The following is a 125990-nucleotide window of genomic DNA, read 5'->3' on the forward strand; positions in this document are numbered from 1 at the left end:
AGATGGTTGATATTACCACCTATGGTATTAAATCCGGGATAACTCAGCAAATTATTTATCATTGTCTCGCTTCTCAAGCAAAAACACTGTGGGTAATCGGTATCTTACTGTTAAATCTTTATGATTTATGTGCTTTTAGCATGACAGGCCAATTTTGCGGGTCATGTGCTGTTCCTGTGCGCAGCTAGAGGGTATTTAGCTGAACGTGTGTGCTGGTTGTTTATTCCCGGTGAAAAATGCAAGAAGTGGTTAGACTCACATCTGTCAGGAGCGACAGGGGAACGGCTGAGCCTGCCGGGCCTGGATGAGCTTTCACGTCCCAGCGCTGTTTCCTGTGATGGTATCTCAGCTTGTGTTAGAGACCCTAAGTGCAAATTGGCAGCTGGAATTCAGGGTAGGACGTGACTTTGTGGCTGATACTAATCCTGACAGTTTGAGCTGAGTTTCAGCCATCCGTCTCCAACAGCCTTGCAGCGGCGGATAATTATAACATCTGATTTTTACGTGGGCAGGAAATGCTTATAAATGACCGGCGAACTGCCTAAACCAAGGTGAAGTGAGAGCAGAGTCTAATTTCTTTGACCTGATAGTTCAACCGTGACAGGATTTGGTTACTGGAGTAAGGGCTGTTCAGGGGCAGAGGTGCCCCCCCAAAAAAAGGAAAGTGTCTGCTTTATAGCTTTGTAAGAAAGAAAGTGCAAAGGGCAACGTGTGGGTGTTGGGAAACGGTGCTGTCAGGATTTATGCCTGCGCGGTGCATGCATCCTGCGTATCGCGGCGCTTTGCACCCATCGGGTGTTAACACAGCTGTAATCAATGGCTCAGAACGGAGCTGTTGTAGCATCTTCTGCTTTGCTGGACTATGGGGGACCAGGAAAACTGGAGAATTTCCCAATTACTAAAGCTCACACAGAAATAATGCATTTACTTGCTATCTTGTAGAATCGGGGAATCACGTTGCTTGGAAAAGACCCTCAAGATGATGGAGTCCAACCATAACCCAGCCCTGTCCCTGCCCCACGTCCTGAGAACCTCATGTCCGTCTGTCCAGCCCTCCAGGGGTGGTGACTCCAGCACTGCCCTGGGCAGCCTGTTCAATGCCCCACAGCCCTTTGGGGAAGAAATTGTTCCTAAATCCAACCTCACCCTCCCCTGGCGCAACTTGAGGCCGTTTCCTCTGCTCCTGGCGCTTGTTCCTGGGGAGCAGAGCCCGACCCCCCTGGCTCCAAGCTCCTTTCAGGCAGCTCAGAGATCAGGTTTCCCCTCAGCTCCTGTTCTCCAGCTGAACCCCCCAGGTCCCTCAGATTTTTATTAAATAATTAAAATACATATTTTATATTTGCTGGTTAAACAAATACTTGGCTTTGTATAGATTTGGGGTTTACGTCTGCCCTTCAGGCTCAGGAGTTCGCTGTTTGCGCACCCCCCGGACACACACAAACGCACACAGCGCCTTTTTACCGGCCGGCATCGCGCATTCGGCCCCGTGCGCACCGGAGCCCACACGAAGCAAGCGGGAAGCGCCCTCCGCCGCGACGCGCCACTGCGGCGGGGGTGCCCGCGGGCTCCGGAGGAGGACGCTGTGGTCCCCAGCGGGCCGCACCCCGGGAGGGGACAGCGACAGGGCGGGGGGAGCGGCGGAACGGCCCCGGTACCGGCACCGGCGCCCACCCCGGCGCCGCTTCAGAGCGCCCGCCCGGCAGCGCGCACGCGCCCCGCGCACGTGACGCCCCCTCAGCTGCGCAGGCGCGCAGCCGGCCACCGCCCCCTCCCCTGCGCGAGCCGCCGTCCGCCTCGCGCATGCGCCCCTCCGCCCCCTCACCGCCCCCTGCCGCCCCGCGCAAGCGCTTTGCGCTCCCCCGCCCGGCCCGCCCGGCGCATGCGCGTCGCCCCCTCCGGCGCGGGGAGGGGGATGCGGACGGGGGAAGATGGCGGCCTCGAACAACCCGCGGAAATTCAGCGAGAAGATCGCGCTGCACAACCAGAAGCAGGCGGAGGAGACGGCGGCTTTCGAGGAGGTCATGAAGGACCTGAGCCTGACCCGCGCCCACCGGGTGAGCCGGCGCCTTCCCTCCCGCCTTCCATCCCGCCCGCGCGCGCGCGCCCCCGCCGCAGCCCGGCCGCGCGCGGCCCCGGTGGAGGCGCTGGGGGGGTGAGGGGGAGGAGGGGCGGCGTCCCCCGCGGCGCCCCCGGCCCCGGGATCAGCGGCGGCGGGCGGGGCGGCGGGCAGCGCCCCCTGGCGGGGGCGGGAGGCGCCCCCGGCGCGGGGCGGGTGGCCGCGCGCCGCCCCCTCGCCCCCCTTCGCCCCCCCCCGCCCCCGTTCCCGGTTTCCCCGGCGCCGGGGCCGCCGCGAGCGGAGCATCCTCCCGGGCGGCGGGAACAGGTGCGCTCCGCGGAGCCCCGGGGCAGGGCCTGCTCTGGGGGAGCCCCCGGTCCTCCCGCTGGAGGCGGGCGTGTGCGCCGGGGCTCGGCTGGATGGGGCGCCTCTGGGATGGGTCTGAGGGGGCGTCCCGGTTCCTCACCCGGGAGAGGCTCTGGTTGGGTTCTGGTTGGGGGACCCGTTTCCTCACCCCGGGACAGGCCCGGGCTGAGGGAGGGGTCCCCGGTTCCTCACACAGGATGGGGCCCGGCCTGAGGAGAGACATCCCGGTTCGTTCACCCGGGTCTGTGAGGGGATCCCGGTTCGTTCACCCGGGTTTGTGAGGGGATCCTGGTTTGTTCACCCGGGTTTGTGAGGGGATCCTGGTTTGTTCACCCGGGTCTGTGAGGGGATCCTGGTTTGTTCACCCGGGTCTGTGAGGGGATCCCGGTTCCTTCACCCGGTTCTGTGAGGGGATCCCGGTTCCTTCACCCGGTTCTGTGAGGGGATCCTGGTTTGTTCACCCGGTTCTGTGAGGGGATCCTGGTTTGTTCACCCGGTTCTGTGAGGGGATCCCGGTTCCTTCACCTGGGTCTATGTGGGGATCTTGGTTTGTTCAACCAGGTCTGTGTGGGGATCCCAGTTCGTTCACCCGGGTCTGTGAGGGGATCCCGGTTCCTTCATTTGGATCTGAGGGGGGATCCTGGTTCCTCACCCAGGACAGACCCAGATTGGGGTCCCATCCTCCCCCCACACTGGCCCCAGGAGCCCTTTTCTCTCAGGGCCCCGCGGAGCATCCCCAGAGCACCCATGGGTGTATGGGGACCCGGCGGGCGCTGCAGGACTCGGTGTCACTCCAGTTGTTCCTGTCACGCTCCAGTTGCTGTAGGTGCAAATCACTGCACTTCAAACCCTCCCAAGCTTCTGATGCCTCTGCAAAGCCCATTGGCAGAAATTAACAGCGTAACGAAGGCGCTTTTCGAACATCAGATGCCTTTTCTGGTTCACATATAGCGGTGTCAGAGCTTTTCTGCTTGGTGCTTGTCTCACCTGCTTGTGTCAACATTTTTCGTTTTCTTTTAATGGTTTAAAGAAAATTTACGGTCTTCTTTGTGGCCAGACCTTGGTGGGAACGGGAACACGAGAACCTCCAGTTGAGTTTGCAGTAAAATGTTGCCTTTTATTCCTCTGTGTCAAGACAGGGTAAATGTTTGCTCTGAATTGGTGCTGCTACTGGTCAGGTGTAAAAGCAAGTCGTGCTGCTTCTGGTGGCTCCTGCTCGGGAAGGTGCGAAGCCAAAGCTTCGCTCGTGATAAACTATTTGTTGCTGCTTTGTAGGGGACACGGTTCGAGTTACTGGTAGTTGGGAGCAGAGTGAGGACGATTTCAAGATGTTTGCAGTCACAGGAGTCGTTTCTTGCACCTCTGTCATGCCTGTGTAGCTCAGTCCCGCTTAAGCGCCAATTATTCTTAAAAAGAGTTCCTCAAGTCTGCAATTACAGGTTGGCCTCCAATTAACTCTTACAGTTAGCATTCACCTTGCGCAAGATTAAGTCGGAATCCTAGCTCAATGTCTCACAAATCCGGGTGTTCCTAACCCAGGTTTTGCAGAAGGAAACTCATCTTATTTTCAAGAACCGGGTATGAAGAGAAGGACCCAAGATGAATGAGGTATCTGAGGATTCTGGGTACTGAAGTGATGGAAACACTGACCAAATAGCTGAGTAAAATGTCTCCTTTGTAGAGTTTTTCTTCTAAATTCCATGATTTCATCTGTCTCTAAAAGGCAGTAGAAAAGCAAAAAGGGGTTAAGCACTTTGCTGTTTGCTCTCATTTTCATTTGGCAACCAACACTTTGCTGTCAGTTTGAAAATGCGTTACTCAGTTTGTGGAAGCAGCCCAAAATTTCTGTTGCCTTTTCATTATTAGCAATTGTCTTTTTTGCAATGTTTACCGTCTTGTCTGTTGTATTGTTTGTTCCTGGTCCTACAGAGGCACAGAACTACTGTTCCACCATTTCTTGGGCGTACAAACGCTGTTTCTGAGCTTGCTTTCTGCTTTGGGAGCCTTCCACCTATTGCTGTTCAGACCATCTGAGATTTTTGAGTTACGACGCATCTTTCTTGCCTAGGAAATAAACCAAAATATGATATTAACTCCTCCTTGATCACCCTCACCATTCAGCTGGAAAAAAAAAAAAGCTTTAGAGAAATAAATGGCTTGGGTTTCAGAAGTGTTCCCCCGTTCTCAGGAGCAACAAAGTCCTGTCTTTGAGCTGGCACATTCAAGAATGCATTTTAGCTTTTGTGGGAGACGCAGACCTTGCGAAGAGTCGTGGAGGTGGGTGGCCGACAGAGGCACTGGAGCTGCTTAATTGTCTGTTGAGTGGGACCTTCGTGTTTATAATCCAGAGATTTCTGCGAGTCCCATAGTAACAAAGTGGGTGAGAAGAGGAGGAGGGTTTTTTTCTGTGTAGCATTGACTCTTCTATTTTGCTTGTGGTTCTTCTTTTATAAATTTTAGAACTGCGCTGGTTTTTGCGTTTTAAGGACAGGTTGTTTGCCAGGGCCTGCTCTCAATTTCTGTGGTGCTTGCTGCCTTACATGTATTTACTCATCCAAGGCTGTCGCTGCCCTTTAATATTGTAATTAACAAAACATTAACATGCAGGATATCGCAGATAGTGCTGAGCTCTTCCATGTGCGGCTCTTCAAATGCAGGAGAATGTAAGATTTTAAAGAAAAATTGGGTGCAGCTTGTTACCTGCATTTTGGAGGGGGTTCTTTTTCAGTTGGAGATGTTCTCAGGTTGCCAGGATTGGGGTTTTTTTTAATATATATATATATTGTTAAAGTTACTTAGTTTTGAGGGATTTCAACCAGAGCTGTGTCTGAGCTCCCTCTTGGTCTTTTCCTGCACACAAAGCCCTCCCACATTTGAAAAAAATCAAGTAAAACCCCCTTAGTTTGTATTTGTATGTGTGTAAAACACATTCACAGACACACACCTCCCTGTAACAAGATTCATACTTACATATGAGACAATCCCTCGCTTACTCGTTCCTACTGGCTGCGGAAGAGATCAAAACTCCTCTTTGTACGTTCACAGATCATCGTTTGATGTCGATAGTATGCAAAACAGTATTTAAAAGCTTAGTTACATCAGGAATGCTAATCTGCGGTTTTAAAAATGAGAAACGCTAATGATGATGACAGTGTCACGATGTTTCCCAATGTCTTCAGCGTGTTTTTATTGAATAATTCGATAAAAAAGAAAATCCTGACTAGGCAATAGTATTTTTGAATGTCTGAAAGATATTAAAGAAATGCATCAAAATCAGGACTGAGCCTTCCAAGCACGGAGATTAATCCTTTCAGCTGGAAGTGGTTTTTGTTCAAGTTAATAGTATCGTGAGTTTCTCTCAAAACACAAATGTTAATTTTCCAAACTCTAGATGGTGGTTTTTTTCTTTGTTGCTTCCCCACATACAGAGTTTGGACCCTACATTTGCGCATTTCCAGGCCAAGAAATAGGTTGTTTAGGCTCCATCCGTGATCTTGCTCCAGCTTCTCTGCTGAAGGGGATAGAAACGCCACCCAGCTCCCCACATCGCGTCTCCATCCACGAGCACCGTCGCTCTTTTGACAGTCCCAGGCTGGGCGAGGAGCTTCGTGGAACGTGCTGCAATAATGGTGCAGCGTCGTTGATTCTTTGAAAGAATTCCTGCGGCCGGGAGGGCGCGGGCGCGGAGGTGAGGCTGCCGCAGGGGCACAAAGAACCCCTGTTCTTGTGCAACTCTCGCCTTTGCTGCGCGCGGCTGAGCTGTCCAAGGTAAACACGCCGCCGGCTGCTGATATGCCGTGCTGGAGAACTCGCATTCCTCCGGCAGCAGCATAATGCTGCTTCTGCGAAACCCACTCAGGGGCTTGTTGTAACGTTATTTATTTATTTTTCGAGGAGACAATGACTTTTTTTATGATGATTCCATCCTTACCCTGTGTTACAGCTGCTTGCTTCAGCTCTCAGACAAAGGCTTTTTCTGTGCGGTGGCCAAGTCCGTCTGGTTTAATGATGTAGCAAAGCTATGGAGGATCTGCGGGCGCGTGAAACTGTGGTTGTACAGCCGCTTTATTTCAATGTACTAATTGAAATCGCGAGACGAATGCGTGGAAGTCAGCGCGCTGCGGTTCAAAGTTTTCTTTAGCTTCAGCAGCGGAGAACGTTCGCAGTGATGTGCGTTTGTAGCAGCTACTCATTTAGTAACAGATACGTTCTGCAGGTTAGGTACAGTCAGCTCTTCCTACTCTTTGAAGGGTGACTTGGGGTTTTCCCTTGAAGCAGATTTCCGAGCTGCAAAGCTCCTGCAGAGCTTCGCTTCGCCTGGCATGCAGATCCTGCAGAGTTTTAGGTCTGGATACACATTTTCTTGGTCTTGGTGGTCTAGATGACTTTGAGTCGTAGTCGTGAATGTGGGAGCTGCAAACCCACCGAAGTTACAGACGTGGCAAAACCATCGATCTGCAGGAGCTGGCACTGTGTTCATCTCATGGGTGGAAGGACAGAGGTAAACGAACGTTCTCTGCGTAAATAAAGCATTAGACCACAAAAAGGTCCAACAGGGATTGTTCCTTAAAGTAATTTTCAAGGATATATTATATTGAAAAATGATTTTTAGCAGCCGTGTGGCCCAGGCACAAACTTTCTTCAGCACCTGTTAGATAAAAGAGAAAAGAGCTGTTCTCTACATAGCGCAAAAAACAAAGGAGGGAAAGCCCCAACGCCAGGTACACTGCAGGGCACTTCTCAGCAAATGTAATACTCTGTCTTAAAAAGATAAAGGAAATAAGCTGTTCTTTTTTAAACTAACATTTCTGCTTGCGGTGGCTGGAGTTTTACTCTGGGGTTTTTGGAGATGTGCTGGAGTGGCTGTTGCGTTGCAGCTGACAGGGTTGGAATGAGTGAAAAGAAGCAAACTGTCCAAATCTGGACGTTTTTTTGGGAACACCAGCTCGCGACGGTGTTTGTTTGGTGACAGTGACCAGTGACGAGCTCGCTGCTGCTTCCCTTTTATTCTTTTGGTCTCTACTGCTTCCATTTCGATAAACAAATGTGGTCCCAAGGGCTTTGGTGTAATCTTGAGGTGGTAGCCAAATGTGAGTCTTCATTAACTCATGAGCTAAGACCAGCATATCTGATCGTGCGTAGGAGTTAATATTGAAAATGCTGCTTTGATCTGGTTTAAATGGTTTTCTGTAGCGTGTTTAGTGCTGTGTAAGTGATATCCAGGAGTGAGATTTCTGTCAAGATCTCCAGTTGTGCTTGTCGAGCCAAACCAGCATTGCAAAAGCACGTATTTGTCAACCGAGGATGTTTGTGTATGATCTCATTGGTACTTTATAAATTATAAAGTTGTAACCAAGTGTTGATAATAGTCCTGCTTTGCAAATTATTTCTTGGGAAGTGAAAATTCTTCCCCTTGTACCAGAACAATCCTTTGCAATAACACAACAACAACACACGCCCACAAAAGTGGGTTTTAAATAATGAGGCAGAGGAGGGTGAAATGACGCATTCTGGCTTTAGGCTTCAGTAATAATTCTACAGCACTTCATGATCCTTGTCTAAGAGTCTGGATTTTACAGGCAGATTCTCTCCGTGTGTATTTGACTCTCTTGCCTGCTTGGTCTGTCACTTTTCTTGATGAGTGGGAAAACGTTCTCTGCAATGTCCGTGCTGGGCTACTGGCTCATGGATTTTACTACGGTTACTTATCACTACATAGTAGTACGATGTGTTAATGGCAGACTGCAGTTCTGTTAGATGAATTTCAATTAATTTTGATACCCAGCTATTACTATTTATGTTAGTAATATTTTCCTTGGACGGCTGCGGTCTCAAAGGGGAGGGAATTTGGGTTCATTTTCTAAAATCTATGTATATTCAGGCAGATGGTGATAGTTCTCGACTTGGAAAGCGTATCAGGTATTTGTGACCTGCCTTTCTGTACATCAGCGCCTCTTTACCTTGTTGTAGAAGGAGCATCTTGGAGTGATGTGGGGTTTGCAGAAGGTTTTTCTAGCTCTGGGGTCCTTAAGTGGTGTTTTGACATCAATAAACTGGATTAAGGGAAAAAAAAAATCCACCTCAGTGGCAAAAGGGAAGAGAGTGATTGTTTAATATACTGACTTTTCACCTTTTTTCTCCTTGCAAAGTCTTACACAGATGGTGTTCATGGCATCCACCAGTTATTCAAGTGGTGTTACTGGGCTTCTCCTTGTTCTGTCTGCACACGCAGTGGACAAGTCTTGTCTCTGCAGGTTTTTAATCGCAATTTGTCCGATAGCGAGGGACGCGCAAAAAGAATACCTTAAATATTGCGCAAGTTTCCACCAGCCTACTCAGATTCAAACGTCTTATTGACCTCCTCGTTGTAATTAGATTTTTCTGTTGTGTGGTGAAATGATGATATTGTACGGGCCTTTTGCATTCGAAGAATTGTGGCTCTAATGGGAGGCATTTTTAATACCTGGAGAATTGTCTGGTGCTTTAAGAGCTATAAACAGTTTCTTGAGCTTCAGCGGAGGGACAAACACGCTGCAGGGACCGTGCTGGATTTGGGGGCAGGTGATGGGTTGTCTTGGTGTCACGGGCTGAAGGTAAATCACCCATTTCTGCTGGACCGGTCGGTTATTGTCAGGTGCTCTCGTGCTCGCTGGTAAACTCCAAAGAGTGCAAACACTCCCGGCTCGTCTCCTCATTTACGAAACTTGTAGCGTTACGTAACTGAATTTTCATTCTTTAGCTAAAAATAAAAAATAGAACATAAAAGCTATTTTTATCTTGCTTAATGAGGGCATCTCTGCTTTTATTTGATCTTTTCTGAGACATTTCGATGGGAGGAATGAAGATGGTTTAGGAACTTTTTTCTGAGCCTGGACACTCTTTCTCTGTTGTTCTCTCAAGTGTTGTCCATCAACCAGCAAACGGATACGTTGGCCCGCTCAGAATATTTCCTATAGAAGTACATTGTTAGCTAATAACAATCATTAAATTGATTTTGAGAACGTCGCACTGGATTTAAACATATTACGGAGGCAAAGAGTTCTTTTTGCTATCAAATAATCAACGAGCTTCCAATCAGAGTCCTCCCTCTCCGCTGTATTATATTGAATTATCAGCAACATACATGCCTTTCTCTTTTTGAAACCCTTTCAGAAAAGAAGGGTGGCGTTTGCAGAGCTACCACGGGATCTGGTTTGTTTTGAAAAGCAGTTTGGTTCATATTGTAGCTCAGCTTGGCGCTCTGCCCGGCGATAGAGCAGAGCTCTGAAGAATAGTCACTATTTTAAGTCTCTAGTTGTGCTGTATCCTGTTTTTACTTGCTACTCAGTTGTGACTGTTAAGTTTTAAACAGTAAACCTTTGTTCACCAGAAATAGCAAAGTGTTTTCAAACACAGAGTGACAGCCTGTGCATTAAATTTTACTATTTATTATTATTTATTTATTCCCGTTCTGCAAGGTACGTTCTTCTCAACTCTTTGCCCTCAAACCCCAAAACATCAAATAGTTCATAGTAGTTTATTTTTAGGAGGAAGTGAAATGCAGCTAATGTGCTGCTGTTCAAATTTCTGCTGGTGTAAAACAGAAGTAACTAATAATATGTAAAATGCAGCATGAAATGCTGCTGCCTCTTCCCTCCCCTGTCTGGCTTTCTCTGCAAAAGTTGAACATTCTGGTTCGGGTTCACAAGAAAAAGGATTTTCGATCTGGGGTGCGAGGCGGGTTTGGGGTGGTTTATAAATAGCAGGTGTCCGTTAGGAGCTGAGATTTTTCACTTTCACATGAATTCTAGAAGGCACTTGGGGGTAGAGGCCCGAGGACGCGTGTAATTTTTATAACCCCGTTTCCTCGCAATTTTATAGCTGAGGAATCTGGGGAGTTGGTTGCAGCTCCTGAAGGAGAATCTAATGGTGCCTTGGAATTTGTAGATGACTCATAACAGGACAAAACAATCCAGTTAAGTGATTTGAGGTCTTAAATAATCTCTTCAACAGGAAGGTGAAGAAAACATCATGAACTCATGAGGAATAATTGGCTCTCTTGGAGTGCTAAAAGTGCAGCGCTGGCGGGTTGGCAGCGATTCAGGCCATTCCTGGTTCAGCCTTGCTGATCAATATGGATCTCAGCTCTTGTGAATGAAGTTTATTTACCGGACTGTAGTGTTTTTAGCAAAGCCGTGTTGTTACCAGGTGGGAGAAGCTGATTTGGGCTATGTCTCATCTTCCCAGGTTTGAGGTTTTGCCTGTTCTCTGCTCTTTCCTGCATGAATCGACCAGGTGACCGAGATGGTTTTTGGATGAGGAAAAACCTACAATAACAGCTGCACGTGCTGAAACGGAGAGAAACCCGTCTTTGCGCTCCTTTGCTCTGTGGACGCCCTAGCTGCAAAAATCAAATGGTTTTAGGTAGTCCCAAAAATAACCCATTAGAAATACCTTCCTCAGATGACTTACATTGTCGTAGACACTAGAATAAAGAATTTAATCCATCGTCTCCTTTCTCCTCTTCAAAGCACAGAATCATTTAGGACTGCCTTCATTTTGTAGAGGCTTTAATGCATCTGGGAGGGTCCCAGGTGGGTGTTCGAGTCAATGCAAACCCTTGGAACCTCCCTGTTTTACTGGTAAACAACTGGAAGTGCAGCACAGATGTCACACTATCAGGTAACCTTTAAGCTTAATCAGCTTTAGGAAGTCTTAAGTTAGCTATCATGCCGTTCCCTTTCCTCTGACAAGCAGATTTCGTTAGTTTATTGATGGAAAGTGCTTCTTCCGATGCCCGATTTGTTTGTTGTTCATGGTATCTGGCTGAGCTCCTCTGTCCTTTCAAGCTCTGGCTCCGTGGGGCAGAGGCCGAGGGTTCTGATCCCCTTCCCCTCCTGCAGCCCCTCAGCCTCGCTTCGTTTGACCTGGGATGCTCATGGGCTGTAGCATAATCCCTTTGCTTCTGCTCCTTGAACTTGGTGTTAATTTCTGAAGTCTTAGAGCATATTTGGGCGTGTTAGCGCATCGGTAGAGACATCAAACAGTGTATTTGATAACGTACTGTAGGTCTCCACAGGTAAAATCAAGCGTGGTGCTGGGCTTGTGTTTGCAGCTCTGCTGTGAGTAAAGAGTTGGTTGTGAAATGTCTCCGTGTGGCAGAGACAAAGCTGTTGTTCTTTTGTGGCTGCAAAATTCCAATAGATTACAACAGATTCCTTCTGCGTTTTTTTTTTTGCTTTTCTTGAATTTTGGTTCTTAATGACTGTGTTTGGCTGGCCCGCCGAGTTTTTCTGTTTGTGTCCTGACATGTCGATGTGCTAATGGAACAAATACTTGAAAATGACTTAAATGACAGTTATGGTGATGGAAGAGTAAACAATGATGTAGCAGTTCTAAAAGCAGGGGTTCAAATCCAGTTCATACCATATGTCTGGATCTTTTCGTTGTAATTTTCACTTAGTTTGTAGTAGACATTTGGCTTCCTGGCTTGGCTTGGTAGTACTTTGCTCTGCAATATCTATTGCGCTGGGATGCTAATAACATTAGAAGGCCAACTATGATTGGCAGAGGTAACAAGGGAAGCTTTTTCTCGGCTTGTCCGCGCTTGTCTGTCTCCAGCCAGCGCTACAATCTTCACTTTTCTGAAAATAAAAACATACTAAAATTGAAAAAAAAAAGAAAAAGAGGTCCAAACATTGCAAAACAATTTGTTACAAAGCTGCTGATGGAATGTTGGAAATCCCGAGTGGCCCAGGCGGAGCAGCTGCTATCAGTGTGGATTATACCTTTCCTCTAAACTTCAGCCCTCATTTCCTTGAGCAGCCTTCCTGCAGGAACAGCTGCGCGCGGAGCCTCGGCCGCCCTTGGATCCGCGCTCCAAACCGCAGGAAATCGGTTACTTTAGCAATCTGGCTTGATGGCGTTTCTTCCTGATTGTGACAGCCCAAATGAGAGCGAAATGCAAGGGATTCTCTTTTTTTCGCTGTGATAAATGAGGCTGTGTAGTCTGTCTCCATTAGCCAGAAGAGCTGTGAAGCAGCGAGCTGTGCTTTTTCTATCCCGGCGTCACTCTGGGTGCCGTGTTCATTGGCGGTGTTGCCACGAACCGTTGGTTATTCAGAAAGAAAAGAACAGTGTCACTCACTTTGCAGCAGGCACATTTAAATGTGTTCTGAGATGCTCCACTCCCTTCAGCATCTTTGCTGCCCTGCGCTGGACTCTCTCCAGCAGTTCCCTGTCCTGCTGGAACTGAGGGGCCACAGCTGGACACAATATTCCAGGTGTGGTCTCCCCAGGGCAGAGCAGAGGGGCAGGAGAACCTCTCTGACCTACTGACCACCCCCTTCTAACCCACCCCAGGTCCCATTGGCTTCCTGGCCACAAGGGCCCAGTGCTGGCTCATGGTCACCCTGCTGTCCCCAGGACCCCCAGCTCCCTTTCCCCTCCGCTGCTCTCTAATAGGTCACTCCCCAACTTACATTGGAACCTGGGGCTATTCCTGCCCAGATTCAAGACTCTACACTTGCCCTTGTTCTATTTCATTAAATTAATCCCTGCCCAAGTCTCCAGCCTGTCGTTCCATCAGTTTCCCAGGGATGGAGGTGGGGCTGACCGGTCTAGAGTTCCCCGGGTCCTCCTCCTTGCCCTCGTGCGGGTACATGCTCAGATGAGAGGGGAAGGATTGATGTTATTAGATTTCTTCATCCGATTTTTAATTACTTGGCAAATGAAAGTGAAGGGCTAAAGTTGCAAATAGGCGTCCATCTCTTTAGCCACCTATTCAGCTATTAGAGAACGTGCGTGGGTGGATTTTAATCGGTAACATCTAAATAACTGAAGTCTTTTTAATTGTTTGCAATAAATTGTCAAAGCTGATAACACTATAAAAACAGTCAGTATTAACTTATCAGTGGTACCCAAACTATGAAAGCATTATATAGATTAAAAAGTCAACCATTCCAAACCTCTTTCCAATCTTTTATCTTCTTCCGTGCGAGCAGGATGATAGTCTTTAATTAATTTATTGTATATTCCCCACTGCCCTAGTGAGACTGAGCCCTCTCCCTCTTGCAGCACTAAAATAGATAATGGTGCCTTACTGGGGGGCACTGGAATATCTTGATGTACACACATTGTTCAGTGTATTGCTCTGGGTCTCCGGACGCACCAGGCAGACTTTGGGTTGTATAAGAGGACTGAACCCCCAGGGCCGTGCCCTGTGCCTTATGCTGTCGAGGAGCCTGAGCACTTCAAAAACAATCTTTACAATATTCTTCTGGTGTGATTATTCTCATTTTATAGGAGGGTAACTGAGGCGCAAGCAGTAAAATAGAAGAAATTGGTGCTTTGAATGTCCGATTCGATACACTTGGTACTCCAGGGATGGGGGGACCCCAACAGCGGGTTTTCGGTTTTTAAAGTGCTTTATACACTCCCAGAGAAGGTCCAGGTGCCTCAGAAGCAAAAGCTCTTTAGACGCCACTTGGTAATTTTGACAGACTCCTGGTATTTTGTGTTGAGTAGCCTGAAATTCAGCATTTCCCTCTGCAAAAGGCCTGAATTGCTCACATAGTGTCCTGAGGAACCTGGAAACAGAAACACCAGGTTGCTGGTGCTGTGCCCTTGTTTGACTCATTCTTTAATATTTTCCAGCCTCTGGAGAGGAGGTTTGCTCAGCCATCAGCTCTGAGACACAACGTGAGGTTGGACCGTTCGGCTGAGTTAGGCTGGGTACTGCAGAACTCATCCTCTCGTCGGCTCCCGCCAGCCTCTCCTGCTTCCCCTCCGCTGCCAAACTCATCTGGTGGTGGGGTGAGCGAGCTGAGGGAAACCAAGCTGCCCCACAACGTGTTTCTGCTGCTTCAGCTGCTTTCACCAGATTTCTCTCAGGTCGTAAGAGTTCTGGGGCAAGGTTATTCCAGCCTTCCTGGGAAAGCAAGAGCAGCCGGAGCGCTGGGACCGCGCTCTCCACACTGGGATATAAAACTCCCTCTTCCGTCGCTCGTGAAACTTTTTCGCTGCTAATAACTTTCTGTGCCTTCTCATTAGTGATAGTAATTTTAGGTTCTCAGCTTTAATGAGATTGCGTCTGTGTCTGCTGGTGTAGAGAGGGACTGGCAGCTGAATACCTGCTATAATTAATGAAATTGTGGCTAACGTTTACGTTTTCTTTTCCTTGGCTTACCAGGATTCTGTTTGATTCATGAACCCTTTCTCATCTAATTAAATAAATTCTAGACAGCTTTCAGGAGGCTGATTTAGTAAGTGAGCAGTTATTTTTTCCTTCATATAAATTCATTTTAGAAAGTGGGTAGCAAATGCAGAGTTTAAAATTTAATAAAATACAGGCCTCCAGCTTGACTCTGCCCCATCATTAAATCGGTGTTAACTTATCTTTCTTTTTAAGACTCTGTTTACTTTTCTTATCAACACAAGGATTCTGAATGGGAAGAAAACCTTTCCCCTGGGATTCCACGGTGTCTTGAGGGTTTGTTTGACGTGGTGTTTAATTTCCCGCTGCAGAAAGACGCCGGGTTTGTAGTTTGGGAGATGTTCTGCCTCCTGCTCGCTCCCAGCGCAGGCAGAGCCGAGCACACCTGACCTGCAGAGTTTCTCTCCCTGCCCTGCGTAACATGACAAGTCCAGTTCTGCGGATCAAAGGGCACTCGGTCTCTACTGTCTGTCTTTGGGTCTGCAGCAGCGAGGCCAAAAATAGTCATATAAGTGTCTTTTTATCGAGGCAGAGCTTTCTACCAACACTTTATTCCTAGGGAGAGATCAGAAAATAGCATATTACTGAGGATGCCAAGTGTAGGTTCTTTTTCTGCGGCAGGTCCTGGTTCTATAGGAGAAAAGCTTCCTGGGAAACTTCAGACCCATCCAACTGGGAAACTTTGAAGGGATTTGAAGGCCAGGATTTACCTATAATGCAGCCTCTAAAACTCCCAGTTAATCCTTTAAACAGAATTTGATTTCCAATTAAGCTTTAATAATACATTTCTAATTTTAATCTGCACTCGTTTTGCTGCTTATTAGCCTGAAACACGCTAAAGAGCGAGCTTTCTGAACAGCTAAAATGTGTAAAAAAGCTTGTTATGGAAACTGCAGGCTGGCGAAAGAGCAGTTATCGTGAAATCTGACTTCCTGTATTCATCAGATAGCTTAGCTTTTATTTTTTCATCAGAAGGACACTCCACCCTTTTATTACAGTTATGGGTATCAAATTTTTATATATTAAGAAGAGCATTTAAAAAGAAACAGTTCTAGTGGGTTTTGGTGGCCTGAATTTCAGTGTCGGGTTTGCTGCTTGATGGCAGATGAGTTCTGGCCGCTTTCAGAGCGCGTTCCATTGTGCGCAGGTCCCCTTCATCAGGTTCGAGACTCATGTGTTCCCTTGTGCGCAGGTCCCCTTTGTTAGGCTGAAGACTCCCGCGTTCCATTGTGCGCAGGTCCCCTTCGTCAGGCCCGAGACTCCCGCGTTCCATTGTGAGCAGGTCCCCTTCGTCAGGCTCGACGCTCCCGCGTTATCTCACCGCACTAAGTGCAAATTGCAGGGGGTTTTTTTGCCGATCCTCTTTGAAAGCCTTGAGCTGGTTTTGCTTGAGATCGCCCATCGGAATGACGGTCAGATCTGACTTCGCAGCCTTTAAAAATGCTTTTTTAACAGCTAAAAAGCCAGAGGTTGGAGGCGCTCAGCAGACTGGCCTGTTCTGCTTACGCTTGATCTCCCCAGATTGCAAGTGGCAGTTGTTGATGGTCTCCTGTAAACCGCGGAGTCTGGGGGCCGCTCGCTCTTAAACGGCTGGAGAGAGGAACAAGTACGGCTCTACGCGCTGGTGCGCTGATATATGATGGCAATAACGAGCAATCAGTTTTCTTATTTCTGGCACGCATCTCCAAAAGCGTTTATCGAAGGTAGCGTTCCTGAAATTAATGACACCGCAAAGCCATTTAACAAGCTCGTTTTTGCGTTGCCTCGTTTCTACATTTAAGCGCAGTGGAAAGACAAATGGTCGTGACCTCCGTGTTACGTTGGGCTTTGGGGTACGTACATACAGGGGAAGGCCAAAGCGTTAAAAAAACATAAAGCAACACCCCCCCACCTCCCTGGGTGCCTTATAGTAGGTTCTTTAGAAGAAACCAACACCTGTTGAAACAGTTACTCCAATGTTTGGCACAAATCCCAAGCAAGCCTTTTTTTAACAACGAAAACATATGTAGGGGCCAGGCGAAAAGCACAGCGAGTTCTGATATTGTGCTTTTAGTGCTCGGAGGTAGCGGGGCTGTGACTCATTAAATGATTCTCTAATTTCATGTATTGCTTCGAGAGCGCTGGGTTGTAATTGCGTGTCAGCAGATGGCGAAAGAGAAGCGGGAGGGACTTTTTCCTGCTTTTTAGGTGGGATATTTTGGAGCCGTTTGATACGGCACACTGTGAATGTTTTATAAGTCTTTGGGCTGAGGGGATTTTTCTGCCCTTTGATTAAGGAAGAAAAAACCCATCAGCCACTTTGTGACTGGTATCCTGCCTGAACAGTGGAGGCTTTTGAGAGCGCCCGTTCCACAGAGCATCTCGTAAGTTTGGGATTAATTCAATCCCTCCGGTAAAGCGTGAAGATTTTGACTGTATATTTGGAAATCAGTGGCTTGTAGGGGAGATTCTGTGAATAAGGAGTATTTGAGTTGCTTCCCTAGGGATAGTTTTAAAGTTGGAAGAATGCAGGCAGTGTTTTCCTTGGGCTGATCTCATTTTCTACTCTGTTTGGGGACTGTTTTAATATACATACACCCCTAAGTGTCGGCATGTTACGGTCAGCCCAGTCTCTTTTCCCTTGGTCCTTGGTGCAGCGCGGTGTTGTCACCATCAACGCGGCTCAGCATCCCCGCTCCTGCTGTCACCGCTTGATCAGAGGACCCGCCATCGATCGCCCTTTCGCCCCGGAACGCGTAGACACCCAGTTTTGGGGATGCTGCGTCTTCTGGTACTTTTGCAAACTCTTCCAAATGCCGGCGTCGCAAGGCGAAGGCTTTGGGATCCGTTTGAATGAAACTGAAGCGGGTTTGTTGATGTACACACGGTGGTACCTTAGCAACCAACCTGCAGCCAGTCCAAGAGCTGGACGCTTAGTCTTTAAACAATTCTTGGCTACCGATCTAGGAATGTTCTTGCATTTCAGAGTGCAAAGCAGCCAGTTGACATGTAGTGAGGAACGACACCCATTCTGAAGTCGGTACGCCGTGACGGGAGAGGGAGCTTGGAGAGGCTCATTGCTTTGCTACGTTCATTGTAGTTTCTTGAGTCCTCGGAAGACGCATCCGGGGGAGCAGGCCTGTTGTCTTCAGACCATTGCAAATTGTGCTTGCTGAGTGTAAACCAGGGCGCTGGTGGCAGTGCTGTGGTGTGTTGAATGGGAACATTGCAGAACTGAACGAGAAATCTTTTTAAGATTTGTAGTACTAAACTAAAAAATTGAGAAAGGTCACTAACAAGGTATTAATCAAAAATCGTAGCTCTTGTTAACGAGCTGTTGAGATGCTATAGTCTTCTGAAAGTTGCAATGAAAATAAGTGGGCTTTGAGTAGAAAAGCTTTTCTCACTGCAAGAACCAAGAACACTTATCTGTGGTATCCGTCCTCGGTGGTGATGGACGTGGTGTCCGGTTGGGTTAGTTAAAACAGCTGGAAAATAAATGAGTTACCCTTACAGTTTCTTCCTCCTTTTCTTGCAGTTACAGCTGCAGAAAACCCAATATTTGCAACTGGGCCAGAGCCGCGGGCAGTACTACGGCGGGTCGCTGCCCAATGTCAACCAGATTGGGAACAGTGCCATGGATCTGCCCTTCCAGGTGAGTTCCACTGGGTATTTCTTGCTTTTTGGTCATTAATGCTGTGCCTGGATGATATTTTTTTCTGTAAGAGAGTCCTTGAAAGTGAGTATTCGAAAAGTTATGAATGACTAGAGGAAGATACAGCAAGAAGTCCTTAAACTCCAGGTTTTTATATATGTTTTACACACACACAAAATTCCCAAGTTGATGCTGTTACACATAACAAATGGCGACAAGCAACACAATTCAAACCATGTGTTTGTATCAGCGACGAGCGCTTTCCAGGTTTTCCAGTTTGAAGCTGACATACGATGAAATTGCCATAGGATATTTATTGGATGTGCTGATGAGCTGCAGCCTGTCCGGGCGTCTCTGCTGAGAGCGGCAGCGTCTGAGAATGTTGGTTCTTTGCATTTACAGCACAACGGAGCTCTGGCAGAAACCTTTGGAGCAGTTCCTGTCTCTTTGGTAAACAAGTATTTAGGTTTGTGCAAATACGTATTTAGAACTGGCGTGCTGTTTGCCCAGGTAGATACGTATTTCAGCACACGTTACACTTTTTCTGATATGCACAGTATTTATTTGATTCACTGGCCCAGCTCCGAAGGAGTTCTGGTCTGTCACATAAATACAGGTTTTGCTCTGCATCCCAGTTTGGAACATGCATCATAATTCCTGTCCAGACTCCCCGGACTTGCTATGGTCTGTCGTGTGATTACGTATGATTTACGGGGGATTAATTTGATGCAGGCGGCGGTTTATTTGGCACTGTCTTGGCCTGTGGTTTAAGCCATCTCTGAGCATGTGCACTTGGCCTGCATGTTCAGCTCCAGCTGCAAAGGCAGAATTATTCCCAAATGCTGCTTGTCTCCAGGAGGCACCAAGACCTGACCTGGCAGTCGGTACCGCTCCTCGCTTTCCCCTCGTCCACCTTGCTCGTTTTGATTCCTAAATCAATGCCGTGATAAATCTTAAAGGGACACTGTTGCTTTAGAGCACTGAGCTTTTTCCTTCCTATCTGTATTTTGCTCCCTTTTTTAATGTTTAGTGGAGTTTTGGTTCTGGTGTCAAATCCTGGAACGTTTTTTCGGACGCTCAGGTGTGTTGTGGGTGTTTTGTGTTGCTTTGTTTTTTCAAATCACAGTCAGACTCTCGTTAAAGATCTGCAGGGATGGGGATGTTGGTCCTGGTGTGTGGTCCTGCGCAGGTTTCCTGGGATGGCTGCTGAGAGCCAGACCCCTGCGAGGTGATACCCGCTTTTTCAGCTGTTTGGATTATACTCTGATTTCCGTCAGCGAGTTAGGGATTCACTCGGGATCGTTGTTCCTGGAAAGCCGGTGAACAACACTGACCACAAACTCCTCGCTCTGTGCATTGCAGCCCCGTGAAGGGGCATGATCTGGGTTTCCTTGTGCCACTGTTGCGCTCAAGTTACATTTTTGTTGTGTTTTTACATGGAAGTTGTGCTAAAAAAGGGGAAAACTTAAGACATAACTATTTTTGCGTTCAACTTTTTGTCTGTAAACTAATATGCACTGGCTTCCTTCTAAATTCCAGGTGAGGTCTGCGTTCTGTGGCCATCAGACTGGCTTCTTTTTTAGCACCATTGCGGCTGAGACCACAATTGCTGCTCCTTTGGCCTCCCAAGCACGCACGTGTTTGCACATTTTGCGGCCTCTTGGGGTAGAATTGCTGTAACAACAGTACAAAGAAAGAGTTTGAGGCCTTTTGTTAAATATTCCCAGTACTGTGTGGTGCCTGGTTGGCTGGAACTCGATTTTTGTTTAGTGTTTGCAGCAGAGATTAAACCAACTGTTTTAATTTCGATTACTTGAAATTGAGACACTATGACTTGAGGTTGCCAAGTCTTCACACGAGAAATTCACACCTGCTAAGGAACTGAAGCAAAACACTGATCTTAATGGTAAAAAGTCACGGTGCTCTTGTTGGTCCCTTGGTGCCTTGAGCAGTAATCTGCTGCATATACAGTGTTGGCCCTGGAATGAGAAACTAAACACCCCTTTGCATCCATTTCTATTACCACAGGTTGTGTGCGGAGAGGAAGAGGAGACTAATATTTGAAAAGAGTTTAGAATGGTAGAAAAAGTTATTACAAAGAAAGCATTTAAAAATAAATGTAAAATCTTGTAGAAATAATCATTTAAGCGGCCAAAGCTGGACACTTGAAAAAAGAAAAGATGAATGTGGGAGCCAGATGGCTTCCTGGCTTGGCAGCCAGGCCAGTGCTTTCGCCACGTGCAGCAGCACCTGAATGGAGGAGGAAATTTTGGATTTCCAAGCAGATGGTGTTGAGGGACTCGGCAAAGCTGTTCGCATTGGCAGGGACTGCAAGACTCTAGCTTTTTTCTTTCCTTTTCCTCCCCCCAGAGACCCATATATTGCTGTTAAAGTATGAGCAGGGGTTGACCGCTCGGTGCTTCCTTCCCCCCACCCATCGGTACACGCTGAGATGGGCTTTTGAAAATGTTGGACGAGTTTTCCAGTTTAGCCTGGGAATTTATCCCCCCGTCTTTTCTCTGCCATCCATCCTCATTCTCTGCAATCACTCGCTGACAAGTAAACGCTTTCAAGATACCGGCACTGATAAGATTCAAGGTGGAATCAGCCCACCTGGGTTCAGCGAGCAACCCGAAGCACTTCAAAAATATTGGCTGCCGTAACTTTTTCTGGACAGAGGAGGAAGGAAACTGCTTTTCTTTTAGTTCGATCAGTGTCCCCTTAAAATAACGCTGCTGAGAGGAGGGCTGAGCGGCAGGCTGGAGGGAGCGTGGCGGTGAATGTCGGGCTCACTGTGCATCCTCCTCCCGCATCTCCTGCCCTGGGAGCTGGAGCTCTGGTTACTCAGCATGTTCCTCTGGATGCATGCTGCATGCTGCACCGGGGAATGGCAGCAGCCCGCGGCCGGAGGCTCCGGCCACGCTCACAACGGGAACTTGAGAGATGCAGAGATTGGAGAGCAGCGCTGGTGTGCGAGAGGGCAGGTCGAGCATGGTCTGCCTCCGCTTGTCTCTAATCTCCGTCTGAGGAGGCAGCCTTGGGAATTGCTTTCCATGGCTACAGCGAAAATGTTGTCGGAGGAAGAATTTACATGGTTATGCTTGTCCATATCCAATACGTACAATCTGAATAGGTTCTGGGCAGACTGCTTGTGCTTGTGTCTTTGTGCTTATGACTTCACGTGTCTCTCTCAGACTCCTTTTCAGTCGTCGGGGCTGGACACAAGCAGAACGACTCGACACCACGGGCTGGTGGACAGAGTGTATCGCGACAGAAACCGTCTCGGCTCCCCGCATCGGCGCCCTCTCTCTGTGGATAAACATGGGAGACAAATATCCTTTGGTTCATGGCTGGCAGCGAACACCGACCTTTTGAACAATATCACAGCTTTCTGTTTCTCCAGCTCCCTTCTCCCTCCCCTGCTCGTCATCTGCGGAGCTCCTTCCCATCTCCGCACAGTTCTGAACTGTCATCTGGTCTATCAATACCTACTATTTTGTAGAGTAAGCGTTTACCTTTCTCTGGTTCTTCAGCTCTAAGTGGGGATAATGATCCACACAGAGATGAGGCGGTTTGAGATCCTTTGGTGGACAAGGCAAGGCAGTCTTGGTGGAACTGAGTTTCCCTTCAGAACTGAGTAAATCCAACCCAGAATAATTCTTTGCTCTTTGTTGTGCATTTTATTACAAGTTGATTCATCAGTTTAGCGTTTGCCAAGCGCTATTTCTTGCCATTTTGTGAAAATGAATTAACTTGTTATTTCTGACTGGCTTAAAATGTGCCGCAGTCAGACTGGATGGGCGAGAGGGGACGTGTGAGTGGGAGAGCGGGGAGACGACGGTTTCTCGGGTGGGAGTTGATGCTCAGAAAGGGAGAAGGAGGATGGTTGTCCTGGTGCTCAGACATCACAACAATCCAGGTGATATTTTGCTCTGAGTGTCCTTTTAAAGTCAGTATGTTCCCCACAGGGGTTCTGCTGCCTTTCTCATGTGAGCTTCATGGTTCTGACAGGGTCATTTGGATTATTCCTTAGAAAAACATTTCAAATAGGACTCCTGCTTAACTGAGCAAGTGGTGTTCTTGCCTTAACTGCCGGCATCACGTGGACAGCTGTCCGTACGGCACCGTGTACCTGTCGCCCCCGTCAGACACGAGCTGGAGAAGGTGAGCAGCGTGTGGGGATTTGCACTGTGTTCTCTGATCCTACAACACCTGCATTATGGTTCTTCTTTTGTTTTCCCTCCCTGTGAAACAGGGATGCTTTCTTTTCAAAAACTGGCATAACCCAAGTATGTATAAGCAGCTTTCAACTCAAAAATTGCATTATTTATCTTAACAAAGTGTACAAAATTATTTTCTAACTACAGCAACCAACTTAGCCTGTATTCCTCTCAGTCCCATTATTGAAACAATTACTTCTTCAAACTTATTCTGCAAACTGATTGTTTCACAAGGAAACTGTGCCAGGTATATGCCATAGCCAGATTTTGGTGTTTTAACACAGGGTATTTAGGTTTTCCTGAGTTGGTTACATCTGTCTGAGATTAAGCACTCGTTGCTCTAGAGAAACTGGCAGTAAAAATGTTGTGTTTGCCTTCCTTCCAGGACAAATTCCGATTCTGCCTTGCACCAGAGTACTATGACTCCAGCTCAACAAGAATCCTTTTCAGGAGGGTCACAGGACATGCAGCAGAAAAGAGGTAAACAGAAAAAAAACCCCAAAACCAGGAAAAATACTTGTAACATTCGAAGCATCACGCTTCAAGTTATATCACATGTATGGGCGTTGATCTATTTCTGTGAACACATGTGCGCAGAACACTTTCTAGATTGAGTGGAACTGGAACAAAGCGCCACATTTCCTCTTCTGGGTGCTGAAATCCAGACAACGTTATCCAAAGCTGATAGAACATTTTCCATACAGACAGTACTCTCTAGTAATGTATCTGCTGAGAAGCTGCAGCTCCACACCAACAATTCTGGTGCCCTCTGCTGGCCCTTGTTCTGCTGTCAGTTCCCTAACCCAGTCCTCGTCAACCAGGCAAACTCCTCCACTGTCCTGCCCTTCTCTGGGGCCTCAGCGGTGCGGGCTCCTCAGGACAGTCCCCGGCAGAGCAGACAGAGACCAAGAAGGCATTTGGTGACTCTGCCTTCTCTGTATCTTCTGTCAGCAGGGCACCCACCTCGTTCAGTGGGCCTGCATTGCCTCTGCTGTTAGTTTTATCTGCCACGGATTGGAAAAAGCTCTTCCTGTTGTCCTTGACCCCTCTCGCCAGGTTTAATTCTAAGGAGGCCTTCGCTTTCCTAGTTGCTCCCTACACCCTCCGACAACAGCCTGATATTCTCCCCAAGTGGCCAACCCCTCCTTGCATGATCTATAAACTCTCCTCTCCCACTTGAGCACACCCAGCAGCTCCTGTTTAACCACGCAGCTCTCCTGGCTCCCTTCCTTGACTTCCTACGTGTCAGGATGCTCTGATCTTGTGCCTGGTAGAAACCAACCAACTATCTTGGGCCCCTTTACCTTCAAGCAGCCTTGCCCATGGCAAAACTAGGGCCCAATAGACACTCTTCCATTTAGAACTAAGCAGACTAAATTAGAAGCCAAATTATTTTAAGTATTAACTCTTTTTGAATTTTGCTCTCGTAACAGAGGAGTGCCACTGTTCCATATTCTTTGTTAATAGGTTATTTAAGCTTTCAAATGGTTAAACTTCCAGTCTGAACATTTCTTACCGAGAAGCTGAATATTGTGATCTGATTCCTTCTGTTCTCATGTTTTAGTTTTGTTATTGGCGGTCCCTGGGATGGAGGAGAGCGCCTCTGAGGCAGACAAGGCCCTCTCCAAGCAAGGCTGGGACACTAAAAAGGTAGGAATCTCACACTGTAAAGTGGAGAGATTTTAGTTTCTAAACATATTTAGGTAAACTAGTGCTCTAAATACTGTCAACCAAAACAAACTACTTGCAGAGATTAGAGATTAAATGCTATATTTAGCAACAAATCACTAAACATTAGATCAGAAGGGCGCTTTATATGTATGTGTGCACGCACGTTGGATTTAAACTCTTTACATTTGAGCGCTTTTGGGCCAATCATGCAAAAAAGGTGACAGGTATCTTCTAAGGGCTTCACAGAGCTCTTGTGTAGAAGAATAGAAATAGATTAGATGGGACTAATTGAAATCAGTCCTAAACATGAATCTCTAGCCGTGTCTTTGCCTTGAAAAACCCCTTCCTTCTCTTTCAGACTGGCTCATCAAGACCTAAATCATGTGAAGTTCCAGGAATCAAGTAAGTTTTGAGCAATTTTGTTTTAAAGAGCATTGAGATCCTTAAGAAAGAATATTGTATATTGACTGTCCTCTTGCGAGTTTTCCGATTGCTTTATCAGAAATACTATATATAATTCTATAGATGGCACTTTCCTTTTTCAAAAAGGCTGAAATTTAAACTGAGATGTATCCTTTTTCTTTTTTCTGCCCCTCATTTAGCATCTTCCCATCAGCCGACCAGGAGAACACTACGACGCTGATTCCTGCCACGCACAACACGGGCGGCTCGCTGCCCGACCTGACCAACATCCACTTCCCGTCCCCGCTGCCCACCCCGCTGGACCCCGAGGAGTCCACCTTCCCGGCCCTGAGCAGCTCCAACAGCACCGGGAACCTCGCTGCCAACCTCACCCACCTGGGCCTTGGCACCGCCACTCAGGGTAGGGCAGAACCCGCGCTCCTTGTGCACGTTGCCCGTAATACGGCACTTATCTCCGGTTAATTTGGCTGAGAGGTAACTGCGCCTCACTGTTGATTGACGTTTCGTTGTAAACAAGTTTTATTTACTTATATGACTTACAGATTGTCTTTCATTTTCCTCATCTTGGTGCCTAAATCTGCTTTTTTTTCATTGTTTATTGGTTTTAAAAATAAACCAAACCCAAACAAAAACCCCACACAAACAAATATTCTTTGCCATGCTGGCAATATTCATGCTGATCACCCGATTGTTTCGGGATTTAATTTAACCTCATAGGTGAGCAGCCTACGCTGGTGATTGTTACTTTCTCAATCACTTCTCTGGGGCAGATTGAGGATGGTTGTGAAGGAGTTTGCGTTTTTTTCTTGTCAATGACAATTGCAGTCAGTTGATTCCTAGAATAGCAATAAGGTCCTGTATCTAAAAATACAAGTATATTTCCTGTGTTAGGCAGAATTCCCTTACCCACTTAAAAATCCTTTCCTATACTGGGAAAAGGAAATAATTGTAATCAGGTTAACGTCGTGTTGTGACTGAGCAGTTGTATTTAAGAGTGAAGCAAGAAGGCACTTTAACCATTTGAGTACAGAGCAGGTCAGCAGCTTTTAACCAATTGTCTGGGCTCAAAAGAGACTGTGCAGAGTTTTGGAGAAAGGACTTGGGCTGTCGCTTGAGTGGAATTGAGCGAGTTTGTGCAAAGAGAGCAATTTTGTGTAGAGAAAGAAAGAAACTACTTGCGTGGACTTAGGCCGGATTGGGTCGCTACATTTTTTACTGTACCCGTAATTAGCAAAGTAAGCGGTGTAAAACCAAACTAGTAAGTATATAACTGCTTTGGAAACATTTCCTGATCTATCAAAGACGTAACAAACTAAAAACATACACTCATTGCTGATTTTCCTGCTTCTCTTTGGACACCATCCCGTAGTTTAGCCATTGGCACAGTCAGCGTTTGGTGCTTTTTGAACTGATTTTCCCCAACCCTTCCCCGCCTCTTTTTAGCTTCTGGCTCTTTAGCACAAAACGGAAACGCTTTGGAACCTTTTGCAGGAACTCTGTGCGTTGCCCGAGAAAAGGTGGAGAAACAAACACCTGGCAGGTGACACAAGAACCGCCGGCGGTTTAGCGGCGTGCGTTTGTGCGTTTGAGTTTGTCCCTTTGCTGCCACGTTCGGCGACACGCTGCTGGTTTGGAAACATGGCGGAGCGGCCTGCGGAATCTGCGCCGCTTCGGCCGGGCTGCCTGCTGGCTCCTTGGCAGCCCGGCCTTCCTGGCTCGCTGGCAGTTTGCCTGGAGCCCCATGCGTTTGCCAAGTGCCGAGGAGCTCGCAGGCTCCTGTGAGTTCTTCCTTTCTGGTGGCTCGAGAAGAGCAGCTCGCTGGCTGCGTTGTCCCAAAATCACTTCCCAGGGTGTCTCGGCTCCTCTAGGGTGAGGCAGAAAATAAGGAGAGGTTTCAAAACTTGGACTTTTTTGTCTTGAATTTGAAGAAGATGACAATACTTGAGTTGTTTATGCCTGCCAGGTCGTGGCTCTTTGGAGTGTGAAGGGTATTTCCTGCCTTCCTGCACACTGCTATGCCGTTAAAATTGGAGCACTTCCTGCGCGACCAGTTTTTCTTCTGCATTTTCCATTAAACACCTAGTTTGCTTTTATAAGATCGCAAGTGCCCTTCTGATTAGTCTTGTTATATGATCTGTTATCTTCTTCCTGAAGTTTGAGCCCTTGCAAACAGAGCAGAACGTGCTTCTCCTGGGTCCAATGTGTGCGAGAGCGATACCAATGGTTTCAGTGAACCCTTGAAACTTCTCTGCCTGTCTCAATGTCAAGTCAGTATCTGTGCACGAACCCACACAACCATGACTGATTTTTATCCGCGATAAACCACAGGGATCCTCCTCTCATCCCGGCGCTCTTCAGCATGACAAAATTAATTGCAGATTACTTTTAGCTCGATTGGCCGAGGCACATTGAGCGCTTTGCATTGAGTGGTTGTCCGCTTAACGCCGTTCGTTTCTCATCGCTTGGTTCGTTCCCTCCACACACATGTCGCTAAAGGATTTCTCTTGTCCGTCGGCAGGGATGACACCGGCAGCGCCGGCGCAGCAGCACCGCCCGCCGGCCGTCAGCCCGCTGTCCCTGGGCGCCGACTCCAGACGGACGCAGTCGCAGCAGATGTCTCCTACGCTCTCCCCTCTGTCACCGATCACTCAGGTAGGAACTTACTCAGAGAATCACATTTTTGAAGTCACAGAGGAATTGTTTCACTCCACCTGAGAACAAGCTGGCTGGAACTTCATCCCTCTTGCTCTCTAGTTTTCTTTAAACATGTTCATTAATTCAGTGCCTCAAGAAGAGTTTGTAGAGGGGACAGATTTTACTTTTGCTTTTCTAGAACCGTAATAAAAAACATCTATTGGGATGCTTTTCTGTGACAGTGTTGTCTCAAAGTTAATAGTGAAATCTGAAGATGTCTCTAATGCTTGAGAGAAGCTCAGTTAGTTTTATAAATGGATTTGCTAAGTGTGACTCCCTGACTGCCTGGGCTGTCGATCCTGACCTGCACGTTCAACTGGGCTTTTCGAGTATTTGTTTAGTGTACATTGGAGGGGATATTATGTCTTTTAAGACGTGTTCTTGATTGCTTCTGAACGTCTAGGTAACATTTTTAAAATGCATTGGGAGTGTGCAGAGTTCACTTGATGTGCTTGAAAATGAAGGGAACGTCCCTGCCAGCGTGGATGATTCTGGTTCTTCTCTTTAAGGCCGTGGCTATGGACGCGTTGTCTCTGGAGCAGCAGCTTCCCCCGTACCCGTTTTTTACCCAGACAACCTCCCAGCAGCAGCAGCAGCCCCAGGTGGCGAGTACCCTGCCGCAGAACACTCCTTTAATGCAGAGCTCCGCTTTGCAGCGAGGAACGCAGCTCCCCCCGCTCTCCGTCACGGTACCGTCCACCATCCCGCAGTCCCCGCCGGGCAGCCAGAGCCAGCCCTCCATGGGAATCGACATCAACTCGGTAAGCGAGAAGAGTTTTCCTTTGGGAAACCTGGAGCGCACAGTGTGGGAGATCAGCCCTTGTCATAAAGAGAATTTTAGGCAGAGCCTGAAGCAGACTTAAAATGGTTTGAGTTGAACCCACATTTAAACGTTTTACAGAGGAAAACTTTGTCTTAATGTGCGCTTAGAATGGCTGTATTTTCCCAAAGTGGTGTCCTTTATGACTCCTGTGGTTTATTAGACCAGCTTAACTATATGGGCATTGATTTCATACCTCGCTGCTGCCGTTGGATTGATACATTTTCAAGCACTCCCAACACGTTGCGTGCTATACAATGTGTTATAGACTGGAGGGGTTAACAGAACTTTGACAAAGAAACCGGCTAACAAGGGTTGTCCAAAAACTGGAGAGAACCAGGTATTTCCTATACTTTCTATATTTAGAACCCTCTCGTTTAAGGGATTTTAGGACATACATTATTATCCTCAACAACTGGATTTGTGGCTGCCTCCAGGTGCCCCACAGAAATGGAATGTGTGCACACGTACAGCAATGAATTCTGGACAGATTCCTCGCTTGTTTTAAGGGGCTATGTTACCAAACGGTGTCTCTGCATACGAAAATCCCGAATGCGGAGCAAGGTCAGGACTTCTGGCCAGCGAGGGAAGAGTTTCCCAGCTCGTGTGGGAGCTCGGCTGGGGCAGGAACGTCTTTGAGAATGAGAAGAAGCCGTTGTCTGTTGATCCAGCACTTGGTTGCGGATGAAATTTTTAACAGTTGTCGCTGATAAATCAGCGCTGCTGGAAAGAAGCTGCTTCCCTCTTCAGGACTGGAAGGGGAAGGGGAGATGGAGAGGATACCAACCCGCTCTAAATGGGTCTGAGTGGTTGAATTCTAGTCTGTAGCTACCAGGACAGATGATTCTGATTTTCATTCTTTGCTTTCTGTGTTGCTTTCCCCATCCTAAACTTCTTTATAACCTTAACTTTTAGGGTGCTGTGCTTATCTTTTAAAGCAACTGAAAGACTCATAAATAAATGTAAAGCTAGGCTACCAAAAAGCCATTTAGGCTGCATTACAGTCTCACTGACGACGTTTATGCAGTTTTTGTGAAGCGATATTGAAATTCATTTTGCTGTAATTTGGGTGGCTGCTTAAAGGGCGTAAGTAACAATGCAGAGCAAAAAGATTCAAGACCTATTTTCTTGAGATTTGAAGAATTTGGAGTCAGCAAGCATTGGTGGGACAGCGTTCTCCCACACTGCACAGCTGTCTGATTAAATTACTCCTTTGCTTAGAGCTACTGGATTGCAGGTTTTCCTCAGTCCTCTGTTAGTCTCTAAAGGAATAACAAGAAGAGTTGCACTTAACGTTTACGTTAATTAGTGCAACATTCTGTTTAAATGCCATTGAGATGAATTTGTTCAAATCCGGGGTTCTTTATGACTAAAAAAAGGTAAATCTTTGAAGCTGTGTTCTCAAGACGGCTGAGAACACTGGAAATATAACCGATATAAACCTGGAGAAGGTAGCGTGAGTTCTCACACACTGTCAGTTCCATGTCCCGGGGTCAGACACAGCTTTGAGCAGGATTCCAGTCCGCTCGATTTTCCGCCTCGGTCGCAATAATGCACCCGGGCCATTCCAGTGAGCAAATATTTAAGTGGTTTTGCTTGTACGACAGCACAGCTGCTCGGTCAGCCCAGACCACGTCTTAGCCAAGAATTGCTGAAGAGGGTGATTTCTCGCAGCTTCCTCGAGAAGTCGATGATTTGCCGACCTTCCATCGGTGCCATGGTCTTTAACTCTGTGTTGTTCTGTAGGCGTCACTCCAGCAGTACCGCAGTAATGCTGGCTCCCCAGCCAACCAGTCTCCCACCTCTCCTGTCTCCAATCAAGGCTTCTCTCCCGGCAGCTCCCCTCAAGTAAGGGCCTCTGTGCTTCCCAGGCCTCGCTTCTCGTGTTCGTTTGTAGTCGAGTCTCCATCACCGACCCATAGTTGTCTCACCGTAACTGTGTGTGCCTCATGCGTTACCGATGTCTCATCCCGTTTGCAGTTTCCATGCGGTGCCAGAGTTTTTCAATAGCTGGTGAATTGCCTTTTTATTGAGCGAAGCTGCTGTTTGAACGCTGTTAAAACGCAGCGAATTTTGGGGTGTGCCATGGACAGAACCTGCGGGTGGACCCCTTTAATTAGCAATATCACCCAGGAGCTGACAGCTGAGGGAGAGAGACAGAAACTCAAGTGTCTGCTGCAGCAGGATAACTCCTGTGGCACTAAATACCCCTTGTGTGCACTTTGAAAGAAAACACTGGAGAAAATGCTCTTACCATTAGAGTTGTATCCTGTGGCTTGCAAGTGCTGGGTTAGTAAACACGCTTTCTTGCATGCTGGCTGGTTTTCCTTCCTGCCTGTCTATATCCTTGTACGTCCACACGTCCCACGTGCAAGTGTGTGCAATCCTACGAAGGGGAATTTTTATCTGCCAGCAGCAAGCCCGTTAGAACCCGGGTTGCCCCTAATGTGAGGGAGCGAGCTCATTTTCAGTACAGAAATAACCTGCTGCTCCGATATCTCCATATGGATGCGCTTTTCCGAAATCCCACCTGGAGAAGCGCGAGGAGATTCTCAGAGAGCATCACAACAAAGTCCGAAAATACGTTTTCTGTTTCATCGTTGAAGGCTGTAAGGAGGATCCTATCTAAATAAGTGGTTCCAAAGCAGAAGCTTCCGCTCTCCTTCCATTAGCCAGAGCCAGGGCGCTGGTGAGCTCAGCACTAGGGCCGAGTGACAGGACTGTCTGGATTTTCTTAACCCTTGCTTAATTGCTTCTTAACTTCTCCCTTTGTTCCGCTCCTGCCGGTTCTGCCGTGTCCTGTGTAAACTCTTGCTTAGGTTTTGCTGTTTTCAAGTGGGACGCCGTAACTCCGTGTGCAAGGAAGAGGGTCTATTAAGACGCCTTGCTTTAGTGTTCGCCTCTTAAAAATACCCACATAAATCCTTATTTTTGCTAAATTAAAAATGAGAGGGCTTTCCTGGATCCAGCAGTGAACTGAAACGTGGTGGTGAGCAAGCTGTGGGGGTTGCAAATATTACAAGTGGAGAGAAGAAACAGAGGAAGAAAACACAGTTCAGGAGGAAAAAATTGGGGTTGGTTGTGATTATGGGGGCAGCCCCTGTAAAGATGTGAAACAGGACTGGAGCCACCACTGAGCCCTGGGGACATCACTAGTGACTGATCATCAAAGGAGATCAGGTTGGCCAGACAAGACCTGCCCCTCCTAAACCCATGCTGGCTGGGGCTGAGCCCTTGTCCATCCTGAAGGTGCTGTGTGATTGCATTCAGGATGATCTGCTCCACAGCCCTGCCAGGCACCAAGGCCAGGCTGACCGGCCTGGAGCTGCCAGGGTCAGCTTTGCAGCCCTTTTTGTGGATTGGGGTAACATTTGCCAATTTCCAGTCATACGGGACCTCCGCAGTGAGCTAGGACTGTTGGGAGATGATGGAGAGCGGCTGCTCGATGTGACCGGGTAGGCGTCCTCCACTCACTCCTGTTGCTCTGATGAATTTTAGGTGCAATCACTCCGCAGCGCATCCGTGCGACGAGTGACTCGCTCTAACCCAGGAATGTGCCACTGGATTTTTACCCCGCACACGGTTCATTCAGCACAAGTGATTTCCTTCACCTTCGCGCATCTCCAGCTCTCTCTGTTCCTGTGTTTGAGATGCGGTTTTCCGAGGTGTTCTGCTCGGACACAGATTGAAAAGCTCTGCTGTAGTTTCGCTTGGTGTTTGCATGGCTTTTCACCCACAGCGCCTCGTTTATTCCTCCTGCGCTTTTCTCCTCTAGCACCTGCCATACTGTTCCAATTAGATAGAAATCCGCTTTGGTTTTTTAGTGGAATGGCTATGTACTGCATAATATGGTATGTATTTTTAGATTAATAATTCAAGCCAGGGGTTTTGTGGTTTGGGTGTGTTTTTTTCTTGCAGTCACCACATCATTAACCCAAGAAGATGTACTGTTGACAAAACAGACCTCGTCTCTTGTTTCTGGAGGAGACGGTGTTAGCAAGATGTTTCTCACAGAGTTGTCAATAAATTACTCTAGGACTCGGAAGTGTTGAAGTAATGACATTCCCAATTGATTTCCTTTGGGAGTTTCAGTGCTTACAGATGTAATAACCGGGATGCTTCAGAGCTGAAGAATAAATATGGCTTGTATGTTTTGTTAGGAGTTACTAATGTAGAACCGCACAAATAGATTTTGGTCTCCTGTTGATTATTTTTAAGGTTGCCCAGACATTTTAGGGTGGGGTTGATACTTAGAGGAATACACAGATTTTAGGGTTTGCGCTACTGCTGAAAAGCTCCTGGAAAAATGAAATGTCAGAAGTTAAAGGAACAAAACCACCTTGATTCTCTTTGGAGCTTTCGAGTAGTCATTGTGTTTCTAGTGCCGGTGCAAACTGGATTTGATTCATGTCAAGCATTAGAAATCAGAAAACCATCGCCCAGGTGTGGAGCTGTGCCAACCACTTCAGATGGGACAGGTTTTCTGTGGTAGAGTTAAGCTGGGCTGGTCCTGATCTGCGTGCTTGGCTTTGCTCCACCTTTTCCCTTCCTTTTAAAGCACAAAATTAGCACCCGGAGCAGGTCAAGTAACATGGATTTTGAGTAGGTGATCCAAATGTGACAGGGCAGCACGGCAGCCATCAGCGGTCTAAGGAGAAAGGTGGGGTTTGTGTAAGTAGCGCTTTGCTTTTCCTCTTGTTGGGGGTAACGTGGCTCTTGGGATGTTTGGGAACTCCCTTGTAGCCCCAACGCATCCAAGGGACAGAGCAGGTGCCTGAGCTTCGGGGACCAGGTGATTAATTAGAAGACCAGTTCCAGTCACAACCATTTTCCACGTGTACCTGCTTCTGAGGAGGCATCGAGCAGGGGCTTAAGCTGCACAGATCACAGAATCATTCTCTGATGCCATTATTGTTCTGTGCTCATTGCTGTGACAGGTCATAAACGCCCAGGAAAGTGAATCAGAACCTTCTTTTTGTCCATAAAACGCTGTTCTTGGCTCAGGCTCTATTTAATCAGCCTTGAGGATCAGGCTTCATTTACTTAAACCGTTTCTCACGGGGAAGTTGCTGGTACGATCGTCTCTTAGTGCGATTTGGAGCCGGTTTTCCCCCACCTTCCGCCCCTGTCGGTACGAGGATTGCGGCTGAATGGGAAGGTTTCTGTTCACTTTAAAAAGAACATATTGCTTTAAGAAGAATATATTGTTGCTTCTTCCCTGAGCGCCCCCTCTCATGGAGGTTGTGGGCAACCCAGGATTTTTAGGCAAGATTTCCATTCTTTTTCTTGCGAGCAACCTGCAAAGAGGCTGCACCGAGACGTCCCCTGAGAGCGGAGGGAGAGCGTTCAGAATGGGCTGTTTGCTGGAATCGTGATGCTCACTCTTGTGGACATCCCGTGTTTTCCAAGCGTCTCCATCTCTGGTTGCGTTCAGTGCTTGTACCTCTGGTGTCTACTCTGACTCTTCCACTATTTCCCAGGCTTAATTCCATATACCGTTAGGTTTTTAAAGGAGAAAATGTGTAGCCTTCCTCTTTGAATGCGTAGACAAAACAGCTGGAAAACCCTACACGAGGTATTGCAGTTTTTTCAGGATGGATACCAGCTCTCCATGCCAGTTGTTTTTTGCAGACACTTTGGCACTAGACGTTTATTTTTTGGTTCAGCTGAAGCATCAGAATTTGGGACAGTTTTAAACAAGACACAGTCTCGCTGTATGGGGTTTATCACAAAAAAGAAGCGAAGGTGCAGGTTGACTTTATTCCCCGTGTTCCGTAGCGCACTCGTCTGTTTCCATAAATCCGAAGTTTTACGTGTTGTGTGTCCTCCATCAGGACGTTTGTTGGGTTGACTTGACCGTATTTTTGTGCTCACAAGGCCGCGTGGCGCGGAAGGGTTTGTGTCTCGGAGGGAAATACCCAACGTTTAATGAACTCGCTGCTGGTTAGTGGTTGGTAACAATAAAGGGCACTGCTAATTGACGCGGAGAAGAATCGGTCGGCAGGCTGGAGCCACTCGCACGCCGTGGTACGTCTGTTGTGAGATCCTTGCACCATAAAGACTCTGTTTTGTTTTCAGCATTCTTCCATTCTGGGGAGTGTATTTGGTGACTCCTATTATGATCAGCAGATGACAGCTAGGCAGGCTAATGCCCTATCCCACCAGGTGAGCAAATTCATCTCGGATTTTCAGCTCTATTTCGGCCACTTTCAGCTTAAAATAAATATAGATCGATTTCTGATTATTTTATATAAGCTCACGTTTTGTCCATGTAGTTTTACTTCTGTTATTTTGTAGTTTTACTTCTGTTATTTTGAGTTTGTGATACTCAGGGATTTCATTTTCTTATGGTTTCTTTGGGTTGTTTCCCCCACTCTTCCATCCCCTCCCTGTAGCCATGGTAGCAGGTGTTTTTAAAGGTGTTCTGCCAAGTAGATTGGATTAAAAATAACGCAAGGAAATTTTAAAAGCCGCGCATATCTGGCCGTAGTTGCATTTGTGAAGGATTCACTTGTAGGTGGTAACAGTATTTACCCCTGAATTTGGCAAACAACTCATGCCTGGTGCCCAAATGGAGCGAGCAGACCCAGGCCTTCATGCATTGATCCATTCACCTGCGAAACACGCTCTGGTAGCAGAACATGGGCTGCTCTTGGAGGGGCAGATCCCTGGGTTAGCAGCATGAATTACAGGGGTTTTGATTTTGTTTTAAACCTACTTTTTCTTTTCTTCTTTATGATATCAACAGCAATAATTTTATTTTCGCATCCACCCTCTCCTCATTCTCTGAAATTTGGCAGTAAACTCTTCCGGAGAGTTCCATGAAAATAGACCATATTTTGATGGACAAAACCTAAAGATGAATTTGTTTGCCTGTCTCTTTCCACGCGACTTCCCGGCCTTGAGCTTTGTAAGTTGTTTGGCCGTGTTTCCTGATGATCGGAGGTAACGTAATTCCCTTGTGCCTTGGTCTCCAGCTCGAACAGTTCAACATGATCGAGAACGCCATTAGTTCCAACAGCCTGTACAGCCCGTGTTCCACCCTCAACTACTCGCAGGCCGCGATGATGGGGCTGACCGGCAGCCACGGCAGCTTGCAGGACTCGCAGCAGCTCAACTACTCCAGCCATGGAAACATCCCCAACATCATTCTTACAGGTAACACGACGCCTCAAACCCGCGAGTATTAATATCGTGTTAATATAATAATAGTATATTACACTAACATTATGATACAACCATCATGGTGTCGGCGTTTCTCTTCGTTTTGCGATGTCTCGCTCCGAGACGAGAAAGGAAAAGGGGATTGTTGCCTTTGAAAGTGTTGTTTAAATGTGTAAATGTTGGTGTCGCCCATCTGGTTTCATCCCAGCGAAGCGTTAGAGCTGCAGCGCTAATTGTCTTACAAACCTCCCCCATGTCTGAACTCGCCGGATCCTCCGCCGTGGTGCGATCCCGACTCCTCCCCGTGCCGCTCCGGCCGCGCTTGCCAACAAAGGCTTGTTTTTAGTGTCGCATATGGTGGCGAATCTGGTCACGGTTGGACGTTTGGAAACGATTTCTGCACAGGCCGCTGAGAAAACAGGAGTTGGGTCCATATTTTAGCTGAGGGCTCTTGCTGATTGCAGTCAGTAAATCCTATTGCTCCTAAACCTGAGAGGGAGAAAAGAGACCAAAGTGACACCACTTTGTGGCTCCCAAATATATCTGCGTACGAACTTTACTTTGTTTTAGGCCATTGTGATGGTTTTGGGGCGTTCTGACAGATCTGTAATTCATCCTGCTGGAAACCAGGGGAGATGCTTCTCATCTGAACTTCATCCTTAGTCCAAGAAGTTATTGCTGAATCTTTGCAAGCTGTTTGATGACGTGTTTGCCTGGCGAACGTGTATTTGCCAAGTCCTACCGACACCTTTCTCTTCCTCTTCCCTGCAGTGACGGGAGAATCTCCCCCCAGCTTATCAAAAGAACTGACCAGCTCTTTGGCAGGGGTGGGCGACGTCAGCTTCGACGCGGATTCCCAGTTCCCCCTGGATGAACTCAAAATTGACCCTTTAACCCTGGATGGACTCCACATGCTGAACGACCCCGACATGGTCCTCACCGACCCCGCCACAGAGGACACGTTCAGGATGGACCGGCTGTGAGGGACGCGGGGAGCCCGACTCGAGAGCCGCGCCGGGCCGGCGGTGCCGGAGCGGGAGCTGCCGACAGCAGCGGCTCCATCCCGCACGACGTGTCCCATGAGTAACGCTTGTCGTTCTGAGCTTGCCGTGCTGCAGACCCCCCACTCCCCGGATTTCACCCCTTTTTCCACTCGTTGCCATGAATGAGTAAGGAGTTTCCATCGGCCTTTTCCTCTCCAGAGCCCCCTCCCACCAAAGCTCCAGCGTTAAGTTGTTAATTTATCCTTTGCACTAGAAAAAGGGGTTTTTTTCGGGTAGGAGAGGAAGGTTCAGAGCCGAGGATAGAGAGATTGGAACGCACCAAGTCGTTGGCTGCTGTTTGAGCTGGGGAGGGGGAAACACCGACCGCGTCCCCCGTCCCCTCCGCGCGGCGGTTCCACTCTGCTTTGTGACGGCTGCTTTTCCAGTGCAACGCTCCTTCCTTTCCCGCTGTGCCGCCCTCGGCTGCGCTTCCCGTGTCCTCCGCTCCCGTCCCGCACCCGCTCGCCTCTTCTCGTGCCCCGAGCAAACCCGCCCGCTTGGGGAGCAGCCCAAGAAAGGCAACCTTAAACACTAGTTACAAAGCTTTTCTTTTTCCTTTTTAATATATATGTCATATATATATTTATAAATATATGTATACATATATATATATAGAGCATTTCTGAGCACACAAAAAAGTACTATAATTCATTACTTGATTAGCACGGAGGAAGGATCAGAGCGTTCTAAAGCAGCTAAAAGGACACAGGAGACTGAAGGTGCAGAGCGAGTCGCTGATGTGACTGTGTGGGGTTCCTGGGCAGCGGGGGGCATTCCACAGCGCCGCCTGCTGCAAGGCTGAGCAGCCTTCTCTAGTTTTGATTCTTATTCATTACCTGGCTCAAATATGACGACTTCTTTTTTTTATTTTTTATTCTTATTCATTACTTATTCTGTTACCATTATTTATATTTTTTATTTAAGTATTTGGGTATTAGGACAGTAGCTAAACTACATACAGCCAGTTGAAGCACTCTACGTAATACTTGTACAGTACTTTTTTTTTTGTGTGTTTTTATTCCAGAAATTTATTATATATATTATATATAGAGAGGTATTTTTAACTAACTGGAATTTTAGCGGGTGTTGAGTAGAAGTGAGGAAGCCCGAGGCGAGTCGAGGTGTTTTCCTTTTATATGGTCAAAACAGGGTGGCAGGAACTTCAGACTCCTTGGTTCGCCCTGGGGACACCCAGTGGTGACCAGTTAGGTGCCCTGGAGCAGGTGGAGATGCTGGGAAGGTTACAACAGCCTATCTGTTTAGTGCTCGTTCACACTCTGTGCTGTAGGAGAAGGGGCTGGTGAGTCACATTGATCTATAACAGATTAAAAAGAGTAACAAACAAACCAGCCGTTGCCTCTGAATCGGGGCCAATCCCCAACCTCTGCATTAGGGGCTCTCACCACATTGACAAAATGCATTTAAAGATGTATGGAGAGCCTGACAAGCTGATGGGAATCGCCAGGGGCCCCGTGACAGAACCTGTAAATACACGACTCTTCTCTTCAGCACAAGTTACGAATTAACGTTCTTTTAAGTCTTATTAACAAATTAACAATGACATTGTGCCCAACGCCCCGAGATGAGCAAATCCTGCCAGTGGAAAGCGTTTCCACGCACTGCGGCTGCACATCCGCATCCGTTTTTGTTAAATACGGCCCTGAGAAAAGAGCCGGTTTAGTTTTCATTTCAAGATCAGTTGTGGCGTCTCAATTTTTAATTTGTGTTTAATTCTTTTGCCCTGGTGGTTCCACATCTGCTCTTCCCACTTGCATTTTGCTCTTTGTCCAAACCCTTTGTTCTTTCTCAGCTCTCGTGACTTTCATGACCCCCCTCGTCACTTCCCCCTGTTGCATCCCTTCGAGGGGCATTTTTGGGGCTGTTTTTGGCCGGCGCTAATGAAGGAGCCCTTAATGAGTTATATTAGGTTTCTGTGTGCTTCCAGAAATGGGCGCGAGGCCGCCCCGAGATCCGCCGGCCGCTGCTGAGCAGAATGGTCGCGGGATCTCTCTAATGTGGCTGCGTGTTTGCTCACGTTTGTGCCATTAGTTGACCATTTGCACTAAAAAGTTGCTTTATTTTTAACTTTAGTTCTCGCTTCCCTCTGTCTTCTTTGTCCTCCCCACGCCGTTGAAAGTTCCTCCCGCATCTTCGTTGCAAACGTTTCTTGTCGGGATTTAAGCCCAGCAGTACACGTTAACTCCCGCTGTCTGCTTGTTTCAGATTGCTAACGCTTTTTCCATTTAAGGAGGAGGAAATTTGTAAAAAAAAATGATAGTTCCGACCAGGACGATACCCCCAAAAAAGGAGTTTGGGCACAGGTGACTTGGAATCTTTTGCTTTGAAGCAGCCGCAGGTAGAGCGTGAGTTGCAAACGCTTCTTGCCGTCCGTGTTGTTCCTCGGGGGGTTGTGTCCGTCGCTCTCGCTCTGCTGACTCCTCTGCATGTAAATTCCCGTTGTGATCTATTTTTTTAAATCCGGAGTCACTTCGGAGCGAAGCGTCGGCGGAGGAGCCGAGATTCCTCCCGGAGCCCTCGCTAGATCGCTACCTTCTCATTTTTTTTAAACGACGTGTGTATATAAGAGATCTTGTTTATCAGACTTGTAAGTAGACATTTAAAATGGCCTTAATTTAAAAACAAAACAAACCAACATGTCTGGATGCAACTGTCAAAATTAGGGACCATCTAGTGGAGAGAAAATCCAGGTTTTTGTTCCTTTTGTGCGGGGCAGACGGAGAAAAGGTGCTTTGGGAGTGGGAAGGAGGACGGTGACGTCATAGTGGGATGCTGATGGTGTCATCGCGGGAAGCCGGTGACGTCACAGTGGGATGCTGATGATGTCATCGCGGGAAGCCGGTGACGCCGTGTGGGACAAGATGTCGCTTCATCTCGTACGCCCGCCCGCTCGCGGGCGGGAAATAAAAGCTGCTTTTAGTCCCCACCCTTTGAGACCCGGAGGAGCTGCCTCCGAACCTCCCGGTTTGTAACGTCTGGAGCCACAAAGCTGATTTATAAAGCAAAACCAAACCTATTCGCTTGTCAAATAGAAACGTGGAGCGTTTTCAGAGCAAGTGATTGGATTTTAGTGGGAAAGGAGTGCCATTTTCATGGCAAATTGTGGATAAGGGCGAGCGGCTGCTTCCTCCTGGCCAGGGATGGTTGAGAGCAGCGCAAACAAAAGCGATTCTTTAGAACTTGTTTGCTTAAATGATGCTCAAACTGTCTGGCGTCTCAAAGGGTTTCTGTCCAAACACACCTGCTGAGTGCCCCCTGCCCCCTCCCTACAATGTGTTTTTATATATAAATATATCTATATATATTAAAAAGCTCCCGAGCTAGACTGTTGCGTTTGCCAATACAACGGGGAAAATAATAGGAATAAACCTTCGGTGTATGAAATACTGTGATTTTTCAGAAGCGACCCACGACTCGTGCCGGCGGCGGGGCGGCCCCGCGCTGTCCGGGGCTGCGCCGCGTGGCCGCGGACACACGCCGCGGGTGACATCCACGCGTTTCTTCTTCATTTGAAGAGGGGCAAAGGTTTCCAGAAAGAGGCTGCAAATTACCGCAAGAAATCATGAGTTCTTTGTACGCTTTCTAACCTTCTTTTCAACTTAATTGTATTTTTCTTTCCTTAACGAACGTGCCTGACGACCAACTCCTGCGACAAGAACACTCGTGGATGAGGAAGAAGAGCTGTTTGTACAAAAGCCGCGTCTGCTGTTACGGAATCCTTTGACTCCCCTCAAAACAATAAGGTCTTGTTTATCAACGCTTGGATTTCTGTAGAAAAAACTAATTAAGGCTTGAGATCCGTCCCTTAACGAGCACCGTCCTGGAACCCCCTGTGTGTGTGTGGGGAGCGGAGAAGCCCCCAGACCCTTTAGGTCACCGCGTGCGCCCCAAAGATGGTTCATTCCTCGCCGGGCGGCCCCTGTCACTGTGAGGGCGGCGTGGAGCGCGGGCGGCCTCCGTTACCTGTGTCCGTTCTTTTTAGAAAAAGGAAAAAAGGCAAAAAAAACCCCAAGAGAAACCCATTTGTAGTGTTCCTGTTCTTTGTATTTTCAGTTGCGTATTATTTATACGGCGCAGTGTGGGCATGGATTGCATGTCGGTTTTCTACGCGGGCACCATGACGACATTCTAACTGTGTATTATAAATCATTTTTACCTTTTTAAACAGAACCATTGTGCGGGATTTCTATACTGCGAAACGAAACACTACATGACGTACTTCTATTCATTGTGTTATTTATTTTACTATCTCGGGGCGGGGTGCGGGGGGGAGCGGGTTTAACCCTGGTGTATATTGCCTTATGTGGGCTTGACCAATTTTCTCAAAATAAAGGCCTGAAGGGGTAAAATAACGTTTGCTGTTTTCTTCAGTAAGCTGGCTGCAGGACAAGCGCTGTAGTGGAGGGATCGGGACGGAGAGAGCGCGGCTGCGCCGCGTGGTACCGGCAGCTCGGCGGGAACGCGATTCGGGTCTTAACGAGGCGATTTGAGGTCAGTGATTGCGCCGCGAGAACGAGGGGCCGCGGCCGGTCCCCTCACCCCCCGCGTCCCCATTCCTGGGAAGGAAACTCAGAACAGGCTTTATTTTGGACCAACAGTGAAAAATCTCTTCTCCCCCCACCCAAACCCCGACGGCTCCAGATCGCAGCGTTGCCGCCAACGAGCAGTGCAGCCGGTTGGCTTTGGTTTGTGTTTTTCTGAGGAAGATCCTGCTGCTCTTTATGTCCTGCAGCTTTTCCACTTCTGAAATACGGCAATTTTTGAAGGTCGCGGGTAACACGACCAAAGGGAAAAGAGTAGGGACCTGCACCCCATTTTCGGGTTCATTCAGGGGAATGGGACCCGCTCTGGTTGTCCCGGTAGCTCGAGCTCCCTCCTGTAGGTCTGTTTTTGGTGCAGACATGGACCCTTCGGGCCCAGCGAACCTCTCGGCTCTCGCTGTGTTTCTCGGGAGCGGCGCTGCCGCCGTTTGCACGCGCAGACGTTTTGGGCTGAATTCAGGAGAAATCGGTGCCGCCGCAGCGGCTTTTCCTGCTCGTTTCTGCCTCCGTGTAACCAGCTTGACCTGCTGCTTCCTTCGGGTTGTGTGTGTCGTAACTAAATAGGCAGGTAAACACCCAAATAACAGCCGTTTTGTTTTCTCGTGGTTCTTTTTACCTTAAGCAGCTACAAGAGAATAAAGTCAGTTGCACATGTTGAATTTTCTGCTGGCTGGAGAATCCCAGGGGTTAACGCTGGAATTGCTTTTAGGGACCGGGCACACGCGGCAGCGCTTTGGTTTGACCTGGATGTGGTGCTGTTGAAGTCGTTGCTGGTTCTAGTCCCCCTTAGTGAGCTCTACGCCAAAAATACTAATTAGAGCAGTCGCTCTGCCCCATGGGAACATTAATTACCTATTTTTAATAGTTCATTTCTAAACTAACAGTTCAATCCGCGTGCAGCAGGGCTGGTGTTTTCCAAGCCGGTGTGAGGATTCCTCCTGCTCCATATGACAGAGGCCTTGCTGCCATGGTGTAAACCTGAGCTTGAGCTTTGCTTTAATTCCCGTTTTAGTGAGACCTGAGCTTAGTTTGCTGATCGGGAACCTCCAGGAGGGGACTTAACGCGGGTTAACGGCTTCGGACGAGCAGCGTGTTCCTGTTCGCGAGGCTTCTGTCTGTCTGAAAATCATGTGGTTTGCTCTCTAGTTCCAGCCTCCTGCGGATAAAGCTCTAAAACCTGCTGTTCTGCAAGTGAACCCGTTTTCATTGCGGGTGAGATTTTTAACTAGGGAAACGCGCGTTCTGTCCCGGGAACGCAACTCTCCACCGCCTGCAAACGGTGTTAAATCTGTGACGTTGAGTCTGAGCCTTGTGCAGCTTCATCTGCGCGCAGATCTGCCCCTCAACCCGCAATAGAAGCTTTTCCATTGATAGACTTCAATTGTCCGAGCGCAGTAACAGTGCAGGGGGAGCTCAGAGGTGTTGATTTGTTATTAATCTCGGCTCAGTTAATCTCAGCTTATCTGCGCTGGCCAGGCCGGGTTTGGATGCGGAGGAGCCAGAGCTGGTTCCGACACGACGTCCCGTGGCCGGTGGGTTATTCGGTCCAACCCATTCATACTGTGGCTTAGGGAAAAAGGATGAAAGTTCTGAGTTTATAAACCTAATTTAAGACGTGGTTTCTGCAGCCGGAGTCGCGGAGTTGTCAGTTTTGCCCTCAAAAATCTTACCTAGAAATGGAACTGAATTGCCCACACCGAGGGCAGGTTTTTATTGCACAAAATCTGCTCTGGCTATGTCGCTCCAGAGACACGAGCGCCTCTCAGCTGCTCTTATGCATCGTGTCCTGTCAGAAAAGATTAAGCTTGGCTTAATTTTTGAATTTCTAGAGTTTCTAAGCTGTTATGTATAGAAAAAATAAATACGTAAAGCTTCTGTTCCTGCAGAGTAGGTGATGAATACAAGTTCCACGTGGGGGACAGCGCCGGGAGGAGCGGGTTTGCTTCAACAAAAGGCTCTGTCTCTATTTCCCGGCTCCCGAGCGTTCGTGGCGCAAACGTTGCGCAGAAATGCAAGTGTTGTATCTCAGCCGTTTGCTCACAACACGGGAGATCCTGAGGTTGGATTTGTGGGGAGGAATTAGGACTTTTAGGTGCTTTTTCTTACCTCCGGGAGCCCCGTGGGGCAGTTCCGTGTGTCCCAACTCACCCAGGGCGGTTGATCTGAATGGAATTAAACTGGGCTGCGTGCGGCAGCTCCTCTCACAGACTGGCAGCTAAAACCAACTTCATGTCGTTCATTGAGCTTGGGGAAAAACCGTCAGATTTATGCATTTTCAGAGGACAGTGTAATATACTGTGCTTTACAAGCTAACTTTTTCTATTAAACTGATTTGTGGATTATTTCACTGATATATGCAATCCTACATTCAGCTACGGCGTTGGTGGCACAGGAACTCTGGAAAAGTTGTCCCTGCGACATAAAAGTTTTATTTATTGTGTTTTTCTATAGGTAAAGTGGAAAACTGAGGTTGGCTTTAAGTGTTTGCAATCTGAGAAATGATGTGAAAAAGCAGCTCAACTAAATGTACATTCTTTTCAACCTTCTTTTTTTTTTGTGTGGAGGCTTTTGTCTTTGTATCCTGGCATTATTTGTACATGAAATGTAATAAAAGCTCAAATGTTTTTGTCTCTGGCCGCTTCGCTTTTATTTAGTTTTGTTTGTGGCGTGTTTGCTTTTCAAGGGAAGGTTTTAAATGTTGGTATTTAGAAAGAACCAGGAAAATGGTTCCAGAGGAAAGTTGCTTTGGGTTTTGGGATTTCTGTTACACGTTCATGTCGTTTCAGAAAGAAAATGAACACGCACACCAGCAAGGAGCAGTCTGTTTATTACCCAACATCCCAGAGTATTTATTATCCAACCTTCCGGAACAAAGATACTCTCCTTAAAGTGCTTTTTTTGAATTGGTAAATGTTTTTGTGAGCAGCTTTGTACAGAGGCCGCTCTCCGGGTCCCATTCAGCCTAGTGCTGGGTTTGCTGGGCAGGTCTTGAAAAGGCGCAGAACATTCACCCTTTGGAGGAGGGAAAAGGATTCCTGGGACTCGGCCAACACTAAACTTACTCAATCCCAGCTACCGCAGGTAACTCCTCAGCACATCTGTATCCACGCAGCGTAGAGAACGAGCGTTGACAGCAGCACAGGCCCCTGTCCACACTTGCTGTCTACACCTCTGCCCTTCCAACGGGTTCTTGTAGCGATTTAAAGGAAGTTGCTGTTGTAGAGAAGACGCCGGGTAACCGCAGCGAGCGTTGCTCACAGCTCTCGCACCAGAGCGACGGGCAGGGCAGCTGAGCACGGTTTGGAAAGCGAGTCTGGCTGGACAGACGCTGGGACGGGAGGTTAGTCCTGCTGGACTCGGAACGTTTCGTAGTCTTCTGGAATGGTGTCTGAGGACGGGGAGATGAAAGGAAACAGAGATTAGAACTAGGAGTGAAAAACAGAATAAGCTACTGCGTGACATCCCGTTAGAGATGCAAGAACAAATTATAACAACAACTTGAAAGCAAAATGGCAATTTGCTTGTATTTGACTTTGCAAACGAACTCACCATTGCAGCGGTAACGCAGGTTTGACCAAATAATGTTCTCCTGGGAGAAGCAGAAGACGCCGAGCCGTCCCCCTCGCATGGTCGTGTCGAGGACAACTCCAGTGTCTGCTACGACTTCAGGGCCTTCGTAGAACCGAGCTCTAGAAGAGAACAAGCACATGTAGGACACAGCCGGGAGCCTGGCACACTCATGTGGACATCGCTCCTCAGACACTCTCCCTCCTCTTCACCACGGGGACCAGAGACGCTTGTTTTGTGTGTCAACCGTCATCTCAGCCACACCAAGGGAACCAAAGCGCTCACCTGATGTACCCAACCTGAGGCCGGTGCTGCAGGAACCAGCGGTAGGACGTCTTGTCCTTCCAGCCGGAGTTGCGAGGGTCTTTCCAGAGCAGCTTCACCTGGTCCGTGGTGTCCCCCGTGTGCCACAGGGAATTGCGCAGATACTCGCCGGGGCCGGTTTTAGACTTCACTGCCTAACGTGGAGCACAGACAGGTCAAACGTGTGGATAAAGGACCGAGCGAGCGCAGCTGCTGGTCCCCAGCGGCACAGCAAGGAGAAAGGCAAAAATCCCCTACCCAAAGCTCTTTTTTCAGTGACTTTTTTACCTTCAGCTGAATTCCAGGTTCTGCTACTGCCCGGAAGGGGTTCGCCTGCCAGTACGTCTGTTCCATCTGCTTCCACATCACCACGTAGAAGCTGGAACTGTCCTGGTAGCCGAAAATGAAACCGGCGTAATCGTCGTCTGTGGCAGTGTTGACGTGGAACGTGCCCTCAAAGTCCACTCCGTTGAACGCCGTGTAACCTGGAACCCGCAGGAAACAAACACTCTGTTCTACAACAATACATAGACCCATTTCTTGCCGGACTCAGCTGGGGCTGGCGGGCTTTGCTGAGGCAAATCTGAAGATTCTGCCTGCTACAGAAAATGTTTTCCCAGGAGGTGGATGGAATTGTAAAGTGGTGTCTGAAATACGTATAAAAGCTGCACTGAGAAGTGCGCAGTTTATCACAGAGGATTTTTCAATAGGATAAAATAAAGAGCCTCACCTACAGCCAGACCGGGATCGCTGTTCATAGTCTGGACAATCTCCATGCCCTGAGAAAGATGAATGTTGACTCGTTAGCGCAGCTCCAAACGAACTAACTTGACTCTCGTTATGTGATCAGGAGAGGTACAGCAAGGGTGAGACTCAGATAAACCTGTGGAGTCTTTCAATTAAAACCGCGCCCAGTTTGGTCCAGGCTGGTTCTGGAGCAGGGTCCTACCTGGTTGAGGACAATCCAGTTGGGGTCAATCTGCGCGTCACCCTCGGGGTCCAACACAACGGTCTGGAAAGCCCTGAAGTCGGTGAGCGTCACCTCGGCGTTCTCCGGGCACACGTCGATTCTGTCGATCACCATGTCTCTGTCAAAGTCGTCTTCACAGAGGTTCCCCACCCCATCGCCTGCGAGTGGGACACGAGAACAGGAGTAACGAGGTTTCGCTAATTAATTTCTCCTACCCCTGGCACCTGAGGTTTGCTTAGCGAGCTCTTGGCTCGCACAGTTAATGGCGGCCGCATCTGTGTGACGTTAAGACACGGTCAGAGCTCCGGTAAACTCGGCTTTTGTCAGTTGTAAAGAAACCCTCAGGCATCTGCTCGCAGAGGTGCTGTGAACAGAAGAAACACCTCAAGTTGCAGATACTTCTGGAAGGGAACTTCTCCCAAATCTCATCCTGATCTCGGGGTTACTGGAGATCTGAAATGCTGTAAGACCACCTCAAGTCAGGACTAAGGAGGATTTGCTTCCTGCCTGTCTCTAGAGCCAAAGTGACGAGCGTTTGGCCACCAGGAGCGGGATCCCTCCCGCAGAGCGGACGCGCAGCCGCTTCTCTTACCGTCCGAGTCTTCCTGGGCAGGGTTAGGGACGAGCCGGCAGTTGTCAGGGCCTGGAGGTTTCTCATCTGGGATCCCGTCATCGTCGTCGTCATCGTCACATTCATCCCCCAGCCCGTCGTTGTCTGTGTCCACCTGGGAGCTGTTGGGCACCGTCGGGCAGTTGTCCCGCGTGTCTTGGTGACCGTCCCCGTCGCTGGCGGAGAAAACGACAGGTCAGGGTTGAAAATCAGCATGCAGTGCTTTCCTAGGAGCTGGGATCCGCACCAAGGACAGCACTTGAGGATTTCAGCCTGGGGAAGTCTTAAAGCTGATAGTGACATAAATAATAGATGAGAAATATTCTGGTCAAACTGCCACCAGCAGGTTTTTCTGGGATCTAAAGAAAATTCCACTTCCCTTAAGCTCTGTCTTTTATGGGCTAAGGCTGAGCCAGCTTGCCAGGGCGCTGCCAATATGCACCTTTTCCCCCCTCCGTCCCCAGGATTTCATGGAACCTGAGGGTAATTTTTGCAGCAAGCTCTCACCTGTCCTGGTTGGTGTCACAGACATCTCCCACGAGATCGTGATCAGTATCTTTCTAGAAAAATAAAGGCATAATAATTTAAACTTCCCATAGATCAAGAGGCAACAAAGAGAACAGTGGGAGAGCTCCTTTGGTCCAATTTACGGGTTGCCCTGTTGAGTTTGAGCAGCGTTCTCTCTAAACACAGATGAGTGGGGTAGGAAGAGAGAAGCCCAGAGTGCAACGTGTCCTCTCTGGCTTGTTCCCTACCCCAGGACGTTTGATCGAGGGACAGCGTTCTGTTCTGCACATGGTGATGGTGAGTGACCTCAGGCAGGTGACACAGCGTTGTCTCGAGTGAGAGAAACGAACCCGTAAGGCGGCAAAACCGGGAGCGTTTCCTGACCTGATCTGGGTTGCTGACGGTTGGGCAGCTGTCACACACATCTCCTACTCCATCGCCGTCACTGTCCTTCTGGTCTGGGTTGGGGACTCTCTGGCAGTTGTCCATCGGGTTTTTGATCCCTGTAAAACACGCAGAGTCGACCCGTCAGGGCAGCGCGGCCATTGAGGGCTACGCAGCAAAATCTCTCTTGGATGTAAGATGTGGCAAATATCTAGGACAGCTGAGTTCACGTAGCATCAACAATTTCCATTTTTATGTCCATTTTATGCACTTTAAATTACATCCTGGCAGCTATGGAGGGAGAGATCAGCAGCAACTGATCTTAAAATGTACCCCGGACATCTATATAATTATAAAATAAGTCAGGGTTAATGTTAGCTATTTGACATGGAAGATATAGTCAAGGCTGTTTCAAAGCCCGAGCAAAGACAGGACCAATCGAATTAGCAACCTGTATGACTTCATTTCCCACTTCTCTGCATTTACCCACCCACCAGCACATCCTGCCAGCGGGGAGCACAGCACCCAAACAGCCCTGGATGCGCTGGAAATACTCTGTAAATAAATACGTGCATCTCAGGCCAGCAGCACTTGTGATTTCTGGCTCTCTGCCCATCCAGAATTGAATCAGAGAGTCATACGATTGGGTTCTGCTCCTGCCTCTGGACGCTGGGACCTGCTGGGAGGGTCTCCAGCTGCGCACCGAAGGGTTTTCACCTCCCTGAGGCTGCTCTTACCGTCCCCGTCCATGTCATCGTCACACTCATCTCCCCTCCCGTCGCCGTCGATGTCCCGTTGATCGTTGTTCTTCACTTGGCGGCAGTTGTCACACGCGTCACCGAAGTTGTCCTTGTCGGCGTTGCGCTGGTCGGCGTTGCGCGTGTACACGCAGTTGTCCTGCGGGAGAGAGGGACGGGTTAAAAGGAAGCGTTGCACGCTGTGACCTCGAAATTCACATGGCAGGTGGAGGCAGCTGCTCTGCAGGACCTCTGGGTATGTTTAGGTATGGCAGGGTAAAAATCAGAATGCAAACCTCAGCGTTTAAGATCCCATCTCCGTCAGCGTCGTCATCACAAGCATCTCCAATCCCATCCCTGTCTGCGTCCTCCTGGCCGGAGTTGGGGACAGTCATGCAGTTGTCCTGGAAGAGAAGCAGCAAAGGGGCTGTTGCGAAGCTCCGCGTGTCGTTTTGCCGGAGTTCTGAAGGTTGGGCCGAGGCCTCAAATCCAAATTGCCTAATTCTCCTCAGGCGTCCCCTCTGGGAGACCGTTCCCAGCAAAACACGGGGCGACGGCACCTCACCTTGCGGCACTTCTTGTCAGAGCAGCGTTGCTTCTCATCGGGGACTCCATCGATGTCCGTGTCCTTCCCGCAGACGTAGCCGTTCCCTGCCCAGCCCACGAGGCACTGCAAGACAGCACATCCACAAAATGAGGCGGCCAGCGAGTCCCCGATGGCCGTTGTGCCTCTAAAAGTGAAGGCTTTACAGGAGAACCAGCACAATACACTGCAAATCCAGGTGTGCAACGCTCTACAGGAAGAATATTGTCTGGAAAAAACAGCTAGGCTCTAAAAAGCATTTTAAATAGCTCAGAACTCTGCTTGTTCCTGAGATGATAAAGACAGATGCAGCAGCAGAGCAGTTTGGCTCCAGCAAGCTGCGGAACAGCGCGTCCCCCCGCTCAGCTGCGTGCGGCGTGCCGTGATCACACCCTTGTAGCACTTCAGGCAAAAGAAACCCAACCCAAACAACCAGACAACAGCGGGTCTGAGGTGCCAGGGGCGGCACAGTTCTCCAGAGAGCACCCGAAGAGACCCCGCGGCAGCTCGGCTGCCGGGAGCGAGCAGGCGCGATCTCCAGGAGAGGGCAGTGGCAGACCCAGCAGAGCGAGCGCGGCGCCGGGGAACGCGGAGCCAGCGCCGGGACGGCGGCTGGCGGGGGGTTTGGCCCTTACCACGCAGGAGATGGACCCGTCGCGCTCCACCACGCACTCGGCTTTCTCGTGGCATGGGCTGATCTCGCCGTTGGGGCAGCGTCTCACCGACTGGCTCTTGCAGCCGGTGATTTGATCCCCGACAAAGCCGGGTTTACAAGCCCCGCACTTGTAGGATCCCTGCAAGAAACAGCAAGAGGAAATTGATTGTAACGTGAGTCCTGGATTGCCACAGCGAACAAAGGCCCCGGAGCCTGAGGAAGAGAGATCCACACGCGCTTTCCGGTAATATTTACCCTTGTATTGATGCAGATGGAGTTTGGGACACAATTTCTGGCAGCACCTGTCTCGCATTCGTTGATGTCAGTACAAACCTGCCCAGGAAAACCAAAGCAGACGTTAACTTTGTTCCTAGGCAGGTACCACATCAGGTTACGGACTCAGGGCAGCACTAGGTGTAAAGCAGAGCCCCTGACACACCTCACTAGGACCCCACAGCTCCAAGTTTTCCTCCAGACAAGCTTGACCTTGATCCCAGCACTAGTCCTGAGCCCAGACGAGCTGTTCACCCTCTGTGCCCGGAGCTCTGAGCCCAGCAACAGAGCTCAGCGCTGCGCTGAGGGCAGCTCCTTGCTCAAATGGGCAGAATACGGAGCAGGAAGGTCAGAGGCTGCGTCCTGTGAGCAGCCAGCGGCTCTCTACATGACAAAAGCCACATGCCTGCCCTGCTTTGGGCAATATATTCTTATACACCATACTAACACGATGTGGTTTATAATTGTTTTCACTGTAATCTGTAGCTGTGGGGGCTGCAGGCAGAGGCAGCAGCTCTGCTGTGTCCCAGGAATGAAGGGCGCCCCAGACTGGCTTCACAGCCACAAAGGCGGCTGAGACGTAACATTCTGTCCAGCCTAAACTCAGCAGAGGTGCGGGCTTGGACGGAGGTTCCTTTGCTGTGATGTGCCAGGACAACGTGGCGAGTCCCTCGCTGCATCCCACCACTAAACCCAGGAATCTGGGACCTCCCTCCCATTTCTATGAGGGCTCCAAGAGCTTTGAATGACAATTACAGAGGGTAAAGAGTTAACAGCTTCTGAAAGAGACAGAAGCATTTGTGGGTCTTACCTGCTTGTTGGCCCTGGCGTAGGCCAGTCCAACCCCTTCAACTGTTTGGCCGGTGAAGCCGGGCGGGCAGGGGTCGCAGCGGAACCCGGGGCTGGTGTTGATGCACTGGACCTTGGGGAAGCAGGGGTTTGCGTTGCACTGCGAACGAGAGAGAGCGTTTCTGTGCGGCGGGGCCGCAGCTCGCAGAGCTGGGCGAGACCCAGCTGTTGCACTTTTATTTTGAAAGAATAAACCAGAAACGCATAGAAGTTCCTGGCTTTCCTCGCAAGTGGAAAATGCAGCTTCCCCAGCTCAGTTGTTCTCCCAAGTTCCAGTATGTGCAGACGGGTAAAACAAATAATCTTTCAGGACTAATTCTTCTTAGGTGACATCAATTGCCCAGGCAAAGAGCTGGCTTGGCCTCCCACCTCCCTTCCCGGCGTCCCTGAAGCCAGAGAACTGGATCATTTCTGACACTGGTTTTGAAAGGCAAGAACAGTTGTTTGTTTACTACTCTGGGAAGCGATTGTCTTTCCAAAACTGCTATTAACGCTTGATGTATTTCCTCCAACACTCTCATTTTCACTGAATTCTTTTGCTCTGTCCTGGCAGATGCGTTACAGAACAGAGCGGTTCCCACATTTGGGTGACTGACGGATTATGGTCAATCTCAAAATCTCTCATCAATCCTTTTAACTCCAGCGGGTTTTTAAACCGAAACGCTATAGAGGTGACACGGCTTTGAAAGACGAGAGCTGCTGGGTGGACTCATCAGTGAGTACAGGACTATGGTTTGGAAACCGCAGAACTGAGGAGTCTCAGGGACGTGCAGAATTAATGGTTGAGTAAAGATCTGATCCACACAGAGAGGAAACTTGATGGGATGCCACACTTTCCAAAAACAAAATTAAATTAAAGACTATCTGCCTAGCAAGGTTTGATTTAAAGGCAGAAGTAAAGCCATACGAGTAGCGTGGTAAGATTTATCGTATAAAGGACTATTCGGGAAGCATTTGATTCTGTTCCACACATAATAAATCTTATCTCTAACAACTCAGCAGCCTAAAAGCAGCTCAAAAGATCGCAGGACCAAAAGGGGCTGTTCTGGTCTCCCAGACTCACCTTCCTGTGTGGTACAAACCCAAAGATTTATTTAGTTGGAGCCTGTGTATCTTCCAGAAAGAACTGCCTAGCCAGGGTAGATGTAAACCCAGCACTGAACAGAGCTTAAGAGAGGCTGAGATTTACATTTCCTTCCCGCGAAATGATGTTTCTGTTGAATTTCAGCTCCTGGGGGAACTGCGAGGCTTTTCTTTACAACCACGCTACAAACCCGCACCGCTCCAAGAGAAACGAGCCGGTTTTATAACATCCAGCCTGTCCCGCTGGGTTCTTACCTCGTTGATGTCTGTGCAGTGGGTCCCGTTGCCCGAATAGCCCGGGGGGCAGGGGCCGCAGCGGAACCCGGTGCCGGTCTCGGTGCAGGTCACGCCGGGGAAGCAGGAGTTGGGGAGGCATCTGTTGAACTGTGTCACGGTGATGACGGGGCCCGTGGCCTCGGTGTGCATGCCTGGGGGACGAGAGGGACCTAAAACACAGAGCTGTCGCTGTCCATCCCCACAGTGGGTTCTTGGTCTTATCCCCATGACCTGACCCACAGCACAAGAGAATTCACAAAATGAATTCGTATGGGTTGAAGAACTTCACCGAAGGCCAATTCAAAACTGAGAATGAACTCTCCCAGGATCTAGAATTGTCATGAGTCTCCCACACCCACTACTGCAAGTGACGAGGACACGTTTTCCTCCCAGTTTCTCCAGCTTAAGAGCCCAACATAAAACATGTGGAATGAAGCAAAACAAAAACCAACACTCTACCACCAGCAGCAACAAAACCCTCGCTAAAACAAGGCCTCCTCTAGCCACTGTTCTCTCTCTGAGAAATAATTAGAGAAGCACATGAGTGCTGTGAGTCACGTTGTTCAGCGCCCGACTGAAAGAGGCTCAAAATTCTACAGTAAGTAATACGGGAGGAGAACTCGTATCACACAGAATAGCAAGCGGGGAAGGCAGAAATCAAGTGCCAGAACGTTCGGGACGGCTTTACGAGCCAATTATTAAAACAATTGCTGTGGATTAATGCGTTTCTGTGCTGCGGCTCCCCAAAGCTCAGGCTAATCTCTTTTCCAGCAGAGCTGCAATCTCTCCAAATGCAGCAATGGTTGCTGCTCCACCCTTGGAGCGCACTGGCAAATCATAGAGCATCTCCAAGAACCGCGCTTGCTGAAAGATGAGCATTTTAAGGCTACTGCTTCACCCTGTAATAGCTTCATCTGCCACGGAACCATGAGAACAGCATGAACACCCATCCGTGTGTGCAGAATGTCCCGTTAAAAAACCCCACGCTTTGCTAATATTGAGTATTCCTCTGTGACACTCAGGTTGGTTGTGAAACGCTCAGGTTAACTGTGAAACAAGCTCACAGGTGGCATTTCACTACTCGTTTGGACACGGGGGTGTGAGGGACTTGGAGGAGGCAGTTGGACACAGGACTGGGCTCCGTTACTCACCACAGGCATCGCACTCCATGACTGTGTTCTTCAGGAATGTTATCTCCTTAATCTATAAGAAAATAAGGATCACCACTTAGCCAAAGGCCGAGTTCTGCTCCCACGCAAACCAGCAGCCCCACTGCCAGAAACCGGGTGGCTGAGACCGCACAGCTGCTCACACACAAATCCGCTCTTGCCCCAAAGCCCGCGCTGCAGGTTTTCTGCAAGCTGAGGGAGTTTGTATTCCCTGCTCTCAGTCGCTCCCCACCGCAGTGTTTCCATAGGCTAACTTGATAATATTGTTGTATTGCAGATGCAAGAAACGCTTGAATACACAGAAACAAGTGTCATAAAGAAAGAGGAATCTCCTTTCTTGGGGGTTTGTGCTGTAGAAGAGGCTGAGCAGCAGCCCCGGCGTCCTGCGCACCTGCAGCCCGGCACTGCGGGCCAGGCCAGGAGAGGCTCCTCTCTGAGCCGTTTCTGCAGATACAGGAATGATCCCTGAGGCTGCTGATGCCACTCAAGCCCTAACGCCCTGGAAGTGTAGAATCTATTCAGGAAAGCTCCTCCTTCCAGACTTTGACCTCCTCTAGGCTCCTGTTCCTCAAGCTTCCTTCAGCAAAGAAAGAATCAGTGCAAATCAGTTCTCTTGGTGAAGAGAGGAATACGGGCAGGCCCTGGGAAGCACGTCAGTCCCAAGCCAACATTTACACAGCTCTCCAGCACCTCAGCAATCCCAGCACAGTACTGTCCTGCAAACGCCTTACCGGCCATCCACAGCCGCTGCTCAGGACCGCGCTCCCGCGCCCTGCGGACCACTATTAAGTCATTTCACTTTGACAAGAGCTCCTACCCACGTCTCAGTGCCGGCTCCCAGGTAGGAGAGCACGTTTCCTCCATTCTGTGTTAGATTCTCTCCTCCCTCCACCACAGCCTGGGGTTGTGTATTTTGAAGAGTTAATACAGAGACAGATCTAATCCCCACAACATCTGCCATTAAAGTGGGGTGACAGCAGAGGGAGAGCTGGGAGCATGGCTAACGAGCATCAGCCATTCCTTTGTGCCAAGAATCCTTCAGCCTTTGGCTCGGGAGGGCAGATCTGGCCTTTGCCATCCTCATTGCCAACATCCCGAGGTGCTGAATCAAGGAAAAGTAAATTTTAGGAAGAAATGATGAACTGCCGCCTTGGCTCCGCAGGGGGATTGCAGGGTTGGTTTTTGAGTTTTCTTGAAAGCGCCGTTGAGAAAAAGGCCACGGATTTTTTTAAAAAAAATTAGGTGGCAAGAAAGAAAGAACAAACTAAAAAGCTGCGTGGAGAAGCAGCGCTGAGCTGGAAGGGAACGCTGGAAATCATCGCGCGACGCTGCCAGGAACCATGTCTGACGTGATTCCTAGTAAACACTGGGTATTTATGCAGCAGCCCGAAATGTGAGAGTAGCTCAGCACAGCAGATGTTTTTGCAGATAGAGGCCGCCCAGTTTGCCCTGGCACCAGGGCCCGTCCGCCACTCAGTTATCTGGCAGGCAGAGGCTGCCGCCCTCAGCTGCCGCAGCGGGCGGAGGGAGAACAGGACCCTTTCTATACTTTAAAGTGTTGAGCAGACAAACCAGCATCTCCTCGTTCAAACGGGAAAAGATCTAAGCTCCAAATTCCCCCAGAAACGACTGGAGCCAGAAAGGCTTAGCATTAAAACAACAAGAGGAAAGAGTGAATGCAGAGCTTGTTTAGGCTCCATACGACTTCCCTTTCCAGGACCCTAATGGATGGCTGAAAGGTCTCTGCCATCTTCCAAGTTTGGACTCTCTACTGGTTTCACGCGCCCACAAAACCAAGGAAAAAGTGACTTGTTTTCCCACTTCAATATATACCCACCCCGTGTGCGTGCCTTTTGTTTTTGGAGTTCATTACGTACGCTGGTTTTCAGCAGCCGTGGTTCTAAGCAGCAGGTTTTGGAATTCAAAGGAATCCACTTTGTGCCAGAATTACGGATCTGATTGTGAGCTCACCTCTTGATCCTGGTTTCCAGAGCAGTAATTCTACTGCTCCCTTCACCTGAAGTGCCCCTGAACTCCAGAACTCAGGTAGGGCAGAGGACCCAGCGATCTCTCTTGTGCAGCATAACGGAAGGAATGAGATCCCTTCCTCACTTACCTGCTGCTTCAACAAGTCCCGAACTTCCATTAGCACACGATTAGTTTCTCTCATCTCTTCCAGCATTTCTGGCCCGACTTCACCTCCTAAAAAAGCCAAAGTGGTTGGGGAAATAACACAGAAGAGCCATTAGCAGCACAAAACAACTGATATTATTAACTTCAGCTTAATATTAATGATCTAGACTCCTCCGCAGCAGTGCCTGGCTGTTCTTAACTAGAAGCTTGCTCGAATTAATGGAGATTTGCACGTGGGGTAGAACCTGCTCTGGGCAGGACAGCGATAATCAGCTTTGCCTGTCCAGTCGGTACCAGTTACCCCCCAGCAACCCAACCGGCCGGGCAGTCCGGCACCGCGGCCGCTGTTCCTCCGCCGTTCACACATAGGAAGGTTTTGCTGCCAAAAGCAGCACATTAATAATTCAGCGCTGGGGAAGCTGCTGCGCAGGGCGGCGCTCGGGGGGAGCTCTGCGCCTGGTCTCTGGCAAACGTGCTGCTGAGCACCGGCCGTGGCAAACCAGCACCTCGGCCGTCGCCTCGCCTGGGCTCGGGGCACCGGGGCTTTTCATGCCGGAGACGGGTTCTTTTTGGGGAGTGGGAGTTTCAACCTGGCGTGTGGTGGCTTTGGGACACAAAGGACACATCTGCTCATCCACGCAACACTGCAAAATCCCATTTAAGCTACGCTGAACAGAGGATATAAATCATCTTACAATGTCATCTAGGGCAGATTAACATGACTGTTCCCTCCCGTCTGTAGAGTCCGGGCTTGCCTGCTCCTCTGAGACATGCTGAAATCTGGTCTACACTCCAGCTTCGCTCAACAAGAATGAATGGAAGCAGCTCGTTGTTTCTAGAATTATGTAAGTTTTAAGAAAACCTGAGCCATTTAAAACCACTTGGACACCGAGTTCAAGCCTGGTGTCCTCCTGTCTGCCCTGAAAGTCCAAGCTCATTCCTCTAGTTTTCTCCAGGTTAATCAATCCTCCCACAGAAGTCACAGCCGGCCTAGAGTGCAGCGAACCTTGGTGAAGAAAGGGGAAAATGAGCTGGAATTTGGGCTCTGCCCCCTCAAACATGAAGAATTCGCCGGTGCTGCTGGTGGGGTGTGAACCCAGGGTACGGATTTAGGACAACTTGGGCATTGTCGTGTGACAAATGAGCCCGAAAGCCTCGCGGGTCGTCCCCACCCAGAACCAAGAGGACTTTGTGAATATTTGTAGCCTCTCCAAAACATTTTGGTTTGGGAATTGAATTGCAAGTACCACAAATGTGTCGTTCGAAGACAGAAAGACTGAATTAAGTGATGTTTCTTATTTTCTTGAAAACAAGGAGCTTGCACATGGTTTGTGACTTCAAAGGGAGGTTTGGAATAAGCTCTGCACAAAGGCTTCAGGCAGCTCCTATTCCTGGGGAAAATTTCCATTCCCAATAGCATGATGTAATTTCAAACAAAAGTTTGGGGTTTTTTTTATTAATATTCAGATTCCCAATAATGATCTGACCACTCAGGAGCGATTTCCAAAGGAAATCTGTGTGCTCGCACCATTCCCATGACTCCTCCTGCACTGGTTCTGTCTCCGCCAGCAGACACCGGGATCTCTGGGACACTCGGAGCTCCCAGATCCTCTTGGAGCTGAGGATCCAGAGAACTGGAACTGTGGTAATGAATTGAGCACGACCACGCTCCTAAAGGTCAGGATTGTCCAGCCCTGTGTGCACAGCAGAGAGAACACCCACAGGACATTCTGTATGACCTGGGTTTTTAACCTCCATCCCATGCAAAATGCAGATTCATGTGAAGCGTCTCTCATAGGTCATCACAGAACACAACTCTGTTTCCAGCTGCCCCAGAATAAATGGGTTTATTTAAAAACACTTCACTGCTCAGGAGGGGAACTGGGGAGAAAATCTGAGACTGAACACTGAGACAGTTCAGCTTCAAGTTTCATATGAAACTACAAAACCCCTCAGCACTGGGACTCGGTAGGTGCAGGTCACTGTTACCTTCTGCCTCACTCCCTCCAGCAAAATAGAGTTTTCATAAGGGTCTAGAAAGCATACGAGCCCAGAAAATATAGAGATAATTAACATTACTTACCTATTCTTCTCTGCTGACATGATGCAAAAGGACAGGAGAGGCAGAGGAGGAAAGCAAAGGCTAGAGCTGCGATCATCTTGCACTCCCCGGGCACTGTGGATGTCCCGGCTTCTCCTGCAGCGGGTTTTAACCTGCAGGTTCGCCTCTGCTCCCCATTAGTGCCTGTGGTTTGCTATTTATGAAGTCGCATTCCTTCCTCTGAAGTTCTCATTCTGTGATGCTGGCCGGGGTGGACGTCATTGCTGGCTGCTGCTCCGGCGAGCGTTACAAGAGTAAACAATATGAGAAACTCATCAGGAGAATACTTGCATATTTTTTTTTTAGACCAGCTTGCACCAAAATAGGTCAGAAAATTCCAGAATTAAATGGATTCTTTGGGGATTGGGTTTTTTTCTTCACGGACACAGGCTTGGCAGATGATTCATAGCCCCGTACCGCATAGATTTTCCTTCTAAAACTGCTCACAAGATCACAAAAGCCACATCTGGACTTCACTGGGGCTTCAGAAAAGGCTCTTGAAACTCCCAAAAGACAGTTTCACCACTCGCACCCGGGGCAGAATTATTGAATCACCTTCCAGCTCCAAAGAGGAGCTACCGCATCCTGTTTCGGAGAGGGATGGGGCAAAGGTACTGATGTTCTTCTTCCCCCCCCAGGCCCGTGGAAAGGAAGGACGCGGTGCAGCAGTGACGGCACGACAAGGACGGTACAACCTTTAGTCTCACTGTAGCATTTTCCAGCAGTCAGTCTCCATCCAGCACTTTCCACCAGCAGACACAGCGCGGATTGAGAAATCCACCTGGAACAGCCAAAGGAAACCCGCCCAAAGAAAACCTGCGAGCTGCTGCATCAAGGAAATGGGAGCGAAACGGTGAAAAAGGTTAGTCTGCAAAAGAGCAAAATTCTTCATCACACCTTCACACTGTTTGGCTGTGAAATCCGTCAGTCACACAACACCCCTGGGGACACAGACAGGAAAGCCCCAGGAAACAGTAGCTCAGTCTTTAAAGTGTCAGAGCAAGTGGGATCTTTGCCCATTTACATACAGATTTTCTTTCTTCTTTCTCATTTTGACCTCAGACCTCCCGTGTTCAGGACAAGTTCCCACCCTGCGGCCGTGCACAGTTTTGGAGACAGCCGGCTGCAGTCTCGCAGGCGCTGGTGAGCAAGCATGTTCGCTAAAGTAAGCAAATAAATACTATTAGCTTTCTGTTACGAGGATGTGGCAGCAGACAGATTTTACACTTTCTTGCACCAAGCCAGTTTATACTGAAAATTAATTTGCATGTGTTACCTGGGTACCAGCACCAACTGGCAGTTCTGCGGTAGTTGGAACGGGTAGTTCCAGCAACAACTGGTAGTTCTGCAGTAGTTGGAATGGGTAGTTCCAGCAACAACTGGTAGTTCTGCAGTAGTTGGAGCGGGTAGTTCCCACAACAACTGGTAGCGTGGTGACAGAATAGTGCTGATTATTGCTCACTGATTCTATTAGTAAATGAAATGAACCAAAGTGTATTAAATCCATATGACACCCATTTTCAATATCTGAACAAACTGAGGCAGCAATCAATGTATCTTTACATTCTTCTAGAAAGCCAAAGCCATTTCTCTTTAGCCTGAGACAGCCTCTGGGATCAGTGCTATTCATTGACGGCAGCAAAATAACTGTACAAATTAAAATGTAGCTGGTTTCTGCAGTTGAGCAAGACACGGTGAGGTCATTCCTACCTTTATTTTCCTTGGACTCACTTTATACCTCTCTATATTCAGATCTAAGGCCTGGAAATCCCTGTAAATCACTGCTCTAACACAGCACAAACACAGAGCAGCAGATCAGTGTTTGGTCACCGCTTGGTTGTTTCTGGGTGCCTGTGACTCTTTAAAAAGGCCAAATTCAAAAGTAGCTGATCTAACAATCTGATGGGAGCCATCCTCCAGATTTGACTATATATTATTTTTAAGCATTAGTGAGCAAGAGATGGTGTTTATTTGGGCTTCGGGGTCCAAGTGTTCCTGGATTCTGTGCGGTGCCAGGTTGGTGACACCTTTTTCCCTGACTGCAGTTGACATCACAAATGACAGCAGCACACAAACAAACTGCAAAAAGGAAAAGCTCATGCTACTTTAAAGTTTAAATGTTTTTCCATCTCTGTGTTGTTAACTCGTCTTTGCCAAGAGAAGGGCAAAAGTCAGAAGGAAAAACTTATTTTTCAGTCTTGTAAGGTCAAGTTCTAAAAATAAGTGAAAAACACCTACACCCTCTGCAATGGCACGCTAAGTGTTTTACAATGTTTCTTATATATTAATCGTGGTAAGATTCCTAATTATATAAAAGGTGACCAGCAAGGATTTCACAAAACCATCTCCTTTTCCTCGCAGCAGAGGATCAATGGTAGCAGTGCCACTCTTCACAGAATCCCAGAGTGTCAGGGGTTGAGGGGCCCTGGAAAGCTCATCCAGTGCAATCCCCCCATGGAGCAGGAACACCCAGATGAGGTTACACAGGAAGGTGTCCAGGCAGGTTGGAATGTCTGCACAGAAGGAGACTCCACAACCCCCCTGGGCAGCCTGGGCCAGGCTCTGCCACCCTCACCAAGTTTCTTCTCAGATTTAAGTCGAACCTCTTGTGTTCTAGTTTGAACCCATCACCCCTTGTCCTGTCACTGGTTGTCACCAGAAGAGCCTGGCTCCATCCTCCTGACACTCCCCCTTTCCATATTGATCCCCATGAATGAGTCCCCCCTCAGTGTCCTCTTGTCCAGCTCCAGAGCCCCAGCTCCCTCAGCCTTTCCTCACACGGGAGATGCTCCACTCCCTTCAGCATCTTGGTGGCTGCGCTGGACTCTCTCCAGCAGTTCCCTGTCCTGCTGGAACTGAGGGGCCACAGCTGGACACAAGATTCCAGGTGTGGTCTCCCCAGGGCAGAGCAGAGGGGCAGGAGAACCTCTCTGATCTACTGACCACCCCCTTCTAACCCACCCCAGGTCCCATTGGCTTCCTGGCCACAAGGGCCCAGTGCTGGCTCATGGTCACCCTGCTGTCCCCAGGACCCCCAGCTCCCTTTCCCCTCCGCTGCTCTCTAATAGGTCATTCCCCAACTTACACTGGAACCTGGGGCTGTTCCTGCCCAGATTCAAGACTCTACACTTGCCCTTGTTATATTTCATTAAATTTTTCTCTGCCCAGCTCTCCAGCCTTCATAAAGCCTTCTCTATCCTCTTCTTAAATGGTTTATACTCCCACTTCAGTCTTGTCCCACCTTTCTACCATGTGCTCCCAGACAAAATGAAAACCTGTTTTCAAAAGTTTGCAAAACATCATTTTACAGCTTGATTATATACAAATACTTATTTCATCCGTTGCTAAAACACAATCTCAACAAACAGGATTCCTAAATGATCTGTACTTAGAGTTATTTGCAGTCCAGAGGTAACAAAGTTTAGGTATTAACTGATTTATGTAAAGAGTAGCACTGATGCTTTATAGAAGACAGATTCATTATTTGAAATAAACACCTGAATTGATGCAAATATTGCACACAAAATCCATCAGTCAATACCTGAAAACATCCCCATCCCGTCCCCGTGTGCCTCATCCCTTGCAAGATGGAATAATCCATTATAGGTCGTGGTTTGCTATGTGTCTGAAGAGTTACAGCTTGCTGCAGTCTGGTTTTTGTCTCTGACTCTGAATTCCCGGGGATTCAAGGCACTGCAGCTCACCCGAGACCTTTTACAAGTACTTTTAATGGTTTTTTTTCATTAAATCAATGGCAATCTGCAATGACAGAGAATCAAGCCTGCAAAATATAATAAACTGACACGGCTCCGTGTGTGCTTTTAAATTTATCATTCATTCATCTTGTTGTTTTCTACCCTGCTAATGGAATTTGACTAATGGCAGCAAAGCCCTTTACACGAGCTGAAAAACAAAAGTCCCACAAGTCACGGTGACAATAGGCAGAATAACGCACCGCGGGGCCACGGCCGGAGCACGCGGAGCCAGCAGCAAAGCGCCTTCTGAAGGAAGGTGCGGAGGTGCTTTCCAACGCGTGAGGGGACACCCAAACACAGAGACCGACGAGCTGAGCACCCAGCCACACTGGTTTCCCCTCAGCTCCAAACCCCCAACCAGCAGCAGGAACAGAACCAGCACCACCTGAGGAGGGGGTTTCCGATATTTTTGCTGCCAAACACGCATTTCGTAAGGATGAGACGTTTGTAAGCCAGCAAACGTATATTGAGAAATCGCTGCCTTTATTGCCCCCATCCCCCCTTTTTAAAAAATGTTTTAAATTCAGTGAAATGAGGGCAAAGAAAGGTGCTGGTCTGAACATCTCTACGTGTGTCGTCAGAACAGACGCCCTGAGCCCCTGGACATGACCCAGGAAGCCACCAGCACAATTCAGAAGCAGCTCTGCTCCCACAAGCTTTTGTTTCTTGATCTCCCTAATGAGATTCCTGACAAGATAACCCATTGGTAGCAACCAAAGAGCTAAATGGTCTGACTTTTTCTTGCCACAGACTCCTCTGAGGAAGAATCCTGCCCCACGGATGCGGAACAGAACCGTGCTGGGTCACACCACGCGAGTCAGTGGGACCTGGAAGGCCAAGCTCATGGCAGCACTGAAATAACTAACCCGCCTTTCTGTGCTGAAGAAGGTGAATCCTCATCCACAAATTCTGGCTGGGAAAGATACTAAGGAAAAAATGCACATTCATCTAAAATAAGTGATACTACACATTGCCTGGGCAGCCTCACCCGCGCTGGACGTGGCTGATGTGCCTGAGGTGACGCATCCTGCCCGCACTGGCTGAGAACATGACACACGATCACACAGGAACTCCGAGAAACTGCTGCAAGAGAAGAAAATATCCAATAACTCAAGGCCCTGGACAGTTCGGGTGGTCTGGGTTACCAGATGACTTAGCAACTAGCAGCTCCATCGAGGGAGTCTCCTCAGGCCAGCGACAGGACTGGTGACAACGCCACAATATATGCCCAAGGTCTATGCAGAGATGGGGCTGCAAAATCACCCTGAGCATTGTCCTTCATTTAAAATGCAGTCCAGAACCTCCCAGTGGCTTTCTGAGTTTCGAGCAGCTCATCTGTTGTCTCTAGAAAGGCCACAGCGCTGTCAAGTGTTCCGCACTCCTGGGTCCCACACTGACAATCCCACCCCTTCCAAAATGCCTGAGATATTGCGTCAACATCGCCCTGTCTGCAGAGAACTAAGACACCTGGAAATAAGACGTAGTTTTTTTACAAGACCGAGGGCAGGAGGCCAATCGAAGAGCCCACAAGTTTCATAGCGGCCCGGTTCAGCTCTGCTCTGCCTCTCCTTTAACCCCGCCAGAGACGAACGGGGAGGCCAAGGGGCTAAGATGCAGCAACACGTTCAGATGAAGACGAGCTGCGTCCCATCCTGCCCGTCCCCCCGCGGTAACGAGCCTCCCAGATGGGGCGTAGAACGCTGCCAGCGCTCCTGCTCCCCACGCCGCCCCGCTCCAAACCGTTCCCCGGCGTGTGTCGTAATCGCACACCCAAGAGGGCTGTTCAGACCTTACAGGAAACATCTCGCATTTTTTCCTTTACTATTCATGCCATTTTCTATTAGGGACAATAAAGACAACTAACGCTGGATTAAGCTCATTTGCAACAATGAGCTACTATTGCTCCAGGAGCCAGCGGGAGCTCAGATTCGTTGAGGGAACTGGGAATAATTATCCGAATTGTACTGGAAAAAAAGAAGACTGAAGGCTGTTTTGACCAAGAGAGATGCAAACTGATGTGATGGTTAAGCCATCACTTCTCGCTGGGAATTATTGTTGGGAGTATCATTAATGCTCAGAGTATGTGGTTTTTTCAGTCAAACTGCCTTGGCCCTGGTCTCCCTTTCTGGGTTTTGCTACTAAGACACCTCCCAGAGTCATAATGACAATAACAGTTTTACCGACTGCTTCCACTCGCTGCTCAGTGCTCACTAAGACACTTCCCAAAACTCCTGGGGGTGGCAAACCTTAAAAACAGTCTGTTCTTTCTTTCCCTTTAAATTATGTATATAATTCGTCTCCGTAGTCAAACCTTCGCGTTGTGTAATCTGGGGGTCTTCGGCAAGGGTGTAAACAGGAACTGTCTTGCTGCGGAGGGACTGGACGTGCTCAGTGCTCTGAGGTCACACGTGTAGGTGGGCAGACAGCACGTACACTTCTGAACAGCCTTGGGGCTCTCCTGGGCAGCGCCGGTTGGTTTTGGTCCTGTACCAGCACTTCTTACCTCAAAAAGACACTTTGGCATTGACCCCTTCATAGGCAGAAAACCGAACCCGAGGGACCCTGGGAAACAACTCTAGTATCTTCCTGGAGCTGTCTGCACATGGTTAGTCCGGTAGCTATACATAAATGCACATACTATGTATGAATAACACTATTTCTGTATCATATATACAAGCATTACATAGATGAGCATTTGCTGTCCTCAAATTACTGCCTCCTGCCCGCAGTTTGGCACACACCGTAAGCCTTTTGCCATGCGGCTTCGCAAAGAATTCAGGTTTCCATCGCGCCTTTCAGCAAGGAAGATCCCCAGGAACTCGACAATCTATTCATACCTAATACCACCAGAACACAGACACATTTGGGACAGAGAGCGCAGCCAAATACATAACAGAACAGCAGGAAAAAGAAGGGAAACGTTTGGCTGGGGACTCCAAAGAAAACCTTGCTGTTTGTAGAGAGCCAAGGAGTGGTTCAGCGTCCCCTCGCGGAGCCAACCGCGCTGTCTACGGTCACCTCCCCAAACCCAGGGAAGATCTGAGCGCCGCGGTTGTTCTGCCTCACAAGTGCGAAGTGGTTAAGCTGGAGCGGCAGTTCTGATGCTGCGTCCACAGACCACAAAGCTCGTCCTTTCTGCGGGCACCTCGAGGGAACAGCAAGACATTTTCCAGGCCTGAAGTTATATTAAGCAAAGCCGTTCAGGTCTCCTGGATATACGCAGCAAAAAGCTGCCGCTTTTTAATAACTGTTGATTCAAGAGTAACGATCGCTCTCTCGACATTTCCTCTCTTACTGACTGCAACAGGGGCTGTTTTTTCCTTCCCATTTGATGCTTTTCACATAACCTCTCCATAGCAATTAGCTCTACTTGCTTGCATTAATAAAAATCCAGAAGGAAGATATCTAGTGGGATTGAACAGCTGGAAATAAGCAAAACCAGCCCCAAGAAATCAGGTCTTTTCAGGACACGGGTGATCAAAGGAGCACTGTTGAGGTACTCTGTAAAACTGTAATTTGGAGTCAGCTGTTTGCAGGAGACATAAAGCTCTTCACTGTTGGAAAGCAGGGTTCACTTTCCCGAAGATGAAGACAGGATCGCTCTGTACTAATTCCCGTCGCATCTTCCCAGTTTGCGGGGATGCTGGGAGCATTGGGTCAAAGCCTGACCAGCGCTTTTGCTAAATACAACCCTTCAAAAACCCCAGATGGGACAGAGAAAGAGGGACAAGGAGGCGATAACTACACACAATGCTCTTTGTCTCATCTCAGGAACAGGCTACACACTTCGGTTCAGTTCTAGTATGAGTAGTTTCACACTTGCATGCAGAAATATGACTTCTTCTTGCAGAAGAGAAAAGCCTTTGTGAATCAGAAGGAAAACTCTTCAAGCGTAGACGCTTGCGTTGATCGCCATGAATGGGGACGGCAAGGACGCCATGGACGGCACAAAGAGTAGCGGGATCAAGGAAGCACCAGTAGGTTGCCATGGCTGTTCTCTAAAGTGGTCTCATTATCCATATGGAAAATTAGAAGATAGGTTTATTATCCAGCAGAGCCTCAGTATTCCACAAAGATCATTCATCCTCTTGTGCTGGTGGTAAAGCAGAGTACTGTCTCCATCCTTTTCGCTTACACCCGCTCCAACTGACCACTAACTTATGTCAGATTTCAAGCAAACAAGAATGATTCTTCTTCTCAGAACCCGCCTTGATGCCTGCGATTAATTGATCCCAAAATCCTGCCCACAAAAGGACACCAGCTCCTCGAGGACAAGCAGAGAATGACAAACCCCGTGTCTTCTAGACATGGTATCAGCAGCTACACGGTCCAGACTACAAAGTTGTAATATTGAACAACAAGTCAATAGAATCTATACAAGAGGCCTATTAGCCTGAAAAGAACCATTTGCATTTGTGGAACTGCTCATTTCACCAGCGGATTGTGGCAACAGAGCAGCCACTGGCTGCCCAACGCATGCTTTCCCTGGTCACCTTATCACACAGCTCTTCTCATACGCACGTTTGATTTTCCTGAGCTTTGAGACATTACAGATTACTGGCTTTATCCAAAAACGGTGCTTCTTCGTAGATCGTTTATAAACTCAGAGGAAAATTCAACATCATCCGGACTATGGTTTGGGATTTCTATTCAGCCCTAGGGGAATGGAAAAGTGGCGCGTACACAGGCTCGCAGGCGGGGGAAGCGCTGCAGAGCGCCGAAGCCGGGACACGAATCCAAACCTCCCGAGTTCTCAAGAAAATATCAGTGCAGAAATCTCCCAGGAATGAACTGGCTCTGGAGAGTTCTGGCACTTCCTTCTCCTGACCCACCCAAAGCTGAAAAACAGCCACAAAAGCAAATATATATCTATTTTCTTCACAATATTTTTCAGTGTCAGGCTCTGCGTAAAGACTCAGAGTTAAGTCCTTGCACCATCTAAACTGCTCTTCCCATCCAAAGGTTGCAAAGACACTTATTAACCTCATTGTGACGGTCACAGAGTCACTCTGATTTTAATTCCACATGGCAACTAGAAGTTGGATCCTCTATATTTTTGCAACGCTGCCCTCAATAAAGGCCAATCGCTTTTGGCTGGCGGAGCAGTCGTTTCTTCCCTTAACCTTTATTCAAGCCAAAACAATTCGGGTGCAAGCGACACTGAAAACAAGAGGCAGAGCAATCCCCATCCCGAGAGCGGAACCCAGGGCTCTCCCTCAGCCCCAGCACCTCCTCTCCCCTTGACATCATGTTCAGTCATTGAATGCTCTCTGCACAAGCCATTACCCTGACACAGCTTCCAGGAAAGCGCACATGGTTCCAGGAACCCCGCGCCTCAGGTGGAGAAATAGCAATGACAACAGCAACTTTCTGCCCGAGAATAATGTTGCAACTTCGAGTCTCTATACACAGACGCAATAAAAGGCCAATATTTCCCAAGGAAATCAAATATCGATGCATGGTTTGGACAGGAGAACTTCTGGAAAGAGTCACAAACATGTCTAACCCTGTACACTCAGCAAAATCCGATCTCCCAGCCTGAGATCATTTGCTGGCTTCAAGTCACATCTGGGAGTTACTCCTAGCGCAGCGGGAGAAGTTGTTTCTAGGGAGATCCGAGTTCCAGTTCTAAATCTCCCTATAAAACAGAAGCTTTTGCCATTTAGCACTGCAGGTGCCCCCTCCCTTGCTCCCTTTTGGATGGGGTTTGTGGTGGCCCCTGGCGCAATACAGAACAAATGGTATGAAAAGGAAAAGAGGCGCAAGGCGCTGTTCGCTTGAGCTCCCTGGGAATTCTCCAGAACTGTTTGTGCTTGGTAGCGAAGGGCTGATCTCTGTCCTCCAGCCCGAGAGTGCTCCGTCGGTTCAGACCATTTGCAGCACCATAATGGATCAGCCTCTAAAGAAAAAACCTAAACCAACGGTTTTTAAATGATATTTTTAATATTTCCTAATGCTCATCGAGTTGTCAAGTCCACAAGAATAATATCCCTTGTTTTGTTTCAGCCTTTCTGCTTCCTCAGCAGAGGAGGTGGGTATGGATTGTCACTGGATTTGGTTTGAGCCCCAAGAGAACAGCTCAAGATCCATCTGAGGCCACAGCAACCACTCACACTGTTCCAGTGCTCCAGCTCCCCCAGGGTTTGGATTCTGACTTCAAGACACACGGACTGATCACAAGTGGCTCTACTACTCCCAGAAAAGATTGGATTATTTCTCCTGCTCCTCCTCAGGATTGTTCTAATATGGTTCTTCCATCATGACCTTGCGTGCTTTGGACTTGCCACAAGCTCTTTATTCCACCGTGCAACTTCTGCTCTACACGTCCTTCTGCCTCTTGGCCAGCAGCCCTGTGGTGCTCTCAGTCCAAAGGAGTTCATTGCTCAATGTTTAACATTACTTTTTTTGTTTAAATGACATCATTACTAAGGCGCTATTTAGAATTATTGCTCTCCAGACCTCCTCCATAACCTTTTTGCAATCACCTCTTCCAGCAAAGTCACACACTCATCTGCTGCCAGAAAGGCGGCTTAGCGTTAGGATCTTGTCTGAGGCCACTTACTCACCAGAAAGCTTCCCATAGCACCTTTGCTCTGTCTTCATACTATAGCTGAAATAAAGGCCATGGGATCTAGTTCAACATTTCACTTTCTTCATAACATTTACTAACAACAACAGAAAAAAAAAGTCTGTGTTTTGGGTTTCCTCCACATGACATAAGGCTTATGGATTTCTGGACCAGAGTCGAGAAGCCATTTGAAAACTTCTGTTTGATCATAAATCAAGCCCAGTAATTGCTTTTTTAGGAAAAACAACCCCAGTTCACAGTTTCCAGACTGCAAAATGGGTTCGTAGTGTTGCTATGAGCCTTGCTCAGGGTCCAGGAATTTAAGCAGGCTCCACTTCCACTACAGCAGCTTCTGCAACGTGAGTCTCCAATGGCACCGCTGGGTAATTGCTGCTCTGCGTGACACCGGGGGAACAGCGTGGAAGGACTCCGTATCTCTCCATCTCTTCATAGCTCTTCCAGCACCTTTCTATTTATTTACTCGCTGTCTCACTGGCTGCCTTCCACAGTGGGAGCTCCAAAGAACTCCATCAAACTCCTTAACATCAATCTGGTGGTGGAAAACCTTGTTCTGAGCAAGTAGGGGCAAATCCACTGTATGTTAAGCCCACTGTGTTCGGAAAGCAGGTGGTATCATCAACTGAAACATTCACTCTCAGGAGCACGGTAACATCTGGGACCCACTGTCCTCTTGATCTTTTCCTGTGCTGCTCGGTGAAATTCCACCAGTGGCCTGGGTACATTTCCAAGGAACTCACCACTTCTGGGAAGGCATTACAAAGCTTCCCTGTAGCCATTCATGACCTGTGTTCAGTGCTGGCGTGGTTCCTCCTCAAACCCACAGCATTCTGTAAAGAAAACATTCTTTCCACTCCAAGTAAGCTTCTCCCTTCTGAAACCAGCCTGGTTCAGGACCCAGCCTCTCCTTGCCCTGCACTCACCCCCAGACATCAGAAATACGGGGGTTCCATGATGGCAAAACAACTGCAACACCCAACACAGTTAGTCTTCCTCAATTCTAGATCTGTTTTCAGGCAAGAAATAAAGGAAAAGAAGCTGTTAAGTCTTAACTTCCAGTCTTACCTATAGCTGCTACTACCGTATGAAAGTTCTCACAATGATTGTTTGCTGAACCTTTAATATTTACAATGAACAGATAAGGCCTGGCTGGTGAACTCTGCATTTCGCATCGAAAGGAACTGAAATCACAGAATTCCAGAGTGTCATGGGTTGGAAGGGACCTGGAAAGCTCATCCAGTGCAATCCCCCCATGGAGCAGGAACACCCAGATGAGGTTACACAGGAAGGTGTCCAGGCGGGTTGGAATGTTCCCTGTCCTGCTGGAACTGAGGGGCCACAACTGGACACAAGGTTCCAGGTGTGGTCTCCCCAGGGCAGAGCAGAGGGGCAGGAGAACCTCTCTGACCTACTGACCACCCCCTTCTAACCCACCCCAGGTACCACTGGCTTCCTGGCCACAAGGGCCCAGTGCTGGCTCATGGTCACCCTGCTGTCCCCAGGACCCCCAGGTCCCTTTCCTCTACACTGCTCTCCAATAGGTCATTCCCCAACTTACACTGGAACCTGGGGTTGTTCCTGCCCAGATTCAAGACTCTACACTTGCCCTTGTTCTATTTCATTACATTTTTCCCTGCCCAGCTCTCCAGCCTGTCCAGGTCTCTGATGGCAGCACAGCTTCCAGTGTCACCACTCCTCCCAGCTTGGTGTCGTCACCAAGCACGCACATGCTTGGTGCACACCTGGGTGCACGCATTGGTGTGCAGGCATTTCAGAGAGCCAGCTGAGCACACCGATTTCCCCCCAGGGGTCTGGGAGGCCTCCCAGCCTTCATCAACTCTAGAGTGATGCCCCACTGACGCAAGCCCAGCTCCATCCCCATCCCTTGGGACTATTGAAACAGAAATATTACACAATGCCCGTTCGATCTAGTACCACTTGACAGAGAGCTTTTAATGCGATGTTAGAATACCCTTTGGATAAATTCAGGCATTAAGACCAAAGTCCATAAAGCTATAATTAAAAAAGCCTTTATTTCCACCTTATTCAGAACACTCCTTTCCCATAGTACGATTGTTCGGATCCCATACAGGAACATGCCCAACAAGCGACGCCTCCATCTCATCACGGCTGGAAATAAAGCTCTGCTGACATTAGGAATTAATAGACTGTGTATCCTTAAACACACACGCTGCATTACTTCCAATCTAGTGCATATTAAGACTGTGCTTTTTAATGCCACAAGAGCCCAATAAACCCTTCAATATTTACTTAAGTGGATTTTATGGTGCTCTTGTTTCGTGAAGGCATTTATACGAGTTCTGATCTTACAACATCTGCATCATCAGCCATTAATTTGCAAAAATTAAATAGAAATAAACAAAAAGAGTTCCATAAGCACCTTCTCGGCACGCCTACTAAACGCTGCAACATTTGTTGGTCCAATAGCTGGAGATGGAACAAAACCACAGCCAGCCCGACCGCTCCCTGTCCCGACACCGCTACAGATGTTCCAATAGGAAAAAGCTGAGGAAAGACTGTAAAGTTCTGGGAAAAGATCCATTTTAGCTCTTAATGCTTATTATCACATTTTCTAAGGTCTAGAAAGCTTTTTAAAGATTATATGGGCTGAAGGAAGCTATAGGAATGTTATGATCCCAGAAGATCTTCCTAAACAAAACGTTGCTATGAACCTGCGTCAAGCTGTTATTCTGATTTCTTTTACCAGCGCTGCCTTAACTTTCCTTCTGTGTCCCTCTTGTGGTAACTGAGCAGAACTGTAACATCTGCAATGGAACAGCGAATTCACAGCCTTCTACAGCGTTTGCTTTGTTGCTGCATTATTGGGGCGTTTTTTAAAATTAGAAAAACCCAAAAATATTGAAATTTCGTCAGTTTGCAGGGGAAGAGTTTTTCTTAAAAGGCACAGCAGGTATTCTTTGCTGTTCCATTTGCTAACGCTCAGGCTAGGGAAGCTAGGTAACACTGTAAGGAATTCTCATTGCAATATTTCTTTTGGGGGAGAGGCGAGCCAAAGGCAAACAGAGACTGAAAATGAACAACAATACGAGTGACCTGAACACTAAACGACAAAGAAGAAATCAAGAGATGTTAAAATGCAGATGCAAAGTGACAGAGCAGATAAGGAGGTAAAGTGATTAAATATGCATAGTAAATGTATTGATTGCATTTATTCTATAATATATTAATATATTGCTAAACACAGCACTCATTGCACAGACACATCACGTGTGAGCATTCCCTCAGCGTTCTTTGTCGAGAACATCCAGTCTCCACACTCGTATTCCCCCAACCTGAATTGTTTTATCCTAAGATAAAAATACGCATTTTTTCTTTTCAAATCCACTCCTGTCATTTGAAGCGGCGGTTTTGCAAAGCTGCCTCGCACTCGGCTCGATTGGCTCCGAAACCCTCACGTCACGATGACACTTCCCAGCTCTATCTCCAGGGCTGGGATTTTGCAGAGACCAATCAGTTCGTTCCTTTCCGCAGCAGCTTGTTTTCAGTCCCCACTCGTTATCAAATACCAGTGCTGGTTTGTCTTGGAATTGAAATGAATTTCAAGGAAAATCCTCTGGCAAAGCCAATTATTTTGAGTCAGGACTGTTATTTCTACCAACACCCAAACTGCTGCATGCGTCAGTTTTACACTTGTAATCATCAGGAACCTTTACTAGCACCTCTTCAAGATAATCACCTTAAACATTTCAGCTCATGGAAGCACGGAGAAAGCATCTTTTTCAAAGTTAAATTCACCCACATTTGTTCTCTTGGATAGCTTCTTATGGTTAAGTATGTCCTGCAAATTCTAGCTTCTAAATATGCATGAAAATGCTAAAGCAGCAACATTTTCAGAGAACGTGTTCCAGTTTTCTGAAGTGTTACCTTTTAAAATTTCAGATTGGATGCACAACAGCAAAGAGCAATGAGTCAGAGCGCCATTCCTCCGCGCTAGCCCAGATTCGAGAGAGAAAACTCTCACAAAACATGGCTTACACAAAAAATAGCCTTTAGGAGCTCTGTAGCCTGCATACGCACCTCCATGATTATCTTTAAAAGCACCAACGGACTCCACAGTTTCCAGCATGCAGTGAACTACAATTAAGCAATAATGTCATTAAATTCAAATGTACCCTCTCCACACACCATGCTTCTGTATTGGTATAAGCACTAATCACAGTCTCTGTTTTTAAACACAACCAGGAGCCCAACAGCCACAACTAACAGCCAGTTTGGTCCCTCATTAAACCATCTCAAAGTAAACTGCAGGCTTTCCACCCCCAACTCACTCTGGGTTCATTTTTGCCTCATCTCCTCGCCATCCTCCAGCCTCAGCGCCTTAAGAAAGCAGCAGTTTAGTTCATCCATGGATGCTTTCCAACCAAACGTTTGAGGGCTTTTAATTCAGCCATGTTTCAGCTTCAGGAATCAAGAACCTCAAGATTCAACCTGCCGTGTAATACTGATGAACTGACTTAACTTCATGTCACCATGTTAAACTGTAGCTGTAACTGTAGTTTAACTGATGTGACAGTCGTAACTCAACAGACAATTTACTATTCTGCCTTTTTAGTGGCTTGTTGGATTAACCTATTCCAATCTGAATGCTGAATTATATATGATATTATAGCATGATAAACTACTGGTACAGTCTATTCCTTCATAGAGGCTTAGAGCTAAAGATTAATTCAAACAGTCTGCATACCAAAGTGATGACTCCTGTATTCTCTCTGCTCATTCTCTCCCCTCCTGTACTTGATGCACAATATTCCTAGGACAAGGATGCTTTTCAGTCTTCATTTAGATCTGACAGCTGCAAATCCGGTACGTGCTGTTTCAGTTCCAGGCTTTATCCTACACAAAAAAGCAAAAATAAAATTAAAATCGCTTTTTAAATAAGATATGTATTTGCATCTTATAGTTGAAGGCTTTAGTAGGGAAAGGGGACTGAGTATCTGGCCTTCATATCAATGCTTTCCACAACACAGAAAATACCTTAAAAGAGATTCATTTTGTGCCAATAAAAGGATGTTAAAATGAGGGCACCCAAATGCAAACTTTCTGTTTATTTATGAGCAGAAACACGTGCTACTCCCTCCTCTCTTTCCACAAGCCGATCGTTCACCTTCCTCGACCTCAGGGGATTTCCTCCACCACCCTCACCTCCCAGCAGCTCAGCTTTCTGACTATCACACTGCTCTATCAGGTATTACAGGTGTAAGACGCATTACAGAGCAGGTATTACTGTAATACCAAATCCTTCTTAATTTACCACATCTGTCTCAAAACACACAAAGCCCTTGCACAGCTCCTGTCTGCCAGCCCTGACCCTCAGCGCTCATTTCAAACACGGACATGGGGCAGCCAGGCCACAAAACCAGCGCTACAGCTCCAGGCCCACAGCAGGTACAGGGGAACTTCACCAGGGAACCGCACATCCCCTCACACAAACAGGTACCGACAAGGGCCCCCCTCACCGCCACAGCCCCGGAACCCACTGGACCCCCCCCTCCACCCGAGCCCCCCTCATCATCTCCACAGTGCTCCACAACCCCTCACGTCCTCTCGCGGCTCTTCATCGCCTTAAGGCCCAGCAGCTCGCACAGCCCGCTCTTCTTCCTCATCTCGAAGACCGATTGGCTGGCAGAACAGTCAGTCAACTCTTCCTCCTCATCGCGAAGATCGATTGGGTAGCAGAGCAGTCAGTTAACACCAGGCCACGCCCTCCCCCCCCGCGGCGCGAATCCCCCTTCGCGCCTTTCGCCGAGGCCACGCCCCCTCCGCCTGCCCTCCCCAGGTGTGTGCGTGCTACGTCACCCCTCCCACGCGTACGGGGCGTGCTGGCGTCGCCGTCCCTCCGTGCGCTCCGCGTCACCGCTCCTGGCCTGGCGCGCGGCGGCAGCAGCGGCCGGACGGTTCCGCTCGCAGCGCCTCGGGGCTCCGCTTCTCCGGCGGCGCCCGCCCGCCGCCTGCGGCCGCTTCCCTCCGCCGTTGGCTCCGGCCGCGTGGGGCCGCCCGAGCGGGGGCGGCTGGCGGGCTGGTTGGTGGCCGGTTAGGCGCGCGCGGCCTGGTGCGCACGGCGGATCCCGCCGCTCGCGTAGTGCGGCGCCCGGGCTCCCTGAGGTGAGGCCCGGCCGGCTCGGGTGTGCGGGGAAGCGCCGCTTCTCCTCCTCGCCGCCGCCGCCATGAGCGTGGAGGCGTACGGCCCCAGCTCGCAGACCCTCACCTTCCTGGACACCGAGGAGGCCGAGCTGCTCGGCGCCGACACGCAGGGCTCCGAGTTCGAGTTCACCGACTTTACTCTGCCCAGCCAGACCCAAACCCCGCCCGGGCCCGGGCAGGCGGGGCCGGGACAGGGCCAAGGGCCCCCCGGAGCGGGGCAGGGACCGCCAGGACCGATCGAAACACAGGTGAGCCAGGAGGCGGGGTGTGCGTGTGGCGGGGGTGTGGGGGGGTCAGGGCGGCTCCGCCACCGGGGGGGGCGGGGGGGTCCGGAAGGGGCGGGCGGGCCCGGCCATGGGGCCGCCGAGGGGAAGCCCTGGGCGGGCTGCGGGGTTTGGCGCTCTGTCCCCGGTTCTTCCACCCCCCCCGGATGGGGAAGTGGAAGCCGCGTGTGGCTGCCGGGCTGTCCCGTGGAGCGCGGAGGCCGCGGGCTGCGGAGCGGGGCCGGCACAGCCCTGGGAACGCGCGGAGAGGACAGAACTTGCAGCCGGTTGTCGGCTGGGGAAGCCGGCGGGCTCTGCGCTTGTGTCGTGACACTTGTGTGACGCTGAAATAAGAAATCAGAAAAGCGTATGGGTGTCACTTCAGTTTCCCTTTTCAAAACAGCTGTGCCTATAGGTAGCCTTTGGTTATCAGAACTTGAATACTGTGTAAATTCAGCGTTACCTCCTTTAATTTTTTCCCAGCGCTAAAAGCAAAATAGGCTTTTTATTTGTTTCTTTTCTCACTTTTTTCTGCACCACGGTTGCTGGGCTGATTTGTTTTGGGTTTGTATGGGAGTGACAGGTGACACGGCCTGAGACTTCAGTTCAGAGGTCTGGTTCCTCATAACTTGAGAACAGGTGATTTGTTTTGGTTTTTTTGCTATAGTCGGCTGGTGGTTGCTGCATAAATGACACTTAGATTGTGTTTGTTTACCAATTCACGTAAGTGGAAGGAAAGGAGGAGCTGGGGTTGTTTGCTCCCAAGTGAAGTGTTGCAAATGAAGATACTGCTTGTCACCGCGCTGCATCTTGACTGGCTGCAGTGAAAACAAAACTGAAGAACTCCGTCAGGTTTCTTTTTTAAAGTCAAACTTTTCTCCATTTAAAGATCACAGAATATTCTGCTGAGCTTCATTACACATAGAGAAATACCCATGTAATTGCATTATTAAATATTTCTACATTATTCGTTTAAAGAGGAGTTGAAATGCTTTACATAAGTTTTTAATCCTGAACCAAACAGTTTGGGTGGGCTTGATTTTTTTTCCTTTTACTTGTAAAACCTGATATGTTGGGGTCTGTAAATGTGGAATCAGAAGCAAGTGAAGTGCAAATAGACTGATGTGTGCGGGCGCTGAGGATCTACACGTGTGTTGTGCAGGACTGGGGGGCGGTGTTATCCCAGCTGGGCCGTATCTGGTGTATCCCAGTACAAATGAAATGACTTTGTGGTGTTTGGAAGCACCCAGCGTACAGCCTGTGCAGGGACCTGCTGCACGTCGCTGTGTTTCTAGGACAGAATTAGAGATGTGACCACCCCGTGGGCTGTTTATTTCCTGTTTGCTTATCGCTTTTGACTTTGGGTTTGGCAGACTTTTTCCAGTTGGAGTGTTGAGATACCAGAATCGTTAAGTAGTAAAATAGTGTCTGTGCACAGTCAGACTATATATTAATTGATTAAAAGACAGGTTTAAAAATCTTAGTTTTTAAAGCTTCAATGGGTTGTGTTCATTCCAGAACTCACAGTAGAGAACATGTGGCTAGAAGAACCACCACCTCAAAATAAGCCTCACAAGCTAAAAAAACAGATGAGAGGTTTAATTTGCCTTTTTTTGTCTAAACATGTTGGAAAAGCCTTTGAAGTACAAAGAAAAAAAGTGCCTGGAGAGCACATTCAGGTATTGGTACATCTGTAATCAACTGCCCTGGCAAGAAGGGATTCATTTTCTTTTCTTTAATGGAGTGTGTTTATGATGTTTCCACAAGCTCTTGTGGTTGCCTTGGTCCTCCTTCTGCCTCTAGAAATGTTGGGTTTGGGGAGGGAATGGACCTGTTGCAACGAGAACTCTCGCAAGTGGAATAAGTGCCGTGTCCTCCTGAGCTGGAGCGCAGCAAACCCCAAATCCCTGGCTCTGTTCAGACTTGTGCGTCTCAACAGTCTCAGGAGTGATAAGATCAGAAATCATGCGGTTCTTAAAGATTCTGGGGAAAATTTTGCTGCCTTCAACAAATAATTTGAACTTGTTATGTGCTTTGGCAGGGAACATACTAAATAACAACTTCTAGGGCCCCAAAATTGATCACGTACATTTTGCTTAATTAAAGGTGGTTGTTGTGATTATAATTAAAGCTACTTGAATTAAATATATATATATATATTTTGCTGCTGGTAAACGTTGGCGTTATATACTCTGCTGTTCATATTCTGGTATCTTTTTAGTGTCCTGGTGTTTGAAAAGATTAGTTGAGCAGTATGGAGCATCCAGATTGTCAAGAAAATGTGATTGCTCTATAAGAGCTTCATTTTCCAATGTATATTGAACTAATAGTTTAAGAGGATGTTGTTACAGTTGATTAGTGTCTTACACCTGGGCAGGAATAACCCCGGGTTCCAGTGTAAGTTGGGGAATGAGCTATTAGAGAGCAGCGTAGGGGAAAGGGAGCTGGGGGTCCTGGGGACAGCAGGGTGACCATGAGCCAGCACTGGGCCCTTGTGGCCAGGAAGCCAATGGGACCTGGGGTGGGTTAGAAGGGGGTGGTCAGTGGGTCAGAGAGGTTCTCCTGCCCCTCTGCTCTGCCCTGGGGAGACCACATCTGGAATCTTGTGTCCAGTTGTGGCCCCTCAGTTCCAGCAGGACAGGGAACTGCTGGAGAGAGTCCAGCGCAGCCACCAAGATGCTGGAGGGAGTGGAGCATCTCCCGTGTGAGGAAAGGCTGAGGGAGCTGGGGCTCTGGAGCTGGACAAGAGGGACTGAGGGGTGACTCGTTCATGTTTACAGATATCTAAAGGGGGAGTGTCAGGAGGATGGAGCCAGGCTCTTCTCGGTGACAACCAGTGACAGGACAAGGGGTGATGGGTTCAAACTGGAACACAAAAGGTTCCACTTAAATTTGAGGAGAAACTTGTTCCTGGTGAGGGTGGCAGAGCCTGGAACAGGCTGCCCAGGGGGGTTGTGGAGTCTCCTTCTCTGCAGACATTCCAACCCGCCTGGACACCTTCCTGTGTAACCTCATCTGGGTGTTCCTGCTCCATGGGGGGATTGCACTGGATGAGCTTTCCAGGGCCCTTCAACCACTGACACTCTGGGATTCTGTGTGATTCTGTGACAGAAGATAAGGAGGGGCTGGTAGCGCAGGAGCAATGTCTGCTGTTTTCAGAAAACTATGTTTGCATTGTTTACATATAATTCAAATCAAACATAGGAATAGATTTTTAAGAAAAAATATTTTCAGATAAATTCTGATTTTTGCCTTTATTTTTCACTTTTCCAGCCAAGGACTTAGTGCGGATGGTGGGAAACAGTCACATGCCCAAGGAGCCTGTGGTGGCCAAGGCACATGGTGTTAATGTGTTTGAGAATTTTTTGGTCTAGACTATGGGAGCTGGATTTAATTTCCAGTTCTACCAAAGACAAAAAGTTGCTCATGTCCCTATCTGGAAATACAGCCCGAGGTGGTGTGGGGGTGAATGTTCTCACTAATATCTCCTTCCTTATTTTGAAGCAGAAAACAGAGAAGTATAAGAGATGATAATAAGGTATGGTAGATACTCTGTAGCTTTAATGTAAAGAATCTATAAACAACAAATAGTTGGGTTATCCATGCAAGTCCAAAAGTGTGTATATATATATTTTTTTTCCTAAAGCAAGAGGGAAAATGACCTGAATCGGGCCAGTGTAACGGGTGGTCCCAAGGCTGCTGTGCAGTGTTGATGGGACTGCGGTCTTGTAACAAGAATATTCCTTTAGCAAAATACCTATTTAAGAGCAATTATTTTTCTTGTTCCAACTTGACATGTACCACTTTAATGTCAAACTCCATTAAGTGGATGTAGCTGCGTTCACCTGATGTGGGTGGGGGGTGTTGGCCAGAAGTGCTATAAGAAAGTGAGACGATGATACTCTGTTCTCACCTATTTGGGGACTCTCCTCCATGGTTGGTAGAAGCCATTACAAAAATTATATCATCTGATTTCCTGTTCTGTAACTCGCTTCCCTGGACCTTTACTGTTGTCTCTCGACCAGTATTTTAAAGGCCAAAAAATGAGCGAGGGAGGGACCAGGACCTTGGTGATGGTTTCGGAGCAGTTCAAACTGCTGTAGCTGTTAAACTGGCTGTGCCAGAAGTTTCAGTCAACACTTTGAAAACGGAGGAGCCCCCCCCACTCCCTTATACAACAGTTGACAGTGCCAGATTTTTAATAATATGCACATAGGCTTAAGATCACAGTAGGTTTTTAGAACAATAGTTGAGTCACTTCCTCGTTGTGCGCCTGCCGAGCTCTGGCCTCGCTGCTGGATTCCGGAGTCACAGGTGACCTCATTCCTGCCCAGCTCTGGGTAGGAGCTCCCAGGGGTGTAGTAACACTCACCTGGTGCACAAGCTTGCAGTTGTTGTAGTTTCTTGGTTTTCTGCCTTTAGAAGAGAGCTTTGCAATTGTATTAATGTTCAGCAATCCTATTTTTTTATGACAACCCAAAGAATTTGATTGAACTTGTCAGCTGCTGTGTATAATCACATATTATTGCTCTGTGGAATAGACTGATCAAAATGCGCCTGTGAATGCCTGATATTCCTGCTTTTAGGAAATGCAGTTTAACCTAAGGCTTTGAAATTCCACCTCTTCCATGATGAGTTAAGAAGTCGCCTGTTTTGGTTGTGTCACTTAAGCACTGAGCTTGTGTTTCAGGTGAACGGACCTGATGGCATTTTGCAGAACGGAGCTGTGGATGACAATGTGGCGAAAACCAGCCAGCTCCTGGCAGAGCTCAATTTTGAAGAGGATGAAGAAGACACCTATTACACAAAGGATCTGCCTGTGCATGCTTGCAGGTAAGACCTAATCTTTGCCACAGGCTCATTTCCAGAGGGCAGGAGCACTTTGTGTGAGTGAAAGGTGTGTGATTAGAGGACTTTTGGAATCTGAGAGCCACTTCCTTGGAGACAGACACTACTGGTAGGAAAATGGTGCCCTCTGGTGAGCTCTTGCATATTGTTACAGCTGCCACGTCCAGTAGGTCTGTGACCTTCCTTTGGGAATCGAAGGCTGAGCCAGCCCAGGGGTGGGAATGCTGGGAAGCGTTACAATACTTGTGACTCAAACAGAAATTTAGCTCACGTTTGGTACTTTCACCAACACTTGTGTTCCCTAATTTTCACTTCCCTTTATTTTTGTGCGCTACCGGGTAGTTTAAATCTTGTATTTGAATTTTCCTATCAGCACAAACCCAATCACTTCCTGTTTTTTTTCATTTTTAATTCCAGTTACTGTGGTATCCATGACCCTGCTTGTGTGGTTTACTGTAACACCAGCAAAAAGTGGTTCTGTAACGGGCGTGGAAATACATCTGGCAGGTAAAGAGTCAAATGATGGAAATGAATGGTTTAGAGTGTTTGTTTTGAAGCGGTGTAATGGCTGTGATTTACCTTTTGGTGATAGCTTTTCCACTGTTACTAACTTAGACCTTACTAAGAAAGACTTAAACGTTGATCTCAGCAAAACTTGAAACTTAAATCACTTCAATGAAGTGAGCTTGCTGCTGCTTCTCACATCCTTTGTTCCTGCAAGACACAGCAGAGCTGATGCTTTTGACCTATGGAGCTTTGAGAGGCTTCTTTCAATTACCAGTAACATAAAAACAAGGATTTTTTACACATTTCTTATTCTTTCTCACTCATCTACCTGAAAGCATTTCTGCACTGAGAAACCACTGAAGCTGTATTGGCAGTAACTTTGATGAAAAGACCAAGATCTTACTGATATCTGCCACAACGTAAATAGATTTTGTTTGTGTCTTTTAATAAGTGAGTTGATATATTAAGTTAGGTCTAAATCTGATTTTCCTATTAACTTCATGTAAATGCGTGTCCTCTCTGGTTTCAGCCACATCGTTAATCATCTTGTGAGAGCCAAGTGCAAAGAGGTGACTCTCCATAAAGATGGACCTCTAGGAGAAACTGTCTTGGAATGTTATAACTGCGGATGTCGTAACGTGTTTCTCCTTGGCTTCATCCCAGCTAAGGCAGACTCTGTGGTGGTTTTGCTGTGCAGGTGAGAGAATGCCTTTGTTGGCACGTTCGTGTCAAGTCTGTTGTGTAACCTTCTTTCTAAAGGGCAAGGCTTGCTTTCATTTTGCACCAAAATATATTTTATACTCTGATTTGCCACCATTTTTCCTTTATGTGATCGTATAGGGTTTGTGAATTGTATACAAGTAGATAATGTGACAAAGAACCATTCTGTTATGCTGGGGAAATGTCTGAGATCTGTAGGAAAGTATTTCTCCCAAAGGAAGCAGTACTGAATGGAAGTACTGCCCAGGTACCCCAGGTACCATTGGCTTCCTGGCCACAAGGGCCCAGTGCTGGCTCATGGTCACCCTGCTGTCCCCAGGACCCCCAGGTCCCTTTCCCCTACGCTGCTCTCTAATACTTACCATGTATTTGACAGCAGGAGGTGTGTTTCTACGGAGTGAGTTCTATTTGTTTAAACAGATGGGAAGTAATCCCGAGTGTTTTCTGATATGTGTGTGTAATCTTAATGGACTGTAACCACTTTCAAATATGTCATATTTAAGATGTTAGGTGCTGGAACTTTCAATTCTAGAAACATCCAATAAATGCTACTGCTGATACTGAGCCTTCCCAGTGTTGAAATAGCAAATAATAGGAACTGAAAGATGAATTGGCCCAGCAGTCTTGGGTTGTTCTGTTTTTTCCTTTTAACAGAGATACTCGAGTCATTTCAAGAGCACGATAAACCTATTTTTACACTTCACACAGTAGACGTTTTCTTACACTTGTCTAATTTAATAATATTTTTCAATATTTTGGTTGTGCAGGCAGCCATGTGCCAGTCAGAGCAGTTTAAAGGATATTAATTGGGACAGTTCACAGTGGCAGCCCCTCATCCAAGATCGCTGTTTCCTTTCATGGCTGGTAAAGATTCCATCGGAACAGGAGCAGCTGAGAGCACGTCAGATTACAGCTCAGCAGATTAACAAACTGGAAGAGCTTTGGAAGGTATGTGCTGCTTTTGAAGTAGTGGTTATATTTTACCAAGTGCTAATTTTGTATTTTTATGAAGGAGGGACAAGACTGGTTTTAGCAACTATATAAGGCAGGGAATGTATTTAAATCACTTGCAGTTCAAATCTGCCAGAGCTGACACGTAGTGCAACTGGGTATTGATCGAAGGATTCAGGAGATGGTTTATCAGTGTAGCAGAGTTTCATCCTTAGGTTCTTTAGCTTTGGTCAAGTTAATATAACATCCTGTAGTAGTGAAACACGGTATTATCAGTCCTGTCGCACAGTGATTGTCACTTGTTCATGCTTAACACTTCAAAACAAAACGTTTATGCTTTAAATTCTAGGAAAATCCATCTGCAACCCTTGAGGACTTGGAAAAGCCTGGTGTTGATGAAGAACCACAGCATGTCCTGCTGAGATATGAAGATGCTTATCAATACCAAAATATATTTGGTCCTCTAGTGAAGCTTGAGGCAGACTATGACAAGAAACTCAAGGAGTCTCAGGTAATATGCTTGAAACGTGCCTGTTTGAGGGGACTGTTCTTCAATATCAAACACATGGCGACTGGGGTAGGTGACAAACAGCTCTTTAAGAAGGTAATAGATGCCTTTTTTTGTTTGATTTTGCCATTAGACCCAGGACAACATCACTGTCAGATGGGACCTGGGCTTGAACAAGAAAAGAATTGCTTATTTCACTCTGCCAAAGACTGATTCAGGTAGTCATGGCTTGATTGTCTGTTTTGTCTGATTTTTTTAAAGAGTTATTATTCTTTTCCTTCTGGTGAATAACGTCAGTGTTTAAGGGATTGTGATCCTGGAATATAAGATAGTACTATATATTTTCTGTGTTGGTGGTGGTTGTTCTTTGGTGAATACTCAGCATTTTTTCCTTCCTTTGTAGATATGCGTCTTATGCAAGGAGACGAGATCTGCTTGAGGTATAAAGGAGACCTGGCCCCTTTATGGAAAGGAATTGGTCATGTAATCAAAGTTCCTGATAGTATCCTTTACTTAGTGAGCCTTTGGGAAGGCTCAATTCAAGGTTGAAATATTTCTCAAAAGTCACTAAATGTGTATAAAAGTAATTTTGAGATAATTTTAATTTGTCACGGGGATCTGCTAAAAAAAAGAAGAATTGGGAAAAATAAAATTCAAATTTTTGCTATAGATTACTACTTAACGAGGTTCTACAGATTATGGTGATGAGATCGCCATTGAGCTGAGGAGCAGCGTTGGAGCGCCTGTGGAAGTTACTCACAACTTCCAAGTGGATTTTGTCTGGAAATCTACTTCATTTGACAGGTAGTGGGGAGCACGCTGAAACTTGCCAGTTGGTGATTTTTCTGGTCCTAATACTTTGTAGTGTTGATGCTGGGGAAAACCAAGACCTGTTATTCTTGGAGTCGAATTTTTGTCTCAGTTCTGTTAATATTCCCAAAATATACTTGAATTTGTACCTGGTGTCTGATTAACCTTTGTGTAGGACACTTGTAGCTAATTATATTTGAGGTCATATTGCTACATTGGGGTTTTTTGCCTGTCCTTCCCTCATTTCAGGATGCAGAGTGCTCTGAAAACATTTGCTGTGGATGAGACCTCGGTATCTGGGTACATCTATCACAAACTGTTAGGTCATGAGGTAGAAGATGTAATTATTAAATGCCAGTTGCCAAAGCGCTTTACAGCACAAGGACTTCCTGATCTCAACCATTCTCAGGTAACCTCCTCTCCTTTTTACTGCACGCAAAGAATATGATAAAGGACTTATGAACAGAGGTTGAACTTCCTATGCATGGAATGCTAAATAGAAATTGAAAAAATGTTATAGGTTTATGCTGTGAAGACTGTCCTGCAGCGTCCTCTGAGCCTTATTCAGGGTCCCCCGGGTACTGGAAAAACAGTGACATCAGCCACCATCGTCTATCATCTGGCTAGACAGGGCAACGGGTAAGAACGGCTCTCTCTACATCTTAATGACGTTACTGGATTAATGGTCAAAATTAAATCAAAATCATTTGTATCTTTGAACTAAAAAGGCTTTCTAGATGTATATGTATATTATTCTGGAAAGACTTGTGCTTATTTCAGAAAATATTCTTCCCCAGCGTATGTTTTAGGGGACGTGTCTTGACACAATTCTGATTTTGTTACAAGTCTAGTGGGAAAAATTACAGCTCGTTGAGACTGACTTTGTTTTTTTCAAGGCCTGTGTTGGTCTGTGCTCCCAGTAACATAGCAGTGGATCAGCTGACTGAGAAGATCCACCAAACCGGACTGAAAGTGGTTCGTCTGTGTGCTAAAAGTCGTGAGGCAATTGACTCTCCCGTGTCCTTCTTGGCTTTGCATAACCAGATCAGAAACATGGATAGGTAAGAAATGGGGGGGTGACAAGGAAACGGAAAAAACAGCTTGAATGGTGGGATGGACACAACTGGTTCACTGTGGAATGACGACAACATGTATTTGCTTGATGTCATAACATTTTGGTTCCGTACATATTTAGTTTTACAGATGGGTTCCACTGTAATCCTGAAAAGTTGTTGGTTATCCTGGAAAGCAAAATTCTCTTTTTTTCCTAGCATGCCAGAGCTTCAGAAATTGCAGCAGCTTAAAGACGAAACTGGAGAACTGTCATCCGCTGATGAAAAACGTTACCGTGCACTGAAACGAACAGCGGAGCGGGAATTACTTATGGTAAAGTTCTGTTGGTACTAGCAGCTTCAATAGATGCCTTCTCCCACTTGAGGCTCAGTTGCACCTTGCTGGTGGAGATCACAGTACATTTTAACTTCTGGGGAGGGTTTGAATACTCTTCCTTGTAAAAATACTGTCTGTTGATATCCTACTGAATTTCCATTGCATTTCTGTCTCAGAATGCAGATGTGATCTGTTGTACATGTGTGGGAGCTGGCGATCCGAGACTTGCAAAAATGCAGTTCCGCTCCATCCTGATTGATGAAAGCACACAGGCCACCGAGCCGGAGTGCATGGTGCCCGTTGTCCTGGGAGCAAAGCAGGTGAGAGCTGTGGGATTCGTTAAAGAAAATAGTTTATCAACAGAGGAAGTGGCGTCAAGCAGTAACATTCACAGTGTAGGCACACAGGGATATGAAATCCTTTCATTTCATGGAAGATGCTTCCATAATATAGACCTAAATGACTATATTTTGTGATAGTCCTGTTAGTTTTCTGTTTCCATGGCATATACTTGGACTGGAACGTGTTGGTCCTGTTGGAACAATCTGGAGGCTCAAAAATGATCAGCTGAGTATCTAGTTTGATGCTGAAGGTTTATAAGCCTTAGCTTAGATCTTGAAGCTTATTACAAATCAGACTGGTTAGTTCCAAATATATATTAAAGTAGGATATTGCTGTCATTTCCAGCTACTGAGCAAGTTTCAGCAAATACCAACTGGGACCAAACTTTGTTTTCCACAGCTGATTCTTGTCGGTGACCACTGCCAGCTGGGCCCCGTCGTGATGTGTAAAAAAGCCGCCAAGGCTGGGCTGTCTCAGTCGCTCTTCGAGAGGCTGGTGGTGCTGGGCATCCGGCCCATCCGCCTGCAGGTGCAGTACCGCATGCACCCTGCGCTCAGCGCCTTCCCCTCCAACATCTTCTACGAGGGTTCGCTCCAGAACGGTGTCACTGCCGGTGAGCAACAATATGACTTCTGCTAATAACTTTTTAAAATACATTAAGCATCAAAGGAAGGATTCTTTAGTCTCGATGCATTTTTTTAAAACATTAACTTAAAAAGAGAGTTGCTACTGCACTTAGGAGTGAGTGTTGTTGCTAGTAAAGCAGCACTAACTGTGTTCATCCTGGTTTTGTGCTCTTCAGCGGACCGTGTGAAGAAAGGTTTTGATTTCCAGTGGCCGCAGCCAGATAAGCCGATGTTTTTCTATGTTACACAAGGTCAAGAAGAAATTGCCAGCTCAGGCACCTCTTACTTGAACAGGTAAACAAAACTCAATGCTGAGATATACACAGACCTAAAAATACTTTTGTCCCAGCATATCTCACATATAAGGGAGCTTGTTAAATGGGTCTGTCAATAACCCTGTGGCCTTCTTTTGGAGACAGTCACAGGTAATGAAGTCAGGGGAAAGCGAAGTATACAGTTCCCGCATGGGAATTTCATTTGCTTTTTTCCATCCCTTTTTTTCCTGCACATTCCAACTGTTTTTTCAAAGAGTGAGCTTAAAACCTTTTGCTCCTCTTGGTCATGTGCATTTGTTCATGTTCCTGGAAGGGAAACCAGACCAACTTAGGAAAAATACCTGCTGGGATATTTTTAATCTCGGCCTGTTTAGTGAACAGCATGTGCGAGGCCGCCGAACGCGACAAGCCAGATTGCGCACAAACAAATGGCACAATAGCTGGCTGACAGGGAGACTGGCATTAAAAACATTCTATATTTAAAACTTTAAGATAAAGCAACTGAAGGATCTGTTTGCACGGCAGGCTGGAACATTTGTGATGATCTCACTCAAAGTAAATGTGTACATTTAACCCTACTGAGAAGTTCCATTTCAGAATGGTGGCCACCATGAATTCTATTGCTCCAGGAAGCATAGCTGTGTAGTTCTGAGTAGGTTGGAGATGTGTATTAAGCAGAAACTTCTGTTATTCTGAGACATTTTTTTGAGGTGCTGGCTTTTTCCCATATTCTTCTTGTTGAGAGCACCTGTGCATGGCCATGGTGGGGAATGTTCCTGCAAAGCCAAATTAATGGGAGCACAGAATAGAGCTTCAAGTTTTTCAAACCCACTAACTCGCAAAAGGTTCGACCTAATGCCTTGATTCTCCTCAGATAAATGCATCTCTCTTTCCAGGACGGAAGCTGCCAATGTGGAGAAGATAACTACAAAGCTCCTGAAGGCTGGTGCCAAGCCAGATCAGATTGGCATCATTACTCCTTACGAAGGTCAACGATCCTATCTGGTGCAGTACATGCAGTTCAGTGGTTCCTTGCACACGAAGCTCTACCAGGTAGAGTCATCGCACAAATGAGAAACACTGGGATGTGGAGCCGCTAGAAAAGTCAGATATTGTGAAACTTTGCCGTTTTTTCATTTTTAGTCTGCTGCCTTAGGCGTCGGTCTGTGTTTAGTAATTTTAGAGCGCTTTAGGTTATTTTAGTTAAAATAGACCAGAAAAAAGAGTTCAGAAGGTACCTAATGCCAGTAAGTGTCAGGGGAGCAGTTGGCCAGATAAAGGAGAAGACCCTGTAAAGGTCTTTGAAAGGAAGATTTGAGTGAGTCCATCCTCTGAGGACTCGTTGAGGCTCAGAAGGGAAAGGTCATTAGTGCTTCAGCTGTGGAAAAGCTTCAGTCAGCTTGGGGCTTCAATAAAAACATCAAGCCAAGAGACATGCAGGAAACCAAGCTCCATAAATTCTTATGGTCATACTATTTATTTGCTTGGGCATACATCCTCCCATCGGTGGAACTCCTCTGCCAAACATCAAAATTTGTTGCTACAAACAAGGCAGTTGTATGTTTAATATAGTCTGTTTTGCAATATTGAGAATTTGGGCAGTGTTTGCACTGAAGGAGGACTTGGTGGAAATAGTTTGAGTTCTGCCAGGAATGATCTGTCCCTCTGATTCAGGTTTCTCGGTAGCGCAGAGCAGCAGAGCTCGCTTGGACCGCTCTTACTACGAGGTTTTGGAATAGTCACAAGTCTTTTTGGCAACATAACCTAGAAAAGGGATGCTTTCCATAGCGCACATGCCAGGTTGGGGGAAATAGGAGAACCATAAAACAGTGAACATAAAAGTAATTTGTCCTAAACCAAGACTGTCTGTTCTCCTTTAGGGAAATTATTTAGCGACCAGTGGAATTATGAAATCATTCTTGGTTACAAAAATAACATTTTTCTCAAATGATGGGAAGTGCAAGCGCAGAGCCAAGGCATTTTGTAATGCCTGTTGGTGGCACAACTGTTTTGCACTGTCCTTCCGTGATTTACGTGTTTTCCTCTGTTTCAGGAAGTGGAAATTGCGAGCGTGGATGCCTTCCAGGGGCGAGAGAAGGACTTCATTATCCTTTCTTGTGTGAGGGCCAACGAACACCAAGGAATAGGGTTTCTGAATGACCCCAGGCGTCTTAATGTAGCTCTCACAAGAGCAAGGTAAAGTAAAATTGGGCAAACCTGTATCTGTTCCAGGGTACTAATTTGGTGTGATAAAGCGTTGATAGTGTCCGACTAAGAAAAGGTCTGTGTGTGGTGGGTAGCAGGGCCATTCCCACTCGGTTTGAGGAGCCTCAAATCGTTTCCACACTCCCTATGATTTACAAGAGCAATTCCAACTGAATCGCTGTTACCATCAGGAGTTTGTAGAAGCCACCGTGTTGTTCCCCCTGTTTGCAGGCCAGAACTCTTCCCCTCAGCTGCTTCTTCATCCCTTCCAGCAACCATTTTTTACCATTTTGCTTCTCTTAGTGGATGCGATGACTGGGAGGGGCGATGCAGAGTCCACGCTGTGTTGGTTGGCTCCTGTGGGTTCCGGCGTTCACACCAGCGCAGTGTGGCGCCTGGTTGAGCGCGCCGATGCGGTTGACAAGCCCGCAGAAGGAAGCTTGTGATGATTGAGAAACTCGCTGCAGCAATCTCCTTGCAGGTGTTTTGTCATACTGCAGAAACCACCTGCTGCAAACAAAACAGTTGCATCAGGGTCTCCCCCACCGCCTGGGCTTAACTACCTTGATTTACTGCAAAAGAGATTGACTTAAAGCCTGTTCTGATGCTAATGGGTAAGACGGCTTGATTTTTAGTCCGAGTTCATTTTGCTATCTCTGCTGTTGTCCAGGTACGGTGTAATTATTGTTGGGAACCCAAAAGCGCTGTCTAAACAGCCCCTGTGGAATCACCTGCTGAACTACTACAAGGAACAGAAGGTTCTGGTGGAGGGACCACTGAACAACCTCCGGGAAAGCCTCATGCAGTTCAGCAAGCCCCGCAAGCTCGTCAACACCATCAACCCCGTAAGTCGGCCTCTCCTGTCTCTCACATGCTTGTGCCATGAAGCAGTTGGGGGTTGATTGATCAGTTATACATGGACGGAATAAACAGTCACCCACGTACCCTCACACACCCAGAACTTTCCATTTGTGTTGCCAGCTTAGTACAGCGTGATCCGAGTATGTTGCTTCTCCAGCTGTTTCTAAGCTGAGCATTTGTAGAAAAGCCTTTCTGGTGCTTTATTATTTTGGTCTTTATTTACTGCGGAATTGTCTCACAGTTTGAGAGAGGCTGCCTGCAGAATCTTATCTTTTTTCTTGTTGTCATGATGTAGTTGAAATGATAGTTGGATGTTTCCCATCTATTAAAACGAGGTAGTTGCCTCAGCACTTGTGATCTTGCATGATCTGTGGAGTTTTACTGGATTTTTACCCAAAATAGCTTAGACTGAAATTGCAGTGTGGAGTTTTCTGCGCAAAGGCTTTGTCTAACTCCTCTAATGCTTCCAGGGTGCCCGTTTCATGACTACTGCCATGTATGATGCACGGGAGGCGATTATTCCAGGGTCTGTCTATGACCGGAGCAGCCAAGGTAAAGGAGCTGTCAAAATTAACACCTCCAGGAGTTGTTTTTCATCCCTGCCTAGTCCTTGGGCTTTGGGGTCTCACAGACCTCAAACTTTTAAATGCTTGATGAGCCACTACAGAAAAAATATGGAATTTAGAGACTGAAAATGTTCCTGGTGTGCCTGGATTTTGCTCTTTATATCAAAGCCCCTGTGGTCTGACTCCGTGTATGCAGAGCAAGTGAAAAATGAGGGGAAAGGGAGTGTGTGTGTGAGCATTTCGGGAATCTTAGGTGGTGCTGTAAAACAGTAACTGAGTGGGGATGAACCTGTTAGATGAATCTCTGAAAGTTTCAAGCGTGGAATAAACTGTGAACTAGAAATATTGGTGGCTCTTGGCAGCGGTAGCATCGTCCTTTCAATTTCTGGCTCCGATTTATCCTGTTCACGAGTCCTCTCATTGCTGCTAAAAGCAGGAATATGAATTGGTTTTTAAATATTCAGGATGTCTGAAATCTCTGTGGCTTTTCCTCCCCAGGGCGCCCGTCCAACATGTACTTTCAAACGCACGACCAGATCGGGATGATCAGCGCCGGCCCCAGCCACGTCACCGCCATGAACATCCCCATCCCCTTCAACCTCGTCATGCCGCCCATGCCGCCACCGGGCTACTTCGGCCAGGCTAACGGACCAGCCGCAGGTACGGGGGCAGAATGGTAGAACAAAACCCCACATTTTGAGGTCTGAAGTGGGAAAATGGTTTTTGCTCCTCCTGCAGCGGTGCTGGTGGGTGCAGCGATCAGGTCTTTATAGAAACGGTTATTTCTCATGTTTGCACGTGTAAAGTTGCTCACTGTTGGTTGGAATAAACGCTTTTCTAGGACGCGGGGCACCAAAAGGAAAGACTGGCCGCGGTGGGCGCCAGAAAAATCGTTTTGGGATTCCTGGAACGAGTCAGTCGAACCTTCCGAACAGCCAAGCGAGCCAGGACGTGGTGTCCCAGCCCTTCTCGCAGGGCCCCCTGACCCAGGGCTACATCTCCATGAGCCAGCCCTCGCAGATGAGCCAGCCCGGGCTCTCCCAACCAGAATTATCACAGGTGAGCCGCGTGGGTGTACAGGCTGCTCTTTTTCCTGGGTTTCCTGTCAGTGATCTGTGTGCAGGCACATCCTTGTTTCCTAGTACTAAGGAAAATGGAAACTAAAACCATTTCCAATGAGTCAGCCGCAGCATTTCATCCTCCTCCACTTGGTGGACTCAAAGTACACTCAGGGATCTTAGTTTTGGTGAAATGCTGCATGTTTGGACTCAAGCCTTAACTTTGGGCTACTTGCCTGTCGAGCAGGCAACTATCACTGAAACCTTTGTGTGTGTGGAAATTCTGCAACAAAAAAGTAGATTTAAAAAAAGAAGAATGGCAAAAAACAACCACACAAAACAAAATCTGCCAGGCTTGGTCATTAACCTTGGCTGCCAGGTGTTCCGCTTGAGCTCCATAATGAGTTAGTTAGAGGTTTAACACCCACTTTCATTTTCAGGACAGTTACCTTGGTGATGAGTTTAAGTCTCAGATTGACGTGGCGCTGTCACAGGACTCTACTTACCAGGGTGAACGTGCGTATCAACACGGCGGAGTGACGGGACTGTCACAGTATTAGAGTGTAAGGCACCCGAGGGTCACTCCTCTGCTTCCCATTCCCCGCTTTAAGTTCATAAACACGGGATTTGTCTTAAGAGCGATGTCGCTAACGCAACTGTCGCTTTGCTTTCAGGTTGAGGAAGAAGAGCTAAGCTTGCGTGGAGCTTAGTTCATCAGCATTTTATTCTGGGTAATAAAAAAAATAAAATAAAATGGATACCTGTTTTCCACTGCTAAAACTGAAGCACCACTGTGTGAGAGCAACAGGAGAAAGAAACCAACCAACGGAGAGGAGAGAGAGAGAGAAAGGAGCGCGCGAGAGAGCCCACTGCTAGCTCACTGAGACAAGGAGACTGACCGAGAGGAGAGAGAGCACCGCCGGACTGGCTGGCGCCTCCCCGGACGCACCTCACCCTGAAATGAGTGGTCAGCCGAGTCCCTGCTCCCCCAGTCCAACCAGCTCGAGAGAAGGGCCTTAAGCAGGTTTCACTTCATTCCACACTTCTCTTTTTGCGAGCAGGGCATCACCTTTCAGAGCAGATGGGGAGAGGAAAACCCTCATCTCAGAGTTGTTCTCGTTTTCAAGGGGTACTATATTTTAGCAGTAACTGTTTACACTTTAGAAGCAGAGTATCTGAGAGAGAGGGAGAGTGCGGAAGCGACAGCGAGCCAAGCAGAAATCCAGCGGCACGTAGCTGATGCTCAACTCTGAGATGCAGGTTTTGTTGTCCAACACTGGCTCTGAAATCCTAGTGTCATCGTGTCGCCCACATTCTGAACGGGTCTTTCGTGACAAGGTGGTTTTAAAGAGATTCTTTCGAAAGAGCGCTGAATTTTGTAGAAGTTTGTCTCTGAATTGTTAGTGGTGGACCTGGGAGATCCTTGTTCTGAGAAAAAAAGTTTAAAACAAACCTAAATTAGAGCAACCAACCTTGAGAACTTTCAGTGTGATTTAAAAGTTGCAGCAATCAGCCTCTTCTTCCTACATTGGATAGCAGTTAGAGCGGAAGGAGCCTGCGCGCTCGGGCAGGAGGGTTTCCAAGTGTTTTCTGTATGCTTTAATTGGCGACTGTCTGGACTCTACTCTGTGAAAAACAAGCCTTTCTGTAAGATGAACTTTGCGCTTGAAAAGGGGATGGGTTCTTGTGCCCTTCGGCCCTGGAGGAAAATGACGCTTAACAGGCCTGCTTTACTCGTTCCCGCAGATCGGGGAAGAAGTAGTGGAAACTGGGGATTATATTGGTTTTGAAGTCAAAGATTCTACAACGTTACCGAAGCAGGTTGGAAAACAAACCCATGTGGACAAAGCAGGCAGTTGGTGGAAGGTGGCCTCTGAGAGCTGGGGCTAATGAGAGATAACGGGTCAGGCTTTGGTGTGGCTTCTTCGGTGATACCGCAGAGCGGAAAGGGTCGGGTGTGGGAACGCCAACCGGAGTCGATGTTTCGGGCAGTGGCCGCACCATGGACGCTGGAGCTCAGAGCTGAACCCAGCACAGCAGAGAAGCCGTCGGATTGCTGAGCTGTACCCATGTCTTAACTGAGTCGTGTGGGAACACTGGGAGCATTTTATTTCTGTCTAAACCTTTTTAGAAACAGCGCGGAGAACTTAGAATTCCTACAGACCCATTTTTATCAGATCCCTAAATTAGACTTAACCTCTACCTCCTAATTGGCGAAGATCAGTAGAGTGCGATTCACTAACCTGGGTGTTTTTAAGCTGGAATTAAGTTTAGCTTTATACTCAAAGGGCTCCAAGTGTTTCTAGTCTTTTTTTTGGGGGGGGAACTCAAAGATACCTCTCATATGAATGTACTTAAATGACATAAACCCCACTTTTTGTAGGTGGGGGGCAGCCCTTTCATTCCTGTCCTTTCTGTAACTGTTGACCCGCTTTCATGACCTGTATTTGCTGTAGTTTTCCAGAGTGTCTCTCCCCGGTGCAGCCCCGGTGCAGCGGTACGCGAGTAACCTGCACACAGACCGAACAGGCGTCCGACACCGCGGTCAGTCCTGCAGCAAACGCAGCTCCAGAAACTGCAAAAAGAAACTTTGCCAGAAAAGAAACCCATTCTTTTCTCATTTAAAAAAAAAAAAAAAAGCCTCCAGAGTTTAGACTTCTAAAACGTGAAAGAATGGAGACACAGGCCACCTTCCTTCCGCGTGAGATGGACTGTTTTATTTATTAACATTGCCGAAGGGCTTTTTAGTTTTGTTTTCCTGCGTAGGCTGCGTAGTTGCGTAGACGTTTCCGCTAGGTTGACGCTGTACCCTCTGTGCATCGCGCCCCACGGAGCGCCGTGCTCCTCTCCCCAGCCCTCCCCGCGGCATGCTTTGCCTCTGCTTCGCGCTGCCTTTTCCTTTGTAGCAGTTAAATCTGAGTTTTACAAATCCAGACATCAGTGCTAGCACGCTGTTAACTCTTTTTTGATTTTTTTCCTTTTTTTTGTCTCAGTTTGTTTTAAACCTGTTTGTCATCAATAAAATATTAATAAACAGCTCTTGCATTCAAGGTGGCTCTGCTTTTCAATGACCAAACCATGCAATGTTCATTAAAACTTTTAGTCTGATTGTATAAACTTCAAGTTTATTACCTTTTTTTTCTTAAACACAGACTAGTACAAAAGTGGGGGGGTGTGCATAGCGGACATGGGGGAGCAGATGAACCCCTGATGGAGACGATGCTGAGCGGCAGGACGGACCAAAGACTGCGCCCAGGGGCGGCTCCCACTGCAGGAAACACAGAAGTGGCTTTTACCTGGTGCAGGCGCTGGCTCAGCAAAGCCAAGACCCCCCCTAGGCGTGGCTTAGTGCCTGCTGCACACTTTAGGCCTGGTCTTACCACCCCCGTATCCATTAGAACACGTCCCCATGTCCGGTCATGGCTGTCACCCACCTCCCCTTGGTGCCTGCAGGGGGGACAGTTGCCCCCCAACATAATACTTATACTCTTGCCCATTTAAAGTTGAAATAAGCAGCTCCTGCTTTAGTTAAGTCCTACACTAAGCCCTTTAAAACACTGAAGTGCTTCAAGTGGGTTTTGCAGAGCTCGGGTTTACCCGCAGGGCTTTGCAAAGCTCAGGTTTACCTGCAGGGCTTTGCAAAGCTCAGGTTTACCTGCAGGGCTTTGCGGAGCTCACTGTGTGTCCCCACTGGGAGATGGAAACATTTTAGTGCACGACAACTGTCCCTCGGGCTCCTCCCGTCTCGCTTCCTACACAGGGGCAGCAAAAACCAGTCCCAGGGACGGGGAGACACTGGTGCTGCAAACCCAGCAGTGGTTAAACCCTCAGTGCTCGGTGATACTTCATCAGACCATGAAGACAACATCAGTATGAAGAAAAATTACAACAACAACAAAATAATCTATGCTGTGGTGCCAGGTTCACAGTTGGAAAAAAAATAAACACAAAAAACACACCAAGAAAAACAGAAAAAATTCAAGTCTAACGTGGATTCCTTTTCTGTTCCCCCTTTAGTTCCCCCCCCCCCAAAAAAAAACAAAACAGGAAAGCCAGAATGCCTTCGGGAGCTTCAGCTGCCTTACCCAGGGCCAGCGCCCGCCTGGAAGGGCCGAGCGGCTCGGAAGGTGGGAGAACAGCAGCGATTCCTCCGCTGGGATCACCCGCGACGGCGCAAATTCGGGTCCGTTGGGCACCGCGCGGCTACAGCTCGGGTTAGTGGCATTGACCGCTCGCTCCATGCAGGGCTGCACTGGGCCGGGTACCATGGCCCGCACACCACGGAACACAGGAAAATGATCATGAAAAAACCAACACACAACGAATTTTTAAAAAATAAACCACTAAACTGCACACGCACATGGACGTGTTGGGGCTGTGTCGCTGTGGAGCTGCTGATGCCCCACGTTCAGCTGCCATCTGGCTCCAGCCCCGTCCTGCAGCTGCGGGGAGGGACCCTGCTCTTATCAGTTTCCAAGTGAGGTAAATTAATTACCGAGTCACAGGAACAAGATGCCGCGGACTCGCCTTGGCCCCAGCTCTGCAGCGGGCACCGCGTCCCCTCCGCTTCACCCAAACCATCCATCGGCAGCGACGTCCCCTCAACCCGGGGTTCCCAGCACCTCCACGTCACCCACCGTGCAATAAAACCAGCAAACGAAGCCATAGCGAGAAGGGACAAAGTCACACTGAGCTGCAGCTGCAGCTCTTCCCGCAGCCGGACCGGAGCCGCCGTGTCACCTCGTGCAGCAGGACGCTGTGCCCGGGAACCACCAGCAGCGTGTCACCACACCAAAAATCAATTATTCTTGCACCAAGAAAGCTGCAGCCAAAACAAAGCCAGACAGCACAAGCCCCGCCGCTGCTCTCGGAGCAGCACACGGGCTCTGGGATTCACAACCTGCTGCCCCTGCTCCCCGAGGACAACGGGACGGAAAACCAGCAGCAGGCTTGATCATAATCCCAGCACAGGACACCTGCAGCGCCGCGCACGCAGCCACCACGAAACCACAGCTCCAAAAACCAGCCCTTCCTGCCCTCACCTGCACAGGGGGAGCTCCAACGCCGCACCGCCGAGAACCTCCCCGAACACCAGCACAGAGGGGATTTAACACACTCACATTTATTCCATCAACCCCCGCAGCGCACGCAACCCCCGGCAGCTCCGCTACCTGCAGCCACACTCGTCCACCACCATGTCCTCGTAGTGCCGCAGCACCACGTTGTCGTTATTGTCGTAGTAGAGGATGGAGATGGGGGACAGCCTGACGGGGACGCAGCAGGGCTGGGGCGTCCCCTCGGGGTCCAGCGAGTGCACCATGGTCTGCAGGATGGCGTGGTTGGTGCTGTTGAGCTCGGCGGTCAGCGGGAAGGGACACTCGCCCAGGCAGTAGTTGGCCATGTAGCCCTGCGGGGCGATGATCCAGTTCTCCCAGCCCACGTCGCTGAAGCTGATGTAAAGCCGCCGGGGTTTGCAGAGGTTGCTCGGCGTGACAGGGGGGTGCTGAGCGCTCCTCCTGCTCCGCGCAGCCCCGCACTGCTGTGGGTTGAGCGTCACCACCAGGAGAGACGTGGCCAGGAAGGAGTCCACGCTGGCGCAGGCGTTCCGCAGCCCCTCGCTCGTCGGGGCCGACGCGGCGTCTCCGCCGCTCACCGCGATCTCCAGGACCAAGCCCAGGTTCCTGCTGTGCGTCCTCCACTCCTTCGCCACCCCGGTCAGGTTGAAGAGAAGCGACTGGTGCAGCTGGGCGAGGGACTGGCCCACCAGGAGCTTGCGGCCACGCTCTGGGGAGGGCGCCCCCCGCAGAGCCACCTGGGAGCTCCGGTAGAGCCGCAGCTCCAGCACCTGCCGCTGGCTGGAGGCGCGGTAGGAGTTGTGGCTGAATTTGACCTCCAGCTGAGCCATCGTCAAGTTCTCGTCCTCCTCCAGCACCGAGAGGTTAAAGTACAGACGCTTCTGCAGACACAGCAGCTGTTGGGGCTGCGCGCTGTGGATGAACTGGCCTGGCAAAGAAGGAGAGATAGAGGTGGTGGTGGTGGGAGCCTGTTGTGCTGAGCAGGATCAGCTTCTCAGGTCTCCAGCTTCAGCTCTTGGCTGCACAGCAAGAGGAAGATGGGACTGACGGAGCCGAGGATGCCCACGGTTGTTAGATGGAGGTGACAATGATGCAGGAAGATCTATCGGCCTGACGGCGCAGCCTTCAGAGAGGCGCCAGCACCAGCCTGGGCTCCAGCAGCTCCTCTACTCAACATCTTGGCAAGTACTTTTTCCCCCCGTTGCAAATATCTCCCCCCCATATGGGGGTGCTGGGGGTGCTGGCCGTTGGGGTGGAGGGGAAAGGAGGGCAAATAGCAGCGAATTTTCAGAGCTGGGCAGTTGCTGGTTGAATCCAGCTCTAGGTTTCCATTGGAAACCTGGAATGATGAGAGGAGCGAGCTCCGGTGTTTCCAGATGGAGAGGACACCGACCAAACAGCTCCCATGTAACTGAGAATGGCTCAGAGAGGCCAGAGGCAGCCAGATGTGCCGCGTGGGCAGCCAGATGTGCCACCAGAGGTAAGGGGACAAACAGCGTGGGGGGGACACGGCCACACGGGCGTCATCCCGTCCCAGCCGGAGCTGCGCCCAAGGGACGGAGGAGCCGCCGCCGCGAGCCCAAGGGCTCAAACCAGCGTCTCCCAACTGCTTTGGGCGACTCCAGGACAGACCCGGCCACAGCTCCACACCCTCCCCCGCCGCATCCATCACTGACTCGTTTCTGAACTGTAAAATGTCATCGACAACATCCAGAGGGCCCAGAGTTTAGGCAGCAGCGATATGGACAGCGGTTCTGGCTGCTGCCCCCCAGCCCATCCCACCTGCACCCCAGAGACCGAAAAGAACTGCAGCCGAGTCTCCCAGCCCAGAGAGCGGAGGGGCTTCCAAAAGACAGGACCGAACCACCGCCTTCCTGTACCTTGGTCAGCGAAGACACGGATGATGTTCCCAGGGACATTAAACTCCTCCACCCTACAAGCATCCGCCGGGTCTTTGTTTGGAGCAGGCAGCGTTTTTCTCTTCTGGAAGATCCGCCAGAGCACCGAGGGCACAGGAATGGGGCTTTTCGGGCTGGGCTTGGCACTTAAACCCAAGGATTTTAAGAGTAAACTTTCCTGCAGGCTTAACTCCATCCCCAGCACCGCGCTCAGGAGAGCCCAGGCCAGCCCGGCTCTAAAGCTGGGGAGCAGCCGCATCCTCTGCTCTCCTTCCCCAGACAAAGAGCAGCCTGGGCTGGGGACTAAAACAAGGGGCCAGGGGGGTGTTGATTGCCTGATTGGAGCCTTTGATCTGGTTAGTGCTCAATTAGCACACAGGGATTCCCAGGATTGGGCAGAGGGTGTGAAGGTCCCTCCAGGACCTGTTAACCCTTTGAGGCAGCTGCCCCTTCCCGCATCTCCGCATCATCCAGGTCCGACAAAGTCCTCGGTGGCTGGAAGGACATGAGATGATCTCCCCGACATAAAGACGCCAGCCGATCAAGCGCTGCTCCCACCTGCTGTGATGCCACCCAGAGCAGGGTCCCTCCTCCAAATCACTTATTTTTCTTCCTTTTCCAATCACAGCATCCAACATCTCTCTCCCAAGCTCATCAAAACCCAGCTCACCGAGCCCTCAGACCCCGGTTCAGCTCCCGGCCGCACACGCCGCCCTGCCCGCGGGACACGAAAAGCCACCAGCACGACCACGGCCAAACCGCGGGCGGCACAGCCACATCACACACACACAGCCGAACGAGAAACCCCGGGCAGGCTGGGGCCGTAAAACTGAGTTTACCCACACGGACTCCGTACCGCTGCCACCAAACCCCGCACCATCGCTGCCCCAGCCGAGCAGAAAGACGCCTGGGATAGTGGTTCTTGCCAATCCCACTCAAAAGCCGAGGAACTAAAGCACCGGGACGCCCCCTCTGAACCTGCCCAGGTGACGGATCCTGCCACGGCTGCAGTTTCCATCAGCCCAAGTCACATTTTGTGTCCTGTTCAGCGAGGCAACTTGCCTGCGGCTGACACAACGAGCCTGGAGATGAGTCTGTGACAGACACGAAAATGAAACGAAAAACAAAATAAAACAGAAAACCAACAATTAACTGGCCTCTGACGCCTGGAATGAATGCCCTGGAGCCCCCTGTGCGGCCCCGGCTGGGCAGAAGCTCCGCTCCCCAGGGAGGACTCAGGAGCGGAGGGTCCCAGCCCTGAGACAGGACAGCGACGGGACGGTCTTGGTCTGGGACACTGGAAAACGCACAGGGATTCCCCAAAGAGACGCCCGGCCAGGCCGGTGCCGCCTGGAAAACCAACCCGGGGAGCACAAACCAGTTGTTATTTACTTGGACAAGCAGCCACGGCTGGGGCAAGAGCCTCGAGGTCCCTCAGCAGCGGAGCCTGCGGGACTGGGACTGGATTTTGAAGCAACTAGATGACTTAAATAGGCTTTTTAAGCAAATTACATCTCCTGGCCATCCTCTGGCAGGGCAGGAGGCCGGAATAACGCTCCAGGGCTGGGTTTCCAGGCACAGCTGCAATGGGAACTGCGCTGTGTCCCCAGGCGTGTGGCAGCCCCGTTCCCAACAGGGCTCGGGGTGCTCTGTGTCACCGCTGCAGTCCCGGGCCCGGGATTCCATCGGTTCCGATGTCGAAAGGACGTTTCCCTCCCCAGTTTGATGCTGCGTTGGAGGACAGGAACCTCCTCTGCTGCTGAGGAAGGGTCGGTGGGGGGTCCAACAATAACGACGGGAGAAATCACAAAGGGACCGAGAAGAGCTGAAGGATGGAGCGACAGAGGGACCTAAAGCCAGCTCCAAATCCTACCTGGACCAGCAAAGCCTCCCAGCTGACCCAGCACAGACCGGCTACAGAAAAAGCACCAGGTCCCAGGCGAACCCCGGCAGGGGCCTGATCCTGTCAGTGGCATCTCCCCCAGTGCCGTGTGGGGGTGCAGGGGGTGTCGGGGGTGAATTTCTTTCTCCGTGTGCCGTTTGTTCGCTGGGTTTGAGCGCAGGGTCCCGGGTCAGTCCCCAGGTCCAGCCAGGCTGCGGCGGCCGCGCGTCCCTTATAACCGCTTGTCTTTGATAAGTCCATTCTTCAGGTGCAGCCTGCGAAAGAGAGCACAGCGCACAGTGAGCTTCGGTCTCTGCATCCTCCTGAGACTCACAGCGATGTTCTGCATTCTGTGCCGAGGAATCCCGCTCTCCTGTTTTCTGGAAAGCCTTCGGCAGTGACTCCAGAGCCCTGGGGTCACCAGCCCCTGTCCCGCAGCCCGCGGTGCTGTACACGTGTCACCCTCACCACGTACCCTTCTTTCAGAGCGCTGGGCAGCTGCAGTCCAGCCTCTTTCTTCTTGGCCGTGGCGGTTTTCTTGCTGACCTCCACGTCGTACTCGCGCACGTCGTTCACCTCTTTCATCTGCCCCATCAGCACCTTGGCCACGAACAGGACGATGTACTGCGGGGGGAGAGACACCGTCAGCCACAAACCCCAAAGCCTTGAGCTGTTCCACTCAACCCGCTCGCTCCCAGTTGCCAAGTGGGACCTTTCTGCACTGTCCTGCACCCCCAGAAGGGCAGAGCAGGTCCCGGCGGGACACCCAGACCTTGATGACCTGCAGCACTCCCACAGCTGCCATTAATTGATTTAATCCCCGCTGGATGATGAACTCAGACACCACCCAGCTCTGCCCAGGGCTGAGACACATCCACCCTTGTCACCCCCCACCCTTCCTCAGGGGATGCCAGAACATTTACACCCACGTCAAGTGCCAGCCTGTCCCAGCTGCTGTTATCACGCCCCTGGTCCCCAGGGTGTGGGTCATTCTGAATTCCAGCACAGAGAAACCCCCTGGGCACTGACAGGGGTTTCCCTCCTCCCTTCCAAGCCACCCCTATGTCACCAGAGCCACCTCCATCCCCAGGGTAGCAGAGGAGGGAGAAGTCAAGCGTAGGGGTTGCCGAGCTCCCCCTACTCACCAGAAACCAGTAGATGTTCATCAGAGTGAGGACAAGGAGCAGAGCATTGAAGAAGAAGTAGAAGGGGATATTAGGGACCGACTGGAGGCTGGAGTAGCAAGTGGCGTAGAGCACCTTGAGGGGGAACCAGTAGAGACGGAACCAGAACCTGCCGGGGCAGAGGGAGCAGGGTGGGTTGAACAGCCCCACGGGGATCCCCCCAGGGCAACCTCCTGCTCCGGGCAGCCCTCCCACCCGCCAGACCCGGCTCTCGCATCTGGCTTGGGTTTAAAAGCCTGGCTCTAGGCGGGACTGCACACGCCGCTGCTGGAGGGAGGATGCAGTTTCTGTGAGCAGAAAGGCTTGGCAAAGAAAGGGCTTTCTCAGGGGAGAGACGCAGGTCTGCGCTGCAGATCCTCTCAGCTGGACGGGGCACAGCAGGGGGACACAGCTGGAAGGTTTTCTAAGTCCTGTGCATCCTTATTTGATCACTAAAAACCTTCCTTGCTCTCCCATCCCTCAAACTGAGGGCTCTTGTTGCCACCCCTGCTTTTCAGAGCACCCTGTGCAGAGGAGACAAAGGGACAAATGAGGAGCGACAACCTGCGGGTTACCCATCTCTATTCTTCTTCTTCTTTTTCTCCTGCCTTGCCCCAGGAGGACAAAGCAAAGCTGGAATCTGGGACAGCCCCACGTCCCTCTGCTCCTTGCAGAAAAGCACTTCTGAACTGCTAAAGCTCAGCAAGCGGGAAAATGGAAACAGCTCCTCCTCCCCTGGGGTCATTTGTCATGCTGCAAGCGAGATTTCACAGGCACTTTGGTGGTGACAGACGGCAAAGTGACTACAGAGGGATTCCAAACCCAGCATGGGGCCAGCTCTGCGGGAACCTCTTCCCAAACAGTGTTTTGAATAAAGGGCTGGTTCCCATGCAGACAAACGTACCCTGGGGCACTGGGGGGGTTGCAAAAGCTGGCAGGGAGGGTTGGAAACGGGATCAGGGCTGGACAGACGCACAAACTCACCAGCTGACGCTGAAGGTGAGGCAGCCGATGTTGGAGATGATGTCGTTGAGGCGGTGATAGACTCCCCCGCGGTGCTTGAAGTAGACGTTGAGCTTGGTGAACTCCAGCTGAATGTCATTGACGTCGTGCAGGAACAGCACGAGGATGCCCACGTTGTGGTACCTGCAGGAAAGGGCAGCGGGTTCATTTTGGCCTCCAGCACCCACAGCCCATCCCGCTGGGAGCAGACAGACCCCCTGAACAACCCAGACAAGCAGGGCTGGCACCAGGCGATGGCTCCTGAGCACTGGGATCACTGGGAGGCAGAGAAGAATCCACGCGCCCCCATTAAAAGCCCTGCTATGCGCCCGCGGGACGCACATGAGCACGGAATCGCTGCAGTTTTGCGGCCCAAAAGCGCCCCATGCGGGGTGCGGATGGACAGTGTCACAGCCCGGGGCCTCACCTGAACGCGTACGAGAAGGTGATGAGGGTCAGCGTGACCACGTGGTGCAGGAGCATGACGACCGAGTCCTTGCGCCACGTGTCCATGTAGGCGGTGGCGTAGATGGAGTGTCCGTAGAAGCTGCACTGCAACAGGTAGGCGATGGCGATGTCCGTGGGGACATCCATGCCCTTCTTCCAGTCTGGGGAGGGACAAAGGCACCGGGTGAACCCAGAGCTCCAGCAGCAGCAGAGACGGGAGCGCAAAGAGCAGCCAGAGCTGCCCCAGCACATGCTCAGGGATGGGAAGGAATCCTGGGTATCCCGGCTCCCAAACTCTGCCTTGGGCACTAGACCCTCTCCTAAATCTCAGGGACATGCCTTGATTTACTTCTCTCCAGCATTAATGACTCAATCCCACTCTCCTCTGACACATCCCAGCCTGCCCAGTCTGCAATAGCCACTGGGCAACTCTCTGTAACAAAATGAACAGCGACCATGCCCTTTGGTACCCAATTTAGAGGTTCAGTCTTCTCTTTCACTCACCCCAACTCCCATTCCCTTGTTCAACCCAGACATCCTAATCCACTACCCGCTTCTCCCCGGTTCTTACTGTACCATAAAAGACAGACGGTGGGTCATAGAAGAAGGGGTAGTCGGTGAAGAAGAGTAGGTAGATGCCATACGACCAGGATAACGTGTAGAAAAGCAGCTTCCAGGCACTCTCGGGCATCTTGGCAGCATCTTTCGGCTGCAGGTTGCACCACTCCGCGAAGGGCTGCGAGGAGAAGGGGAAAATATCATCACACGTGGCAAAAAGAGCTGGGGAAGCCAGGGCAGAGCACGCGGAACCTCCGAGAGACGCGAGCACAGCGTGCGCCACTGGATACGGCAAAGCTGGGGTCACAAACCCCATCTTCTGGCCTTTAGGGCACCGAGAAGGCAGCGCGTCCCACGCTCTGGGCACCGCTCCATCCCCGGCTCCGGCGCGGGGCTGCCCACAGCTGCCTTGTGCAGAACACGGTCGATAACTAACAGAATGAAAATAGAGCCCTATCTGCACAAGGAAAGCCAGCAGAGGAAGCCGTAATGACATTATCCTGCGCACCGACCTCGTGGTGCTGCCAGCTCCCAGAAAACTGAGAAAGCAAAGTCTGTGCAGAGTCCTAAAGCCACAGCAGCTGCCGTTCCCCAACCCGCACGGCACAATCTCCCCTGTGTGGGCAACTGGAGAGGGGCAGATTTGCAGGTGACACGTCAGCAAAGGCTCTGGCACTGGGTTCTCTCGCTCTATCGCACCTACCCATGCTCACCCCCCTTCCCTGCAGCTTTTCTAGCTGAGCAGCATCAAAACGCTGCTGGTTTTCCCCTCCCTGCGGTTTGCAACACCCCTTCTCACCCGCCAGGACTCCAAAAGAGGAGGCAAAGCCGCCACAAACACGGGCGAAGCGAGGGGAGGGAGCACGAGCGGCGCTGCGGGTTGCTCGCGCTAACCAGAACGAAACTTTCTCACACTGAGCTCCCCACGTTCGCAGGGATGCTGAGAACCGCCCGGCGCTCCCGACTCGTGCTCCGCAATAGCGAGAGCGCTGGGCCACAGCTTCGAATCACAGGATCATATTGGCTGGAAAAGACCCTCAAGATCATGGAGTCCAACCATAACCCACCCTGGCACTGCCACATGTCCTGAGAACCTCATGTCCGTCTGTCCAGCCCTCCAGGGATGGTGACTCCAGCACTGCCCTGGGCAGCCTGTTCAATGCCCCACAGCCCTTTGGGGGAGAAATTGTTCCCAGATCCAACCTCAACCTCCCCTGGCGCAACTTGAGGCCGTTTCCTCTTATTGCTGGTTACGTGGGAGCAGAGACCAAACCCCCCCGCTCCAAGCTCCTTTTGGGCAGTTGCAGAGAGCTTGGAGCATTGTAGAGAACTTGGAAATCACACTAAAAGCAAAACCCCAGCATTAAACAGGAGTCTTCCCAGGAGTAAATTTCACTCCAGGAGTAAAGTGGGGCAGCCAGCGCTCCCCTTGTTCTCACCCCGCGAGCGATGCTGAGCGCGCACTCAGCTCCGTCGCACCCCGGGCAGGGACCGATCCCTCCCGAGCAACCCCAGGCACCACCTCTGCTTCTCATCACCAGTGACAGAGCCACATCAGCCCAGCCACAGCTGCAGGGGAGCAGTCAAGCGCATAATAAACAAAATGCCTGCAAAGTAACCGAACCCTGCCCCAGCTCAGCACTTTCTGCAGCTCCTGGATGCTCAAAGCTATATTAAGGTCCCAGCTGTCCCCAGGCAGCGGCTGCTCTGGCTCTAACCCCTCTCCACATCAGATTTTTCAAAGGATTCCACTCCAAGCATTGTCCCGGCCTAAAAGCGTTTTGTTCGGAGCTCTGAATTTCCCAGAACTGGAAGCGCCAGCCCCACGAAGCTCTTGCCAAGTTGTCCGTCCCCCCTGCAGCCCCGGCCTCGCCAACACATCGCGCATTCGCAGCACGGCCGTGCCCGCGAGGGCAGGAACCCGCTGCCAAGGGCCCTTCCAACAGCAGCCGCGGCAGGAAAGAGAGGAAGAAGCTTGAAGGGTGAATAAATAATGCAGAGACAGAAAGTCCCGAGCCCAGAAAGCATGAATTATTTGCGTCTCCATAGAGCGGAGCAGCAGCTCAGATACGGGACGGCTCGCCCCTGCCCTCCTCTGCCAGGCTGGATTGAGGCTGCTGAGCTCAGCCGCAAATCCCGGCTGCGGCTTTGCTGCCCAGCGCCAGCCAAGCCGTTTTGCTGCTCCTCTGCGCCTCAGCTCCCTTCAAAGGGGGAAAGACATCACATTTCTACCCCCCGCAGGCAGAGCTGATGACAAGGAGCATCACCCGCAGGGCTGGCACATTCTACTGAGAAAAACCCGTGGTTTATGGACACTCGGAGCCTCTGCAGAAATGGCAGCAGTGCAGCAAATCATCTGATGGACAGTCTGTGGCAGCAGCTCCCGGTCTGGAGCAAAAGCAAAGCTTCCAAAGGGGAAGGGCTACTCCTCTCCAGCCGCTGGTGGCCACCACTGCAGGAGGTTTTAAGCCCTGGGGAAACCCTCCTCCTCTCTTAAACAACATCTCAGGCTGGACCCTGCAAGGGGAGCCGGCTCTGGAGCAGACACTGGGAAGAACTGGGAGGGAACCAGCATCTCCCTGACCCGCACAGGGGCTGGGGGAACAAATGACTGTCCGGGGGTGGCCCCACTAGAGCGGGGGCTGCTCCCACGGGAAGGACGAGCCAAGGAGAGCATATCTGCCCTCGCCCCAGGGGCGGGAGATGCACAAGGTGGGAGATGTCCTCCTGCTACCCCGCCGTTCCCATGGCAACGGCACAGAGATGCCTGTTGCTACGGGTGACGGGAGCAGCGGATCTGGCTCTGGCTGAAAGAGCCCAAGGCTCTTGGCAAGTGATGTAACCAGGCTTCATTTAAAGGGCGAGCGGCTCTTCCTCCTCCTCCTCCTCGCCACCCCCACGCAAACCTCCGCAGGCATCTTCTGATTCATGTGTAAAATTACGCGCTGGGAGGGCCGTGACTGCTCCCCCGCAGCATCGCGGGGCGGGGGAAGGAGCGAAGCGATGGGTGAGAGCGCTTAGAGCTGCAAAGAGAAACCAAATGGAAACTGTCACTGCCCACAGCTCTGCTGAGGTGTCAAATAAAATACTCCTAGCAAAAAAGCAAACACACGCTCGCTCCCTTTTTCCAGCCTCCAGCACTAGAGGAAAGCAGCCGGTCCCCTTCGATCTACAACTGGCTAAAGCAGCAGGACACGAGTCCTTCCAGTTACGGATTGCGGCTTTTTACAGAGGAATTGTGTCCCCCGGCGTGTCCCCATCTCCTCCGCCCCCTCCCAAGCCTGGAGATGCGGGCCCAGCCAAATCCCAGCCACGTCGCATCTGGTTTCTGGGCACGCCGAGTTCCCCAGAGGAGCACAAAGGAATGGCTGGCACGACGCATCCTCGGCCCGGGGAGCTGGCAGCTCTGCATCAGCTTTTACTCAACGCAGATGATAAGGATGAGCCAGCAGAGCTCCGCGTCAAAACCTGCCCAGAGCCGACAGCTACCGCCCGCTGCGCGGTGCCAGCGCCTTCCCAGAGCTGCAACGGGGTCTTTGCACCCCAAGGGACCATGACCCTCCCGTACCCAGCCGGGATGTCACTCCTGGGCCAGCTGCCACCCCTCGGCACATCAGGGTCGTGCCACCGAGCCCGCAGAAGGAAAGACCCAGTAAAATGTCGCTGTTCTCTGAACATCAATAAATGAGTCTCCCCAGCGGCTGTCACCCCAGCGTGCTGACTTTGGGGTCTTTCCCTACCCAATCCACATTTGCTCAGCAAACTGAGATCTTTCCTACACCAAAACAACTCCTTTCTGTATTCGCGCCAAGTGAGGATTCTGTAAAGGAGAGGCAACGGGCTAAAAGTTTCTTTGCTCCAAGGATGATGGGAAAACCACATCTAACGCACAGGCACCGGCCTGGCCGTTGTAACGGGTGTAAATTCGCACTTTCAAACCCTAACCCGGCCCTTCCCGGCACAGGCACGACCTTTACCGCTTCCCCAAACCAACTGCGAGACCTTTCGTGGCAAAGATGCTGCAGGATAAATGCTGCTGTGGTTCTAGAAGAGGGCGAGGAGCCTCCCGCCCCTGCTCTCTCGATCCCGATGATGCCAACGGGGACACGCAGAGAGCACGGGACGGGGCGTGTGGCTCCAGCACCCGCGGGTCTCGGAGGAGCCGTCACGGCCATTGCCACGGTGCCGCTTCAAGGCCTCGTGGTAAGAGTCGTTTCCTCTTCAGACGCAGAGAATCCCAGTCCCAGCAGCAAGATTTATTATTCACAGCCAACAGGCAGGAAGGCAGCGCTCTCCGGACCTGAGCGGATTCATTTTTATAATTGTGTTTCAGTTCTTGCAGGGAACATGGAAAGATTCTAAATGAGGAAGGACGCTCTTTGAGTCTGCATGGGAAGTGAAGTCCTGAGCACGGGAGACGTTTCCTCCCAGCGTTAAACAGGAATCATACAATGACCTGAGTGAGAAGAGACCCCCAAGGATAACCAAGTGTCTTTTCTCCCCACAATGCGATGAAACCTTTCCCTGCTGCTGAATGATCCGCTCCAGTGCCGCCTGTACAGAGGCCACACAATACAAACCCATTTCCTAAGTACTGCCAGAGGTTTTAGAGGAAAGCACGATCTCCAGCTTCCCAAGAGCAAGTCCAGCAGAGAGAAACAGAAAAAAGAAATTAAAAAAAAATAAAATCAAACAGAGAAAAGCTTCAGATTATTTAAAAATATAGAGTTGTCTCCCTCTGCTACCCTTCCGCTTATCTGCTGGGAGAAAACTGATGCTGTCACAATTTCCCTCAGCATCTCATCACTACAACACATGCAGATGCGGCCACAGGACCCGGCTCCGATCAACCCCCCTTGCTCTTCTGCAGTTACAAGCGTGACCCATTTCTCCGCGGCAGCGACACCCCGGCGCTCGCACAAGCCGCCGAGCATCCTCCGACAGCCCCGAGCGGGCTGGGCGGCACGACGAGCTGGTTTCATGCTCCGATCACCGCTCGCTCTGTAAAAACGACCCTTACACCAGGGTAAACCAGAGCGCAAATTATGTCTGATTTGTTAGGACAGACCTAGAGCCCAGTCCCAGCGTTCCCAGGCGCTCGATGCTTCCCATTGGTACCCACAGGAGACAGGTGCGGGTCACAAGCTAAAATTCAGTCCTACGTAAAAAGCCAGCGCGGTACCTTGCCTATATGCCACTTTAGCAGCTTCAGAGGACTTAAACTGGAACCTTGCGTTACCAGATAAGCAAAGGAAGAGCCGCTTTAAAGGCTCTTGCAGCTACTTGAGGCCTCGTGCCACCATATTCATGAGCAAAGGATCGTCTCCGCGCCCTCGAGAGATGAGGACTATCCCCTGAGCCAAGATACTGCATCTCCGTCACTTCTGCCTTTCGAGGCCGGGTGAACGCCAAGTGCACAGCGTCTCGCTAGAAAAGCGGCGTGGAAGAAATCACCCCAGCTGGGACCGAGCCATCGGAAAGAGAGGGGAGGTCTCATCTCGTTCCACACGCTTTTCGCAGCCAGAAATAAAACAGAGCCGATCTTCACTCTCGGGGACAGCCGGCTCATCCTGTCCCTTACCAAGTCCCGTATGAACGAGGAGGGGACGACGGCTGTGGGTGGGCTGCTCGCAGCCCTGCATCCCTGCGCTCGGAAGGTTAGCCCGGCACTGCAGCACGCAGCCATCCCCACGCCGTCCTCTCCACCGCCGCACCGGCGACAGACGGTTTTCATGCAAACCACAGATGAGAAGCAGAAACGCGGGTCCTTCTCCTCCCCCCATGCAAGAAATAACCCCCAAGCGTTTTCAGGACACAGCTAAGGGAACATGGTGGGGTGGGGGGAGAGCGCGCTGGTGCAGCGCGATGCTCCGGGATGCAGCTCCAGGGGAAGGGGGGGCTTTTTCATTGCCATATCCTCCAAAAAACACGCAGCCTCGAGGGAAGGGGGCTCTCTCATGCTACACCCCCCCAGCACGAAGCCCTGTGGAAAGGGGGGGTCTCTCCTGCCATGTCCCCCCCAGCACGAAGCCCTGGGGGAAGCCGAACGTCTTCTGCACAACCAGCCCCTGGGATGCGGGCACGGATAGCGGAGAAATGACCCCTCTGGTGCAACGGGCGCCGCATCCCGCCGCTCCCCGGTGCCTCCATCCCGCATGGCCGCCCGCCTCCGGTGTCCCCATCCCGCATCCCGCCGGTCCCCGGTGTCCCCATCCCGCATCCCGCCGCCTCCATCCCGCATCCAGCCGGTCCCCGGTGCCCCGTTCCCCCGCGGGGGTCCCGCACTGACCCGAAACACCCATCGTGCGGCGGTTCTGCGCAGCGCGGTCCAGCCCAGGGCGCAGAGCCCGCACAGCAGCAGCTCGGCCCAGCCCAGGTGCGCGTTCTCGGCCCAGCTCCGGCGGGCCAGCTCCCAGCCGCAGTCCCCGCAGCCCCGCACGGCCCCGGCCAGGCTGCCGTAGCCCCGCCGGAGCAGCTGCCCGTAGCCGGGCATGGGCTCGGGCACCGGCATGGCCGCTCCCGCCGCTCACCGCCCGCCCATGGCCCCGCCGGCTCCGCGCAGGCTCCGCGAGGGGCGGGCCGGGGCCGGGACTCCCCTCCCCACCGGTACCGGGGCTCGAGAGCCGCCCCCCCGGCCGAACTGAGGGCGGGAGAAGCCACTTCCCCCCCCGCCCCCGGAGCGGCGGGTCATTAGGTGCTGGTTAATCAGCATGGAGCTGAGCAGCAGCTCATTAGGTGCCCGTTAATCAGCACGGACAGTCGGTGAATTAAATTATGTTGCTATTTCTTGCAAACATGCACATAACACTCCCTAAAAAACCCCAACCAAACAACAACAAGACCAGCAAACAAATAAACCACCCCTACCCCCCCAAAAAACAAACAAAACCAAACCCCCAAACAAACAAAACCCCAAACAAAAGCAATGACCACAGCACTGCTCTCTTGAAGGATGCGCCGTGACAACAGGCTGGAGTCAAGAAGCGAATACTAATATTTCAGGATCAAGAGATGACAACTGAGCACGTAACAGTGGAAAAGTGCTGTCCCGCCACCCTCTGGAAGGCACCCACAGCCCCTCCAGTTCTAACTCACCCTTTCATGTTTTTTTCATTTGATAGGCAAAGAGAAACATTTCTCCAGATCTTTTTTTCCATACCGCTCAGCAAAAGCCTCCCAGGAGCAGAACTGTCCCTTCCTCACAAAGCTTTTTGGTGGAAGCAATGAGGTGTTTCCACCTGCTCAAAGAGCTGAACTTCATCACCTGTTGTGGCTCTGGAATAACGAGATGCACCTGAAGAACATAAAGGCACACTCCAAAAGCCAGCCCTGATCAAGAGCTTGGCTGGACGCCTCTCCACAAGGCAGGCAGCTCATTGCTGATTCATGAAATAAATCTCATTATGTGTATGCTTAAAATTAAAAGAGATACATCCAGAGTCGCATACAGACAGCCAGGCACTGAGCTCATTAGGAGAAGCATGAGTTCAAGATGAAGATTTCCCTAAAATGCCAATATTTATGTTGTCTCACTGTGAGGAACAACAGGAATCTCAGCCCAAAGGCGCTGGAGCAGCACGGGGGTGTTTGGTTTCAGCCATGGAGGAGCAAATTGGGTTCAGTTGTGTCCTAATGCACCCAAACTCTCACTTAATTGCAGCCATGGGATCTTACTACTAGAGATCGAGAATAATCATCATCATTACAGGCGCTCACGGAACTGCAACCAGCTTGATAGGGAAAGGAAAAGACTATAAATGAGTTTTATGTCATTTAAAGTCATCCCTTCGACCACAGCCTTCGAGTTCTCTGGCACCTCTCTCATTAGTCTGGTGCAGCAATGAGAAAACACAAACTCACTCCTCCCCGAGGCCTGAACAACGTGTTCCCCCTATTCCCACACTGACAGCGCTGGCTCCTGCTATGCCACTTGCTTTTATTGTTTATATTTTTTAAGTCAATTTATCATGGCCCATCAAGTGGGGAATGGCTGCCCCGCGCACACAAGCCCCTTTCAGGGCTCCCTCAGACAGCTCCACAAAGGCCACATTCATTCCACACTGGACCATGAATAACCCCTCATTGAAAAGAGCTGCTCGCTAAACAAGCCAAGGAACGAGACAATGAGCCCTTTGAGAGCAATAGCGGCCGAGGGGGCACAAGGGAAACGCCAGTTCGAGACATTTACAGTGCAGTATAAACCCCTCATCTCCCCCTCCCCAAACACAACCCCAAAATAATTCAAATATTTGAGTCTGGGAGGTCCAAGCTGAGGGTTCCATTTGGCCATCTGCTCTTTGCCATCTCTGATACAGCACGATGGTTCCACGCGTCCCGCGGTCTGAAATGCTACAGAAAAGCGTCATCACGTGGTGTTGGATCACGTTATTACGTTCCACGACACAACGGGTTCAACAACCACCAGTTTCAGAGGAACTGGTGACAAACGCACTTCCACATGCATGGCAGGATGTACTTTGTCAAGCAAAGACCTAAAGCTTTCCTGGCTCCAGGACACAAGCTACTGCATTTTACCAACTTAAGATTAAGGCTGAGCTTATTACAATCGGATTATTTTTATTTTGGGGAAGCCTTTCCCTCTCACCAGCAGTAACCCCTATGCTGTGTGTGCTTCTTCAAGAGGATGCTGGAGTTAACGGAGGAGCCTCAGTCACACTGAAAGAAGATCCGTAACTCATGTACCGACCAGAGATGCTTAAAATCAACCTTCACACAAGTACACCCTCGGTACAGATGCCAGGGCTCATTCCCAGAGTGGAATCACTTGAATTCCAGCAATTAAGGGCCACGCAGATCCAGAAAAGGCTTTATTAGGAATGTTTAAGGTACAGTGTTGTATTCTCTGGATTCACACTGTATTTTAAACAGAGTTCAGGACCCAGGTAAGCCAGAACACAGGCTTTTCAGATACCAAAAATCAAGTAGCTATGTGTTATATACAGGTGCAGCACGGGCTTCCTGGCCCCCAAAACCCTGCCACAGCAAGTTAAGCCAGACCGACTTGCAATGGGTGTCTTTCCCTGTTACCAGAGAGGCTTTGAGCATCAGCCCCGGTTGCTGAGGTTCCGGAGAGCAGGGCCGAGGCTCGCTCCGCTCTCCTCAGGCGCTGGGCGCATATTGCATGGCGAGCCGCTCAAAGTCATTCTCCTGCAAATCAGAAACAAAATGAACAAACCTTGAACTTGACCGAAAATCTAATAAAAATCTAAATTAACTGAAAAGAACAACACTAATAATCACAGCTCAGTAAAGCAAAAGGACTAAGAAGCAACATCATATGTATCAGTTCTCGATTTTTCTCCAATTTGCTCCATTTTTCTTGCACTGTTACCTTTATCCTTTCCTCATCCCCAAATTCTCTCTTCCAGAAGGATGTTTCCCCTATTTGAGCATAATGATAGTAACAAACTTCTGGATCAGTTTAAGAACCCATATCTCAGAGCTATTCTTTTGAGATGTTACCAGGTCCAGGCACATCATTCCTTTGTTTAACACCCAACGTCGCTCACAAGGCTAGAAAATCTGCCAGCAAGTGATGTGACAGAGCGAACACGGACCTGACCCCTCCGAACTGCAGTAACCTTTATCAGTAAAGAATCCACTCACCCCATCAGACACTGGTATGAGAAATAATACATTCAGTTTTATATGAGAAAGTAATTAATACCTTTGCTTGATACTCCTTTATGAACGGATGATTTTTATGCGCATCTTTCAACTGTGACAAATAGCGATTTGTAACCTGATGGGATGAGAGAGATAAATATTGAGATAACGTGAAGAGAAGCCAAGAGTTTAAAACACCACACTCCAATGTATTTGTTGGCAGCAAGTGAAGAGCATTTTCTCAGCATCTTGATTGTTTTATTGCACCCGCTATTTAAGGTCTGATCTTTAAGTGCAGGGAATGCACAAGTCTTACTGGTTTTAACTGGGAACAGACAAGGACATGAGTCCAATGGAAGCAGCCTCACCTCTGGTGGTTTGCCCAAGTGCTGCGACAGGACAACAAAGTTGATGAGGGTCTCAGGGTGGCTGCTGTCCTGAAAACAAGAACAAACATGTCAGCTACATGACCTCCCTCTGCCCCAACCGGCCAAGTTCTGCCCAAACTCAGAGCTCACTTCACCAGAAAAGGCAAAGTAGAAGACAAAGTGGGTCTGGCAGCGACCACCCTTAGCGATATACATCAATACAGCGGTATTTTCACCAAGTTTACCACTGAAAGTCCTTGCTGTTTTACTCTATATCCCCAGGAGAGCAAATATCTGCCTGGAAACACCAGCAAGCACCTTGTCCAAGGCCTCCTGCAGAACTCCCTCCGCGTCATCCCACTTGCCCTGTGCCATGTAGCAGGCGGCCTGGCCGTTGAGCAGGAGGAGGGTGGAGGAGCACTTGTCTGCCATCTCTTGGAAGATGTAATAGGCATCTTGTAACTTCTCACCGCCCTGGAGGAGACAAACACCCACAGGTTGACCACAGATGGCAAAGAAGCCTGTACGTTCGTGCCAGGGTTGGAGGACTCAGCACAAAGTTCAGTTCTAGGGTTATAAAGCGCAGGTAGAGAATGTGTAAGAACCAACGCTAACAGCTGCTGGCACACGTGTGATCTTCTGTACCACAACAGATCACCCTCAGGCTGTAGATGAAAGAAATGCAAAAATATTAAGAACCACTTAAATGATCAAAAGATTCAGGTTTCCATTCAGAAAACAAAACAAACTTCAAAAGAACCACTTCAGATGTTTGATGTAATAAAGGATTATGAAATTAGATTTTTAAATTAAACCCAGGTATGAGCTCCTGGCCTTTCAAAATGTTCCAGCTCCAGAAAGGTTCTACATGCAGCAGTTTCCAACAAGCAGAGGTGGGACCCTTAGTGGAAACCGAGATCTTAGGGAAAATCCAGCCACACGCTATTGTAAGGCAAGGGCTACACATGAGAGATTTCATCACAAAACCAAGTGAACGCTGAAAATAGAATATTAATAGTGTAAGAGATGATTGCACATAACCTTGGACTCTAATGAATTTGATTAGGCCACTTATTTTCAACCACCTGATTAACCGGGCTGCAAAACTGTTTGGTTTTGCCTGATTTACAAATCGGCTTAAAGACAGTCTGGATGCTAGTAACACTGCAGTTTTCTGTTTTACATTACAATAGTTTGTGAATTACTTAAGCGTGGTTTAGCCCTTCCGTGTGTGAGCTGAAGGCTGAGGAGCACAGACGAAAGGCCAACAATCACAGCCAGGTAGTTTGCGCACCCAGATCCTGGTATTTTCTGTATACTTGAAGGAAGGGGAAAAAGAAAAGCCAAAAAAGCAAAAACCCAACAACCTGCATGTTTTTTTGGAAAGCACAATATGGAGGGAGCGATGAGGAGCAGTGTTCCTCAGATGTTGTGGGTGAGGGATCTCCATCTGAGATACTCACCACGGCCAGGTTCACCCAGGCAGTCGCCAGCTGAGTAAGAGTCGCATCCTCATCCTGCTCCTGCATCTTCTTGAGTTCCTTGCTGGGGAAGCAAAACCAGGAGTCATAACAGGGGAAAAAAAAGGAATTTTCTGCACTTCTTTAAGACAGAAACAAGAGGTTGTAGTTGCCTCTCAGCTCCTCCATCGCCGCAGCACAACAGCCACGGTAAGGTGGTAACGTGGCACAAACACCTTTTAATGTTCCACTGAAAGCACCTGTGGAAGATCTCCCTGTGGGAAGGTGGAAAGCCAGGACTAGAGATTCAAACCACATCCTACTACAAGCAAGATTAGACATAAATGTCCATCCCTAACTGTATCCAGCTCTATTATCTCCGCAGCTTAAAAGAATAACAACATTTTGCAGCACACCCATACCCACACACAAGTTCTTCCGTGTTAAAATGCTGTGCCCTGGGGAGGCTGGTTGAGGAAAACTGTGATCAAGGCCCAAGCAAAGGGACACAACTCACCGAGCTAGATCGAGCCTGTCGAGCTTCAGCAGAATCTGTATCATCATGGCCATGCTGCAAAGAACGAGAGCAAAGGGATTTTCACAGCTGCAGCCTTTACGGTTCGCTTGGAAGCTGCAGGTCAGTGGGAGACGTTCCTGCCAGAACCCGGAGATGCAGGCGGCAGAACAGGGAAGGTTCTTCCCAGCTCCCAAGTGCTCCCTCGCTGAATTAAAATAACGCTTGTTTCAGCAATTCTGAAATCGATAAATCAGGTTCTTAAGTTTCACAATGGAGCAATAAACTCCATATTGTAGGATGAGCAGCAAATCACTTCCTACTTCGAAGGGAGACAAAACGCAGAGCAGCTACTCAATGGTTTTGAGGCTTTTTAGAGACAAGGCAGAGCTCAGTCATTCTCTCCTTACACATGAGAGGCTTTGCCAGCACCCCAATACACTCACCATTCCAAGCTTTCCCCTTGGTGCAGAGCACGCAGAGCCGCGTCAGGATTTTTGTCATGGAAATAGATGGAAGCAGCCATCAGCAAGAACGTCGTATTGGCTATATCAACACTTTTTGCCATTTTCTTGTCCAAATCGGCAACAATTGCATCCCTATGAAGAGTAAGGGTGAGAATTTGGGTGCGTTTCATTATCAAGTAATAAAAAAAGATCCTGACCCCACAGGAGATTCACTGCAAAGCTACACAAAATCACAATAGAGACCACACTTCTGCAAGAGACTTTCCACAAGGAAAAATATTCCCCATCAGACAGGGCTTGAGTTCCAACTTATTGTCAGACATACCGTTGATTCTCATTTGAAAGATATTCGGCAAACATCCTCACTGCCTGGAGCTCAGGACAGGCGTTGGCTTTAATCTCATCCAGGACAACACCGTATTTTCTCTATTGAAGGCGAAGAAAAAGAATGTAGAATTTAACCATTTTAAGAAGCCAGAAAACAGTTGCTTACTTTCTTAAACCTTTTTTCACAACAACAGCAACTTTACATCTTCCATTGTGCTCCAAACACACAGCCAGACTTCATAACTGAGGACTATTTCATAGAATCACGTTGCTTGGAAAAGACTCTCAAATCCATTGAGTCAAACTGTTCCCCCAGCCCCAGCACTGCCCCATGTCCTGAGAACCTCATGTCCGTCTGTCCAGCCCTCCAGGGATGGTGACTCCAGCACTGCCCTGGGCAGCCTGTTCAATGCCCCACAGCCCTTTGGGGAAGAAATTGTTCCTAAATCCAACCTCAACCTCCCCTGGCGCAACTTGAGGCCGTTTCCTTTGCTCCTGGCGCTTGTTCCTGGGGAGCAGAGCCCGACCCCCCTGGCTCCAAGCTCCTTTCAGGCAGTTGCAGAGCATGAGAAGGTCTCCATACACGTATAGTTTCCCCATACACCATTTTAAAGATAAAAAAGCACCTCTCAAAAAGGCCTCAGCAAGTCATCCTGACCCTACACAAACACGCTGTGTTCACAATTGTGTGGCTGTCAGGGAATACATTGTGTTCCAGCACCGAGCACCGAAGGAGGAATTTTAACCCAACTGCGTCACGCTGAACTCTGACCCACAACCACTGCAGCTCCGCCCCGCGCTCACGTTCACCTCACCTGGGCGATGTAGGCTCGGAACAAGAAAACATCCCTCTCCACCTCCTTCTCCAGGCTGGAGGGCTGAAGGGATAGCAGGAAACAAGAACGGCTCTCAGGGATCTGCACGGTCATAACCCAACCCTGCACCGACAACAGCCACCCAACCCCGCACCGACCCGGCCCCACAACAACCACCCGACCCCGCACCGACCCGGCCCCACAACAACCACCCGACCCCGCACCGACCCGGCCCCACAACGACCTGGACGCCCCAAAGAACGACCCCCCTGTTCCTGGGCCCACAGGATCCCCCCCACCTCCCTCCCCGGCGTCCCCGTGTTAGACCAAGGACGTTGTAGCACCGAAAACTGCCCGGGACGAGGCGGGCAGGGACAAAAGGCGCTTGGGGAGTCCCAGACTTGCCCCTTCAGCCGCTGAGGCGCCCGAGAGCCCGCAGGCCCCGGGGAGAGGCCCCGGCCCCCTCCGAGCCGCCCTCACCTTGACTCGCTGCGCCTCGTTGATGGCGGCCTGGTAGGCCCCGATGTAGAAGCTGTTCTTCACGTCGAACAGCTCGTCGGCGTCGCCGCCCTGTCCGGCGGAGCCCGTCCCGGCCGCCATCTCCCCCCTCAGACACGTCTCCGGAAGCAGCCGAGCGGCGGGTGCTGCTGGGAGCCGCAGTCTCCATGGAAACCCCCGGCACCAGCCAATGGGTGTGCGAGGAGATGTAAACATCACCAAAGCGCCGGAAGAAGATGCTGCAAATAAGGCTGGCTGGGCGGGGCTAGCAGCAAGCAGCCAATGAAAGAGGAGGGTGCGCCCGCCGACGCGCTACCGGGAGCGCCACGTGGGGGAAGCGGCCGGTGCGGTGATGGCGGAGTTCCGGGCGCTGGGGCTGGCGCCGTGGCTGGCGGAGCAGGCGCGGCAGGTGGGGCTGAGCCGGCCCACGCCCGTGCAGGCCGCCTGCATCCCGCCCGTGCTGCAGGGTGAGCGCGCCTGGCTCCGGTCCCCGATCCGGTCCCCGTCCCGCCGTTACCGGCCGCTCACGGTCCTTCTGCCCCCCCCTCGCAGGTCGCGACTGCCTGGGCTGCGCCAAGACGGGCAGCGGGAAGACGGCGGCGTTCGTGCTGCCGGTGCTGCAGGTGCTGTCCGAGGATCCCTACGGCATCTTCTGCCTCGTGCTCACCCCCACCAGGTACCGGGCGGCCCCGCTCCGGGCTCAGCCGGGCCCGGGAGGCCCCGCCTTGGCGGCCGGGACCGGCTCAGCCCCGTCCTCCCCGCAGGGAGCTGGCGTACCAGATCGCCGAGCAGTTCCGCGTCCTGGGGAAGCCGCTGGGGCTGAAGGACTGCGTGGTGGTGGGCGGCCTGGGTGAGTGCAGCGGGGGAGCCGGAGCCCTTCCCGGGGGGAGCCGGGGTCCTTCCCGGGGGGAGCCGGAGCCCTTCCCGGGGGGAGCCGGGGTCCTTCCTGGGGGGAGCTGGAGCCCTTCCCGAGGGGCTGGGGGAGTCTCCCAGCACAGGGGGAACCTCCATCGCATGGAGGAGCTGTTGCCCAGCACCCAGGGCTGGGGGGAATAAGGAGAGCGACGTTTTCCAGCCTCACTGACCAGCCGTTTTTGGGGTCCGTGCCCAGTTGCTGGTAACTCGTCCGTGTTTTTGGCGCAGACATGGTGGCGCAGGCGCTGGAGCTCTCCCGCAAACCCCACGTTGTCATCGCTACGCCCGGCAGGCTGGCGGATCACCTCCGCAGCTCCAACACCTTCAGCCTTAAAAAGCTGCGGTTCTTGGTAAGGCAGTTTTCCAGATTTTTTTAAGTATATACTTTGAAGAGTTTGAGCTTTTTAGGCGCAGCTGAGCGCAGCGTTTCCGGCCGTGCGCAGGTTTTGGATGAGGCTGACCGGCTGCTGGAGCAGGGCTGCGCTGACTTCACCGCGGACCTGGAGGTGATCCTGGACGCCGTTCCGCCGCGCAGACAGACGCTGCTGTTCAGCGCCACGTTAACAGACACACTGAACGAGCTGAAGACCCTGACGGCCAACAGACCCTTCTTCTGGGAGGCCGCGTCCGAGTGAGTCTTCCCCTGCTGCCGAGCGGGTCAGGAATCCCATTTCCTCCTTGTTATCTCCCTTTTCTTCCATCTTCCCTTCCCAAACCGATGTGTCTTGGTGCTTTTCTTCCCCTCCTGACAGGGTGCGGACGGTGGATGAGCTGGACCAGCGCTACTTGCTTGTCCCCGAAGCGATCAAGGATGCGTACCTCGTCCATTTAATCCAGACCTTCCAGGACGAGCACGAAGACTGGTCCATCATTATCTTCACTAAAACCTGCAAGTGAGTGGCCTTGTTCCTCCTGATCCCTCTGAACGCACGTGCGGCTTTACATTTCTAGTGGAGATCTTCAATTCCCACTTTACTGGGTGTTAGGCCAGGTTGGTATTTGCTTTGTTAGTCTATTTTGAAGTTTGGTAGAGAAAAAAACCTTTTCCTCTCAGCAATCTGGGGCTGAGGGGCCACCCAGAGATGTCGGATGCCAAAGGTTGAGCTAATTCCCCTCCCCAGCTCTGTCAGGCGGTAACTAATTGTGGTGTGAGAGCTGCCTGAGGATCCCCAGCTCTGTCCTGATCCATCGGCTTTACGTTTTCTTGTTATATTTCGATTTTTTAAATATTTTTTCCCTTGCAGGGACTGCCAGGTGTTGAACATGATGCTGAGGAGATACAACTTTCCCTCCGTCGCTCTGCATTCCATGATGAAGCAGGTGGGTGCAGGACGGATCTGAGCTGTCCCCGAGTCCTCCAGTTCCTCCGGTCGCAACGTCCCTCACACAGACTTTGCTCTTTACAGCGACAACGCTTTGCAGCTTTAGCCAAGTTCAAGTCCAGCATCTTTAAGATCCTCATTGCCACCGATGTTGCTGCCAGGTAAGGGAAAAGCATCATCTGTGTTGCTAAAGGTCTTTAAGCTGCTTTTTAAGCATCAGAACCGCTGTGGAGATTAGACTGGGCTTAGCAAGAGATTTAAATTCCCCGCCTTGGGTAGGCCAGGCTTGTTCATTCTCTTGTAGAACATCTGAGCCATGGTTTGGAGCCCGCTCCCGTGGGCTGTAGCTCTGATCCTGGCTGGTTTTGCTGCAGCGGGTGTGTTTTAGCAGGAGAATGATTTCCGTGAGGCTCAGCGTGTTCTCTGGGTGTAGGAGGGAACGGGTGACGTTGCGTTTTGTGGCTGTTGGAGAGTTGCATGAGGAGTTTGTCCTCGAATCAGCCCAAGCCAATGAAGACTTTATTCATGAGAACATGGGGCTTTTGGAGAAAGCGGAGGACAGGAACTTAAACTGTAAATATTAAAACCTTGTTTCTGAACTTCCCTTTTCTTCCCCTGCATTCCAGAGGTTTGGACATTCCCGCAGTACAAGTTGTCATCAATCACAACACTCCCGGCCTGCCAAAAATCTACATTCACCGGGTTGGCCGGACAGCCCGTGCGGGTGAGCGGGGAAAACCGCCTGTGGTTTGCTGGCCAAAACTGGGATCCCGGCGCTGGGAATGGGTGCGAGGAGATGTCACAGCAACCGCAGCGCAGCACGAGATCTGCTCCTGTCACTGGCTCAGAATCCTGCCTTAGGATTGCAGCTTTGGCTCGCCCTGACCCATTAACTGAATTTTCAGAGCACATAAAGACCCCTCTGAGCACTCTGTCAGTGTAACATGCCAGGCTGGCTCAGGGATGGGTGGAATTTGGCACAGATTAGGTTTTATCTCCCTCTGCTTGTCAAGATTCTGATATCACCGTGTTTTCCTCACCCAGGTCGGAAAGGAATGGCCATTACACTGGTGACACAGTATGACATCCACCTCGTCCACGCTATTGAGGAGGAAATCAGTAAGAGCACTGTTAACGCTGCTAAAATGTGAGATTGTGCATGCTCCTTTGTGCTTGTGGCGCCTGCAACCCCGATTTCATCGCTGCACAACCTAAAAATGGTTTCCCTGTGTGGCTAAAGCTTGGGAAAGAGCAGGAGCCCTCGAATATCTGTCGGCTTTGATTCTGCTCCTGAGCGTGCCGGGCGCGTGTTTGTCTTCCTGCTGCTTCATATCAAGTAGAAACTGTTGAACTTTCCCTATAACCTTTTTATTGAAGCAGCCGGTGCCCTCCTTCCTTCCTTGCTGATGTGGATAAAAAGAAACAGGTTGCTTTGCACAGGTTGGGGAATTGTAGGCAGAGGGAAGGATTTAATCCTTTGTAGGTTGAAGAAGTGAGAGTGATCGTAGCACATGCAGCAATTTTGCTGATTATCAGTGGAACTATTATTTTTCTAATGGGCTGAGAATTTTCCCCCTGGATTTTGTCCCCAACCGTGGTGTGTAAATGTCTCGCCTGGTTTAGAGCTGAAGCTGCAGGAGTTCTCCGTGGAGGAGCAGCGTGTGCTGGACATCGTCACCCAAGTGAACGTCACCAGGCGGCAGTGTGAAATCGTACGTGTGCAAATGCGAAGCCCCGTGGTGCGGAGGACGGGAGATGTGCTGGGTGCAGCCAGGAGATCCGCTGCCGTCTAACGTGCAGCTCTGGATATGCAGCTTTGCTCTTGAGCACAGAAATACGGATTTTTGTTCCTGTTTCTAGTGGAAGCACTTGGATGGGTGTGTGGGGAGGGTCGTTTTAGTTATCTTCCCCACGTTTGCTTGATTATTGCACATATTTTGCAGCATTTTTCTGCTGGTGAGCATTGAGAGTGGTGCTTTGGGGGGAAGGTCTGCATGTTACCAAATGCGTGCACGCTGCTGGCCCTGAGGAGCCACGCAGCTTTTCTCTGTGTCTGACTCAGCGCTCGGTTACTGATGGCCCTGCTGTATTTTTGCTTTGACAGGAACTGGAGGGAACAGATTTTGACGAGAAGAAAGAAATAAATAAGCGGAAGCAACTGATCCTTGAAGGGAAGGTGAGAGTTGCTGCTGTGTAAACTACTTTGATCAGTAGCTGGTCTGATGTGGAAAAGGAGTGACAGTTCCTCCCTGTCTTTCAGGGTGGTGAAGTTAAAGGGTGATATTTAAAAGTGTAGGAAAGGCAAAGGGGCTGGCACTGTCCCTAGGTGTGTCACTCATGTCCTTGCCATTCCAGGATCCAGATCTGGAGGCAAAAAGGAAGGCAGAGCTGGCCAAGATCAAGAAGAAAAACAAGCAGTGTCGGGAGAAGGTCCAGCAGACGCTGCAGAAGAGAAAGGAGCTGCAGCTCAAGAGGAAACTGCGGAAGAAGATGGAGCGGCGGAACAAACTGAGCGCTAAGGAAGAGAGTTAACATCCTTTGGCCTGACACGCTGCACTTGGACTGCTCTGACGTTGCTGCTTTGGAAATACTGGGATCTAACACTTAACACAGACACTTCTGACCTGAAATCAGTCTTGGACAGTCTGGGGAACGTGGGGTGAGGGAAAAGGACACTTTGATAAACATCTCTGTTATTTTTCCTGGTGGGCTGGAGGGCGCTGAGCTCTCCTAAGAAATGGTTTTATTTCCCTACAGAGCTTAAAATCCCCGTGTAGCTCAGGCTGGAGTCTGGCCAGCTCTCTTCTGATGTCAGGTTTGATCCCAGGTGCCTTTTTAATGGGCAGAGCTTTCTATGACTTGAGACCGAAGATGTACTATTTCTGTCCTCTGGCTTACAAAAATAGTTTCTATTTCCAGTGCCCAAATAAATATTTATTGCAACAAGTGATGTTTGACCTTCAACATGTGGGGGAGTTGTGGGATCTTATGGGTGGGGAGCAGTAGTTGTGTGGGCAAGCAGCTTGGAGATAAAATCGGGGGGGTTTGGAGAGATAAGGATGGAGTTTACAGGTGTTGTATCCCAGTCCCTTCATGTGAGCCAAGCCCAGCTCCTTCCCTGGGAGCGTGCGGTCTGTGCACTGTGCACAGCTGGATCTTGCAAGAAAAGCTGGTGTTGCCTCAGGGATCCTCAGCCACAGGATCCTGAGCTTGGGACACACACGGGTCCATCTGCTGCTCGTGAGATGGGTCTGGAACCATTGGGAGATGCCTCAACACGCTCCTCCTCACTTTGTCCTCTCGGGTGCCCTCCAGGAAGGAAGAAGCACTGGATCGCTGGCCTGGCAGCTCAGCTCGTCGTTGTCACCTCTGGCAGCTGCTGCAGCAGCAGCAAATGGGTTTGGATCAGCTCGATGCTTTCTGAATACTAAATGCTCCTCTGGTCTCATGCATGCTAATTTGTGGAGCAGGGCTGTTAGCTGCAGATTAAAAGACATCGTCTCTGGGACAAGCTGCTCCCACCTGCCTGGGGAAGATGCTGATGCTGCCGTGTCAGTTCATCCCCTCCCTCTCAGATGATTCCTAACCCGCTGTCTGAAGTCTCTGCTTCAGCCTGGTGGGGGTTTCTCAGTTCGTCTCCTTCCACGTGTGACGTGTGGGGTTTGATCAAGGCTCTTGTCTTGAAGCTTTATTCAAAATTCCTTTTAATACAGCCCTTGTCTTTCTTGAGCAGCCTTCTCTGTGAGGGTAGGACACGTGCTAGAAATAAGAGCTGTCGTGCTACCTACATATTCTTGCTTCAGATAATCAGGCTCGGGAGTGGAAAAAGAGGTTGCTGTGCTAGTTGGGATGTAGAAAGATGCCTTAAATTCCCAGATTAGGGATTTACACCTTGCTCAGGGCCGAAGGGTGTCTGGTGACGTTTCTGTACGTGCCCCATGAGTAGAATATTCCATTCTGAGGTGTCTATGTGTTGTCAGAAACCTTTGAGATCCCCTAGGAGTAGAACACCTCCTTCTCACCACAGCCTAGATCGCATCTCTGCTGTAAAACTGTGTTCTGCTGCGTGCGGCTCTGCCCGCCCGTCCCCCCAGCAGGCGCTCGCACGCTTCCCAGTCTGCGCTGTGCAAGAACCGGCCTGAACGCGGCTGCTTTTCTGCGCCCCAGCACGCCCATTGCCCTGTGCCTTTCTCCCCTCCTTCAGCCCCAGCTCTGGGGTTCCCTGCCTGCGTTGCCATGGAAACTCCTCAATGCAGCATCTCCCATCGCTGCTTCGCTCACCGGGACCGTGCATGGCTGCTGAATGCAGCACTGGCACGGGCGCTGTGCAGGAGGGACAGTCCTGCATCCTGCCAGCCGTCCCCATCCTCATCCCCATCCACATCCGCATCCTCATCCTCCTGGGTGTGAAACCATCACCCAGCCCTGCAGCTCCAAGAGGCTCAGTAGGAAGATGCTCGCCCACCTTGCAGGGCAATTCCCTCTGGCTTTGACACCGATGGGTCTATAGGCACGTACTGAGGCTTTGGGTGTGTTTAAGGAAATATTTTTCTGTTCCTGGAGTGTTTCCCCCCATCTCTGCCCATCTTAAAGAAGAACAAACATCTCTGAGGAGCACTTCCCAGAAGTTTTGCAGGGAGAGGCTGGGATCCTCTAGGTGAGATACACAGTATTTGATTAACTGGGGTTCTGCTGAACAAAGAAATGTGGCAAGTGGGGACAGGTTTGGTAACACAGCGGTCACCTTTGGGTCTGGCACACTCTTCATCTCTGGGTGCTGCTCTGGATCTCTACAGTGAAGAAAAGGCAGCTGCAATGAAACAGTCTGGGATATTTGAGCTGGGCTTTTGATTTGTCTCTGTTGAGACAACGGTGCTGCACTGGAGCTCAGGTTTTTGTTGAATCTTCACCTTTCCTGCTGCACCTTAAAGCTCTTCCCTGCCAGTTTTTGCTGATTAAACTCCTCATCCATGACACACCCTCATTTAGGGCTCGACTGCAGCTGCCCAGACGTGTTTTCACTCTTGGTACGACATGCTTGACACCATAACTCCCCCAGTTCCTCCCAGGACTCCAAAAAGGGGACAGAGCAAAGGAATACCTGGATATTATTTTCCCCACAAAACCTCCTTGCTGGCTGTTTCATTCACACCCATCCCCGCTCCCTGCAGCAGCTGTGTCTCCTGGGAACCCATCCCTGCGTGACTCGCTTTGGATTCCCGTCACCCTGGCAGGGAGAGCAGTTGTCAAGGAGCAGAAGACTCTGCTCCAGCCTTGAAACAGCAGCTGTGAGCACAGCACCCGCCTGTTGCAGCAGCTCGTCCCCATCCCTTCACCTCTGCTCCGTACTTCCCAGTATCATTACTGAATTCCCGAGCCCATGTTGAGACTGCAGATGAGGTGGCACTCATGTCACCCATCTCCAGGCTCAGACACTGTTTTCATCTACCCATAACAAGGTCTGGACTTTAATATCTCCAACGAGTAAGGCCAGAGCGAAATATTCTCTGTTGCCTGCTGCGATTTGAAACCCTGTTAGCCCAGCATGGGTGGAAACAGAAGGCAGAGATGATATTCAGCATCGACTCTTGCTTGTTGTCTACCAGCCCTTGGGAAAAATAAGCCAGCACCAGGGTGAGGAGGAGTGCTGAGGTGACAATTCCCATTTGGGGCAGGCTGTGCAAGTCCCGGTGACCTACAGAGTGGACAGAAGCCCTGGAACAGCCAGTGCTGCCGCCCGCAGAGCCCTTCCCTGCACACCACGGGGACAGAGGTGATGCCATGGGGACAGTGGCACCCGAGGAAACTGAATTTGGTACCTTCGATTGTCACTTTCTGGGTTTGTGCTCAGCAGAGGGGCTGCAAATGGTGTAGCAAATGCTGCTCCCGCACGTTACCTGTTGCTGCGGCTGCTCTTGTGTCCAGAATGTCGTTCGCTCTTACCACAGATGTCTCATTTCCAGCGTTATTCCAGCTGCTGCTTTTTTGGTAGGATGGAGAGAAGCTGATGGAGGAGGCAGGACCTTGTGTGGAGATGACTAGTGCTGTAGCTCCTGTTCTTTCCCCTCGGAGCAGAAGCTGCCTTTACACACCAAAATCTAATAACGATAATAATTATAAATTACTCTGGGAAAGGGGACTGTGAACCTCATTGGATTTGGGGGGCTTTATTATGTGTTCATGGCCATTTTCCAAAACACACATTTAATTGCCTTCTCTGGTGCACGCGGAAATTGTCTTCCAGTGTGTGCATGTAGGGGGGTGTTGTGCTCCCAGAGTACGTTTGCCTGTGCTGTCTAGTGTAAACAGACCATTTCGGAACTAAAAATAACCGATCCTCTGAGTAACAGAGCAGCTGATCTCTGCAACCCAGATGCAGGAGCTCAAAAGGGTTAGGTCACCTATTTTTCATTAATGGTGCTATTTAATTACAGATTGCCCTAGGTTGGATGCTTTGGAGATGTAAAACAAAGTGCCTGGTTGCTTTCCCTCCATCAAGAACTTGCTTCAGTGTGTTCTCCCAACTATACAGATATCAAAGACAATCTGTTAAGTAACTTTGATGTGAGGCTGCCTAACAACAAACTACATATTACCAGGGGGCTCTGCAGCAGCGTTCTGAGAAGAGAATGATTTTTACCTCCTGTTTTAAATCACTCAGTGGAGTCAGGGCATTAACCAGCCTGGGCTGTGCTGGTCTGTTCTCCTCCTGGCTCTCCGGGCACCTTGGAGATGTTGGTAATTTCAGTCCAACAGTCCTGCAGGGAGGGTAATTCTGTGCTTTGTGGAGGAGGAATCGCAGGCTGGAGAGGTGCGGGGGTTTGCTGCCAGGTCAGCTCTGGATCTGGCCTGGATTTGTGTTCCTGCTCAGCCTGGAGGGCTGGGATTGGCATCTGTTGGATGGGGTTTGCACTAAACACATCCTATTTTTCTGAGGCTCTATTATCGGCATGTCCTGTAAAAGCGAAGCTCCGTTTCCTCTTGCTGAGCTGGTCAGAAGGACGTTGTCTCAGGTCTGGATGCAGAGCAGAGAACCCCACCTTGCATCAGAACATTGTGCAAAGAGAGGAAGGTCACAAGATTTTTGTTCCTCCTGATCTCATACATGAGCCATTTCCCCCATGTTCCCTTTATTAATGTTCTGTCTGGGTTGTCTATGAATAATTAAGATCCTCATTTGCCAAAAGAATTAGGTCTCTCAAGGTACCTGCAATCAGTAGCATTTCTCCTCCGGCAAGGAAGCCGCTGTTAGTTCGCTGCTGACAGTAATTGTTGTTATGAGACAGCCACAAACATAAAACTGCAGCCTGGCTTTTGTAACACAAGATTTTCTCCTTTTGAAGCACGAGAAGCATAAACAGGGAAGGGGCGAGGGTTGGAAAGTGGATGGTGGGGATGTGTTAGAGCTGCTGTTCTGAGACACAACTGAAGTCCTTTCTAAATGCTCGCTAGAGCAGGGCAGAGGGAATTAGTCCTTTGCTGCTATCCCCTCTACAGGAGGGTTGTCTCGTTGCTAACTGCACATTTAGGGTATTTGTGGAAATAGCTGGTGATGAATGAATTTTCATTAGTTTAGAAGAGGGGAAGACGGCAACGGCAAGTGCCTCGCGGAACCATCCATCACACTGCCCTCAATAAAAGACTTGGAACAAATGCCGAGCACAGGACAGATCTAATCAAAAAGCCGCTATTCACATTATTCTGGCAAGGAAGAGTATTGCGACCAGCACCCGTGGGGAAAAGTGTAAAGGAAAATGGCTTCTGTTCCCGATTCCTGACAATGGAAGAGCAAAGCTGCGCAGCAGGTTTCCTTATATTTGTGACTTGTTGCATAACTCACAGTCCTTATTGAATGACTCCCAGACCTTCTTGCATGACTCGCACACTTTCTTTCATGACTCACAGTCCTCCTTGCATGACTTGCAGTCCTTCTTGCACTCAACCTAAACTGTCAATGGGCCAATTGTCTTTGCTGCAGGTCTAAGTGAAGCTCTCCAGTGATGCCAGGTTGTGCTTTGAGAATATAAAATACGTAAGCGATGAGAAGAGGCTTAAATAGCATGAGAGCTGGGTCAGACGCTCTCCTGCTGCCTGACGCAGGTCAGGGCCGGGCCTGGGCAGCACCGTGCGCCATCACGGCTGCCGTCTCTGCTGAG

General features: G+C 49.5%; 7 protein-coding genes across 16 annotated transcripts; 3 read left to right on the forward strand and 4 right to left on the reverse strand.

Annotated features, from left to right (window-relative positions):
* Positions 1-1928: 1928 nt before the first annotated feature.
* Positions 1929-36224, forward strand: CRTC1 (CREB regulated transcription coactivator 1; the record flags this gene model as incomplete). 2 transcript variants are annotated; one of them, XM_080359543.1, is made up of 15 exons in its annotated part: positions 1929-2054; positions 18133-18249; positions 18652-18699; positions 21444-21598; positions 22360-22413; positions 22855-22949; positions 24034-24119; positions 24499-24542; positions 24743-24963; positions 27082-27215; positions 27767-28018; positions 29824-29925; positions 34156-34242; positions 35055-35235; positions 36013-36224. In XM_080359543.1, 15 exons carry the CDS (start codon positions 1929-1931, stop codon positions 36222-36224), a joined length of 1914 nt encoding a protein of 637 aa, XP_080215669.1. The 2 variants fall into 2 exon arrangements, with proteins under 2 accessions (XP_080215669.1, XP_080215670.1); XM_080359544.1 differs by lacking the exon at positions 18652-18699.
* A 7659-nt stretch (positions 36225-43883) lies between these two features.
* Positions 43884-57101, reverse strand: COMP (cartilage oligomeric matrix protein; the record flags this gene model as incomplete). Its single annotated transcript, XM_080359125.1, has 19 exons — positions 43884-44231; positions 44393-44532; positions 44696-44868; positions 45002-45198; positions 45444-45492; positions 45663-45841; positions 46276-46469; positions 46801-46853; positions 47185-47303; positions 47922-48081; positions 48218-48325; positions 48487-48591; positions 49140-49298; positions 49415-49492; positions 50244-50381; positions 51620-51792; positions 52792-52843; positions 54926-55011; positions 57026-57101. 19 exons carry the CDS (start codon positions 57099-57101, stop codon positions 44185-44187), a joined length of 2286 nt encoding a protein of 761 aa, XP_080215251.1. The 3' UTR covers positions 43884-44184.
* Positions 57102-73279: 16178 nt separating this feature from the next.
* On the forward strand, positions 73280-92689 carry UPF1 (UPF1 RNA helicase and ATPase). Of its 5 annotated transcripts, XR_013923293.1 has the most exons (25): positions 73280-73815; positions 78521-78663; positions 79096-79185; positions 79715-79882; positions 80673-80853; positions 81206-81367; positions 81498-81582; positions 81768-81866; positions 82051-82168; positions 82424-82583; positions 82695-82813; positions 83071-83235; positions 83446-83560; positions 83740-83883; positions 84305-84518; positions 84708-84825; positions 85703-85859; positions 86860-87002; positions 87682-87856; positions 88343-88424; positions 88937-89098; positions 89280-89497; positions 89937-90059; positions 90171-90520; positions 91953-92089. XR_013923293.1 is itself a non-coding variant. In XM_080359041.1 (24 exons), the coding sequence occupies exons 1-23, from the start codon at positions 73591-73593 to the stop codon at positions 90054-90056; spliced, it is 3363 nt and encodes a 1120-aa protein (XP_080215167.1). In that variant the 5' UTR covers positions 73280-73590; the 3' UTR covers positions 90057-90059; positions 90171-92094. The 5 variants fall into 5 exon arrangements, 4 of the variants coding, with proteins under 4 accessions (XP_080215167.1, XP_080215168.1, XP_080215165.1 ...); XM_080359041.1 differs by having other exon boundaries at positions 90171-92094; XM_080359042.1 differs by having other exon boundaries at positions 82060-82168; positions 90171-92094.
* A 1974-nt stretch (positions 92690-94663) lies between these two features.
* On the reverse strand, positions 94664-96728 carry GDF1 (growth differentiation factor 1; the record flags this gene model as incomplete). The annotated part of the gene is made up of 2 exons (XM_080359447.1): positions 94664-95499; positions 96452-96728. 2 exons carry the CDS (start codon positions 96726-96728, stop codon positions 94664-94666), a joined length of 1113 nt encoding a protein of 370 aa, XP_080215573.1.
* Positions 96729-98516: 1788 nt separating this feature from the next.
* On the reverse strand, positions 98517-108032 carry CERS1 (ceramide synthase 1; the record flags this gene model as incomplete). Its single annotated transcript, XM_080359493.1, has 7 exons — positions 98517-98626; positions 98827-98975; positions 99497-99644; positions 100499-100660; positions 100944-101124; positions 101540-101699; positions 107811-108032. 7 exons carry the CDS (start codon positions 108030-108032, stop codon positions 98584-98586), a joined length of 1065 nt encoding a protein of 354 aa, XP_080215619.1. The 3' UTR covers positions 98517-98583.
* Positions 108033-110315: 2283 nt separating this feature from the next.
* Positions 110316-115755, reverse strand: COPE (COPI coat complex subunit epsilon). Of its 2 annotated transcripts, XM_080359062.1 has the most exons (10): positions 115580-115750; positions 115100-115162; positions 114283-114383; positions 113937-114089; positions 113494-113547; positions 112980-113061; positions 111835-111990; positions 111517-111585; positions 111210-111284; positions 110316-110689 (listed from the first exon to the last, which is right to left on the reverse strand). In XM_080359062.1, exons 1-10 carry the CDS (start codon positions 115697-115699, stop codon positions 110642-110644), a joined length of 921 nt encoding a protein of 306 aa, XP_080215188.1. In that variant the 5' UTR covers positions 115700-115750; the 3' UTR covers positions 110316-110641. The 2 variants fall into 2 exon arrangements, with proteins under 2 accessions (XP_080215188.1, XP_080215189.1); XM_080359063.1 differs by lacking the exon at positions 113494-113547 and having other exon boundaries at positions 115580-115755.
* Positions 115756-115928: 173 nt separating this feature from the next.
* DDX49 (DEAD-box helicase 49) lies at positions 115929-120772 on the forward strand. Of its 4 annotated transcripts, none has more exons than XR_013923310.1 (13): positions 115929-116064; positions 116150-116273; positions 116362-116447; positions 116741-116862; positions 116956-117143; positions 117265-117405; positions 117757-117832; positions 117919-117995; positions 118461-118558; positions 118879-118981; positions 119458-119546; positions 119939-120010; positions 120190-120257. XR_013923310.1 is itself a non-coding variant. In XM_080359312.1 (13 exons), the coding sequence occupies exons 1-13, from the start codon at positions 115950-115952 to the stop codon at positions 120364-120366; spliced, it is 1440 nt and encodes a 479-aa protein (XP_080215438.1). In that variant the 5' UTR covers positions 115929-115949; the 3' UTR covers positions 120367-120772. The 4 variants fall into 4 exon arrangements, 2 of the variants coding, with proteins under 2 accessions (XP_080215438.1, XP_080215439.1); XM_080359312.1 differs by having other exon boundaries at positions 118879-118953; positions 120190-120772; XM_080359313.1 differs by lacking the exons at positions 119939-120010; positions 120190-120257 and having other exon boundaries at positions 119458-119644.
* Positions 120773-125990: the final 5218 nt, after the last annotated feature.

The sequence above is a fragment of the Nesoenas mayeri genome (genome assembly GCF_963082525.1).
Source record: "Nesoenas mayeri genome assembly, chromosome: 25".
Lineage (NCBI taxonomy): Eukaryota > Metazoa > Chordata > Aves > Columbiformes > Columbidae > Nesoenas > Nesoenas mayeri.

Bases quoted from the DNA above. Each gene is read 5' to 3' on its own strand.
- UPF1 (XM_080359039.1), top strand. From the start codon at position 73,591: ATGAGCGTGGAGGCGTACGGCCCCAGCTCGCAGACCCTCACCTTCCTG. The intron at 79,186-79,714 runs GTAAAGAGTCAA...CTCTGGTTTCAG, and splicing joins CGTGGAAATACATCTGGCAG to CCACATCGTTAATCATCTTG. The intron at 88,425-88,936 runs GTAAAGGAGCTG...TTTCCTCCCCAG, and splicing joins CTATGACCGGAGCAGCCAAG to GGCGCCCGTCCAACATGTAC.
- COPE (XM_080359062.1), bottom strand. From the start codon at position 115,699: ATGGCGGCCGGGACGGGCTCCGCCGGACAGGGCGGCGACGCCGACGAG. The intron at 114,090-114,282 runs GTATGTCTGACA...TACTCTTCATAG, and splicing joins CTTTCAAATGAGAATCAACG to GGATGCAATTGTTGCCGATT. The intron at 110,690-111,209 runs GTATTAATTACT...TCTGATTTGCAG, and splicing joins TAAAGGAGTATCAAGCAAAG to GAGAATGACTTTGAGCGGCT.
- DDX49 (XM_080359312.1), top strand. From the start codon at position 115,950: ATGGCGGAGTTCCGGGCGCTGGGGCTGGCGCCGTGGCTGGCGGAGCAG. The intron at 116,448-116,740 runs GTGAGTGCAGCG...TTTTTGGCGCAG, and splicing joins CGTGGTGGTGGGCGGCCTGG to ACATGGTGGCGCAGGCGCTG. The intron at 117,406-117,756 runs GTGAGTGGCCTT...TTTCCCTTGCAG, and splicing joins ATCTTCACTAAAACCTGCAA to GGACTGCCAGGTGTTGAACA.